Source organism: Salvelinus fontinalis, chromosome 6 (assembly GCF_029448725.1).
Source record: "Salvelinus fontinalis isolate EN_2023a chromosome 6, ASM2944872v1, whole genome shotgun sequence".
Lineage (NCBI taxonomy): Eukaryota > Metazoa > Chordata > Actinopteri > Salmoniformes > Salmonidae > Salvelinus > Salvelinus fontinalis.
In genome coordinates, this window is record NC_074670.1 from 52,615,496 (window position 1) to 52,759,674 (window position 144,179).

A 144,179-nucleotide genomic window follows, 5' to 3' on the forward strand; every position below is an offset into this window, starting at 1 on the left:
ATTCTGTCCTGTGAACACAGACACGCACACATTCTGCAGTCTCAGATTTGTCTGTGAGCAATAACAATTCAGGTCATTTGCACCAGTAGGTAATTTCATGCGGAACAGAGAACATGACAGAAGCCTACCTGTTTTCTGTCTAAGATAGCATCCCCATAGGGTACACAACATAGATGAGGCCACATGTACCAGGTTAGCTGTTTTAGTTGGGGGTTAACACTGTTGGGAGAGGAAGAGAAGAGGACTCCACCCAGGAGTGATTTTTAAAATGTCCCAGAGGGATAATCTTACTGCACATTCACAGTTACCTTAATTCCCAGAGATGGTCTGTGTACTGGCTGCTGTTCTTCGAGAGATGGGAACTGTAAAGCCCATGTCATTTTATGAGAGTGCTGCTCCTGCTGTTGAAGCCAACTGTCTGCCACAGTGAACGACACAGTAAGTATGGCCATATAACATTATGGAGACCACAGATTACTACTATGGCCGGGTGTCATTTTCATCTGAACACAAGGGATTTGGGTTTGCCTACCAAACACAACTCCATATACGTAGATATACACTACGGTGACAGTGGTATGTTACGTGACCCTATGGACGCAAAGTGCACACAAACATAAATGCACCCATATAATGTGTCATGCCTGTGCACATGGGATTTCCCTATGCTGTTTAGTTGATCTCAGCATTCATAATGTGTTGTATGTAATGTAATCTCTATTACAGTCTCCGCCGGTCCACTGGGAGGTGTCAGGGATTTTGGCCTGCGTGGGTATCCAGAGATGAGACACTGTGGGTGGGCATGATGGATGGCAGGAGTCCCTACCCACCCATGGTTCTCTATCGTCACCCATATCAAGTCTTCATTTACCTTCCTCTTTATAAGTTTAAATACATCTGCCGTCTCCATGGTATGACGGTAGGTCAGTAATTATGTTCTGGAATGGGAGACTTCTGTGGCAGCCATTGCTGTTGACAATCAATGCCTCATATGGTCACAATGACATTTGAGTTTAAGTTTAAATGACAGGAAATTCCAATGTTATGTTGTTGTCTAGACACATTCAAATTCACCTGTTGACCTCAGACCACACATAAATCCATGTCTCAGACAAATAAAAAACGATTTATAGGTAAACATTGAAATATACGAATAAACATCCACAACAGTTGACAGCTTCTTCCTTTTCTTGCTCTCTCTCTGTCTCTCTCTGCTCACAGTATGTGTAGGACTGCTCTGTTGGAGGCTAGACAGCAGCTTTTCAGACTGTGATTCACACACACACACACACACATACAAACCTGATCTAGAAAAGAGAGACAGAGGGGGAGGGCTGTGAGGGGGTCCTTAGTGTGGAGGTCAGGGGATGAGAGAGGAGTGTGATGCTCTGTCACGGTGAGAGGACTGGGGCAATGGGAGGCTGGGGGGCTGCATGGTCCACTCATCTCACACAGGGCTGAGCCTGCAGCACCTTGGGTGGTTTTTAATGTGTGTGTCCTTGCAGGGTGGGTGGGAGGGAGGATGCTTGTTAGTGTCTGTCTATGGAGGAGAATCACCCCCGGAGAGAGAGAGAGAGAGAGGGGGGGGGGGGGGGATATGTTGGGATGAGAGCAGTGGTGGGAAAGAAGAGCAAGAGGGGAGAGAATTTGTTTACTCTGCCAATCACAAGTCATCAGTCACTGATGGAGCTAGCCATGACATATTCACCAGAACCCCACCATACAAACATCAGATATCGTACTTACTCAAATCATTCAAATTCTTAAAATATAACATTAAACAGTGCGAGCTAAGTTGGAAGGGATAATCAAACTCCTAAAAGAGGAAACAGAATCACTTTAAAATCATTGTGCGGCTCGGAGGACTTGACACTGGCAACCCAACTTCCTTCATGAGCATTATTTTCCATGAACTGTTTGGGCAGGAGAAGCTGTGTCCCATGCAGCTTATGAACATTGCGCACCGCATGGATCAACTCTGCAACTCTTCAGCTTTTTGAAATCAAGCGGCAAATTGTACGCCTTGCAGCAGAGGATCAGCATCTACCCAGACCTGAGTGCTGAACTGTTAAAACAGAGGGAGACCTAGAGCGAGGTGAGATCCCAGCTACGCAAGCTAAACCTGAGATGAGGCTTCATCCACCCGGCAAAACTTATCTTGACCTTCCAGAACACAACACGCACGTTTTCCACTGCCAAGGAAGCTCAGGACTTCTTTGAGAAGCACATCAAACCCAACACACAAGGGGACAAGCCGACAGATGGAACCCCTAGACTGGCTCATTATTCAGGTATGCTATCCATGCACAATCATGCAGCCTATACCGATGATGCTGCCCTCAACATTAGACAATGATGAGGACATCCCCTCATGTTTGGGTACAAGGAACACTATTACCATATTGAATTATATTGCCTATGGTCCAGGACATTTACACAGGGGTGACACCACAGCAATTAATGAACAATGGACAATATATGGAGGTGTCATACGTACTGGGACTGCTTTCTTGTGTGGCTACAGCGCATTGAATCCAGTTGGCCTAAATATGGCAATATACTGTACATTTGTAGCTATTCCCTATTACACTGAACAAACATATAAACGCAACATGTAACGTGTTGGTCCCATGTTTCATGAGCTGAAATAAAATTTCCCAGAAATGTTCCATATGCACAAAAAAAAATGTATTTCTGTCAAATTTTGTGCACAAATTTCTTTACATCCCAGTTAGTGGGCATTTCTCCTTTGCCAAGATAATCCATCCACCTGACAGGTGTGGCATATCAAGAAGCTGATTAAACAGCATGATAATTACACAGGTGCACTATGTGCTGGGGACAACAAAAGTCTACTCTACAATGTACAGTTATGTGCAATTGGCATGCTGACTGAAGGAATGCCAACTGACATTTACTCCTGAGGTGCTGACCTGTTGCACCCTCAACAACTACTGTGATGATTATTATTTGACCATGCTGGTCATTTATGAACATTTGAAAATCTTGGCCATGTTCTGTTGTAATCTCCACCCGGCACAGCCAGAAGAGGACTGGCCACCCCTCATAGCCTGGTTCCTCTCTAGGTTTTGCCATATGTTTTGGCCTTTCTAGGGAGTTTTCATAGCCACCGTGCTTCTACACCTGCATTGCTTGCTGTTTGGGGTTTTAGGCTGGGTTTCTGTACAGCACTTTGAGATATCAGCTGATGTAAGAAGGGCTATACAAATACATTTGATTGAATTTGATTGATGTCCACCAGAGCTGTTGCCAGAAAATTGAATGTTCATTTCTCTATCATAAGCCGCTGTCACACCCTGATCTGTTTCACCTGTCTTTGTGCTTGTCTCCACCCCCCTCCAGGTTTCGCCCATCTTCCCCATTATCCCCTGTGTATTTATAACTGTGTTCTCTGTTTGTCTGTTGCCAATTTGTTTTGTTTTGTGAAACCTACCAGCGTTTGTTCAACCTGCTCCTGTCTGTTCTTGCTCCTGTTTTCTAGTCCTTCCCAGTTTTGACCGTTCTGCCTGCCCCACCTCTCTGGATTACGGACCTCTGCCTGCCTTTGACCTGTCGTCTGCCTGCCCCTATACTAGAAATAAACGTTTGTTTCTTCGACACTGTCTGCATCTGGGTCATACCTGTAACCTGATAGCCGCCTCCAATGTCATTTTATAGAGAGGGTATTCTGAGTGGGGAGCGATCCAATGGGTGGGATTCCCTGTGGGTCCTGGTATTTATTTTACATCCATGGGCTTACCAACATTAAAGATAATAATTACATTTTAGAAAAAACTTTCTAAAACATTTTAGAAAAAATTGCAAATTATGCTCTCTGTCTTATCAATAGATTTAGTTCTGTCTTGACTTTGGAGAGAGTAGTTGCTATCTGGTCTGAACATTTGTTTTGTTGAGAACTAGGCTTGGGCAATATACCATATATAGTGTATAATTACATTTTACATTTTAGAAAAAAAATGTTTTAGAAAAATTACATTTTAGAAAGGCCTTAAAAGTCCTATCAAATGTTCCAGCTGTCTTAAAAGTCATGCAAGAAATCATATTGATATAGAAATGCTCCAAGAAACACACCTGCTCCACAATCACACACAAAGAATAGAGAACAATTTGTACAAACTGTCTGCTTGTTCATCAAGCAACCAGTTTGATGAAGCACATTGGGCCTCTAGTAGCGGAATGCTAACACATTTAGCACAAACTAACAGAGAAATCACCTAGATGCTGTTAGCTAAATACTAATGAGTGAAAACTAACGTGAAATAATTGCAAAGACAGGCAAATCCAGCTCTTAAAGTTATAAAAGCATAGTTAGTAGCTAATGTCATTTTCGGGGAGTGTGGAAATTTACAAGCAAATGTGGATTAAAAGACATTGTGCAAATGAACAAAGTTGTGATGCATGCTTTTCTGAAGGAAGAACGGCATGTATACATGGAGCAGATGGGAGAAGAACGGAGGATAACTCATCCAGAGATCTTTGTCTTCTGGCAGAAAGCCATTATAAGATGTCTGATGGCAAACATTTAGTAGTGAATTGCTTACAGTGTAACTTAATCACCTCTAGTGCGCCGCACAACAGATATAGAACACTATGGACTCTTCCATTGTGCTATTTACAAACAAACCCGTGACTGGCTCAATTGTTCTGGGGAACTACGGTAAGTTAAAATAACGTGGCGAAGAACGCAATCTGCTTTATCTCCTAAGGGATTGCACAAGTTGACTGCAGGTAATACCTTAAAAAGTAGCAAAAAATATTCAAATTGAATGAAAAACTTTATAAATTGTATTGACCGTATTGAAAAACCATTCCGTGGCTTTTCCAAATACCTCAGTATACGCTATATATGGTATATTGCCCAAGCCTAGTTCTCAACCAAGCCTAGTTCTCAACAAAACAAATGTTCAGACCAGATAGCAACTACTCTCTCCAAAGTCAAGACAGAACTAAATCTATTGATAAGACAGAGAGCATAATTTGCAATCCAATCGAGTTAATCCAATCGACCCAGTCGTCTACTGGCTAACAAGCTTGAACCTGAATCCTGTACATGTGACAATTAAACACTCTGAATCTGAATCAGGTGAATTACTATCAGAATCCAGACTAATCAACCAAAGATTTTCCAGTTTTTATAAAGAATTGTACACCAAGATAGATTTAATTATTTCTTTAAAGATATAAGAACTCCTCTTAACTGAGGAATCTGCTGGGAGCCCAAATCTCTCTCCATGAACTCAAAAGGGCATCACCTGGTTGGGACGGTATTGGGACGGAGGTCTGTTTAACATTTTTGAACCAATTATGTTGACTATTACTCTAAATGACTAACATTGCCGTTCACATAGCTTCATTTGGAAGGAATGTAAATACTGCATCCTTTCAAGCACGAAGGATGCCACACAGTGCTCCCACTTTCGCCACCTATTTTTGATAAACACAGATATAAAACTATTTTCAAAAATTCTGTCATCCCATCTCGAAACTTACCCAAATTAGTATTTTCAGACCAAAGCGGGTTTGTTAAAAAACGATTATCCTCAGATAACCCCCGTCGTCTATTACATACTGTATCTTACATCAGAAACTAAAAGCTCCTTGGGCAGTTCTATCTCTCAATGCAGAAAAAGCTTTTGCTGGACTAGAATGGTCATATCTTTAGTCGGTTTTGGGACAGATGGGACTTGGCTCCAATTTCATTAATATAATTAAAATACCATATGCTAATCCCTCAGCCATAGTAATAACAGACGATACCTGCTCTGCTCCGTTCAGAATAACTAGAAGTAGCAGGCAAGTCAATCCCAGGTTACATCTCAAGTTATAAAATAAATCTAACCGAATCTGCCCTACTCCCCCTCAAGAACCCGAAAGGGGACCCCATTCCTATTTATGGAATCCCAATAATTTCCCATTTTACATATTTAGAAATATATATTTCCTTCTTTAGATAAAACAATTTCCAAAAACTTAAACAGAACGCTCAAATCAATTCAATTCAATCTCAGTAGATGTACTAATTACCCAGTTGCTCTAACTGGCAGAATATCTATTGTGAAAATGAATATATTGCCTCGGTTGAATTTTGTGAGCTCAATGGCTTCTCTTCCGAATATTGGGATAAAATCCACAGTGCGTTTTCAAAATTTAAATGTAAAGGTTAGAGATCCCGGATTAAATTAACACATTTACAGAGAGGGAAAGACATTGGCGGTCTATCTGTTCCAAACTCTAAATTGTATTTCCAAGCATGAAATGCTAGATGAAGATGCGGGAGGAGGGGGGCTAGGGGGGGGGGGGGGGGCATGGTTTCCTGTTGGGGAGGGAGGGAAATGGGTTTAGGAGCAGGATCCTTTTTTAAATTTATTTTCCTTGCATAGAGAATTTGACCAAACTGTTGATGGTGCTCTTTGTCTTATGACTAAACAAATGAACATACAGTATCTGAAATAATATGATTTTAAATGTTATACCTCTACCCTTCTCAAAAAATGACAAACTAAAAAAGTTTGTAACAAAAAAAAACATGAACTACTCTTAAAAATGAAATGTCCATAATTGGAATTTCAATCGAACTTGCTCTTTTATCTGATACGAAGGAGACTTTTTCCAACGCAGGAATTAGAATTCCATCGTCAGTTCTAGAATTAGCCAAAATCATTTGCATGTCATTCGGTTGCGTTTTCAGCATATTGCAGACAACCTTAGTTTTGGTGCCGCCCGAGTGGCGCAGTGGACTAAGGCACTGCATCGCAGTTGCTAGCTGTGCCACTAGAGATCCTGGTTCGAGTCCAGGCTCTGTCGCAGCCGGCTGCGACCGGGAGACACATGACGGCGCACAATTGGCCCAGCGTCGTCCGGGTTAGGGGAGGGTTTGGCCGGCAGGGATGTCCTTGTCCCATTGCGCTCTAGCGACTCCTGTGCCAGGCCGGGCGCATGCATGCCGACACGGTTGCCAGTGTTTCCTCCGACACATTGGTGTGGATGACTTCCGGGTTAAGCCGGCATTGTGTCAAAAAGCAGTGCGGCTTGGTTGGGTCGTGTTTCGGAGGACACGTGGCTCTTGAGTCTGTACGGGAGTTACAGCGATGAGACAAGTCTGTAACTACCAATTGGATACCATGAAATTGGGGAGAGAAAAAAGGTTAAAAGTACAAATATTAAAATTAAAATAATAATAATAAAAAATAATAATGTTTGTATAGTGGTCAGGGCAATTTGTACGCTGAGTTGTGATGGAGGGAGTTTGCGGCAGTTGTCTCTTTCTCCCCCCCCTGTCGTTCCCTCTCTCATTCACATCAATCTTCATTTTTCTACCTGCCAACCCAGCACTTTTGTTCTTACAAAACAAAATACAACAGCCGTCCAAATCTCCCTCCTGTCTCTGTACACAGGAACACGGAGCTGGATTCATCTATTTGGGGATCTCTCTGCAGGATCCAGGATTTAGCCTGAATGGTAAGAGATTGACATGGGGTTTAACTGTAAGATGTCCTTTTGGAATCCAAAGTAATCTCATTTTGGGTATATTTACAGGAAAACGTGTTTGGAAATGTAGGTTTGCTAGATTAGGTATGGAGAGAGGTAACACAGTTCCCCTCAGGAAAATACAAAAATACACGCAAACACACACACACTCCCCAGCTGTAGGCATATCTGTGTGTCTGCATCAGAACTTCATAGAGTAGCTCAACCTGAGTGAACCTCAGTTTGACTGAAAGTTACCTCATCTACAGAGCTGTGTGTGTGTGTGTGTGTGTGTGTGTGTGTGTGTGTGTGTGTGTGCGTGCGTGCGTGCGTGCGTGCGTGCGTGCGTGCGTGTGTGTCTGTGTGTCTGTGTGTGTTGTCCTTAGTGCATCATACTTCCTTTTAGGCGGTTGTAGAATTTAACGTTACTTTTTTGGATAATAATAATTAGCGGTTATCGGCCTTATTCTGCTCAGCATGCATTATATGGTGTTTTACGTTGTACAATGAGGATATTTTTGCAGAATTCTGCATGCAGTCTCAATTTGGTGTTCGTCCCATTTTGTGAATTATTGCTCTCTCTCTCTCTCTCTCTCTCTCTCTCTCTCTCTCTCTCTCTCTCTCTCTCTCTGTCTTAGAAATTAGGTGATGAGTGAGTTATTTGTATGTGTGTGTGTGTGTGTGTGTGTGTGGGGGGGGGGGGGGGGGGGGGGGGGGATTAATGTTCAGTAGCTCATGACTATTACTGTGGGAAGCAGTCCTCTGCTGAGAGCTGAGGTAATCAAAGATAGGCTGAGGTATACACACACACACACACAAATGTTCCTGGACTGCTCCACCCTCTCATCTGCTCTCACACTCTCTTTATCCCTCCCTCCCTCCCTCCCTCCCTCCCTCCCTCCCTCCCTCCCTGAGGCTGGGGTAGGTCTGTCTGTCACACACAGGGATTACCCCAAATAAGGAGGCTGTCTGTCTCTGAGCAAAAAGCATTGGCCATTATTACAATGAAATAAACACACACAAACGCACTCACACAAACACACAAGCGTCTGCACACTCATACCTTATGACACACACACACACACACACACACACACACACACACACACACACACACACACACACACACACACACACACACACACACACACACACACACACACACACACACACACACACACACACACACGCCAAGTCTTATATTCATCAGATGATCTGTAATTTTACGATTATCCGTATCAGTAAAACTGCCCTTTATTACTCTATTACTCTTTATTACTTTATTACTCTTTATTACTTTATTACTCTTTATTACTTTATTACTCTTTATTACTTTATTACTCTTTATTACTCAAAATTCCCTCCTTCTCAATCGCTCTCTCTTTCTCTGCCCCTCTCCCCATCTCCCCCCTCTCTCTCTTTTGCTATCTCCCCAGAGTATTATATTATAGTATACACAGAGTATTTCCTATAAACTTAGAGGCTTGGCATATAATACACTCTAATGACTGGGCCTAGAATTGCTGGACAGTCACATCAACTTCTCTAAACATACTGTATACGCCCATGGCTGAAATTGTCTTTCAGTTCTCGGCTATCGATAAGCCCTCTCAGCTCGCTAAGCTACTTTATACGGCATTTATACGGTATTACCATTAGAGGGCTGCTAAGCTTTGAACCATTTAAGTGGTTTCAATAGACAAAAACCTGAAAGGTCCATGAATATCTCCAATAGTGCAGAACCTAACTTTAACAGAACTGGGCCAAATAGAACAGATTGGAGTTGCACAGAGGTAGAACAGAACCAAGGTGATGTCAGAGGTCATAGAAATAGAGCGGACAGAAAAAGCACAGTGGATCCGGATGTTGTTGCATATATAATACTGAGAAATGTTGTGCTGATCCATCATAGGGTTACTGCGTGAGCTTTGATGAACCGCACAGTCATGGCATAGGCGACCACAGGGTTCACACATCTCAAGCGGACGTTTTCATCTCCATAGACTTCACTCAGTGTGCATTTCGAGATCTGAGCAGTGAGGCCTTGCATTTCAAGTGGAACAATTACGCCCTCCCTCCCTCCCTCTCATGTTCATGCTCTCGCCTTCCACTCTGATGCTGTAGTAATTAATCAGAGGGACAGTGTAGATGGTAGAAGCCAGCAACTCTAGAGAGGAGAGCCCCACGTGCGTAGATGTCCCAGTGCTCGTTGGGCTATTGTGCCCTCAGAAGCACCCTGAAGGCTGACATTCACACCAACAACACAAAGACGGGCCGCAACCCCAGGGGGTAAACTTACAATGCATGTTCAACTTGTCATCGCTTCTCACTCGTTCTATCTTCCCCCTCTCTTGTGAAGAAGCTGTGTCACGTTATGGACTCTGAACTCATATACTGCCTTCCACATAGTCCCTCTTTCCCACCATCCTCTCTCTCTTTACCCCTTTCACTGTCTCAGCCAAAGAACATCTCACCCTTACCATTTTGCTTAAATATTATATTTATCTTGAAGATGGATCAGCAGAACTAAGTGCAACAGAAGTATTGGTATTGGTGAACGTGTTGCAAGACTCACGGATGGTCAGCTAGCAGCCAGAGTACAATGTAGAGAGCCCTTGGACATATATTATTTCAGTGGTCTAAGAAGTAACCTTTGGGTCCCTTCTGCTTACGGGGTTGGGGTGCAGCCAGGTCAGATGTCAGCTAAACCCCTCCCGTTACCAAGCTCCATGTCCCCTCTTAATAATGGCAGTAAGCACATTCCAATCGTCTGCAGCGACCTCATGATGAGAAATTCAGAGTGCTAAAAACTAATTCTAAAAACAGACAGGCACTCTGCCCTGAGCGTTTCTTCTAAAATAAACACAAACACCTTGTGGCTAATATTTCCCCTCACTAAGAGTTTTAACAGACCAGCATTTCTTATCTCTTTATCTCTTTCCTGGCTATAAGCCTTGAATGGGGGTTGAATGATAAAATATCAATGAACAAACCTGTGAGATACCAAGATCACTGACAAAATACTTATTTCATCCCAATTCTCTGGGACCTAAAACAGTAATCTAACTCACCCCCATATACACCCACTCAGCCCATAGACACTCAGTCAGACCATATACACCCACTCAGCCCATAAACACCCACTCAGCCCATATACACTCAGTCAGCCCATATACACACAGTCAGCCCATATTAAAACACCCAGTCATCCCATATAAAAACACCCACTCAGCCCATATACACTCAGTCAGCCCATAAACACCCAGTCAGCCCATAAACACCCAGTCAGCCCATAAACACCCAGTCAGCCCATAAACACCCAGTCAGCCCATAAACACCCAGTCAGCCCATAAACACCCAGTCAGCCCATAAACACCCAGTCAGCCCATAAACACCCAGTCAGCCCATAAACACCCAGTCAGCCCATATACACCCAGTCAGCCCATATTCACCCTGTCAGCCCATATACACCCAGTCAGCCCATAAACACCCAGTCAGCCCATAAACACCCAGTCAGCCCATAAACACCCAGTCAGCCCATATACACCCAGTCAGCCCATATACACCAAGTCAGCCCATATACACCCACTCAGCCCATATACACTCAGTCAGCCCATAAACACCCAGTCAGCCCATAAACACCCAGTCAGCCCATATACACCCAGTCAGCCCATATACAGCCAGTCAGCCCATAAACACCCAGTCAGCCCATAAACACCCAGTCAGCCCATAAACACCCAGTCAGCCCATAAACACCCAGTCAGTCCATATACACCCAGTCAGCCCATAAACACCCAGTCAGCCCATATACACCCAGTCAGCCCATATACACCCAGTCAGCCCATAAACACCCAGTCAGCCCATATACACCCAGTCAGTCTATATACACCCAGTCAGCCCATATACACCCAGTCAGCCCATATACACCCAGTCAGCCCATATACACCCAGTCAGCCCATATACACCCAGTCAGCCCATATACACCCAGGCAGCCCATATACACCTAGTCAGCCCATATACACCGAGTCAGCCCATATACACCCAGTCAGCCCATAAACACCCAGTCAGCCCATAAACACCCAGTCAGTCCATATACACCCAGTCAGCCCATAAACACCCAGTCAGCCAATATACACCCAGTCAGTCCATATACACCCAGTCAGCCCATATACACCCAGTCAGCCCATATACACCCAGTCAGCCCATATATACCCAGTCAGCCCATATACATCCAGTCAGCACCCAGTCAGCCCATATACACCCAGTCAGTCCATATACACCCAGTCAGCCCATATACACCCAGTCAGCCCATATATACCCAGTCAGCCCATATACATCCAGTCAGCACCCAGTCAGCCCATATACACCCAGGCAGCCCATATACACCTAGTCAGCCCATATACACCGAGTCAGCCCATATACACCCAGTCAGCCCATAAACACCCAGTCAGCCCATAAACACCCAGTCAGTCCATATACACCCAGTCAGCCCATAAACACCCAGTCAGCCAATATACACCCAGTCAGTCCATATACACCCAGTCAGCCCATATACACCCAGTCAGCCCATATACACCCAGTCAGCCCATATATACCCAGTCAGCCCATATACATCCAGTCAGCACCCAGTCAGCACCCAGTCAGCCCATATACACCCAGTCAGCCCATAAACACCCAGTCAGCCCATATACACCCAGTCAGCCCATAAACACCCAGTCAGCCCATAAACACCTAGTCAGTCCATATACACCCAGTCAGCCCATAAACACCCAGTCAGCCCATAAACACCTAGTCAGTCCATATACACCCAGTCAGCCCATATACACCCAGTCAGCCCATATACACCCAGTCAGCCCATAAACACCCAGTCAGCCCATATCCACCTAGTCAGTCCATATACACCCAGTCAGCCCATATCCACCCAGTCAGCCCATATCCACCTAGTCAGCCCATATTCACCCAGTCAATCAATCAATCAATCAATTTTATTTTATATAGCCCTTCGTACATCAGATAATATCTCGAAGTGCTGTACAGAAACCCAGCCTAAAACCCCAAACAGCTAGAATGCAGGTGTAGAAGCACGGTGGCTAGGAAAAACTCCCTAGAAAGGCCAAAACCTAGGAAGAAACCTAGAGAGGAACCAGGCTATGAGGGGTGGCCAGTCCTCTTCTGGCTGTGCCGGGTGGAGATTATAACAGAACTATGCCAAGATGTTCAAAAATGTTCATAAATGACAAGCATGGTCAAATAATAATCAGGAATAAATCTCAGTTGGCTTTTCATAGCCGATCATTAAGAGTTGAAAACAGCAGGTCTGGGACAGGTAGGGGTTCCATAACCGCAGGCAGAAGAGTTGAAACTGGAATAGCAGCAAGGCCAGGCGGACTGGGGGCAGCAAGGAGTCACCACAGCCGGTAGTCCCGACGTATGGTCCTAGGGCTCAGGTCCTCCGAGAGAAAGAGAGAAGGAGAAAATTAGAGAGAGCCAAGATTTTCAAAATGTTCATAAATGACAAGCATGGTGAAATAATAATCAGGAATAAATCTCAGTTGGCTTTTCATAGCCGATCATTAAGAGTTGAAAACAGCAGGTCTGGGACAGGTAGGGGTTTCGTAACCGCAGGCAGAAACAGTTGAAACTGGAATAGCAGCAAGGCCGGGCGGACTGGGGACAGCAAGGTGTCAGCATGCCCGGTAGTCCTGACGTATGGTCCTAGGGCTCAGGTTCTCAGAGAGAAAGAGAGAACGAGAGAATTAGAGAGAGCATACTTAAATTCACACAGGACACTGGATAAGACAGGAGAAGTACTCCAGGTATAACCAACTGACCCTAGCCCCCCGACACATAAACTACTGCAGCATAAATACTGGAGGCTGAGACAGGAGCGGTCAGGAGACACTGTGGCCCCATCCGAAGAAACCCCCGGACAGGGCCAAATAGGAAGGATATAACCCCACCCACTCTGCCAAAGCACAGCCCCCACACCACTAGAGGGATATCCTCAACCACCAACTTACAATCCTGAGACAAGGCCGAGTATAGCCCACAAAGGTCTCCACCACAGCACAACCAAGGGGGGGCGCCAACCCAGACAGGAAGTTCACGTCAGTAACTCAACCCACTCAAGTGACGCACCCCTCCTAGGGACGGCATGAAAGAGCACCAGCAAGCCAGTGACTCAGCCCCAGTAACAGGGTTAGAGGCAGAGAATCCCAGTGGAGAGAGGGGAACCGGCCCTGGAGAGACAGCAAGGGCGGTTCGTTGCTCCAGAGCCTTTCCGTTCACCTTCACACTCCTGGGCCAGACTACACTCAATCATATGACCTACTGAAGAGATAAGTCTTCAGTAAAGACTTAAAGGTTGAGACCGAGTCTGCGTCTCTCACATGGGTAGGCAGACTGTTCCATAAAAATGGAGATCTATAGGAGAAAGCCCTGCCTCCAGCTGTTTGCTTAGAAATTTTAGGGACAATTAGGAGGCCTGCGTCTTGTGACCGTAGCGTACGTGTAGGTATGTACGGCAGGACCAACTCGGAAAGATAGGTAGGAGCAAGCCCATGTAACGCTTTATAGGTTAACAGTAAAACCTTGAAATCAGCCCTTGCCTTAACAGGAAGCCAGTGTAGGGAAGCTAGCACTGGAGTAATATAAACCAAATTTCTTGGTTCTAGTCAGGATTCTAGCAGCCGTATTTAGCACTAACTGAAGTTTATTTAGTGCTTTATCCGGGTAGCCGGAAAGTAGAGCATTGCAGTAGTCTAACCTAGAAGTAACAAATGCATGGATTAATTTTTCTGCATCATTTTTGGACAGAAAATTTCTGATTTTTGCAATGTTACGTAGATGGAAAAAAGCTGTCCTTGAAACAGTCTTGATATGTTCATCAAAAGAGAGATCAGGGTCAAGAGTAACGCCGAGGTCCTTCACAGTTTTATTTGAGACGACTTTACAACCATCAAGATGAATTGTCAGATTTAACAGAAGATCTCTTTGTTTCTTGGGACCTAGAACAAGCATCTCTGTTTTGTCCGAGTTTAAAAGTAGAAAGTTTTCAGCCATCCACTTCCTTATGTCTGAAACACAGGCTTCTAGCGAGGGCAATTTTGGGGCTTCACCATGTTTCATTGAAATGTACAGCTGTGTGTCATCCGCATAGCAGTGAAAGTTAACATTATGTTTTCGAATAACATCCCCAAGAGGTAAAATATATAGTGAAAACAATAGTGGTCCTAAAACGGAACCTTGAGGAACACCGAAATGTACAGTTGATTTGTCAGAGGACAGACCATTCACAGAGACAAACTGATATCTTTCCGACAGGTAAGATCTAAACCAGGCCAGAACTTGTCCGTGTAGACCAATTTGGGTTTCCAGTCTCTCCAAAAGAATGTGGTGATCGATGGTGTCAAAGGCAGCACTAAGGTCTAGTAGCACGAGGACAGATGCAGAGCCTCGGCGGTCTGACGCCATTAAAAGGTCATTTACCACCTTCACAAGTGCAGTCTCAGTGCTATGATGGGGTCTAAAACCAGACTGAAGCATTTCGTATACATTGTTTGTCTTCAGAAAGGCAGTGAGTTGCTGCGCAACAGCTTTTTCTAAAATTTTTGAGAGGAATGGAAGATTCGATATAGGCCGATAGTTTTTTATATTTTCCGGGTCAAGGTTTGGCTTTTTCAAGAGAGGCTTTATCACTGCCACTTTTAGTGAGTTTGGTACACATCCGGTGGATAGAGAGCTGTTTATTATGTTCAACATAGGAGGGCCAAGCACAGGAAGCAGCTCCTTCAGCAGTTTAGTAGGAATAGGATCCAGTATGCAGCTTGAAGGTTTAGAGGCCATGATTATTTTCATCATTGTGTCAAGAGATATAGTACTAAAACACTTAAGTGTCTCTCCCGATCCCAGGCCCTCGCAGAGCTGTGCAGATCCAGGACAGCTAAGCCCTGGAGGAATACGCAGATTCAAAGAGGAGTCCGTAATTTGCTTTCTAATGGTCATGATCTTTTCCTCAAAGAAGTTCATGAATTTATTACTGCTGAAGTGAAAGCCATCCTCTCTTGGGGAATGATGCTTTTTAGTTAGCTTTGCAACAGTATCAAAAAGAAATTTTGGATTGTTCTTATTTTCCTCGATTAAGTTGGAAAAGTAGGATGATCGAGCAGCAGTGAGGGCTCTTCGGTACTGCACGGTACTGTCTTTCCAAGCTAGTCGGAAGACTTCCAGTTTTGTGTGGCGCCATTTCCGTTCCAATTTCCTGGAAGCTTGCTTCAAAGCTCGGGTATTTTCTGTATACCAGGGAGCTAGTTTCTTATGACAAATGTTTTTCGTTTTTAGGGGTGCAACTGCATCTAGGGTATTGCGCAAGGTTAAATTGAGTTCCTCAGTAAAGTGGTTAACTGATTTTTGTCCTCTGACGTCCTTGGGTAGGCAGAATGAGTCTGGAAGGGCATCAAGGAATTTTTGTGTTGTCTGAGAATTTATAGCACGACTTTTGATGCTCCTTGGTTGGGGTCTGAGCAGATTATTTGTTGCGATTGCAAACGTAATAAAATGGTGGTCCGATAGTCCAGGATTATGTGGAAAAACATTAAGATCTACAACATTTATTCCATGGGACAAAACTAGGTCCAGAGTATGACTGTGGCAGTGAGTAGGTCCAGAGACATGTTGGACAAAACCCACTGAGTCGATGATGGCTCCGAAATACTTTTGGAGTGGGTCTGTGGACTTCTCCATGTGAATATTAAAATCACCAAAAATTAGAATATGATCTGCTATGACTACAAGGTCTGATAGGAATTCAGGAAACTCAGAGAGGAACGCTGTATATGGCCCAGGAGGCCTGTAAACAGTAGCTATAAAAAGTGATTGAGTAGGCTGCATAGATTTCATGACTAGAAGCTCAAAAGACGAAAACGCCATTTTTTTTTTGTAAATTGAAATTTGCTCAGTCCATATCCACCCAGTCAGCCCATATCCACCCAGTCAGCCCATATACACCCAGTCAGCCCATATTCACCCAGTCAGCCCATAAACACCCTGTCAGCCCATATCCACCTAGTCAGCCCATATACACCCTGTCAGCCCATAAACACCTAGTCAGCCCATATCCACCCAGTCAGCCAATATACACCCAGTCAGCCCATATACACCCTGTCAGCCCATATCCACCCTGTCAGCCCATATCCACCCTGTCAGCCCATAAACACCTAGTCAGCCCATATCCACCTAGTCAGCCCATATACACCCTGTCAGCCCATATCCACCCTGTCAGCCCATATCCACCCTGTCAGCCCATAAACACCTAGTCAGCCCATATACACCCAGTCAGCCCATATCCACCCAGTCAGCCCATATCCACCCAGTCAGCCCATATCCACCTAGTCAGCCCATAAACACCCAGTCAGCCCATATCCACCTAGTCAGCCCATAAACACCCAGTCAGCCCATATACACCTAGTCAGCCCATATACACCCAGTCAGCTCATATTCACCCAGTCAGCCCATAAACACCCAGTCAGCCCATATTCACCCAGTCAGCCCATATACACCCTGTCAGCCCATATACACCCTGTCAGCCCATATCCACCTAGTCAGCCCATATTCACCCAGTCAGCCCATAAACACCCTGTCAGCCCATATCCACCTAGTCAGCCCATATACACCCTGTCAGCCCATATACACCCTGTCAGCCCATATCCACCCTGTCAGCCCATAAACACCCAGTCAGCCCATGTCCACCTAGTCAGCCCATATTCACCCAGTCAGCCCATAAACACCCTGTCAGCCCATATCCACCTAGTCAGCCCATATTCACCCTGTCAGCCCATATACACCCTGTCAGCCCATATCCACCTAGTCAGCCCATATTCACCCAGTCAGCCCATAAACACCCTGTCAGCCCATATCCACCTAGTCAGCCCATATACACCCTGTCAGCCCATATACACCCTGTCAGCCCATATCCACCTAGTCAGCCCATATTCACCCAGTCAGCCCATATCCACCTAGTCAGCCCATATACACCCTGTCAGCCCATATACACCCTGTCAGCCCATAAACACCCTGTCAGCCCATATCCACCTAGTCAGCCCATATACACCCTGTCAGCCCATATACACCCTGTCAGCCCATATCCACCCTGTCAGCCCATAAACACCCAGTCAGCCCATGTCCACCTAGTCAGCCCATATACACCCAGTCAGCCCATATTCACCCTTTCAGCCCATATACACCCTGTCAGCCCATATACACCTAGTCAGCCCATATTCACCCTGTCAGCCCATATACACCCAGTCAGCCCATGTCCACCTAGTCAGCCCATATACACCCAGTCAGCCCATCCTTCCTGTTTGGCCCTGTCCGGGGGTTTCTTCGGATGGGGCCACAGTGTCTCCTGACCGCTCCTGTCTCAGCCTCCAGTATTTATGCTGCAGTAGTTTATGTGTCGGGGGGCTAGGGTCAGTTGGTTATACCTGGAATACTTCTCCTGTCTTATCCAGTGTCCTGTGTGAATTTAAGTATGCTCTCTCTAATTCTCTCGTTCTCTCTTTCTCTCTGAGAACCTGAGCCCTAGGACCATACGTCAGGACTACCGGGCATGCTGACACCTTGCTGTCCCCAGTCCGCCCGGCCTTGCTGCTATTCCAGTTTCAACTGTTTCTGCCTGCGGTTACGAAACCCCTACCTGTCCCAGACCTGCTTTTTTCAACTCTTAATGATCGGCTATGAAAAGCCAACTGAGATTTATTCCTGATTATTATTTCACCATGCTTGTCATTTATGAACATTTTGAAAATCTTGGCTCTCTCTAATTTTCTCCTTCTCTCTTTCTCTCGGAGGACCTGAGCCCTAGGACCATACGTCGGGACTACCGGCCGTGGTGACTCCTTGCTGCCCCCAGTCCGCCTGGCCTTGCTGCTATTCCAGTTTCAACTCTTCTGCCTGTGGTTATGGAACCCCTACCTGTCCCAGACCTGCTGTTTTCAACTCTTAATGATCGGCTATGAAAAGCCAACTGAGATTTATTCCTGATTATTATTTGACCATGCTTGTCATTTATGAACATTTTGAAAATCTTGGCTTTCTCTAATTTTCTCCTTCTCTCTTTCTCTCGGAGGACCTGAGCCCTAGGACCATACGTCGGGACTACCGGCCGTGGTGACTCCTTGCTGCCCCCAGTCCGCCTGGCCTTGCTGCTATTCCAGTTTCAACTCTTCTGCCTGTGGTTATGGAACCCCTACCTGTCCCAGACCTGCTGTTTTCAACTCTTAATGATCGGCTATGAAAAGCCAACTGAGATTTATTCCTGATTATTATTTGACCATGCTTGTCATTTATGAACATTTTGAAAATCTTGGCTCTCTCTAATTTTCTCCTTCTCTCTTTCTTTCTCTCGGAGGACCTGGGCCCTAGGACCATGCGTCGGGACTGCCGCCCGTGGTGACTCCTTGCTGTCCCCAGTCCGCCTGGCCTTGCTGCTATTCCAGTTTCAGCTGTTCTGCCTGCGGTTATGGAACCGCCACCTGTCCCAGACCTGTTGTTTTTCAACTCTTAATGATCAGCTATGAAAAGCCAACTGAAAATTATTCATGATTATTATTTGACCATGCTTGTCACTTATGAACATTTTTGAACATCTTGGCATAGTTCTGTTATAATCTCCACCCGGCACAGCCAGAAGAGGACTGGCCACCCCTCATAGCCTGGTTCCTCTCTAGGTTTCTTCCTAGGTTTTGGCCTTTCTAGGGAGTTTTTCCTAGCCACCGTGCTTCTACACCTGCATTCTAGCTGTTTGGGGTTTTAGGCTGGGTTTCTGTACAGCACTTCGAGATATTATCTGATGTACGAAGGGCTATATAAAATAAAATTGATTGATTGAATTGATATACACCCAGTCAGCCCATATACATCCAGTCAGCCCATATACACCCAGTCAGCCCATATACACCCAGTCAGCCCATATCCACCTAGTCAGCCCATATACATCCAGTCAGCCCATATACATCCAGTCAGCCCATATACACCCAGTCAGCCCATAATCATCCAGTCAGCCCATAATCATCCAGTCAGCCCATATACATCCAGTCAGCCCATATACACCCAGTCAGCCCATATACACCCAGTCAGCCCATATACACCCAGTCAGCCCATATACACCCAGTCAGCCCATATACACCCAGTCAGCCCATGTCCACCTAGTCAGCCCATATACACCCAGTCAGCCCATATACACCCAGTCAGCCCATATACACCCAGTCAGCCCATATCCACCTAGTCAGCCCATAATCATCCAGTCAGCACATATACACCTAGTCAGCCCATATACACCCAGTCAGCCCATATTCACCCAGTCAGCCCATATACACCCAGTCAGCCGATATACATCCAGTCAGCCCATATACACCCAGTCAGCCCATATACACCCAGTCAGCCCATATCCACCTAGTCAGCCCATAATCATCCAGTCAGCCCATATACACCCAGTCAGCCCATATACACCCAGTCAGCCCATATACACCCAGTCAGCCCATGTCCACCTAGTCAGCCCATATACACCCAGTCAGCCCATATACACCCAGTCAGCCCATATACACCCAGTCAGCCCATATCCACCTAGTCAGCCCATATTCACCCAGTCAGCCCATATACACCCAGTCAGCCCATATACACCCAGTCAGCCCATGTCCACCTAGTCAGCCCATATACACCCAGTCAGCCCATGTCCTATCAAATTAATTTCCATATGAATAGTCCAGGTTGATCTTATCTTAGGCTATATGGGATATTTATTAGGTAAGAGCAAAAAAATCACAGGAAGAAGAGGACAGCAGTGTGACGACAACAGCTACAACAGAGGAGGACTCTGACTGTGGGTTGGGGGGGTATGTTCAGTATACAGTAACAATGATAATTCATAGAAAAACGTAGATGCACGGACTAACTCACGGACTAACTCTCTAACATGACAGGCAGTTTAGTTCAGTTACTTACAGTATCGACTGTCTGGCCTGAGGGCTTCCATATACCATGGTCTTTATGCCTAATTAGTAAAACCACATTATGTTTCAATCAATATCAACAGGAAGAATATCTTGATCTTTAGTCATAATAACCTCCCTGAGGTTGTTGTGTTCTCCATTTAACCTTTACATTTAGGTTAGAGATCATCACAACAGGCAGACACAGAGATCCTCCATGTTAATGTAACACCACCATATCCATTCCCCTATATGCAGCACAGATACATTTATGTCATATAAACTGATTACACCTACTAATAATAACAGATGGATAATGGATCAATAATGGATCTACAGTAATTCTCCAATATATGGTGGGATTACGTGTCCATATTAGCACAGGCCCAGTCTCAGCAGGAGTTGTTTCAGGCTAGCAGCCAGTGCAGATCTTCAGTATCCACTTGTCCAGTTGCTTGTTTCAATAGCTCTTGTTGTTTCAGGTTGTTGCAGGCTGATTCCTCTTCTAATGTGCAGGTGAGTCTTACATGACGATGTCACTATTCTGTCTATGAATCATTCCAGGTTTTCACAGTGGCACCGTCAACGTCAAGCAGTTACTACCGTGACAACAATGTCAACTGGGACCAAGAGAACACATCACTTCTACAACCGTGACAGAGTTAGATGCTATTTAGCTTCGACCATCAAAAAGTAAACGGTGTGTACATACAAACTTACAATATAGTGAAAGTAAAACAGTCGAAAAACAATAAGAAGCTCATAAAGTCACAGTGAAACATCTCTGTATATAGACAGTTACCTTAACCACACTACATAATGCTGACAACAGTCCAGAACGTCCAAGAGTGTTCAAAGTTCTAAAGGTCGTGGATTGGAGGTCCAGGAATCCAAAAGTTCAAACGGCGAGTTGATATTATAATGAGATATCTGGATGGCAAGGCAACACACAGGAACAACCTCAGTTAAGCTGGATCTAAGGAGAGGAAAGGGACTATGGACAACCCTTGCATTGATACATCTATAGTATACATCTATTTACATGAAATCAATTTTTCTCAAATATACTCCAGAGTAATCTGGATAGAACATAAGGTTGGTTTCCCATACACAGAGAAAGCCTAGTCGTGTACTAAAAAGCATGCTAAGTGGTTCTTAGTCCGGGCCTAGGCTTAATCTGTGTCCGGGAAACTGGCATATATGGTTGAACATATTGACACTATTTCTTTAAATAGTCCTTGGTGACGGCCTCTAAGAAGTTGGGAGCAGACATGAGAATGGTGAAGGTGCCGACGATGGAGAAGAGAGTGAAGGCCACCAGACACAGTCTGTCCACCACGGCAGCAGCAAACTTCCACTCGCTGCAGATCGCCACTTCCTCATCCTGGTCCCTGAAGCGCTGGGCAATATACGACACCTCCTCCAGGATCTGAAGGACCTCCGGAGGAGGAGTAAAGATCAACCCCCTTCCTCCTCCTCCAGCACCTCCCCCTGGGGGCTCAGCCTCCCCGCAGGGGGTCCCTTGGGCCCGCCCCCCCAACGCAACGCCTGAATCGCTGGAGGGGGGGCACCGGGGGCTTTCCATGGCATGGTAGCTGAAGTAGAGGCTCATGCTGCCGTTGGAGGTGCCGGTGGGGCATGTGGCGCAGGGGGCCTGGGAGAGGGGCGTGGTGAGGCCCGTCATGGTGCCCATGGGTCCCATCTCGATGGAGCTGGCGCTGGAGTGGTGCTGTGGAGTGTGGCGGTACTTGTAGCCTGCTGGTTTACGCTCCTCGCCCGGCTGTTTCATACGCAGGAACCAAGCACACCAGTTCAACAGCACTACCCTGACCTAGAGAGAGAGAGAGAGGGAGGGAGAGGGGGTTGAGACTGTAACACACATATACACACAATGTGTGATGGTTGATGAGTAATGAGAATGACAATGATGACGACGACAGCGGCGACGACGACAACGATGATGACAACAATGATGACGACAACGATGTGGACGAAGACAACGATGATGACAACAATGATGAGGATGAAGATGACGATGATGATGACAACAATTTGATTACGAAGACGACAATAATGAGGACGAAGACAACGATGATGACAGCAACGATGAGGATGAAGACAACGATGATGATGACAACAATGATGAAGATGAAGACGACGATGATGACAACGATGATGACAACAATAATGAGGATGAAGACGACGATGATGACAGCAACGATGAGGATGAAGACGACGATGATGACGACAACAATGATGGAGACGAAGACGACGATGATGACGACGATGATGACGACAACAATGATGAAGATGAAGACGACGATGATGACAACGATGAGGACAACAATAATGAGGATGAAGACGACGATGATGACAGCAACGATGAGGATGAAGACGACGATGATGACAGCAACGATGAGGGTGAAGACGACGCTGATGACAACGATGAAGACAACAATAATGAGGATGAAGACGACGATGATGACAGCAACGATGAGGGTGAAGACGACGATGATGACGACGATGATGAGAACGAATACGACGATGATAACAACAATGATGATGACGATGATGACAACAATGATGAGGACGAAGACGACGATGATGACGACGATGTGGACGAAGACGACGATGATAACAACAACAAGAATGATGAGGGATATGATGAAGATTGGGAGCGGGACTCACCCATCTGGGCATTTTTCCGCCCTGAGGGTCATGGTGATGAAACTGCAGGACCAGAACAGTCACCACTACAGACAGACCCACTATCATCATGGTGCTGGCAAAGTACTGAGCTACAAAACACACACCACAACCAGATCAAACATTAACACCTTGACATCATACATCACACAGACACTGACCAACAGAAGGGAGAGACGGTGCATCCAAAATGGCACTGGGCAGGGTCTGTTCATAAGCAGCAAACTAAAGAGGGAATAGGTTGCCATGAGGACACAGCCAGAGTCTTGTCTTCGTAGTTGTAGTGTGGTTTCAGTTGAATGTGTCTTTGTATATCAGTGGAAAATCAAGCAGCGCGATAATATAACATTTTGGTAAAACACCGCCGAGGGTGGGGGCAAACACCGCCGAGGGTGGAGGCAAACACCGCCGAGCTTAAGAGCACATCATGAATGTATTCTCTCAGGGGAGGGACTGAAGGAAGGAAGGGAAGAAGGGAGAGAGGGAAGGGAGCTCCACTCCACTCGAGCGTTAACTCAACACTGCTCTTTCCCAAATATCTCAGCTATGTAACTGTCTCACAGGCCAGACACACCCCTTCCCTCTCTCTGTTAGCAAACAACCTATAACTTCTTCAGACATGAACAAACGCTAGCAGGAGGCTAGCAGGGCAAAGGGCACATGACCCACTGTGCGATCAGGGGTACGGATGATCCCTGGTCGGCTTATGAGGAGGAGGCTGGGAAGGAGTAGGGATTCATATTTTCCAGAAAATCTACCAAGTTTCAATACTGGGAATAATTCATATTCATCACGTGTATCCCAGGAAATACCTGAGAATCAGAAGTGGCCATTCTAAGCATTTTTTTAAAATGATATGGTCACTGTGCCAGGGTTCTCCCCAAATAGAGGGGCGCTGCACCACATTGCCGGCTTGGCTGCGCCACTATGTAAAGATTTCAGAGCAAATGAAACTGATATTTAGTAATGATAAAGTAACTATCGCCAATGACATTGTTATGAATTGCGAAACAGGCCGTTCATAAATGCAGAGCATTAATCATGTTCCTCAATTAATTCAGCGCATTTCAGCAGTAGGCTGAACACAGAGCGCGCTCAGGGCACTTTAAATATCAAGGTATCTTAAAGGGGGACTAGGTGCTCTATGTAAAGCTGAAGCATTACAGATTCCGCGATATAAATCTTAGTGGTGTGAAGTACTTAAGTAAAAATACTTGAAAGTACTACTTAAGTCGTTTTTGGGGGTACCTCTACTTTACTTTACTATTTATATTTTTGAAAACTTTTACTTTTACTTCACTACATTCCTAAAGAAAATGCTGTACTTTTTCCTACATACACCCAAAAGTACTTGTTACATTTTGATTGCTTAGCAGGACAGGAAAATGGTCTAATTCACACACTTATCAAGAGAACATCCCTGGTCATCCCTACTGCCTCTGATCTAGCGGACTCACTAAACCCACATGCTTAGTTTGTAAATGATGTCTGAGTGTTGGAACGTGCCCCTGGCTCTCCATAAATAAATAAAAAAACAAGAAAATGGTGTTGTATGGTTTGCTTAATATAAGGAATTTAATACTTTTACTTTTACTTTTGATACTTAAGTATATTTAAAACCAAATACTTTTTGACTTTTACTCAAGTAGGAATTTTACTGGGTGACTTTCACTTTTACTTGAGTCATTTTCTATTAAGGTATCTTTACTTTTACTCAAGTATGACAATTGGGCACTTTTTCCACGACTGAGAAATGTAAAGGTCATTTGCGATTGAGCCGACATATGCAGCGTCTACCGTGCATGCAGTCTCCGTGAATGCAGTCTCCGTGAATGCAGTCTCCTTGAATGCAGTCTCCGTGAATGCAGTCTCCGTGAATGCAGTCTCCGTGAATGCAGTCTCTGTGAATGCAGTCTCCTTGAATGCAGTCTCCGTGAATGCAGTCTCCGTGAATGCAGTCTCCGTGAATGCAGTCTCTGTGAATGCAGTCTCTGTGAATGCAGTCTCTGTGAATGCAGTCTCCTTGAATGCAGTCTCCGTGAATGCAGTCTCTGTGAATGCAGTCTCTGTGAATGCAGTCTCCTCATACTGTTTGCTGATCACACATTCTCTACCGAAGCTCTCATATGGGCACCAAGTACGAGACAGCGCAGACAAGCCCGGGAAATGTTACAGCGGTATTTTGACATGCATAGGCAAGAGATGTGCTTTGATAATTCAACCTATGGATTACAGAATAGAGTTAGGAAATTTCATGTGAGACAGGAGTCAGGATTTAGGGTTTCAGTGGGATTGGGAATGGATAGGAAAATAGCCTAGGATTTAGGACAGGAGAAACCTATGTAGTGAACTGTTCATAGGCCTATCAAATTTGAAGGGTCACAGTGACAGCTCAGAGGCACAGGTTATTTTAGATAAAGGCTTCCATGCGACAACCTGTTTGGATAATGTGCTATTTTATTTTTCGTTAATCTGCTGCTGCGCATGTTGTGTATTTTGTGGAATTGCATTACTGCCACATTGGAGAACATTAGCACCACATCCCGGGATCCCGGTTGCCCGTGTTAATCCCTAGGAAGGAGTACTGAAGAAGAGGAGGAAATTGAGAAGACAGAGGAAGAGCATGGTGAAGAGGAGGAGCAGGAGGAAGAGGAGGAAAACACTGAAGTAGAACAAAAATTAAGATGATAAGTATGAGAAAGAGGAGGTCGAGACAGGAGAAGAGTGGGATTCTAATTAGGAGGAAGAGTTGGTTGAAGAAACCAGATAGGAGCACTGCCAGAGGGTGTAATCCAGCAGAGTGGAGGTGGGAAGTGCAGAGATGCCCCTACATAGTGCTGACTAACACTGCCCTTCACTTATAATTCTACACAGCCCATGCCCATCTGAGCCTGTCAGCATGTTCACACACACACACACATACACAGAAAGATAGATAGAGCGGTATTGATACATAATGAACACAACTAATGGAGCATTTCTCAGTGAAAGCCGCGCTAACTCAACTGAGACACACACATACACACAGTTTATGTTGCTAGTTCAACAGCGCTAACACACAAGCACACACCCACATATTTACATAATTAAAAAATGTATTACTATTTTTGCAGGATAATACGTAGAAACTGCACATGTGTACAGGTACACACACACACACACATGAAAATTAGATGAAGCAGAGACAGAGAGAGAGACGAGAGACGTGAGAGAGACGAAAGAGACATACGAGAGAGACGATAGAGACGAGAGAGAGAGAGACGAGAGACAGAGACGAGAGAGAGACGAGAGAGAGATGAGATGAGAGAGAGAGAAAAGAGAGAGAGACGAGAGAGAGTGAGATGAGAGATGAGAGAAAGAGACGAGAGACTGAGATGAGAGACAGACACACACACACACTCCTCCCAGGCCTCCACTCCATGAAAGTGATGTGATGGGCTGAACTTGTGAGCACTATCATGAGTGTCTCATCACAGCAGCGGAAGCCTTTAAACTTCTCTCTCTCAGAACATTACCCACTAAAGGTTACTCATCTCACGCCATCCATCCATCTATCAATCCTGCCTTCTGCTCTGCTCTTCTTCCTCTCCTCACAGGGAGCCTGGCTTGTCACGACCCACTAATAATGTTGCCAGTATCATCCTCAATGTCAGCCTGTTCCAACACCATCCTGCTCAAACATGACATCAGGGTATTGAGACTGACATTAAAGACATGTACAGTGAATTCGGAAAGGTATTCATAGCCCTTGACTTTTTCCACAGCCTCATTTTGAAATGGATTGAATCGTTTTTTCCCCCATCAATCTGCACACTATACCCCATAATGACAAAGCAAAAATAGTTTTTTGAGATATATTAGCTAATTTATAAAAAATAAAAATAAAAATATTTACATAAGTATTGAGACCCTTTACTGAGTACTTTGTTGAAGCACCTTCGGCAGCGATTACAGCCTCGAGTCTTCTTGGATATGACGCTACACGCTTGGCACACCTGTATTTGGGGAGTTTCTCCCATTATTCTCTGCAGATCCTCTCAAGCTCTGTCAGGTTGGATGGAAAGCGTCTCTGCACAGCTATTTTCAGTTCTAGGAGCAGGTTTTCATCAAGGATCTCTCTGTACTTTGCTCCATTCATCTTTCCCTCGATCCTGACTAGTCTCCCAGTCCCTGCCGCTGAAAAACATCCCCACAGCATGATGCTGTCACCACCATGCTTCACTGTAAGGTTGGTGCCAGGTTTTCTCCAGACGTGACGCTTGGCATTCAGACCAACAAGTTCATTCTTGGTTTCATCAGACTAGAGAATCTTGTTCCTCATGGTCTGAGAGTCCTTTAGGTACCTTTTGGCAAACTCCAAGCGGCTGTCATGTGCCATTTACTGAGGAGTGTCTTCCGTCTGGCCACTCTACCATAAAGGCCTGATTGGTGGAGTGCTGCAGAGATGGTTGTCCTTCTGAAAGGTTCTCCCATCTCCACAGAGGAACTCTGGAGCTCTGTCAGAGTGACCATCAGGTTCTTGGTCACCCTGACCTAGGCCCTTCTCCCCCGATTGCTCAGTTTGGCTGGGCAGCCAGCTTTAGGAAGAGTCTTGATGGTTCCAAAATTCTTCCATTTAAGAATGATGGAAACCACTGGGTTCTTGGGGACCTTTTTTTGGTACCTTTCTCCAAGTCTGTGCATCGACACACTTCTGTCTTGGAGCTCTACGTACAATTCCTTCGACATCATGGCTTGGTTTTTGCTCTGACATATACTGTCAACTGTGGGACCTTACATAGACAGGTGTGTGCCTTTCCAAATCATGTCCAATCAATTGAATTGACCACAGGTCCAATCAAGTTGTAGAAACATCTCAAGGATGATCAATGTAAACAGGATGCACCTGAGCTCAATTTCGAGTCTCATAGCAAAGGGTCTGAATACTTATGTAAATTAGGTATTTCTGTTTTTATTATTTTTATAAATTTGCAAAAATGTCTAAAAACCTGACTTCGCTTTGTCATTATGGGGTATTGTGTGTAGATTGATGAGGGTAAAACATAATTATCAATTTTAGAATAAGGCTGTACTATAATGAAATGTGGAAAAAGTCAAGGGGTCCGAATACTTTCCGAATACACACACACACACACACACACACACACACACACACACACACACACACACACACACACACACACACACACACACACACACACACACACACACACACACACACACACACACAGAACCCACCGATGAGAGGCACAGAGTCTGAGGTGGCAGGCATGATCTCAGCAACCAGTAGCATGAAGACTGTTAGAGAGAGCAAGACTGTGATACCTGGAGAGAGAGAGAGAGAGAGAGAGAGAGAGAGAGAGAGTCATCTGAAATTATTCTTGGAATACGTTACGCTAGTGATCAGTTATAACCTCTTGGCTAAACCAATTTGTTACACTGGTGGTTTCTCTGACATGTCCGAGGCAAGTTACCAATTGGAAGCGATTACAGTTAACTGCTCCCCCTTTGATATCTATTAATCAAGCCTAATATCCCTGACAGAATTTCAGGAAGGAGAGGATTCCAGAATGTGTGTTCAGACGTTCCCATCTGAACACAGCAGGAAGATAACCCATCATCCCAAGACATCCATCAATCAACCCAAATAATACACCTGGCAGACGGTTGGTATGGATACAATTCCATAATGGACGGACTTTCCAAGACGGCTCCCAGCGTTCCTTCCTTACCCAGGGAGATCTTCTCTCCAGAGTCGGCGGGCAGCAGGAAGACCAGCAGGGCCAGGCCAGAGATGAGGACACAGGGGATGAGAAGGTTGAGACCGTAGTAGAGGGTTCGTCTTCGCATGGTGACCGTGAAGGTGACGTCAGGGTAGGGCTCCTTACAGCAGTCATAGTACAGCTCATTACGCTTGGCTGGGACTCCTAGGAGACACACACACACGCACACACACGATGAAACACTGTTAGGGGTAATTCCAAATCAATGCATTTACATTGATTCATCGATGACCTGTTCACATGTTCTTTGACATACACACACACACACACACACACACATGAGTAGGAACCACACACTTCAAAAGACGGTCTTACACACGCCAAAGATCTACACACTCTCAAACACTTGTTCCTCTCACTGTGCAGAGTTTATCAAGTAACATGCCCCCTCTGGCAGTGTGGAGTGAACATGAAATGTAGTCTGACACCCCCCATACCCAGACACCCCCCTCAGGGACCCTCCAATGGCCCAGGTGGGTCACTGGGTCATAACTGGCTGGGGTGACACCCCCACCCCCTCTCCCACAAAACCATTCCCACCCACCTCTGTAGCGATAGAGACATGGACACACTTGCTGATACAGAGACAGAGGGACAAGCAGATAGATTAAAAGAGACAGAGTAGAGAAAGAGATGGAGACACAGAGAGACAGAGAGACAGAGAGATAGAGAAACACAAGCACATAGCAAAATGCAGTGCTATCTGGCCCTAAATCGACAGTACACCGTGGCTAACTATTTGACCATGGTTACTGATCAAAACCTTAGAAAAACCTTGACAAAGTACAGGCTCAATGAGCACAGCCTTGCCATTGAGAAGGGTAGACACAGGAAAACCTGGCTCCCTGTAGAGGAAAGGCTGTGCAACCACTGCACAACAGCAGAACCTGAGACAGAGCTGCATTTCCTGACAAAATGTCAAAAATATAAAACAATTAGAGAGTGTCATTTCCCCAAATTTGAAACCCTTATTCAAGGTTTCAAAGACCTCTCTGATGAGAATAGGCTACCCATCCTGTTGGGAGAGGACGCAGAGAGCTGTGGGTTGGCAGCGCACTATATTGCTGCCTGTCATAAGATGAGGGACAGTGTCTGACAGACCAATCAACCTGCACATGTCCTCTACTGTATGCTTATTGTTATTGTTCAATGTATGGTTATTTTGACCCTTGGTTATTGTTGATACTGTTGTCTCGTTGACAATTTTGATTATTATTATTTTAATATTGTAAATATCCAAAGTAAGCTTTGGCAATATGTACATTGTTACGTCATGCCAATAAAGCAAATTGAATTGAATTGAGACAGTCGAGAGAGAGAGAGAGAGAGAGAGAGAGAGAGAGAGAGAGAGAGAGAGAGAGAGAGAGAGAGAGAGAGAGAGAGAGAGAGAGAGAGAGAGGGAGAGGGAGAGGGAGAGGGAGAGGGAGAGAGAGAAAGAGAGAGGGAGGGAGAAATCGTACCCACGAGGTCCCACTCCCCGTTGGGTATATAGGTAGACGTGTCCACGTCCAGCATCTGGAGGTCCAGCAGCCAGCCGTTGTGGGTCCAAGAGCCAAACTTCAGGTCACACTTCTGGACGTCGAAGGGGAACCAGCGCACGTCAATATAGCAGGTACTCTTCAGGATGCCCGGGGGGATGTACTGGCAGTAACCTGACGCATTCACCAGCACGTTAGTGTGGAAGGTAGCATCAAACCTTTCATCAGCACTAAAGGGAGAGTGAGGGAGAGAAAGGTAGAGAGAGAGAGAGAGAGAGAGAGAGAGAGAGAGAGAGAGAGAGAGAGAGAGAGAGAGAGAGAGAGAGAGAGAGAGAGAGAGAGAGAAAGAAAGAAAGAAAGAAAGAAAGATAAACATCTTTAACAACCTATAAGACTTCTCAATACATTCATGTCAATATGTAGACAGACAAATGTATTTATCTGATTCTAGTTAGTTCAATGTCAATAATAGGATGGAATTTGGTTATATGTCAATCTTAGTGTACGTATTGCTAAACTTTACTGACTGTAAAGAGCCAGACAAGCGCAGATACATTGCATAAGTGATGCATTAATTATACATATCAGCGAATACAAGGATATATATTGTGTTTAAAGGAGAACAAAAACACAAGAGAGAGAGAGAGAGAGAGAAAGAGAGAGAGAGAATCTGAAGTCAAGTCAAATGTCTACTGATGATCTGGTGCTTCTGTCACGAACCAAGGAGGGCATACAGCAGCACCTAGATCTTCTGCACAGACCTGGGCCCTGACAGTAAATCTCAGAGGAAGACCAAAATAATGGTGTTACCAAAAAGGTCCAGTCGCCAGGACCACAAATACAAATTCCATCCAGACACCGTTGCCCTAGAGCACACAAAAACTATACATACCTTGGCCTAAACATCAGCGCCACAGGTAACTTCCACAAAGCTGTGAACGATCGGAGAGACAAGGCAAGAAGGGCCTTCTATGCCATCAAAAGGAACATAAAATTCAACATATCAATTAGGATCTGGCTAAAAAGACTCGAATCAGTTATAGAACCCATTGCCCTTTACGGTTGGGTGAGGTCTGGGCCAGCTCACCAACCAAGAATTCACTAAATGGGACAAACACCAAATTGAAACTCGGCAAAAATATCCTCCGTATACAACAAAAAACACCAAATAATGCATGCAGAGCAGAATTAGGCTGATGCACGCTAATTATCAAAATCCAGAAAAGAGGAGTTAAATATTACAACCACCTAAAAGGAAGCGATTCCCAAACCTTCCATAACAAAGCCATCACCTACAGAGAGATCCCTAAGCAAGCTGGTCCTGGGGCTCTGTTCACAAACACAAACAGGCCCCACAGAGCCCCAGGACAGCAACACAATTAGACCCAACCAAATCATGAGAAAACAAAAAGCTAATTATTTGACACATAGGAAAGAATTCACAAAAAAACAGAGCAAACTAGAATGCTATTAGGCCCTAAACAGAGAGTACACAGGGGCAAAATACCTGACCACTGTGACAGACCCAAACTTAAGAAAAGCTTTGACTATATACAGTCTCAGTGAGCATAGCCTTGCTATTAAGAAAGGCCACCATAGGCAGAACTGGCTCTCAAGAGAAGACAAGCTATGTGCACACTGCCCACAAAATGATGTAGAAGCTGAGCTGCACTTCTTAACCTCCTGCCAAATGTATGACCATTTTAGAGACACATTTTTCCCTCAGATTACACAGACCCGCAAAGAATTAGAAAACAAACCCAATTTTGATAAACTCCCATATCTACTGGGTGAAATACCACAGTGTGCCATCACAGCAGCAAGATTTGTGACCTGTTGCCACAAGAAAAGGGCAACCGGTGAAGAACAAACATCATCGTAAATACAATTGTTTTCGCTTTTGTACTTTAACCATTTGCACATCGTTACAACACTATATATACATAATATGACATTTGAAATGTCTTTATTCTTTTGGAACTTCTGTAAGTGTAATGTTTACTGTTAATTTTGATTGTTTATTATCTACTTCACTTGCTTTGGCAATGTTAACATATGTTTCCCATGCCAATAAAGCCCCTTGAACTGAATTGAATTGAGAGCGAGTGAGTGTGAGAGAGAGAGAGAGAGAGAGCAAATGAGTCATTTTACCTGTTTATAGCATGATAAAAGGCAAGCCGCTCTAGAGCAACGGGTGGTGTGGGGCCGTGTGAGTGTGTGTTTGTGTGTTTTGCATGTCAGATACTGTTTTCTACTGTGTGCGTGCATCTCTCTGCTGCCTCAGCTCAACCTGTCACAGTAATGCTCAGTGAAGCGCTATGCATGGCTAGCTGTGGACCGACCAACCAGCACAGGGCCAGACAGGTGATGCCCAGGTGAGCTGATAATGTCATGAGATGTTAAACATGCAGCGACAGACAGGGAATAAACAAACCACTGTCCTCCTTCATAACTCAGCTGCTTACCTGCTGTGCCTGCAAACGTCTGTTACACTGGGGTGCAAACACACATTTCTATGGTAAAACAAATATATACTCTTTGAGGTCAACTAAAGCCTGAGTTAAAGAGTTAAAGACAGCCAGACAACCTGTCCTGTGCTAACACACACAACCACACACACACAACCACACGAACACACACACACTCCGTCAGATCATGAGATGAAACCTGACCAGCGTATGCGGGAGGTCCACAGAAACCCTCTCAGTATAATTCTCATTGGTGACGTTCCTCTGCCAATGTTCACCCAAACACGCACGCACACACGCACGCACACACACAAACACACACAGGAGATGTCTGAAGATGTCATCAGACAGAGAGAGTTTCATTGGAGTGATTGCCGATGGGTTTGTGCACTGTGAGTCGTGAACGGTGAGCCCTAACAATCTCCCTCCCTCCACCCCTCCCTACCTCCACCCCTGCCTACCTCCCTCTCTTCAGGCCCAAGAGAACACACTGGATGATGATAGATAAAGAGATTAAACCAGAGAGGAGAGGGATATGTTCCGTAATGATGAGGCATTGTGACACAATGGAGATAATAAGGAAATAATATGATCTACTTGGTCTAGTGGGTCTACTTGGTCTAGAGGGTCTAGTGGGTCTCTAGAGGGTCTAGTGGGTCTACTGGGTCTAGAGGGTCTAGTGGGTCTAGTGGGTCTACTTGGTCTAGTGGGTCTAGAGGATCTACTTGGTCTAGTGGGTCTAGAGGGTCTACTGGGTCTAGTGGGTCTACTTGGTCTAGTGGGTCTACTTGGTCTACTGGGTCTAGTAGGTCTACTGGGTCTACTTGGTCTAGTGGGTCTAGAGGGTCTACTGGGTCTAGTGAGTCTAGTGGGTCTAGAAGGTCTACTTGGTCTAGTGGGTCTAGAGGGTCTAGTGGGTCTACTTGGTCTAGTCGGTCTAGGGGGTCTCGTGGGTCTAGAGGGTCTACTGGGTCTAGTAGGTCTACTTGGTCTACTTGGTCTAGAGGGTCTAGTGGGTCTACTGGGTCTAGTGGGTCTAGAGGGTCTATTGGGTCTAGATGGTCTACTGGGTCTAGATGGTCTACTGGGTCTAGTGGGTCTAGATGGTCTAGGGGGTCTACTTGGTCTACTGCGTCTAGTGGGTCTACTGGGTCTAGAGGGTCTACTGGGTCTAGAGGGTCTACTGGGTCTAGAGGATCTGTGGGTTGCAGGCTATCTCATGACTCAACTCACATTGCATATGCTTGTACTGGAAAGGACGATGAGGCTAGTGGTGATGTGGGGGGGGCTAGGGCTATGGGGATGGTTCTAGGGCTTAGTTCCGACTGGGATTGGGGTTGAAGTTATAGTTGGAGCGATTGGGTGAAGAATCGTAACTCTGTGAATGATCCAGGATCAGATATAATATTCACGCATGCAAACACATAACCACAATGTAACTAGCACAGGTAGCACCAAGCAGCACAGTTCCAGAAACGAAACACACACACACACACACACACACTGCGGGTCCTATCGGGCAGACCATGCCTTCCCCTTTTATCCGTGGTCCATCCCCAACAGTGGAAACCCATTAAGGCACCTGACAGTTCTTTTCAGACCCCTATCAACGACCACTTATCCCCCCCGACAACCGCGAGACACCCCAAGCGATAACGTAGCCGCGCCTGGGAACACAATCCCCCGGGTTACACACATTCAGCGCGGTGACAAAAGAGTGGCCCGAGCCTTAGAGAGGATTTGCTGATTTATCTATTTTCTCCATCTCTTCTTCCTGTTCGACTCAGTGGATCGAATGATCTACCTTTTTAGAGTTTAGTCATTTATTTCTACTTGGTGTGGGTGTGCGATCTGTGCTGGTCGGGCAGGATGAGATGCGAGCACACGCCTGTGTCTGTGTGTGTGCGTGCCTGTAAGTGTGTGTGTGTGCAATGTGCACATGTGCGTGCAGGATGAGTGTATCTGTGCTGGCTGGGCAAGGGGAGATGTATGCATGGGCAGGGCTTTATTCAGAGCTCTGCGTTAATGTATCAGCTAGTGCGTATCCAGCGAGAGCATATACACACTCACACATGTACATGCAATCTGAACACAGAGACACATGCAGAGCACACACCGAGCTCAGAACAGGGCGCATCACAAAGCAGAGGAAACAAAACACAAACGACAGAGAACACACACACAATTCACATGAGTCCATTTTCACTCAAACAATAAAAGCACAGACGCATGATAGGACAGGTGATAGGTGATATCCCTGGGAGAGGGGACAGAGAGAGGGGGCAGAGTTCAAATCACACGCACATGGTGGAAAGAGTAAAGTCTTAAACATGTGGGGACAGTGAAAGGGGGCAACGGGCTCTGGCGACACACAGAAACCAGACAAACAATAGAGGTGGTGACAGGTTCCTGCACCAGGGGACGTGACACCTTACTGTCTTCTCTACTCACTCAATGCCTCCTGCTACACCTCCACTCACGCATGCACGCATGCACATACACACACAAAAATAATATGAAGCAGATCAACTGGGTACCCAAACAGGGAGTGAGAAAGAGAGACGAGAGAGAGACTAGAGAGAGAGAGAGACGAGAGAGAGACGAGAGAGAGACGATAGAGACAAGAGAGACGAGAGAGAGAGAGAAACGAGAGACAGTTAGAGAGAGAGAGAGACGAGAGAGAGAGACGAGAGATGATAGAAAGATACCGGAGAGTGAGACGAGAGGCAGATCGATAGAACCCAATGAAAGACACAGAGAGAAAGCGAGAGAGAAGTCAAATATATGAAGGAAACATCCAACCAGGGCAGAAGAGACAGTCCGTCCAGTCTACCCTGAGAGGAAGAGAGAAGAAGAGAATGTTCCCTGTGGGGGGGGGTCCAGGGTTCTATCATATCATTCCCCATGTGCCTTCACCCTCAGATCACTAGGATCAGGCATAGACTGTACAGTGAGACCGCCCCAGGGGCCTGATGAGTGGGAGTGGGGACAGAACATATGTCCCTTTCTCTGTCTCTGCATGCCTCTCACACTGAGCATCAGTGTAGACAACAGACAACGTCTACGTGAGCCTCGGCACCATTTGTTCCCAGTACAAATACACATATAAACCATATTCAGTGCAGAGAAGGAGGGAGGAAGAGAGAGAGTGAAGATCTTACTTGTTCTTTAAACTGAACGTGTCCATTCACAACACTGTCACAGTGACGTCGGTCCTAATTGAGAGTACGATATGCCAAGGCTAGAGAAACGCACACACAGAGGCTTGTGCAGTTGATACACTCTGTATTGACAGACAGACGAGAGCGAACACTTCCCAGTCCGTCAGGGAAACCCTGTGGATGGCTGCCTGTCTGTTTAATATGAGATCTGGACAGACAGGCACATTCCCTCAGACAGCATGGGAGACGTGCACACACAGCCACACCAAATTAGAATGGCAATTTGTCAACTCACACCCCTGATATATGATTGAAATAGGCAGCACTGCTCAATGCCCTGTCGTGTAACTGTGTTATAGTATGTCTGGGCTATACGTACACTATAGTTGATTGCTAGTGTATTATTCTGATCTGTACTGTGCTATCCTATGTTCTGTCACCCGGATGTCCATGGTCTGTTCGGTCAGCACAGCAATAAAAACATTGACTTCCTCAATCTAGACACTCTAATGTACTTGTCCTCTTGCTCAGTTGTGCACCGGGGCCTCCCACTCCTCTTTCTATTCTGGTTTGAGGCAGTTTGCGCTGTTCTGTGAAGGGAGTAGTACACAGCGTTGTGCGAGATCTTCCGTTTCTTGGCAATTTCTTGCATGGAATAGCCTTCATTTCTCAGAACAAGAATAGACTGACGAGTTTCAGAAGAAAGTTTTTGTTTCTGGCCATTTTGAGCCTGTAATCGAACCCACAAATGCTGATGCTCCAGATACTCAACTAGTCTAAAGAAGGACAGTTTTATTGCTTCTTTAATCAGAACAACAGTTTTCAGTTGTGCGACCATAATTTCGAAAGGGTTTTCTAATGATCAATTAGCCTTTTAAAATTATAAACTTGGATTAGCTAACACAACGTGCCATTGGAACACAGGAGTGATGGTTGCTGATAATGGGCCTCTGTACGCCTATGTAGATATTCCATTAAAAATCTGCCATTTCCAGCTACGATAGTCATTTACAACATTAACTATGTCTACACTGTATTTCTGATCAATTTGATGTTATTTTAATGGACAACAAATTTGCTTTTCTTTCAAAAACAAGGACATTTCTAAGTGACCGAAACTTTTGAAAGGTGGTGTGTATGTGTCATGTTTGAGTTGTTTTTGTATCATACAGTAATGTATAGCATTTAACACCCCCATGCTATATATTCAGCACATGTTCTTTAGGAAACACATGTTGCTATTCAGGATTCATTCACAACTAACTCAATGCTGCCGACAGTTTACCAATGCAATCAACAATGTTTTGTAGTCTAATCCTGCTATGTGTTGAGTCACAAACAAACAGAAATCAGACGTGTTCAACATCCCTTTCATCCCCTGGCCCTCGGCGGCTGAATACCAGGCAGACTGAGATGTGACAGGATCTTTCAGAGGGGGAATGAAATGGAATGCAGAAAAACAATGCATAATCTGTCACATGTTGTTGATCCTTCTTATGTGTGTACTTATAAAGCATTCAATAATGAAATGGTCTTTTTAGATCAAAACACTAATGATGTATTAAACTGAGTCAATCACCTCCCATTAAATTACAATAGAAGTGAATAAATGAATATTTACTATCTCTCATCTATGAAGCATACTGATGAGCCTAGGTGCCTCAGCTATATACACTGCTGCCAGACCAGCATGTTATTGGTTTCACATTCATGACGAACGGTTTAATGGTGTGTGTGTCATTAATGGGTGTTGCTTTGGTGTGTGTGTGTGTGTGTGTGTGTGTGTGTGTGTGTGTGTGCGTGTGTGTGTGTGTGTGTGTGTGTGTGTGCGTGTGTGTGTGTGTGTGTGTGTGTGTGTGTGTGTGTGTGTGTGTGTGTGTGTGTGTGTGTGTGTGTGTGTGTGTGTGTGTGTGTGTGTGTGTGTGTGTGTGTGTGTGTGCATGCCGTGTGAGCGTGTGGTGTGTGTGAGTCTCAAAGTACTGTGTTTAGCCGTGCATGGGTGTGTGTCAATGGTGCATATCATTGCAGGAGACTGTAAATGTAAGGTTCCCATTGGGGCAGCTAAACCTCAGCAGCACTGCTATAAAACTGATTATATTTTGCAGCACCATGATATTAGAAGGTCTACAAGGTTAACCCTGCTCTTACGGTGAAATTCATCAACATCTGTGATGTTTACTTCAAAATGACCCAAACCAATGACCCTAACCATCATTTCACTTTTATAGTGTCATAAATGTATGCACACCAAAAATACTAGAAGCATGTTCATTTTATATGAAGAATATAATATGATAGAATAGCATAGAACAGTATAGAATAGAACATACTATAATAGAATAGAATAGTACAGGATATAATATAATAGAACATAATAGAATATAACATAACAGAATAGAATAGAACAGGATAGAATAGAACGTAATATAATAGAACATAATAGAATAGAATAGAACAGGATAGAATAGAACGTAATATAATAGAACATAATAGAATAGAACAGAACAGGATAGAATATAACGTAATATAATAGAACATAATAGAATAGAATAGAACAGGATAGAATAGAATAGAACGTAATATAATAGAACATAATAGAATAGAACAGAACAGGATAGAATAGAACATAATAGAATAGAACATAATAGAATAGAACAGAACAGGATAGAATATAACATAATAGAATAGAATAGAATAGAACAGTATAGAATAGAACATAATAGAATAGAATAGAACAGAAAAGGATAGAATATAACATAATAGAATAGAATATAATAGAACAGGATATAATAGAATATGCACCTTTTACATGAATGAGAAGGAAATCTCCTGCACTAGTTACCCTTTTGGACAAAGCGAGGCAGGGAGAGGGGGAAAGCAGGTTAGGTAAAGAGAGGCGTGAGAGGTTAGGAGAGGAGTAATCCCCATTCTAAATCCAGCAGGGCTTTTAAAATCAGGATGAAATACTTTTTGTTTTTTCTCCTTAATCCTGTGATCCTGTGATGCTGTGGTGTGTGTGTGGTGATTACATACATGGAGATTGTAATTATGTGTCTCTACCTCACTCTACCTCTACCTCATGTATTTCTCTTTCTCACTTGTCTAACCAGTGCATTTGCTTGTGTTTTGCCCTACATAGCTAAGTGAAGAGGGGTAGATACAATCTCTGTAAATTTGCCACTAACAGGAGGGGGGGGGTGATGAAGGGAGAGATGAGACAAGACGACACAAACCCCACGTGAATCCCAAACACTGTGTACGTCTAAAAACATGCTCACCCAACTGCCTTTCAATGCTAACACGTGCGTGCGTGCGCGCGCGCACACACACACACACACACACACACACACACACACACACACACACACACACACACACACACACACACACACACACACACACACACACACACACACACACACACACACACACACACTCTGAGGGAGTTCTGCACTAAACACATTTCCTATTCAAACCCTGTCCCTCCAGGCAGGGTGATGCCAGATCACAGACGCTCCGATGCTGTTGGTTTATAGACAATGTCAGCTCGAAATTCATCCCAAGAAAGGATCAATCATAAATGACTGCATCACAAAGTTGTCATTTAACAGGGGATGGAGGTTCCACCTCTTGTAAAGCAAGATCTCATCTGTAGAAGGGGAGGATCATGGCAAGAGATCAGCATGATGGGAGGAGAGGGGGGTTGTGGGAGGAGAGAGGAGAGAGGAGGATGATGGGAGCAGAGGAGGAATGTGGGAGCTCACCTGTTGTAGAGGAGGATGTCAGGGGTCCAGATCTGGCTGGAGGGGAAACGTAGGTTCTGAACCCCAGGGTATTTCTCTGGGTTCCAGCTCAGGTACACATCAGTCCAGTACTGAGGACAGAACACAGAGACACATCAGTCCAGTACTGAGGACAGAACACAGAGACACATCAGTCCAGTACTGAGGACAGAACACAGAGACACATCAGTCCAGTACTGAGGACAGAACACAGAGACACATCAGTCCAGTACTGAGGACAGAACACAGAGACACATCAGTCCAGTACTGAGGACAGAACACAGAGACACATCAGTCCAGTACTGAGGACAGAACACAGAGACACATCAGTCCAGTACTGAGGACAGAACACAGAGACACATCAGTCCAGTACTGAGGACAGAACACAGAGACACATCAGTCCAGTACTGAGGAAAAAACACAGAGACACATCAGTCCAGTACTGAGGACAGAACACAGAGACACATCAGTTCACTACTGAGGACAGAACACAGAGACACATCAGTCCAGTACTGAGGATAGAACACAGAGACACATCAGTCCACACTGAGGACAGAACACAGAGAGACACATATTCAGGTCCACCTGTACCTGAATACCTGAGACCCTGAGAATTCGTAATGATCTCACGAGTCTAGGTTGGATCTGATTTGATTCTAACCGGTCTCGTTGTGTATGTGTAATTATAACTGATTTGCCAGTAAGGGCCCGTACAGACGGGCCTGCTGCAGTAGAAAGAAAGAAGTATAGAATTTTGCTGCTGCTCAGGCTTTTCACAAGATTGGCACGTATAGCTTGTTGTTGTTGTTGTTATCAGCCAATCACAAACCATCAAAGAGGCACTGCAGTCATCGAGCCGCCATGTGTGACAAGCATGTTAGGAGATCAAATGGAAGATAAAAATGATTAAAATGATTAAAATGACGGAATTCAAAGTTAAAGTGAGAAGGATAGGCTACAACGACCAAGAGCCAACAGGTAGGCTGCCACTGTATTATCCGAATAGAGTCGAGTCGTTGTTGTAGAAAGACAGGGAAAAGCGCAGTAGCCTATATGCCTAGCTAATGAGCTAGCAAGCTTAACATGCTTATTTTCTCGGTTTGATGCAGTTAAGACAGGAACTATATAATCAGCTAGAAGTTAGCCTTTCTAGGACACACGTTCCGCTAGCGGAACCCTCGACAACATTCCGCTGAAAAGGCAGCGCAGGAAATTCAAAAATATATTTTTGAAATATGTAACTTTCACACATTAACAAGTCCAATACAGCAAATGAAAGATAAATATCTTGTCAATCTACCAATCGTGTCCGATTTAAAAAATGCTTTATAGCGAAAACACAACATATGATTATGTTAGATCACCACCAAGTCCAAAAAACACACAGCCATTTTCCCAGCCAAAGATAGGAGTCACAAAAAACAGAAATAGAGATAAAATTAATCACTAACCTTTGATGATCTTCATCAGATGACACTCATAGGACATCATGTTACACAATACATGTATGTTTTGTTCGATAATGTGCATATTTATATCCAAAAGTCTCAGTTTACATTGGCGCCATGTTCAGAAATGCCTCCAAAATATCCGGAGAAATTGCAGAGAGCCACATCAAATAACAGAAATACTCATCATGAACTTTGATGAAAGATACATGTTTTACAAAGAATTAAAAATATACTTGTTCTTAATGCAACCGCTGTGTCAGATTTTTAAAAAACTTTACGGAAAAAGCAAACCATGCAATAATCTGAGACGGCGCTCAGATAGAAACAATATTTCTCCGCCATGTTGGGGTCAACAGAAATACGAAATTACATTATAAATATTCCCTTACCTTTGATGATCTTCATCAGAATGCACTCCCAGCAATCCTAGTTCCACAATAAATTGTTGTTTTGTTCGATAATGTCCATTATTTATGTTCAAGTAGCTACTTTTGTTAGCACGTTTAGTACACATATCCAAACGCTCGTGCAGGTCCAGGCGAACTTCGGACGAAAACTTCAAAAAGTTATATTACAGGTCGAATAAACTTGTCAAACTAAGTATAGAATCAATCTTTCGGATGTTGTTATCATAAATATTCAATAACGTTCCAACCGGAGAATTCCTTTGTGTCTATAGAAGTAATGGAACGCAAGTCGCTATCATGTGGAATGGCTCTCTGCCAGACCACTGACTCAAACAGCCCCCATCCGGCTCAACATCACAGTAGAAGCTTCATTCAACGTTCTACAGACTGTTGACATCTAGTGGAAGCCATATGAAGTGCAAACAGATCCATATCCCACTGGGATTTCAATAGGCGATGAGTTGAAAATCGACCAGCCTCAGAATTCCCACTTCCTGTTTGGATTCTTTCTCAGGTTTTTGCCTGCGATATGAGTTATGTTATACTCACAGACATCATTCAAACAGTTTTAGAAACGTCAGTGTTTTCTATCCAATAGTAATAATAATATGCATATATTAGCATCTGGGACAGAGTAGTAGGCAGTTCACTCTGGGCACGCTATTCATCCAAAGTGAAAATGCTGCCCCCTATCCCTAAAAAGTTAGTCTATCAGTGCGAGTGATTCGGCTTGACTAGTGACATTCTCTTTCTCCCTTCTTGCTGCCTGCACCCCACTCCACTCACACACATGGCACAGGTCCTCCCCTGCCTGCTGGTATAGTGGCTCACTGGCTCTGTTTACATGTATGTCTCCCTCGCTCCAGATAATAACATAGCAAACAAAATAGGCTTTTCTGCGGCTTTCTTCACTCGGATCTGATCGGACTGGGTGTGGACCTTTCCCGGGTCTGTATGGACCGGGTCCGGTTGTCCTCAAGTCCGTTCGGAATGGGTCTCTATATTTAAAAAAGGAATTTATGTATATAGAGTCCAGGTGGGAGAGCCCTGGGTCCATTTCGGAACGGGTCTAACTTGTTGGAACCGTGAAGACCTCTAGTACTGAGGGCAGGACACAGAGAAACACATTAGAGATAGTCACACAGAAGAGAGGCACATTAAACAAATACTGACGACAGAACCCAGAAAGATGGTCAAAAATGTCTTCCGCCAAGTTTCACAGGGAGGGGTGGGGGCTTTTCATTGATTCTCTGATGAAAGATCCAGTCTGAGCTTGTGTCTTGGCAGTCTGTCAACTGAAGGGTTGTGGCAGCACTCTGAGCCTGAGGACGTTCTCTGATGATATGAGCCAAAGCCAGTGTCGCATAATCCACACAACATTGACTAGCTGGGTGATTGGCTAGAACATTGAGGCTGGCGTCCTAATTGGACAATAGGAAAATAATGAATAATTGCAAGACTTATATATAGGGGTAAATGAATAAATAAATAAATACACTATTAATAAAGTAATGGGGAAATGTAAATTGGTCTTAAGTCTGTTTGTAATGATTGTGGAGAGTGGAGGCGTTGCTCTTTCGGTTGTGTGTCATGTCAATAACAGAGACAAGACTAAATAAGGTGGACTGCATGCCCCTTCCAGAAATCCAACCTCATCAACTCTCTGTAAGCATGTATCCTTCAGATTACCAACAGAACATCAGGATAAGCAATCTAAGCTGTCCAATCCAATATGTTGGATCAAGATCAGAATATGCAAAAAATAACTGTCAGGTTTAACTCAACAGAAGCAATATTTTTAAGAGACAATATGGACAGGCTATTGATATCTCAATATACAACTATTAGGATGTGATCCTACCAGACAACCCCTCTGGCATATCAATCTGAGATGGTGTTACTGTCTCTTCGGTGGGATGGGGGATATGCTATTTACCAAGAGAGTTTTCATCAATTCTTTTTATAGCTGTCTATTTACCACCACAAACCAGTGCTGGCACTAAGACCGCACTCAACGAGCTGTATAGGGCCATTAGCAAACAAAACTGCTCATCCAGAGGCGGCGTTCCTTGCCAGTGATTTTAATGCAGGATAAACTGAGATCAGTTTGAACTAATTTCTACCAGCATGTCACCTGTGCAACGAGAGGTGAAAAAAAGCTCTAGAACCCCTTTACTCCCCACATAGAGACGCATACAAAGCTCTACCTCGCCCATCATTTGGCAAATCTGACCATAACTATATCCTCCCGATTCCTGGTTACAATAAAAAAAACTCAAACAAGAAGTACCAATGACTAGGCTTGGGCGGCATACCGTGTATTGTAGTTTTTGGAAATAGCCACGGGATAGTTTTTCAAAACCATCAATACTGTTGAAACTATTTATTTGACATTTTTCAATCAATGTTAATATTTGTAGCTTCTTTTTAAGTAAATACCTGCAGTCAGGAGGAGACTGACTCAGAACAGTTGAGCCAGTCACATGTTTGTTTGTAAATAGCACAACGGGAGAAAGAGGGAGCAAGTGAATCCAGCTGTGTATTGACAGGGGTGGCGTTTTATATTGAAAGTCAGTGTTGTTTTTTTTGCTTCAATAAAATGATCAGGGACGTGCAACTATAGTTTTCCTTCACAGAAAATAGTTTAATTTTCATGAACAGAAGTGTAATGCTATTTGGTTGGTAGCCACACAAGTAAATTCATTTTTTGCAAAAACTATGCATTGCCATCATATTTCTAATGTTTATCATAGAAGCCAGCTACATTATCGAATGTTTTGCTTAAATATAATCTCGGAATTTACCGAGAAAAGTAGGCTGGCTACACCGAGAAAAGTAGCAGAGAAAAAAGCTGCCCATCAGTCAGAGTGCTGTCTGCTGACAGAATGCCTGTTAGTGAATACTCATCTGAGTGGAGAAGTACAACTGAAGCACAAAATGAGTCTGATGCCCAGCAAAAATTACATTAAACCTTTTAAATCTGCGTTTACAAAACGCAGCATGAGATTTCTTACACGGTTTATCTTATTTTCTTGTGTGAAAAATGAAGAATTCTGCGTTAACGTGACCCCTAAGTTTAATTTGCTCGTTATCCAAGTAAGTTACTGAAATAATAAGGTGACAGGGCATCATATTGTGTCAGCTTTCTGCCATGTTTGAGAAGTCAAAGCACTTTGGATGTGTTGTCTGTACAGCTGCCAATGCTATCTTTTGATTTCCTTAGATTTTTTTCTTCTCTCTGTTCTTGGCCTGTCTGCTCCTCCCCCATCATCTCCGAGCAAAGCAAGCAGGGCCGTTGCGCTAGCACCTCAAGAAAGACATGGTGTGTACACATGCTGCTTCAGAGCAGACAAGCATGCGTCAAAACGTTGTTCATTTCCACAGTCTCTTGTTCATATTCACTTCTAAATGTCCAAACTCACCAAAAATGACATTTGGTAGCTCCTACCTATTCATGTATAACTTTATGAGCTGGATTGCCCATCTTTGCAATTAGTTTATTTTCATTTGCACTCGTTAGCATATTTAGCTAGCAGCCTCCATGGAAATTCACTATTACCTTTGCTAATTTTGTTAGCATTCTGGTAACAGATGCCCAATAATCTTCATAGATTTCTTTGCCGCCCCCTTTTGTACTAAGCCGGTAATACCGTAAATCCTGGAATGAGAGAAGGACGATATGACAATATGAACATCTGGAAACCGCCCAACCCTAGGAGCTCAATACAGAAGTGAACCGATGAAGCAGATATTTGCTAGCACTGGAATATGTTCCGGGACTCATACGATGGCATTGAGGAGTTTACCACATCAGTCTCCGGCTTCATTAATAAGTGCATCGACAACGTCATCCCCACAGTGACCGTACATATCCCAACCAGAAGCCATGGATTAAAAGGCAACATCCGCACCGAGCTAAAGAGCTGCCACTTTCAAGTAGCGGGACACTAATCCGGACACTTATAACAAATCCTTCTATGCTTGCTTTGAGGCAAGCAACACTGAACAATGCATGAGAGCACCAGCTGTTCCCGAATGACTGTGTGATCACGCTCTCCTTAGCCGATGTGAGTACGAACTTTAAACAGGTTAACATTCACAAGGCAGCAGGGCAAGACGGATTACCAGGACGCGTACTCAGAGCATGCACTGACCAGCTGTCAGGTGTCTTCACTGACATTTTAAACCTCTCCCTGGCCCAGTCTGTAATATCTACGTGTTTCAAGTAGACCACCATAGTCCATGTGCCCAAGAAACCTGTGCAAAGTAACCTGTCTAAATGATTATTTCCCAAGATCACTCTGTAGCCATGAATCTGTAGCCATGAATCTGTAGCCATGAAATACATTGAAAGGCTGGTCGTGGCTCACATCAACACCATCATCCCAGACACCCTGGACCCACTCCAATTTGCATACCGCCCCAACAGCTCCACAGATGATGCAATCTCAATTGCACTCTACACAGCCCTTTCCCACTTGGACAAAAGGAACATCAGAGGGAGCACCCCCCCTATCCACATCAACGGGACCGCAGTGGAGGTGAAAAACTTCCAAGTACCTCGGCGTACATATCACTGACAAACTGAAATGGTCCACTCACACAGACAGTGTGGTGAAGAAGGCACAACCGCGGGCTGTATCACCTCCTGGTACGGCAACTACACTGCCCGCATCCGCAAGGCTCTCCAGAGGGCGGTGCGGTCTGCCCAATGCATCACTGGGGGCAAACTACCTGCCCTCCAGGACACCTACAGCACCCAATGTCACAGGAAGGCCAAAAAAATCATGAAGGACAACAACCACCAGAGCCACTGCCTATTCACCCCACTATCATCCAGAAGGCGAGGTCGGTACAGGTGCATCAACGCTGGGACCGAGAGACTGAAAAACAGCTTCTGTCTCAAGGCCATCAGACTGTTAAATGGCCATCACAAGCATATTAGAGGCCGCTGCCCTATATACATAGACTAGAAATTACTGGACACTTTAATAATGGAACACTAGTCATTTTAATAATGTGTACATATTTTGCATTACTCATCTCATATGTACAGTGGGGCAAAAAAGTATTTAGTCAGCCACCAATTGTGCAAGTTCTCGCACTTAAACAGATGAGAGAGGCCTGTAATTTTCATCATAGGTACACTTCAACTATGACAGACAAAATGAGAAAAAAACAATCCAGAAAATCACATTGTAGGATTTTTTATTAATTTATTTGCAAATCATGGTGGAAAATAAGTATTTGGTCACCTACAAACAAGCAAGATTTCTGGCTCTCACAGACCTGTAACTTCTTCTTTAAGAGGCTCCTCTGTCCTCCTCTCGTTACCTGTATAATGGCACCTGTTTGAACTTGTTATCAGTATAAAAGACACCTGTCCACAACCTCAAACAGTCCCACTCCAAACTCCACTATGGCCAAGACCAAAGAGCTGTCAAAGGACACCAGAAACCAAATTGTAGACTTGCACCAGGCTGGGAAGACTGAATCTGCAATAGGTAAGCAGCTTGGTTTGAAGAAATCAACTGTGGGAGCAATTATTAGGAAATGGAAGACATACAAGACCACTGATAACCTCCCTCGATCTGGGGCTCCACGCAAGATCTCACCCCGTGGGGTCAAAATGATCACAAGAACGGTGAGCAAAAATCCCAGAACCACACGGGGGGACCTAGTGAATGACCTGCAGAGCTGGGATCAAAGTAACAAAGCCTACCATCAGTAACACACTACGCCGCCAGGGACTCAAATCCTGCAGTGCCAGATGTGTCCCCCTGCTTAAGCTAGTACATGTCCAGGCCCGTCTGAAGTTTGCTAGAGAGCATTTGTATGATCCAGAAGAAGATTGGGAGAATGTCATATGGTCAGATGAAACCAAAAATATAACTTTTTGGTAAAAACTCAACTCGTCGTGTTTGGAGGACAAAGAATGCTGAGTTGCATCCAAAAAACACCATACCTACTGTGAAGCATGGGGGTGGAAACATCATGCTTTGGGGCTGTTTTTCTGCAAAGGGACCAGGACGACTGATCCGTGTAAAGGAAAGAATGAATGGGGCCATGTATCGTGAGATTTTGAGTGAAAACCTCCTTCCATCAGCAAGGGCATTGAAGATGAAACGTGGCTGGGTCTTTCAGCATGACAATGATCCCAAACACACCACCCGGGCAACGAAGGAGTGGCTTCGTAAGAAGCATTTCAAGGTCCTGAAGTGGCCTAGCCAGTCTCCAGATCTCAACCCCATAGAAAATCTTTGGAGGGAGTTGAAAGTCCGTGTTGCCCAGCAACAGCCCCAAAACATCGCTGCTCTAGAGGAGATCTGCATGGAGGAATGGGCCAAAATACCAGCAACAGTGTGTGAAAACCTTGTGAAGACTTACAGAAAACGTTTGACCTCTGTCATAGCCAACAAAGGGTATATAATAAAGTATTGAGATAAACTTTTGTTATTGACCAAATACTTATTTTCCACCATAATTTGCACATTAATTGCAAATTAATATTAATCTGTCACTATTAAAAATCCTACAATGTGATTTTCTGGAGAGAAAAAAATTCTCGTTTTGTCTGTCATAGTTGAAGTGTACCTCTGATGAAAATTACAGGCCTCTCATCTTTTTAAGTGGGAGAACTTGCACAATTGGTGGCTGACTAAATACTTTTTTGCCCCACTGTATAGACTGTATTTTATCCTATTCTACTGTGTCTTAGTCTATGCCGCTCTGACACTCCATTCCTTTACTTTAGATTTGTGTGTATTGCTTGTATTGTTGTGAAATTGTTAGATATTACTTGTTAGATATTACTGCACTGTCGGAGCTAGAAACACAAGCATTTCGCTACACCCGCAATAACATATGGTAAACACGTGTATGTGGCAAATAAAATGAGATTTTATTTTATTTGATTACCTATTTAAGAATGCTGTTCAGTGACTGTTCAGTGACTACAGCTCAGCATTCAACACTGACCGCAAGGCACTACAAAGGGTAGTGCGCACAGCCCAATACATCACTGGGGCCAAGCTCCCTTCCATCCAAGACCTCTATACCAGGCGGTGTCAGCGTTATGTTTAGAGGGAGGCCCTGAAAATTGTCAAAGACTCCTGCCACCAAAGGCATAGACTGTTCTCTGCTACCACACCACAAGCGGTACTGATGCACCAAGTCTAGAACCTGGACCCTGAACAGCTTCTACCCCCAAGTCATAAGACTGCTAAATAGTTAGTTAAACAGTTACCCGGACTATCGGCATTGACCCGTTTTGCACTAACTTTTTTGACTCATCACATACACTGCTGCTAGTGTTTAATATCTGTCACTATATTCCTAGTTATATGTATCTACCACAATTACCTCGTACACCTGCACATCGACTGGTATCAGTGTATACAGCCATGTTAACATTAGTTATTGTGTATCTATTATTATATATATTTTCCGTATTTTACTTTTCTATTCTTTCTCTCTGCATTGTTGGGAAGGGCCCGTAAGCATTTCACTGTTAGTCCACACCTGTTGTTGACAAAGCATGTGACGAATACAATTGTACAATTTTATGCATGAGAAAATAATAGGTAATTGTGTGTCATTCAGTCCTCAACCATTTACTCACCAGCTGTAGCCATGCATTGGTCATCAAGACCTGGTTCTTCTCATCCTGATGAAAGACAGAAGGTAAGAACAATTCAATTCAATGGCTACAACAGGACGTCATTACAGTAAACAGAAAAGGGTAAGGTTTTGATGATTGTCTGCTTTTGGTTTGGCATGGGTACAAAACAACTGGACTGTGAAACCTCGCATGTATGTAACCACAGTGTTTTATACGCACTGGGTTCATTGGAGGCACGTAGCATATAGTCGGCGCCTCGTTTCAATCTTAAACAACAAGCCCCATGAACCTAAACAACACAGCAGAGAGACAGACCTCAGACTGCTTGATCTGAGTAAATAAGTGATTAGCCAGATATAAGTTTCCTCCTCTGTTGTTCTCTCTCTCTCTCTCTCTCTCTACAGGACGTCTGTCTCTTAGTCTATCTCAGTTTTGTCGGTTTCTGCCTCTCTTCCACTCTATCAATCACTAACACTCACTTCTAAAACGAAGGGCTGAGAGTGGAGGCTATGTGACAATATATTCCATCAAATGACCCCGATGATGAAGACAGTGCCATTCCTTCTAAAGGGAATGTGTACTTGTGTGTGTAGCGACAGCTTGCAGATCCCCCTCTCCTCAATGTGTGTGTTCTGATCCTGCAGTAATTGTGTCTGACTAGCAGATGGGAGCGGGCTTGGTGGGTGTTGAAGGCTGTTAGGGTCAAATTTATGAAGACAAAATATCAACCCTCCACCAACTCAAGGTCACCGACTATACAGCCCTGCATCGCTCAGCTGTGAGGGTCACTGGACATCCCAGGTGGCTGGTTGCAACATCACTCCCTTTCTATTATGAGCCGTCCTCCCCCTTAGCAGCCTCCTGTGCTGGATATGGCATCCCTTACCATGGGAACCCCCCCACCCCCACCTCCAACCACACAAACACACACGCAAACACACGCAAATTCACTGTCTTCCTCATTAGTCCAATAGAAAGTTTCACAAAAAAATGGAAGTCACATCTTTGAAATTTCATAAGACCTTGAACAATGTTTCCCATCTGAATGTTTTAAGATTGTTATCATATCATTATCCCTTCAAGATGAACTCCAGGATCTTAAGCACAACACATTCTTAAAGATAAATTCCACCACTTTTCAACCTCATCTTCATCATCTCCAGCACCAAACCAGTGTCTATGTGAAAACAACGTGTTTCTATGATCTACGGTTAAAAAGATAAGAAAGGTCCTAAAAACATGCTTCTCTGTGACATCACACCGTAGTACTAAAAGTTAAAAAAGCATGATGAGATGTCATCGGGTAGAATTTTTTTACTTTTTACAAAACGTAGAAATGCGCTGTTTCACATACGTTGACAATGGTATAATGATGAAGATAATGAAAATGTGGAGTTGCCCTTTAATATATTGCACAAATTGGATTTGTAACATATCACACAAATTGCAAGATTCGTATCTTATCACACGAAATGGATGACGTAATACACCAAAAATGGGAATCAGTTTTAGCTCGTGAGCACCACTTTCAAACTACTGGCTGAAATTATACAAAAGTTCCAGAGTGTATCTTTAAGTCTAACAATGTGTCTGGGCTGGTGTCTGATGCTTGTCTAATTGGAGTCTATGGGGAGCCAGAAGCCAATCAAAACTAACTGGCTCCCCGACACAAGCAGGAAATAGACACCCACAGATTGGAATTTAATTTGCAATATAATTAGCTAGCACAATGTAGAAAACTATTAACAAGACTTTGTGGAATGTGAAAAGTAATTCTCACTCTCTCCCGCTCTCTCTCATTTCTCTCTCTCCCACAAACAAACACAAACACCACAGCCCATCAAATGCACCATTATCTTAAGTGCCAAAGTATAAATAGCATAAAAGACTGTTGCCCCCCCCCCCCTCTTACTGCCCTTTACACTCCCTGTAATCATACTCACAAAGAAATTACCTGCAGCAACAACATTAATGTGTGATGTATTCAGCGTGTGTGAGTGTGTGTGAGTGAGTGTGTCAGCGGGGAATGGGGACCTGACCTAAAATGTTGTCTTCGCAAAGGTAGTAAATAAACGATTAACTCCACAGTTAGCAAATCACCAACTTACAGTATCCTGGCTAATATCCACTGTGCTATGCTAACAGAACCAGGCTCTGAGAACATTTGGACTATGTTAAGCTTATACTCTATCTGCTAGGTTAATACAAGCTGTGTCGCTAACAATTGAAGCATAGCTTGTTGGTTTGCAGTGAAATGGCCTAATCAATGACCATCGTGTCAGAAAGGCTAAATTGACTTTGCTAATCAGCTACTGTAATACCAGTTTATGACTGTTGATCTAGAGACATTACTGCCAGTGATTAAACCATTACACCTAATCAAGCAGTCCTGTTATTGTCTCAAAGCTGTATACAGTGAACCATGTGTAGAGCTGTGCTGTAGCTATGGCGACAGATAGGCTAGTTTGAAAGGTAAAATATGACGTGTTGACACCAGGGAGATTTCATGCTTAAAGTAGCTATTCATTTAAAAAATCCCCAAAATCATGTGGCGCATTCTCATCTACTCGTTGTTTTTATGCATCAAATCAAATCATCATCCAGAAGGTCAAAGTTGGGCCACATTCAATGTTCAACATGACTGAAAAACTAACTAAAGACGTCTCTGCATGATGCACCACCCACAAACACACACACACACACACACACACACACACACACACACACACACACACACACACACACACACACACACACACACACACACACACACACACATTAACCACACACACACACACACACACACCCATGCCCAATGGAGCGTTGGCAGCTGTGCTCGTCCCGTTAACCAATCGCGTTAAATCATGCATTGAGCCTTTCCCAGACAGGACCCATGGGCCCCCCTCACCATCTGAGTCTCACTGCCCTGCCCTGAATCACAACACTGGACCAGACCTCAACTAGACTAAACCCCAGGACTGGACCAGACCTCAACGAGACCTGACCAACTGACTGGACCAGACCCCAACTAGACCTGACCAACAGACTGGACCAGACCTCAACTAGACCTGACCAACAGACTGGACCAGACCTCAACTAGACTAGACTAGACCCCAGGACTGGACCAGACCTCAACGAGACCTGACCAACTGACTGGACCAGACCTCAACTAGACCTGACCAACAGACTGGACCAGACCCCAACGAGACCTGACCAACAGACTTGACCAGACCCCAACTAGACCTGACCAACAGACTGGACCAGACCTCAACTAGACCTGACCAACAGACTGGACCAGACCTCAACTAGACTAGACCCCAGGACTGGACCAGACCTCAACTAGACCTGACCAACAGACTGGACCAGACCTCAACTAGACCTGACCAGCTGACTGGACCAGACCTCAACTAGACTAAACCCCAGGACTGGACCAGATCTCAACGAGACCTGACCAACTGACTGGACCAGACCCCAACTAGACCTGACCAACAGACTGGACCAGACCTCAACTAGACCTGACCAACAGACTGGACCAGACCTCAACTAGACCTGACCAACAGACTGGACCAGACCCCAACTAGACCTGACCAACAGACTGGACCAGACCTCAACTAGACCTGACCAACAGACTGGACCAGACCTCAACTAGACCTGACCAACAAACTGTACCAGACCTCAACTAGACTAGACCCCAGGACTGGACCAGACCTCAACTAGACCTGACCAACAGACTGGACCAGACCTCAACTAGACCTGACCAACAGACTGGACCAGACCTCAACTAGACCTGACCAACAAACTGTACCAGACCTCAACGAGACCTGACCAGCTGACTGGACCAGACCTCAACGAGACCTGACCAGCAGACTGGACCAGACCTCAACTAGACTAGACCCCAGGACTGGACCAGACCTCAACTAGACTAGACCCCAGGACTAGACCTGACCAACAGACTGGACCAGACCTCAACTAGACTAGACCCCAGGACTGGACCTGACCTCAACGAGACCTGACCAACAGACTGGACCAGACCTCAACTAGACTAGACCCCAGGACTAGACCTGACCAACAGACTGGACCAGACCTCAAATAGACTAGACCCCAGGACTGGACCTGACCTCAACGAGACCTGACCAACAGACTGGACCAGACCTCAACTAGACCTGACCAACAGACTGGACCAGACCTCAACTAGACCTGACCAACTGACTGGACCAGACCTCAACTAGACCTGACCAACAGACTGGACCAGACCTCATCTAGACTAGACCCCAGGACTGGACCAGACATCAACTAGACCTGACCAACTGACTGGACCAGACCCAAACTAGACTAGACCCCAGGACTGGAACTGACCTCAACAAGACCTGACCAACAGACTGGACCAGACCTCAACTAGACTAGACCCCAGGACTAGACCTGACCAACAGACTGGACCAGACCTCAACTAGACTAAACCCCAGGACTGGACCAGACCTCAACGAGACCTGACCAACAGACTGGACCAGACCTCAACTAGACCTGACCAACAGACTGGACCAGACCTCAACTAGACCTGACCAACAGACTGGACCAGACCTCAACTAGACCTGACCAACAGAATGGACCAGACCTCAACTAGACCTGACCAACAGACTGGACCAGACCTCAACTAGACCTGACCAACAGAATGGACCAGACCTCAACTAGACCTGACCAACAGAATGGACCAGACCTCAACTAGACCTGACCAACAGACTGGACCAGACCTCAACTAGACTAGACCCCAGGACTGGACCAGACCTCAACGAGACCTGACCAACAGAATGGACCTGACCTCAACTAGACCTGACCAACAGACTGGACCAGACCTCAACTAGACTAGACCCCAGGACTGGACCAGACCTCAACGAGACCTGACCAACTGACTGGACCAGACCCCAACTAGACCTGACCAACAGACTGGACCAGACCTCAACTAGACTAGACCCCAGGACTGGACCTGACCTCAACGAGACCTGACCAGCTGACTGGACCAGACCTCAACTAGACCTGACCAACAGACTGGACCAGACCTCAACTAGACTAGACCCCAGGACTGGACCAGACCCCAACTAGACCTGACCAACAGACTGGACCAGACCTCAACTAGACCTGACCAACAGACTGGACCAGACCTCAACTAGACTAGACCCCAGGACTGGACCAGACCCCAACTAGACCTGACCAACAGACTGGACCAGACCCCAACTAGACCTGACCAACTGACTGGACCAGACCCCAACTAGACCTGACCAACAGACTGGACCAGACCTCAACTAGACTAGACCCCAGGACTGGACCAGACCCCAACTAGACCTGACCAACAGACTGGACCAGACCTCAACTAGACCTGACCAACAGACTGGACCAGACCTCAACTAGACTAGACCCCAGGACTGGACCTGACCTCAACGAGACCTGACCAACAGACTGGACCAGACCTCAACTAGACCTGACCAACAGACTGGACCAGACCTCAACTAGACCTGACCAACAGACTGGACCTGACCTCAACTAGACCTGACCAACAGACTGGACCAGACCTCAACTAGACTAGACCCCAGGACTGGACCTGACCTCAACGAGACCTGACCAACAGACTGGACCAGACCTCAACTAGACTAGACCCCAGGACTAGACCTGACCAACAGACTGGACCAGACCCCAACTAGACCTGACCAACTGACTGGACCAGACCCCAACTAGACCTGACCAACTGACTGGACCAGACCCCAACTAGACCTGACCAACAGACTGGACCAGACCTCAACTAGACTAGACCCCAGGACTGGACCAGACCCCAACTAGACCTGACCAACAGACTGGACCAGACCTCAACTAGACCTGACCAACAGACTGGACCAGACCTCAACTAGACTAGACCCCAGGACTGGACCAGACCTCAACTAGACCTGACCAACAGACTGGACCAGACCCCAACTAGACCTGACCAACAGACTGGACCAGACCTCAACTAGACCTGACCAACAGACTGGACCAGACCTCAACTAGACTAGACCCCAGGACTGGACCAGACCTCAACTAGACCTGACCAACAGACTGGACCAGACCTCAACTAGACCTGACCAACAGACTGGACCAGACCTCAACTAGACTAGACCCCAGGACTGGACCAGACCTCAACTAGACTTGACCAACAGACTGGACCAGATCTCAACTAGACCTGACCAACAGACTGGACCAAAACAAAGGACCACACCAGCATACACACCACAGTTCCGGCCTGAGCCTGAACTAGATCACACCAAAGGAACCATAGCACATAGCACATAGCATCTCAGTGCAAGAGGCATCACTACAGTCCCTGTTTCAAATCCAGGCTCTATCACATCTGGCTGTGATTGGGAGTCCCATAGAGCGGCGCAAATTGGCCCAGTGCCGGTTTGGCCGGGTTAGGCTGTCATTGTAGATAAGAATTTGTTCTTAACTGACTTGCCTAGTTAATTAAATAAAGGTTACATTATTTTACATTTTTAAAGCTACAACCAGACCACAGAGCCAAAGCCAATACACACAACAAACATTTCAGAGCAAATGTAAAATCTCCCCTAGCCGTGAGGGGAACTGTGCATGCCCTCCTGGGCTACGCACGGCTCTATGCCCTCTCTGTTTCCTCTTCCTCTTTCCTCAGAGTCTGTTTGACGAATGGGATCAGAGATCTGGCTTTTGTAACAGCTATATTTAAAACACAAACAGTTTTGTTCTCTCTGTGTGTTTTACAGACTCTGGTTTCTACAGCTCTGAACAACTGACTGGCAGCCAAGGTGAAAAACACCACTGCCCCAGGGCCCGGGACAGAGAACAGAATATGGAGAAGGGAGAACACAAGCACACTCCTAATCTGCTAACACACCCTAAACACTTTTAAGACTATTTTGTACAGTAACATGTTGAACACTTTTAATACTCCTTACACACTCCTAACACTCTTAACCAACAGATTCATTTAGATTTCAAAGATTATTAAATGAGCTGATGTGGCTGGAGCTGGTTGACTGAGAGTGGTGATGTGGCTGGAGAAGGTTGACTGAGAGTGGTGATGGGGCTGGAGCTGGTTGACTGAGAGTGGTGATGTGGCTGGAGCTGGTTGACTGAGAGTGGTGATGGGGCTGGTTGACTGAGAGTGGTGATGGGGCTGGAGCTGGTTGACTGAGAGTGGTGATGGGGCTGGAGCTGGTTGACTGAGAGTGGTGATGTGGCTGGAGAAGGTTGACTGAGAGTGGTGATGGGGCTGGAGCTGGTTGACTGAGAGTGGTGATGTGGCTGGAGCTGGTTGACTGAGAGTGGTGATGGGGCTGGTTGACTGAGAGTGGTGATGGGGCTGGAGCTGGTTGACTGAGAGTGGTGATGGGGCTGGAGCTGGTTGACTGAGAGTGGTGATGGGGCTGGAGCTGGTTGACTGAGAGTGGTGATGTGTCTGGAGAAGGTTGACTGAGAGTGGTGATGGGGCTGGAGCTGGTTGACTGAGAGTGGTGATGGGGCTGGAGCTGGTTGACTGAGAGTGGTGATGTGTCTGGAGAAGGTTGACTGAGAGTGGTGATGGGGCTGGAGCTGGTTGACTGAGAGTGGTGATGGGGCTGGAGCTGGTTGACTGAGAGTGGTGATGGGGCTGGAGCTGGTTGACTGAGAGTGGTGATGGGGCTGGAGCTGGTTGACTGAGAGTGGTGATGGGGCTGGAGCTTGTTGACTGAGAGTGGTGATGTGGCTGGAGAAGGTTGACTGAGAGTGGTGATGGGGCTGGAGCTTGTTGACTGAGAGTGGTGATGGGGATGGAGCCGGTTGACTGAGAGAGTTGATGGGGATGGAGCTGGTTGACTGAGAGTGGTGATGGGGCTGGAGCTGGTTGACTGAGAGAGGTGATGGGGATGGAGCTGGTTGACTGAGAGTGGTGATGGGGCTGGAGAAGGTTGACTGAGAGTGGTGATGGGGCTGGAGCTGGTTGACTGAGAGTGGTGATGGTGATGGAGCTGGTTGACTGAGAGTGGTGATGGGGCTGGAGAAGGTTGACTGAGAGTGGTGATGGGGCTGGAGCTGGTTGACTGAGAGTGGTGATGGGGATGGAGCAGGTTGACTGAGAGTGGTGATGGGGCTGGAGCTGGTTGACTGAGAGAGCTGATGGGGATGGAGCAGGTTGACTGAGAGAGCTGATGGGGATGGAGCAGGTTGACTGAGAGAGGTGATGGGGATGGAGCAGGTTGACTGAGAGAGCTGATGGGGAGAAGCAGGTTGACTGAGATAGCTGATGGGATGGAGTAGGTTGACTGAGAGTGGTGATGGCGATGGAGCTGGTTTGGAGCTGGTTGACTGAGACAGAAGGTGATAAAGAGAGAGCGAGAGGAGTGGCTCTGTCCTGTTTAAATGAGAGAAACCCTCTCTGCATCATTAAACAGCATGGTAGAACAGAGGATTTGGCTACTGACCTTCTCCTAGAGATGTACTGTAACAAATATGCCTGGTGATTAAATGGACATTATAAAAATATGATTATATACCCTTCACAGGTCAATGTAGTCTCTCTCTCTCTGTGTGTGTGTGTGTGTGTGTGTGTGTGTGTGTGTGTGTGTGTGTGTGTGTGTGTGTGTGTGTGTGTGTGTGTGTGTGTGTGTGTGTGTGTGTGTGTGTGTGTGTGTGTGTGTGTGTGTGTGTGTGTGTGTAAACGTCTGTCTGTCTATCCGCCTGTCTGGATATGAATGATAGGGATATTGAGGACCTAATGACCAGAACATATGGATTAGACAGCCTACTATAGGGTGGTGATGTGTCCATGTGTCAGAGTCTCAGCATGGGTCTGTTCTGACTGTGAGAGGATGTAATGGTGGTGCAATATTCCATCAGTGTTTCTCTGCACAGTACACACACACGCACACACACACACACACACACACACACACACACACACACACACACACACACACACACACACACACACACACAGCAAAGGGGAAAGTGTGACAGAGTTTCGAGATCTTTGCTAAAGGAAAAAAATATGCTGCATTAGCATCCCTCTGGTGAGACTCTCTTTCTCGCACACACCAGGGTTTTTGTTAGCCAGTAATAGCTGGCTTTTGGCCAATACCAAATATTAAAAGCCGATAAATAAAATTGTCACCGGCCAATTGTCTAAATTAAAAAATGTAAAAATCCTATTCACTGATGGAAATACCAGTTGATGGAAATACATTTCACCAATCATGCTTATCGGTCTATAGTTTAAATTGCATAATTTAGTGGAATTAAATTGGTGCGTGTATATTCGTTATTGATTGTACTTGCGCATGCGCACAGCATACAGATGCAGAGCCTTTGAGCGGAAAATCCGCACATTTATAAGCCTAATCATTGCCCTACAATTCTAAATGCAATTGTGAGTTAAATAAAGTTTTTGGGCCACAATTAAAAATAGATACTATTTTTATTTCTCAACTGGTAATTGAAGCGCACTTCCCATTTGCCATTTAAATGCATAGGCAATGAAGGCAGGCGTCATCAACGCATCACAACCCAATTTGAAATGAGCTGGAGGCAGTATGCATTTTGAAAATATATACTTAAGTGTTTGAAACCCTGAACACTTTACTACATATTGAGGCATGTTTTACCTTGCTTCAAAGTAGCCTAGGCAAAATCCCACCATATCCGTGGAGGCAATAACTTTATAAAGACTTCCATATGCCATTGAAACCAGTAACCTATTTCTCTATTGGTTTTCAACTTTCTTTCATTGTCCGGTAGCCAAAAGCACTTTTGCCTGTCCCCTACTGCCTTGAGCGCATTTTTGTGCTAATAATGTTAACCTGTTGAGGCTGGGGGCGCTGTTGTCACTATTTATGCTAATCGTGTAATTTTTGAAACGGCTTCCCACAAAATTCTTGATCGTACAATATGCATATTATTATTATTATTGGATAGAAAACAGTCTATAGTTTCTATAGGAGTTGAAATTTTGTCTCTAAGTGGAACAGAACCCATTCTACAGCAATTTCCCTGACATGGAGTCAGATTTCAGAAATGTTGGCCCCTGATCTGGAGTCAGTTAAAAGGCCACAGTTATTGCTATGAGTATACGGACACTGCTTACGTCTTCCCCTGGATGCCTTTACGTGATGACGATTTGAATGGGGTCGATTGCGCGTTCACAGGCACTACAAATTAAAAAACCCTGTAGCTAGGAACTCTTTTCTTGCTGCGTCATGCGCCTGGAGGACATCGACCCGCACTTGTTCCAAGCATTAGTGGAGGGAGTAATATTACTCTGGTCATGTTTCTACTCGTTATAGGAGTTAAAAACATCATAAGGTAGTTAATTTAAAGCGTTTTATAGCAATTTATATCCGTTTAGTGCGATTTTGGGACATTTATTTCTGAAACGCTGTGAATTGCTGGGCACGCTTCCAGTTCATCCCGAACGCAGTTGGCATTTCCACATGGCAAGAGGACAGCTTTCCACCAAAAGACGATTAGACCCAAGAAAGGATCCTTTGCCCAAGATACTGATGGAAGAACAGCTCAAAGTAGGACATTTTTATTATGATAAATCGTGTTTCTGTCGAAAAATGTTAGTGGCTTAGGACGCCATGTTTTTTGACGTAGCTTCGCTTGGCGCAAACTGTATTGAAAAGTAAGGATAATTTAAAAAATGTAATTCCGCGATTGTATTAAGAATTAAATTGTCTATCAATCCCTGTCCACCCTATATTTTTTAGTCACGTTTATGAGTATTTATGTATAAGAGTAGATCACTGTCTAATATGGCGCACGGACATTTTCTCACCAGCTGGGCTACATTTCACATTGTCTAACCATGATTTTGGTGGCTAAATATAAACATTTTCGATCAAACTCTATATGGATTGTGTAATATGATGTTACAGGAGTGTCATCTGAAGAATTCTGAGAAGGTTAGTGAAAAAATTAATATATTTTGGCGATGTTGACGTTATCGCTCACTTTGGCTAGAATCAATGCTGGGCTGCTATGTGCTATGTGCTAAGCTAATATAACGATTTATTGTGTTTTCGCTGTAAGACACTTAGAAAATCTGAAATATTGTCTGTATTCACAGGATCTGTGTCTTTCGATTAGTGTATGCTGTGTATTTTTACGAAATGTTTGATGATTAGTAAGTAGGTAAACACGTTGCTCTATGTAGTTATTCTAGTCCATTTGTGACGGTTGGTGCAATTGTAACCTATGCCATCTACCTGAAATATGCACATTTTTCTAACAAAACCTATCCCATACCATAAATATGTTATCAGACTGTCATCTGATGAGTTTTTTTCTTGGTTAGGGGCTATAAATATCTTAGTTTAGCCGAATTGGTGATAGCTACTGGTGTTGGTGGACAAATAAAAGATGGTGGATTATGCTAATGTGTTTTTAGGTAATAGATTTACATCTTTACATATTGTGTCTTCCCTGTAAAACATTTTAAAAATCGGACATGTTGGCTGGATTCACAAGATCTGTGTCTTTCATTAGCTGTATTGGACTTTAATGTGTGAAAGTTAAATATTTTTAAAAAATATTTTTTTTGAATTTCGCGGCTCTGCCTTTTCAGTGGGGGTGGGGGGGGAGTGCCGCTAGCGGCACCCTCAGTCTAGACAGGTTAATAAATAATTGTTTTTTATTTATTACAATGTTATTTATTTTAAGCTAAACATTGTGATTTGTTGCATCAAACTCATTACTTTTTTAAATGTTTCTTTATGTACCCTAGGACAGAGGAGAGACGCATTACCGAGGAAGAGCTACACACTTCAGCACTCGGCGGTCCCGTTCTGTGAGCTTGTGTGGCCTACCACTTCACGGCTGAGCTGTTGTTGCTCCAAGATGCTCCACAATAACAGCAGTTACAGTTGACTGGGGCAGCTCTAGCAAGACAGGAATTTGACGAACTGACTTGTTGGAAAAGTGGTACCCTATGACAGTGCCACGTTGAAAGTTACTGAGCTCTTCAGTAAGGCCGTTTTACTGCCAATGTTTGTCTACGGAGATTGCATGGCTCTGTGCAAAATTTGATACACCTGTCAGCAACGGGTGTGGCTGAAATAGCTGACGCCACTAATTTGAAGGGGTGTCCACATACCTTTCTATATACAGTACAGTGTACTTCCATTCATTGTTCAACTGGTACTGGGGGACCTTCAGATGAGTCTTGTGAGTCCTGTTGGCAAAACCACCAACATGTACGTGTTCGTGAGAGCCTCACCTTTCCACAGAGGGGTCATATTAGTATGAGTCCCAAGACGCTTGTGAGAAGATACAATCTCGGGATGTCTCATGGTATGACAAACACCGCTCTATCTCTGTCACCTTTCACCGCAGATGCGGAAGTGCAACATCCCCGGATGTGGTGGATTGAGACGCATCCGACGCAAAAAAACAGATGTATCGATTTTTATACGATTTTTGTATTAAGCTAATTGAATTTCCTTAATTCTCAACTCAATTGAGCGAACAACAGTAGGCCTATAGTTTATTGGCAGCAGCGGAGTGCATCGGCCATATTCCCGATGAGTGTGCACTGAGCATATTCACTCTTTATCATTGTTGGCTCAGTGCCACTTCAAAGTTTGTTTTGGGACAATAATTTCCTCCTCCAGTGGACGTCGTTTTCTGTTTGTGTCTCCCCTTCTCGCAGGCCTATTATAAGGACAGCTTCGTTTTCATATGTCTGTTTGTCAGTGTCAGCAGAGTAGGCTACCCTGTAATTTCTCAAAATAAAAAAAGATTCTGCTAATATCTCCAGTCATATAAAGTGTAGTAGCATTGCATGAAATGTGTTTATAAAAGGCCACATTTTTCCCCTTGCAAAGAAGGAAGAAACGTATCTGATATAGCCTATATATAGCCTAGGCCTCTACGGCTATACAGTACTCGTTCAGCCATGCACTGTACAGTCTTTTTAGCAAACAGTGATTCAGTTACAGTATATTAACAGCCTAAATTATGACTATCCAATCTACTCATCACATTACGAATAGTAGGCTATCTTACAGTAGTCTGCAAATGGCCGGAAATGCGATGAGGCATGGAATGCTTTATTATAAAGGTACGTTTTTATGGTGAAAATTAGCTTCCCCAAACTTCAATTAGAGTTGTTAGCATAATAATAGTCATTTTATATAATGCAACACTTTATTTGACCATATTGTTATTGTCTTCATCATTTATAGTAATAGCAGTTTGTAATGTTGGTGGTAGATAAGCAGTAGCAGTAAAAATGTAATTTCTGTTTGTACCTACTTCATTATTCATGACGTAGTTAATGGAGGGCTTCCTATGACTTTCAACTGCAGCCTGTTGTAATGTCGCTTAGATGTCAACAGTTTCCCTTCCTATCAGACGCTAGTGAGCGGTGCTGTTGCTATCTTTAGCACCATTCTATTTTCAGAGCAGGCAGAGAGGCGGCAATACAACTCTGCACACTCATAGCACACCTTGAAATATCATCAAGCCTGGGGAAAACCTTGTCAGTCCTAGCCTGTGTCACTTTGCAATAGTGTATTGTCACCAGGAACAAGTTTGAGGTAGAGGAACCTCAGAATGAGATGGAGGCCTCCAGAAGCCAGGGACTCGAAAGAGCTGCCGAAGCCCAAAGTAAGAGCCCCAAGCTGGGGGAGGGAGTGCAGCAGGCAGGCTCTCTGAGGGTAAGGGTGGAGGGGAGCGTTTTAACTGTGGACCGGGCTTTGCTGGAGCAGTGCAGTGAGTACTTCCGTGCGCTCTTCCGGTCTGGCATGAGGGAGAGCCAGGAGGATGAGCTGCATCTAAAAGGAGGAGTGCATGCACGGGGTTTCCTGATCGCTTTGGCAGTGTGCAGGGGCGAGAAACTTTCTCTACAGGACCCGGATGAACTAATAGAGGCCGTGGAATGTGCTGCCTTTCTCCAGGTGGCGTCACTGTCCCAGCACCTCTGCGATATCATTGACTCTGACAACTGCATCCTGCTCTACCATGCGGCGACCATCTTTGGTCTACCCAACCTGTTCCACTGTGCTGCCCTGTTCCTCTGCGACGCCTATAGTGACCTGAAGGGGGAGGCAACAAGCACGCTACCAGAGGAGTTGGTACGGTATGCAGAGTCTTTGTCGCCAGCATCTTTCGTCGCTTTGGGAACCCACTCACCCTCTATGGAGCTGCTGAAGGACTCCTTTAGGAACGTGTGTTACCTGGACGAGGTGGAGGGAGAGTGGAGGCACCTAACAGACCTCCCCACTCACGCCAGCACCTCCATGGCGGGCGTCGCCGTCCTGGACAACCGGCTGTATGTGGTGGGGGGTATTTACGGCTATGGCAAAGGCACGGTGGACGGCGGCTTCTGCTACGACCCAGGGACGAGTACGTGGAGCGTGCTTCCTGGACCCCAACAGCCCCGTGCCGACTTCACCCTTCTGGGGCACGAGGGGAAGTTGTACGCCATCGGTGGTGAGCACCAGAAAATAACCATGTCCTCCGCCGAGGCTTATGATGTAGCCACAGGAGAATGGGCGTTCGTGCAGTCCGCACCACGGCCTGTGGCAGCTGTGGCATGCGCCATCGCCCGAAGGCGGATGTTTGTGTGTTTCTGGAGGCCGCCAGACACCACGGATATCTACGAGTACATCCCGGCGAAGGACGAGTGGATGTTAGCCACCACGATGATTAGGCCGCAGAGCTACGGACACTGTATGGTGGCCCACAGGGACAATTTGTATGTGATGCGCAATGGGCCCTCGGACGACTTCCTACGCTGCCTCATGGACCGTTACAACATCACCACGGGACAGTGGACCGCCATACCAGGAAGTTACATCAACACTAAGGGAGCGCTGTTTACCGCCATGGTCAGGGGTGACTCTGTGTTCACGGTCAAACACATGCTAACTCTGGAGTATACCATTGCTGGGGACACATGGAAACCCCGTAGGGAGACGAAGAAAGGCTTTCCCAAGAGTGGCTCACTATGGACATGCTTACTGAGGCTTCCCAAGGCTGGCCTGTAATGGTGTACACTGATAGAGCTGTACTACGGTGCTTGGGGGGGGGTGGGTGTTACTGTATTAAAGTACAGGTTAACTTCAGCCACCTCTCCCCTGTCTCTGTTCAGTCACAACACACAACATTGTTGCATGGTGTCAGAAGTGAACAGTAGCACGGCCCAGTTAAACCCCAGGAGGCAGATGGAGGAAAAACGATGGAGAAAAGAGAATAAAGTAATTTGTGGAAAACCTCTTAGAACCCTGAAATACCCTTAAAAAATGTATGAGAGAAAACAAGCATAGAATATTGTACTAGCAAACAAGCATAGAATATTGTGCTCAAAAGTATGCATAATAAAGAGAAAATGAATAGATTTCATTCAGTCTAGTCAAATTACAAATCAGAACCACACGTGCTGCAGGACAAGTCTTTTCACATGGCTAGCAACTACAGCAATAAGGTGAAGACATGCACATACACACTCACACACATAGACTAATACTCACCCACACCCACACACACACACACACACACACACACACACACACACACACACACACACACACACACACACACACACACACACACACACACACACACACACACACCCACACACTCTCCATAGAGGCCATCCAGCCACCAAAACAGCTCCAAAACCACAGCAGCAGCAGCTGTTGCTACTCAGAAACCGTGCTCTGTGTGTGTGTGTGTGTGTGTGTGTGTGTGTGTGTGTGTGTGTGTGTGTGTGTGTGTGTGTGTGTGTGTGTGTGTGTGTGTGTGTGTGTGTGTGTGTGTGTGTGTGTGTGTGTGTGTGTGTGTGTGTGTGTGTGTGTGTGTGTGTGTCTGTCTGTCTGTCTGTCTGTCTGGGACAGACACACACACACACACAGATTTTGTGCACAAATATGTTTACATCCCTGTTAGTGAGCATTTTATCCTTTGTCAAGTTAATTCATCCACCTGACAGGTGTGACATATCAAGAAGCTGATTAAAAAGCATGATCCTTATTACACAGGTGCACCCTGTGCTGGGGACCGTAAAATGCCACTCTAAAATCTCCACCGATGTCTCAAGTTTTAAGGGAGCGTGCAATTGGAATGCTGACTGCAGGAATATCCACCAGAGCTGTTGCCAGATAATTGAATGTTCATTTCTCTACCATAAGCCAACATCATTGTAAAGAATTTGCCAGTATGTCCAACTGGCATCACAACCGCAGACCATGTGTAACCACACTAGCCCACGATCTCCACATCCGGCTTCTTCACCTGTGGGATCGCTGGCTCCCAAGTGGGTGGGCCTATGCCCTCCCAGGCCCACTCATGGCTGCCCCCTGCCCATTCATGGGAAACCCATAGATTAGGGCCTAATGAATTTATTTAAATTGACTGATTTCCTTATATTAACTGTAACTCAAATCTTTGAAATTGTTGCATGTTGCATCTTATATTTTTGTTCAGTTTAGTTTAGCCTACTCAAACACGCGGGTCAAACAAAGAGGGATGCTATGTTAGATAACTGGCTATGACTAACCAACACTGGACCTCTTCCAAGTAAATGTAAGCTTTTGGTTTTATAAATGTATTGCCACCGGGGCCCACTGGTGTAACTGCTAAACTGATTGCTGCTGACTACAGTCTACTGCATGATTGTAGCGGGTTTATTAACACGTTAGTTCTAGTAGCTATGTTGACTATGACATGACAAGTCTGTGGGCTGTGTGTAACGGTTAGCAGTCATGATAAGGTTTGGCTTGGAAAGGTTTTCTCGCCTGATGTGTTTGTGCACCGAAGTCCATAAGCGAAGGGAAAAGGTGAGAGGAGAGAACGTAGATAGATGTGAGAAGGAAATATATATACAACGAAGCTGTTTGTACAGTATGTGTCTGGTATGAAAGTGAACTGTGTTTGCGTGTGATCAGGGATGTATTTATTGCGCTGATTCTGTTGAAAAACATTTCTTAAACGGAACGAAACAGTGATAAACATACCTGAATTTGTCCAATAGAAACTCTCTGTTGGACTAATGATTACACCCTTGATCGGCTAGATGCAGGAAAGAATGTGCAAGGCGGTATTGAATGTGTCACTGTCTGTCACCTTGATTACTCAAAATTCTCCCGACCTGTGCACCTACGTTATACATTTTAATTCGTAAGTCTAGGTTGGAGCAACCTCATGATGGGTACAGGGCAAATTCTAGTATCATGTAGTAGCCTAAACGTATCGATGTTACATTAAGCTGGGTGAATGGAATATGTATGGAAGTCATTCAATATGCTGTAATAGAAATAAGGCCATGCTCATTAAAAAAATGATCATCCTACATCCTAAACGGCAACGACCGCCATTGCTCCACACACATAAACAAGTAGCTAACACAGTGATGCCCCCCTGCCCCCCTCACGCACACACACACACACACACTCCCTCTCTCACCACGTCTATGATCTGCAGCAGAGTCATTCCCAGCTCCACCAGAAGAGGAGAGGAGTCGTTGATCACTGGTCTCTCCAGACGATTGTAGTTGGCCATCAGCTCCTTGTACAGTCTGCGCTGGTGCTCCCCCTGTAGGGACCCTGGGGTACAGCAAGTCAGCGTTCATGTTAGTAAAGGGAGAGAAAATGTCTCTTCTGTAGCTATTATTCTCTCAGTCAGTTAGCTGGGTGGGAGGGGGTCAGTGGTGATTAAGATAATGTGTTTGCTGGCCCAGCTCTCATCCCCTTATCTCTTCTCCTCTCTTCTCTCATCCTTTCCTCCCTCTCTCCCACTGATCCTATTAAGATCCAGCACTAAAGCTGAGGCCAGAGGAGAGAAGATACACCACTGATCAGTTAAGGACGAGGGACAATAAACACACAGACATCACAGTTGTGTTAGTCTAGAGCCAACTGGCACCAGAACAGACTGTTCCTTAATTGATCCTAAAGGTGGGTTTGTTCAGAGCTACGGCTGAACAGATGCATGACCTAAATGTGTTCTCTTCATACGTGAGGAAGAAAGCAATACATAAATGTTCACACATTGGTTATAAGAAAATACTCAGTCCAGTCCTAAAAAAGGGTTCCAAAAGGGTTATTCGGCTGTCCCCATAGGAGAACCCGTTTTGGCTCCAGGTATAACCATTTTTGGTTCCAGGTAGAACCCTTTTGGGTTAAATGTGGAAGCATTTTGGGTTAAATGTAGAACCCTTTTGGGTTAAATGTAGAACCCTTTTGGGTTAAATGTAGAACCCTCTTTGGAAAGGGTTTTACATGAAATTCAAAAGGGTTCTACCTGCAACAAAAAAGGGTTCTTCAAAGGGTTCTCTTTTGGGGACAACCAAAGAACCCTTTTAGGTTCTAGATAGCACTTCTTTCTAAGTCTATAGCCACTGTTATGGGTTGGTTCATAGAGGACTGTATAGAATACAGATAGAGACAAGCAGATGTAGTCTACAGTACATGTTGGTTTGGTATTCAAACATCTCGCCCCATTGCACAGCCAACCCCAGACGGGGCAAACTGTGGAAGACAAGCACTGCTGTTCACATCATTCACAGACAGACAGACAGACAGACAGACAGACAGACAGACAGACAGACAGACAGACAGACAGACAGACAGACAGACAGACAGACAGACAGACAGACAGACAGACAGACAGACAGACAGACAGACAGACAGACAGACAGACAGACACCACTGACAGTCTCATATGCATATAAAAGAGAAACAGACAAAGCAGGGAGGGTTAGCAAGGGAATGCAGGGAGACAGGTACAGTGCATGGAAAAGTGCAAGAATAGAGAGAGAAAGAAGATAGAGACGTATCTCTGTAACAGTGTGTTGCTGATGAGGTCCATTAGGGCCATAATGAGGTGAGTTATAGCAGGACAGGACTCTACTGGAGGTCAGAAAGAGAGAGAGAGAGAGAGAGAGAGAGAGAGAGAGAGAGAGAGAGAGAGAGAGAGAGAGAGAGAGAGAGAGAGAGAGAGAGAGAGTGGGAGAGAGAGAGAGAGGGAGAGAGAGAGAGGGAGAGAGAGAGAGAGAGGGGAGGGGGGGAGAGAGGGAGAGAGAGAGAGGGAGAGAGAGAGAGGGAGAGAGAGAGAGAGAGAGAGAGAGAGAGGGAGAGAGAGAGAGAAAGGGAGAGATGTATCTCTGTCCCAGCGTGTTGCTGACGAGGTCCATTAGGGCCATAATGAGGTGAGTTATAGCTGGTCATGACTCTACTGGAGGTCAGTGCAAGAGAGAGAGGAGAAGGAGAGAGAGAAAGAGAGAGGAGAAGGAGAGAGAGAAAGAGAGAGAGGAGAAGGAGAGGGAGAGAGAGAGGAGAAGGAGAGAGAGCGAGAGGATAAACCTGAATGCTGCAGAACTTAGCCACTTATTCATCGAGACATTAATCTATACAAAACACGTGTACTATATTAAAACATATATAGTACTGTCACGGATCCCTCCGGAACTTTCAATACGCACACCTGTCCCCTATTCCCACTGATTGTATTTGTATATATGTGCTCTTTGGTTTCCATTGGGCGGCCGATTATTGTTCCAATGTCCGTTGGTGCGTGTGAGTACCTGTGCTGTGTGTTTTGGGCTTTCATGCCCTTGTGGATTGAGCAGATGATTACGGGTTTCGTCCCGTGTGTTAATCATTGTGTGCATGTGTTATTTATTCGAGGTACTCCTCGCTCTTTTGTTTGGGTTTCAATCCTGTGTTTTTGTATAGTGTTTGTTTGGTCTTTGTCCCCGTGTCCTTACACGGCACGCCGTAATTTGAGTGAAATAAAACCCATATTATGCATTCCTGCGTCTGTCTCCCGAATCTCTTCATACCAATGTGACAAGTACATACATACAGTGCATTCGAAAAGTATTCAGACCCCTTCCCTTTTTACACATTTTGTAACATTGCAGCCTTATTCTAAAATGGATTTATAAAAAACATTAACCTTCAAAGCTAAAACAGTTTAAGACATTTCTGCAAATGTATGAAAAATAATAACAAACAGAACTACCTTATTTACATAAGTATTTAGACTCTTTGCTATGAGACTGGACATTGAGCTCAGGTGCATCCTGTTTCCACTGATCATCCTTGCGATGTTTCTACAACTTGATTGGAGTCCACCTGTGGTAAATTAAATTGATTGGACATGATTTGGAAAGGCACACACCTATCTATATAAGGTCCCACAGTTGACAGTGCATGTCAGAGCAAAGACCAAGCCATGAGGTCGAAGGCATTGTCCATAGAGCTCAGAGACAGGATTGTGTCGAGGCACAGATCTGGGGAAGAGTAGCAAAATATTTCTGCAGCATTGAAGGTCCCCATGAACACAGTGGCCTCCATCATTTTTAAATGGAGGAAGTTTGGAACCACCAAGACTCTTCCTAGATCTGGTTGCCCGGCCAAACTGAGCAATCGGGGGCCACGAACCCAATGGTCACTCTGACAGAGCTCTGGAGTTCCTCAGTGGAGATGGGAGAACCTTCCAGAAGGACAACCATCTCTGCAGCACTCTGCCAATCAGGCCTTTATGGTAGAGTGGCCATACGGAAGCCACTCCTCAGTAAAAGGCACATGATAGCCTGCTTGGAGTTTGCCAAAAGGCACCTAAGGACTCATACCATAAGAAACAAGATTCTCTGGTCTGATGAAACCAAGATTGAACACTTTGGCCTGAATGCCAAGCGTCACAACTGGGGGAAACTGGCACCATCCATACAGTGAAGCATGGTGGTGACAGCATCATGCTGTGGGGATGTTTTTCAGCAGCAGGGACTGGGAGACTAGTCAGGATCGAGGGAAAGATGAATGGAGCAATGTACAGAGAAATCCTTGATGAAAACCTGCTCCAGAGCACTCAAGACTTCAGACTGGGGCGAAGCTTCACCTTCCAACTGGACAACGACCCTAAGCACACAACCAAGACAACACAGGAGTGGCTTCTGGACAAGTCTCTGAATGTCCTTGAATAGCCCAGCCAGAGCCCGGACTTGAACCCGATTTAACATCTCTGGAGAGACCTGGAAATAGCTCTGCTATAGCTGGGCTATCCATATTCACATCAAGGCATACAGCGTGTGTACTTATATACAGTAACTATTAGCAATACAGCACCTAATGTATAACACATAGGCCTATGGGTTCTGAAAAGGTGTTGAGATGTCATCTACATACTGTACATCCACATTTGTCCACAATGCACATCAATGTATCTGCATGTCTCCTGCACACTCTGCAGCCATGCAGAAACTAGAGCCTTCACTTTCCCTCTTTCATGTTTTATTCCTCTCTGATATGCAAAGCAGGGAATATATACACTAGAGGTGTATCGGCATGGCCGATTTATTAGGGCCGATTTCAAGTTTTCATAACAATTGGTAATCAGCATTTTTGGATGCCGACTATGGACAATTATATTGCATTCCACGAGGAGACTGCGTAGCAGGCTGACTACCTGTTACGTAAGTGCAGCAAGGAACCAAGGTAAGGTGCTAGCTGGCATTAAACTTATCTTATAAAAACAATCAATCTTAACATAATCACTAGTTAACTACACATGGTTGATGTTATTACTAGTTTAACTAGCTTGTCCTGCGTTGCAAATAATCAATGTGGTGCCTGTTAATTTATCATCGAATCACATACCTATGCAATCTGGTTTCAGAGCTGGTCATGGGTGCCCCCCCGCCACGCTCAAGGTCCTAAACGATATCATAACCGCCATCGATAAGAGACATTACTGTGCAGCCGTATTCATCGACCTGGCTAAGGCTTTCTACTCTGTCAATCACAACATCCTTATTGGCAGACTCAACAGCCTTGGTTTCTCAAATGATTGCCTCGCTTGGTTCACCAACTACTTCTCTGATAGAGTTCAGTGTGTCAAATCGGAGGGCCTGTTGTCCGGACCTCTGGCAGTCTCTATGGGGGTACCACAGGGTTAAATTCTCGGGCAGACTCCTTTCTAAGTATACATCAATGATGTCGCTTTTGATGATGGTGATTCTTTGATCCACCTCTACGCAGATGACACCATTCTGTATACTTCTGGCCCTTCTTTGGACACTGTGTTAACTAACCTCCAGACGAGCTTCAATGCCATACAACTCTCCTTCCGTGGCCTCTAACTGCTCTTAAATGCAAGTAAAACTAAATGCATGCTCTTCAACCGATCGCTGCCCACACCTGCCCACCCGTCCAGCATCACTGCTGTGGACGGTTCTGACTTAGAATATGTAGACAACTACCTAGGTATCTGGTTAGACAGTAAACTCTCCTTCCAGACTCACATCTCTAATCCAAAATTAAATCTAGAATCGGCATCCTATTTCGCAACAAAGCATCCTTCACTCATGCTGCCAAACATACCGTGGTAAAACTGACCATCCTACCGATCCTCGACTTTGGCGATGTCATTTACAAAATAGCCTCCAACACTCTACTCAACAAATTGGATGCAGTCTATCACAGTGCCATCCGTTTTGTCACCAAAGCCCCATATACAACCCACCACTGCGACCTGTACGCTCTCGTTGGCTGGACCTCGCTTCATACTCGTCGCCAAACCCACTGGCTCCAGGTCATCTACAAATCTCTGCTAGGGTAAAGCCCCGCCTTATCTCAGCTCACTGGTCACCATAGCAGCACCCATCCGTAGCACGCGCTCCAGCAGGTATATCTCACTGGTCACCCCCAAAGCCAATTCTTCCTTTGGCCGCCTCTCCTTCCAGTTCTCTGCTGCCAATGACTGGAACAAACTGCAAAAATCACTACAGTTGGAGACTCATATCTCCCTCACTAGCTTTAAGCACCAGCTGTCAGAACAGTTCACAGATCACTGCACCTGTACATAGCCCTTCTGTAAATAGCCCATCCAATCTACCTCATCCCCATACTGTAGTTATTTATTTATCTTGCTCCTTTGCACCCCAGTATCTCTACTTGCACATTAATCTTCTGCACATTCTACCATTCCAGTCTTTAATTGCTACATTGTAATTACTTCGCCACCATGGCCTATTTATTGCCTTACCTCCCTTATCCTACCTCATTTGCACATGCTGTATATAGACTTTTCTACTGTATTATTGATTGTATGTTTGTTTATTCCATGTGTAACTCTGTGTCATTGTATGTGTCGAACTGCTTCGCTTTATCTTGGCCAGGTCACAGTTGCAAATGAGAACTTGTTCTCAACTAGTCTACCTGGTTACATAAAGGTGAAATAAAAAAATAAAAAAACTTTGCCAAACGGGTGATGTTTTAACAAAAGCGCATTTGCAAAAAAAGCACAATCATTGTACGAATGTACCTAACCATAAACATCAATGCCTTTCTTAAAATCAATGCCTTTCAATACACAGAAGTATAGTTTTTGAAACCTGCATATTTAGTGAAAATAAATTAATGTTAGCAGGCAATATTAACTAGGGAAATTGTGTCACTTCTCTTGCGTTCATTGCATGCAGTGTCAGGGTATATGGAACAGTTTGGACCGCCTGGCTCATTGCGAACTAATTTGACAGAATTTTACATAATTATGACATAGCATTGAAGGTTGTGCAATGTAACAGCAATATTTAGACTTAGGGTTGCCACCCGTTCGATAAAATACGGAACGGTTCCGTATTTCACTGAAAGAATAAACGTTTTGTTTTTGAAATTATAGTTTCCAGATCCATATTTCTGTGTTTATTATATTATAATTAAGTCTATGATTTGATATTTGATTGAGTGGTGGTAGGCAGCAGCAGGCTCATAAGCATTCATTCAAACTTTACTGCGTTTGCAGTAATATATATTTATATTTATATATATATATATATATATATATATATATATATATATATATATATATATATATATATATATATAAATCGGCCGATTAATCGTTATCAGCTTTTTTTGGCCCTCCAATAATCGGTATTGGTGTTGAAAAATCATAATCGGTCAACCTCTAATATACACACACCTAAACTAATAAGGTGAAAAACTCTGTGTGCGTCCAAAATGGCACCCTAGTTATTCCTTATATAGTGCGCTACTTTTGATCAGAGCCCTTTGTGTGTTTATGGAGTCACCATTGGCCCTGGTAAAATAGGGAATAGGGCGACATTTGAGACGCACCCTCTCACACTCCAAGATCTCACAGAGGAAAGCCTTGTGAAGATGTGGTTATATGACTTACAGGCGGGGATGTGGTAATCTAATGAAACATATTACACAAACTTTAATTCCCAAACAAAATATCAGTATGGTGTAATACAGCTTACACCAGGACTCTGTAAGGCTACTCTATGAGCTTGTTTTCTTTAAAGAGCCATGAGAAGCAGAGAGGCTGAGGCTTCATCTAGCAGACACCGCATGGTACCCAATCAAACACAAAGAGATGAAAGGAAGGAACACAGAAAGTCATGTCTCCGATAACATCTGTGAGGATCTCTCTCTGCATCTTCTCCATCTCTTCATTTTTTACCTCACCCCCCAGCTCTCTCACCATCTCCCTCTTTCTCTTCATCTCTCCCTCTCCCTCTCCCAGTAAAACAGTGTGATAACATCAGCTACTCATTAATGCTCTTCTGTTACATGACTGCCGGGAGGATTGTAGCTGCTCCTTGACTGACAAAGAGATAGTCATCTCTGATTGGTTCTGGTTGGTTTTGAAGTGAGTTTGTGTGTTTATGGAGTCACAAACGACATACAACACACATTCACAGAACACACACACACTCTCCTGATATGCATCATCTCTTCATTCCATTAGAAAACCCGGCATCTCTGTGGTCTCAGTGTCTGTCACACACGCTCACACACACACTCACACACGGGAGGAGATTTAAATGGCAAGACCTTTCCTGTTATTAACCAGGGATTCGAGAGACCTCCCTTAAACCTATCTTGCGCCTACCGAAGGAGAAGTGGGGAGGAGTGTTTTAACAGATAGAGTATCTCTCTGCCTCTTTCTATCAGTCTCTGTTTGTGAGACCACCTGCAACTAACCGTGAGACAAACTTCTGTGTTTAACAATTAAAACAGTCAATTTAAGCTACAGAGCGTAAAAATACCTACTTTGTTTTCCCTCTTAATTGTAGAGTATTTATTCATGTTGTGACTGGTAAACAGTGAGTGCAGTGTTTAAACTGTGTTGTGGTTCATGCGAACCTATTTGATTGTCCCGGGGAGGATAATTGGTAACATTGGAATGTATAACTTAAGGGATGGTTTAGCACCTTGATTGAGATGTTTTCATACAGTAATATGTATGTTTATGGCCTGAAAACGCGTGTCGTGTTATTCATGCCTTTATGAGGTTAATTAATAAATAGGTATAATGTAACATTCTATTGGTGAAGTGCATTATTGGTAAAACCAGGCACGTGCACAGATAGAGCACTAGAGGAAGCAGACGCGGATGTTCTGCTTGAAACTGATGGTGTCACGATCGGCTTTCGGTGAAAGAGTGGACTAAGGCGCAGCGTGAAGTGAATACATCTTCTTTTATTTTTAACGAAGAACACTGACAAACTATGCAAAACAACAAACGACCGTGAAGCTACAAAACGAAAGTGCGGACACAAGCTACTAACGTTTAGACATAGACAATTACCCACGAAAACTCAATGAATATGGCTGCCTAAATATAGCTCTCAATAAGAGACAAATGAACAACAGCTGCCTCTAATTGAGAACCAATCTAGGCAGCCATAGACATACAAACCCCTATACAAGACACTGCCCCATTAAACATACAAAACCCCTAGACAATACAAAAAACACATACATTCCCCATGTCACACCCTGACCTAACTAAAATAATAAAGAAAACAAAGATAACTAAGGCCAGGGCATGACAGGACATGGCTGCTCCTGTCTGGCGGGCGGCTCTGGCTGCTCCTGTCTGGCGGACGGCTCTGGCTGCTCCTGTCTGGCGGACGGCTCTGGCTGCTCCTGTCTGGCTGACGGCTCTGGCTGCTCCTGTCTGGCGGACGGCTCTGGCTGCCCCTGTCTGGCGGACGGCTCTCGCTGCTCCTGTCTGGCAGACGGCTTTAGCGGCTCCTGTCTGACGGACGGCTCTAGCGGCTCCTGACTGACGGACGGCTCTAGCGGCTCGGGGCAGACGGGCGACTTTGAAGGCTCGGGACAGACGGGCAGCTCTGACGGCTCGGGACAGACGGGCAGCTCTGACGGCTCGGGACAGACGGGCAGCTCTGGCGGCTCGGGACAGACGGGCAGCTCTGACGGTTCGGGACAGATGGGCAGCTCTGACGGCTCGGGACAGACGGGCAGTTCAGACGGCGCTGGGCAGACGGATAGCACAGGCGGCTCTGGGCAGACGGGCAGTGCAGGCGGCACTGGGCAGACGGCAGACTCTGGCCGGCTGAGGCGCACAGTAGGCCTGGTGCGTGGTGCCGGAACTGGTGGTACCGGGCTAAGGTTACGCACCTTAAGGCTAGTGCGGGGTGCAGCAACAGGGCGCACAGGACTCTGGAGACGCACAGGAGGCTTGGTGCGTGGTGCCGGAACTGGTGGTACCGGGCTGGAGACACGCACCACAGGGATAGTGCGTGGAGGAGGAACAGGGCTCTGGAGATGCACAGGAGGCTTGGTGCATGGTGCCAGAACTGGTGGTACCGGGCTGGAGACACGCACCACAGGGCTAGTGCATGGAGGAGGAACAGGGCTCTGGAGACGCACAGGAAGCCTGGTGCGTGGTGTTGACACTGGTGGTACTGGGCTGGGGCGGGAAGGTGGCGCCGGATATACCGGACCGTGCAGGCGTACTGGCTCCCTTGAGCACTGAGCCTGCCCAACCTTACCTGGTTGAATGCTCCCCGTAGCCCGACCAGTGCGGGGAGGTGGAATAACCCGCACTGGGCTGTGTTGGCGAACCGAGGACACCATGCGTAAGGCTGGTGCCATGTATGCCGGCCCAAGGAGACGCACTGGAGACCAGACGCGTTGAGCCGGCTTCATGGCACAATGCCCAATCTAGCCCTGCTATGCACACGTACAGGAGACACCATGCGCTCTACCGCATAACACGGTGTCTGCCTGTACTCTCGCTTCCCACTGTAAGCACGGAGAGTTGGCGCAGGTCTCCTACCTGACTTTGCCACACTCCGTTGTAGCCTCCCCCCAATAAATTTTTGGGCTTGACTTACAGGCTTCCTATCGCGTCGTCGTGCTGCCTCCATTCGCCGGTATCCCTCCTCACACTGCGCCAGAGAATCCCAGGCGGGCTCCGGCATTCTCCCTGGGTCGATCGCCCACCTGTCGATGTCTTCCCATGTAGTGTAGTCCAGATTTTGCTCCCATTGCCATTCCTCCTTGCGCTGCTCCTGCTGCCGCTTATCATGCTGCTTGGTCCTGTTATGGTGGGTAATTCTGTCACGATCGGCTTTCGGTGAAAGAGTGGACCAAGGCGCAGCATGAAGTGAATACATCTTATTTTATTTTTAACGAAGACGAAACGAAGAACACTGACAAACTATACAAAACAACAAACGACCGTGAAGCTACAAAACGAAAGTGCGGACACAAGCTACTAACGTTTAGACATAGACAATTACCCACGAAAACTCAATGAATATGGCTGCCTAAATATAGCTCTCAATCAGAGACAAATGAACAACAGCTGCCTCTAATTGAGAACCAATCTAGGCAGCCATAGACATACAAAACCCCTAGACAATACAAAAACACATACATTCCCCATGTCACACCCTGACCTAACTAAAATAATAAAGAAAACAAAGATAACTAAGGCCAGGGCGTGACAGATGGCATGTCGGGTGGAGATAAGAACACAGAGTGAGATTAAAAGTGGGATACAGCGGTGAAAAAGAAAGGAAACATGAAGTAAAGTTGTGGTGGAAACTAGGAAACCCAAGCCTAGTCTAGACTCGTTTTTAGTCGGAGTGAGGGACCAATGTTATCTGGGACATCCATTCGACGTCTTGAGTAAAATATGGGATGGGTTGGAGGATAATGTCGGTGTCACAAATCCCGCCGTAGATGGTGCCTCTTCCTGTTCGGGCGGCGCTCGGCGGTCGTCATCGCCGGCCTACTAGCTGCCACCGATCCCCTTTTCTGTTTCAGTTAGTTTTGTCTGATTAGTTTCACCTGTTTCTTGTTTGGGTTTTGTTTTGGGCTATTTAAACCCGGTAGGCCCGCCGGCTTTTTTGCGGGCTTGTTTTTCTGTTTATGGTGTGTGGATTATTGTGGATTCCGTTTTCCTGGACGGTTTCGTCCTATTTGTTGGACTGGGTATTTTATGCGCCCTTGTGTTTGGCGTGACAGTTACTCTGTTCTTGGAATAAAGATCCACGTTTTGAACTACCCTGCTCTCTGCGCCTGACTCCCCTACCCACTACTCCTAGAAGCCATTACAGTCGGTCAGAGTCACAAATGGTTTTATTTAGATTTTTTGTGTGTCCGTGGCGCAGAAGACAAGATGCGCCTCAAAGAGATAAAGTGGATTTTTTTGTGTACAGCTCTTCGAAGCAGAGCGCCTATCAACGGGGTTATCTCTGGGGTAGTGCATGCGTGGTTGGTGCACGTCGACTGACCCGTATGGTGGATGGAGTGATTTCTTCACTCCATACATTTGTCCTTTAATGAAGTGTCTATTCCGTCTCATGTCTGCATCATTGTGAGTGCAGATGTACTTTTTGGGACTCAGATGAGTCCTTGCAAGGAATTCTGTCGAAGAATGTTCCACCCTCACAGGCCCCTGGGGCTTCATGTATAGACCGTGCTTACGTACAAAATACATCCAAAAAACATGCGTGCGCCAGCTTTCACACTAAAGTTGGCATTTATAAAAACTGACTAAGGTGGTGAGAATGTGCTCACCTTCCCGTACACACAGTTTCTAGTGGTTGAAGTATTGCATTGTAAGGAGACAAGTAGCCTAGTATTTTGTCTACATGGGGGATAAGATGGACATGTTTGTTCGTAACAAAAAACTGGTTAACTTCTACTTGGTCACAATCCCGGATCCGGGAGCACCCTAATGAGTAAAAAAGCTGACTAGCATAGCCTAGCATAGCGCCACAAGTAAATACTAGCATCTAAATATCATTAAATCACAAGTCCAAGACACCAGATGAAAGATGCACATCTTGTGAATCCAGCCATCATTTCTGATTTTTAAAATGTTTTACAGGGAAGACACAATATGTATTTTTATTAGCTAACCACGATAGCAAAAGACACAACTTTTTTTTCCCACCATTTTTTTCCTGCATAGGTAGCTATCCCAAATTCGACCAAATAAAGATATAAATAGTCACTAACCAAGAAACAACTTCATCAGATGACAGTCTGTTAAAAAAAATATATATATATATTGTATAACATATGTTTTGTTAGAAACATTTGCATATTTCAGGTATAAATCATAGTTTTACATTGCAACCACCATCAGAACTCTCACCAAAGCAACTAGAATAACTACAGAGACCAACGTGAATTACCTAAATACTCATCATAAAACATTTATGAAAAATACACAGCGTACAGCAAATGAAAGACAAAGATCTTGTGAATCCAGCCAATATTTCAGATTTTACAGCGAAAACACAATATAGCATTATTTTAGCTTACTACAATAGCCAACCACACAACAGCATTGTTTCAAGCCAACAATAGCGATAACGAATAAACCAGCAAAAGATATACATTTTTTCACTAACCTTCTCAAACTTCTTCAGATGACAGTCCTATAACATCATATTACACATATAGAGTTTGTTCGAGAATGTGCATATTTAGCGGCACAAATCGTGGTTATACAATGAGAATAGTAGCCAAGCTGCCAACAAAATGTCGGGAGAAATCTTGGGAGAGGCACCTAATCTAATCAGTAACTAATCATAAACTTGACTAAAAAATACAGGTTGGACAGCAAATGAAAGATACATTAGTTCTTAATGCAACCGCTGTGTTAGATTTTTAAAATTAACGTTACTACGACATACAGCATGCGTTAAAGCGAGACCGCACCGAAATTAATGGCGGAATAGTAGTTTCACATTTTTCAACAGAACAACGAATTAACATCATAAATAGTTCTTACTTTTTGATGAGCTTCCATCAGAATCTTGGGCAAGTTGTCCTTTGTCCAGAAGAATCGTTGCTCGGTTGTAGATTGTCGCCTTCAACTTTGGAATTAGCAGTAAACATTAGCCATGTGGCGAAGACGTGCCCAACTCACTATAACGCAGCACAAAGAAATATCCGAAAATCGCAATATACTGATATAAACTGATATAACTCGGTTTAAAATAACTACATTATGATGTCTTTAACACCTATATCGAATAAAATCAGAACCGGATATATCTAAGGCCTATAACGGGAGCTTTCCAGAACGCCATCCTGAGGTCTGTCTTGCGTCATGGCGAATGTTGAAAAGAGTGTACCCCACATACCCAGACCCTTTATATGGCCTCAGATCTGCCTAGCAACTCCATTCCAATTCTCACTATTTGCTGACATCTAGGGGAAGGCGTATGCAGTGCATGTCGACCAATAGAAGACATGCAAATTAATAAACTGACCCTAGAACAGACTGCCTGATTTCAGATTTCTCACAGGAAGTTTGCTCCAACTTGAGTTCTGTTTTACCGAGATATAATTCAAACGGTTTTAGAAACTAGAGTGTTTTCTATCCAATAGTAAGAATAATATGCATATTGTACGAGCAAGAATTGAGTACGAGGCAGTTTGATTTGGGAACTAAATTTTTACAAAGTGAAAACAGCACCCCCTATTGAGAAAAGGTTTTAATAACAAGATGCAATTGTTTGCCGTTAGTGAGAAGAGAGAACATACATTTTGTTTGTAATGAGACAACATATCCACAGGAAAGTATAAAAAGTTGATGTAATTATGTGGATATGTTGTCTCACATTCCTACCTGCAAAATGACCAACAGCACTGATAACCGGTAAAGTACAGGGGGGCACCAATGGTCTGCGTATGGCCCTGGGAAATACTCTTAATTTCCTGTTGTGGCCAGGAAATTTGTAAATATCGTAAGTAAGTTTTGCGCTTACCCTATTTTATCAACGGCCTACCTCACAATGGGTAAGTAGGCCTATTCGCTTTCCTCAGAGTAACAACTGCTCCTTCTTCGATATTCATTTAACTGGCCTTCAGATACATCCCTTAGTTACAAAATGACTATTCAAACAGTGAATTACCACCACTATGTCTAAAGTGAACTTTTCAATCTATCGTAAATCATGAAACATTCCTCTTTGGGGACGTTAAGGTCCATTGCTCTCGGATCGAATCAAATCAAACTATATTTTTCACATGCTCCAAATACAACAAGTGTAGACTTTACCGTGAAATGCTTACTTACAAGCCCTTAACCAACAGTGCAGTTCAAGAAGAGTTAGAAATATTTACCAAGTAGACTAACATAAAAAGTGATAATAAAGAGTAACATAATAAGAATAACAATAACTAGGATATATAAAGAGTGCACGGGTACCGAGTCAGTGTGCGGGGGTACAGGTTAGTTGAGGTAATTTGTACATGTAGGTGGGGGTGTGCATAGACTATGCATAGATAATAAACAGCGAGTAGCAGCAGTGTACAAAAGGAAGGGCGGGAGGGGTCAATGTAAATTGTCCGGTGGCGATTTTATTAATTGTTTAGCAGTCTTATGGCTTGGGGGTAGAGGATGTTGAGGAGCCTTTTGGTCCTAGACTTGGCGCTCCAGTACCCCTCGCCGTGCAGTAGCAGAGAAAACAGTCTATAACTTGGGTGACTGGAGTCTCTGACAATTTTATGGGCTTTCCTCTGACACCGCCTATTGTATAGGTCCTGAGGGGGAAAATGTTTTGTCGTGCCCTCTTCACAAATAACTTGGTATGTTTGGACCATGATAGTTCGTTGGTGATGTGGACACCAAGGAACTTGAAACTCTCGACCCGCTCCACTACAGCCCCGTCGATGTTAATGAGGGCCTATTCGGCCCACCTTTTCCTGTAATCTACGAACATTTCCTTTGTCTTGCTCACATTGAGGGAGAGGTTGTTGTCCTGGCACAATACTGCCAGTTCTCTGACCTCCTCCCTATAGGCCATCTCATCGTTTTTTGGTGATCAGGCCTACCACTGTTGTGTCGTCAGCAAACTTAATGATGGTGTTGGAGTCGTATTTGGCCACGCAATCGTAGGTGAACAGGGAATACAGAAGGGGACTAAGTACACACCCCTTGAGAGGCCCCAGTGTTAAGGATCAGCGTGGCAGACGTGTTGTTGCCTACTCTTACTCTTACAGCCCATCATCAACAGCCATCATTGATACGGCCAGGTCCTAATGTCCAGGTATTGGTGCCATTAGAGAGGTAAAAGGTCAGTCATGGCCAGTCAGGTCCTGATCGATCAGTAGGGATCACTTCTGATGTGACCTCATTCATTAGGCATTGTTAGGGTGATGATGACAATAGCCCATTGAATAACATTATACTAGAGATAGCGTCCCAAAAACATTTTAGAAATGTCTATTAATATATAATGAGCAAAAGTCACACCTACAGTATTTTCTAGAATATCAAAGTATCACAAATGTCAATATGAAATACTACAAGAAATGTGTTATACAAACACTTCTCAGACCTGATGCATACTGTATCAATTAATTGCAGTGGACTGACATGTGGATAGGTTTTTGAATTACAGATATATGGGTATCTAGTATAGAAATGAGATGGATATATTCCATCCTTGGCTCTGATTGGAGAGAGACAGATTGTGAAAAGAGCCCTGTGAAAGACAGATTTAGAGATGAGGGAGTGTGAAAGAAAGAGAAACACTTCCCTGAAGTGGTGATGCTCAATCATTACATTTGAACCTATCAAGGGGATGAACAGAGGAAGGCAGAGAAATTGAGAGGAGAAGCTATACGGAGAGGAAGTGAGTGCCAACTCACCCTGACACTTTTTATGACCCTCTCTCTCTCTCTCTCTCAATTCAATTAAATTAAATTCAATTCAATTCAATTCAAGGGCCTTTATTGGCATGGGAAACATATGTTTACATTGCCAAAGCAAGTGAAATGGATAAACAAAAGTGAATTAAACAATAAAAAAAACGATGAACAGTAAATATTACACCCACACAAGTTCCAAAATAATAGAGACATATCAAATGTCATATTATGTCTATATACAGTGTTGTAACAATGTGCAAAATAGTTCAAGTACAAAAGGGGAAATTAATAAACATATAGGTTGTATTTACAATGGTGTTTGTTCTTCACTGGTTGCCCTTTTCTTGTGGCAACAGGTCACAAATCTTGCTGCTGTGATGGCACACTGTGGTATTTCACCCAGTACATATGGGAGTTTATCAAAATTGGATTTGCTTTCGTATTTTTTGTGGGTGTGTGTAATCTGAGGGAAATATGTGTCTCTAAAATGGGCATACATTTGGCAGGAGGTTAAAAAGTGCAGCTCAGTTTCCACCTAATTTTTCCACCTAATAGCCTGTCTTCTCTTGAGAGCCAGTTCTGTCTACGGCGACATTTCTCAATAGCAAGGCCATGCTCACTGAGACTGTACAGTCAAATATATCCTTAATTTTGGGTCAGTCACAGTGATCAGGTCTCGGTCTCTCTCTCTCGGTCTCTCTCTCTCGGTCTCTCTCGGTCTCTCTCTCTCTCTCTCGCTCTCTCTCGCTCTCTCTCTCTATCACACACACACACACACACACACACACACACACACACACACACACACACACACACACACACACACACACACACACACACACACACACACACACACACACACACGTTATCACGCTAATACGTGTCTTTTTATCCCAGATTATTGTCCAGACATGGGACAAAATCCCCAAAGCAACTTCCAGACACATACGCGCATACATGTTCCAGCTAAAACACACCTTTTATATTAATATGGACATTAACCTTATAACTTACTTTAGCTTAGTAAAATACATAAAATCCTAATGGTGTGAATAATCTATTTCTTAGTAGGGCCAGGAATCATGAATCTCAGCCATGTCTACAATGTCCTAAAGAGGAATTCCTTGTTACTTTGTTACAAATACAGTCATTCGTAGTCTGGAGTTCTCACAGTCACAGGACAGAGTGAAAGAACTGAAGAGAACAGAGGAAGGGAACGAGAGAGAGAATGGCAGGCAAGTGTGTGGGTGTTAGAGTGGCGAGAGTGGGAGGGGATATGAGGGGAGGGGAGGGGAGGGTTAGGTAAAGTGGTATACTTAAGAGTCAGTCATAACTCCACAGTTAGACTTGGAGCTGCACAGCCCACACACTAACACGTAATTCATTTACACACTCAGCAAGAATGACAGACAGTAAACAACCATCTCTCTCCATCTGTCATTCTCCATATCCCCTTCCCCTCTCCCCCCTCTCTCTCTCTGTCTACCTGTCACTTCCTTTATCTCTCTTTCCTCTCCCTCTCTCAATCTAGGCATGAATATTAGAGCTCTTTTTGGTTCAGCTGTCCTATCACCCAAACCTTACTGATTCACTGAGTCTCTGTTTAACCGTCCTAATAGTGAGTAACATTTGTTCACCATAGCATGCAGAAAATACTTCATGCAGTTCTGTGTTGTTATTTTAAAACAGCTCCAAATAGGACATGCTTACTGGCATGGAGTGTGTGCTGTGCAAGTGAATTGTTCAGGAATCTTTTAAAAATATTTTTTTGCTGTATTTTACCCTCTTTTTCTCCCAATTTCAATGATGACCTTGTCTCATTGTTGCAACTTCCCAACGGGCTCAGGAGATGCAAAGGTCGAGTCATGTGTCCTCCGAAACATGTCCTGTGCTCCTTAACACCCGCCCACTTAACCCGGAAGCCAGCCGCACCAATGTATCAGAGGAAACACTGTTCAACTGACGACCAAAGTCAGCCTGCAGGCACCCGGACCACCACAAGGAGTCGCTAGAGTGCGAGGAGCCAAGTAAAGCCCCCCCGGCCAAACCCTCCCCTAACAAGGACGACGCTGGGCCAATTGTGTGCCGCCCTATGGGATTCCCAGTCACGGCCGGTTGTGACACAGCCTGGGATCGAAAGGATTAGCTTTAAAAGAGATCTGAGCTGGTATAGTCTTGAAAATCGGACCCTAGGCAACAATGACTAGGGTCTGGTTTCAATGACGGACTCTTTAAGCATAGAGGAACTACTTCACTGTCTATGTTACTACCTTATCTGCTTCAATAAAATACAGAATAGTAGCTAGAAAGATGGATATCATGGGAGTTATATTAAATTAGTGCATTTCGCAAGGGGCTAGTTTGCATTAACTTCACTAAAACGTTCTAGTATGTGTCTGCCTCGTGATTTGTTGGGGAGTTGTCTGTCTGAAGAAGAGCCTCCCCAGATTTTTTTTCTTTATCGAAGTTGCCAATAGAGTCCGTCATTGAAAATCCGACCCTAGTCACTACTGCCTAGGGTCAGGTTTTTGAGTCTATAACTGGTAGGCTGAGAAAGCCTGAAGAAGAAGTGTCCTAATAGATTATCTAGTGATGATGGTTCCCCGCCTTGTAGACGTATAAAGAGCGTTGTCTGTGTGCTAATGTGTTCTTCCTTGTGGGCTGATTTACCCTGAACAAATGAATCAGGAAGTAAGCCTCTGTTCTGGTGAGCATCTGCAAACAGAAGCTGAGACAAGACAACCTCCCTCCCCCATCAAACACTCTCACACACACACACACACACACTCACACTCACACACACACACACACGCACACGCACACGCACACGCACACGCACACACACACACACACACACACACACACACACGCACACACACAGACAGACACAGATAAGACTGGCAGACCCTCTCATACCCTCCCTTCTTCCATTCCTCCTTCCCTCCCTACTCAGTGATCATGCCCCATCTGAGACTCTTTACTGGGTCAGTACACTCAGATGTGCATCCCACATTCAGCTCCAAACACAAGGCACAGGCTGAAGCCTAGAATTAAGAGTTCCTCCTACTGCACCAAGACAGACAGACAGAGAGTGTAATGCTTGGGCAGACTGGTCCATATAGGCAGAACTGAACTACTGTTGATGACTAGGCTAATTATACCAATTCATAATCACTTAACTACTGTGTCACTGTAGCTAAAATAAGGGTACATAACAAGGGTCCGTCCCTAAGGAGACTTGCCAGGCACACAGAACAAGTGTCCCTACGGAGAGTCCCTAGAGTCAGATTAGTCCCAATGGACATGGAGTCGGGAGACTAGTATATGTAGGTTAGTAGTTAGAGCTCGACCAATATTTAGATTTTTTTGGCCCGATACCGATTTCGATTTTCGGGGGGACAAAACTTACTGCCAATTTACTGTTTAACAGCAGGGAAATTAAAAACTGTAATTTTCCACACTGAATTCTCATAAATTGCCATTGAAAAGTGCAATTTGATTGAATTTTTATTTAACCTTTATTTAATCGGGGAGTCATACTAAAACCAAGGTCTCTTTTACAGATGAACCCTAAATTACAGAAGTTACAGAAAATACACAAATCAGAATATAAATACAAAGTGCAAGCAGGAAGAAAAACCCGGTGATAAAAAAACAAACTCATTCATCAGTAATAAGGTCCTGAATCAGCTGTCTGAATGGCCCTAGAGGCACCAGAACGTCACATTTAACAACATTTTGAAGGCTGTTCCACAAATAACGTGCAAGAACTAAAAGCTGATTAACCTAACTCAAAATTTCCAGAGTTAGCCATCCCTGAGACCGGGTGTGGTAACTCGTATGTCCAAAATTTAGTAAAGATGTTAGGTACAGTGTAGAGGTTGACCGATTAATCGGAAAGGCCGATTAATTAGGGACGATTTCAAGTTTTCACAACAATCGGTAATCAGCATTTTTGGACACCGATCATGGCCGATTACATTGCACTCCACAAGGAGACTGCGTGGCAGGCTGACTACCTGCTATGCGAGTGCAGCAAGGAGCCAGGTAAGGTGCTAGCTAGCATTAAACGTATCTTATAAAAAACAACCAATCTTAACATAATCACTAGTTAACTACACATGGTTGATGATATTACTAGTTTATCTAGCTTGTCCTGCGTTGCATATAATCGATGCGGTGCCTGTTAATTTATCATTGAATCATAGCCTACTTCGCCAAACGGGTGATTTAACAAGTGCATTCGCAAAAAAAGCACTGTCGTTGCACCAATGTGCACCTAACCATAAACATCAACGCCTTTCTTAAAATCAATACACAAGTATATATTTTTAAACCTGCATATTTAGTTAATATTGCCTGCTAACATGAATTTCTTTTAACTAGGGAAATTGTGTCACTTACCTTGCGTTCTGTGCAACAGAGTCAGGGTATATGCAGCAGTTTGGGCCGCCTGGCTCGTTGCCAACTATGTGAAGACTATTTCTTCCTAACAAAGACAGCCAACTTCGGCAAATGGGGGATGATTTAACAAAAGCGCATTTGCAAAAAAAGCACAATCGTTGCACGAATGTACCTAACCATAAACATCAATGCCTTTCTTAAAATCAATACAAAGAAGTATATTTTTTTAAACCTGCAAATTTAGTTAAACTAAATTAATGTTAGCAGGCAATATTAAACTAGGGAAATTGTGTCACTTCTCTTGCGTTCATTGCATGCAGAGTCAGGGTATATGCAACAGTTTGGGACGCCTGGCTCGTTGCGAACTAATTTGCCAGAATTTTACGTAATTATGACATAACATTGAAGGTTGTGCAATGTAACAGGAATATTTAGACTTATGGATGCCACCCGTTAGATAAAATACGGAACGATTCCGTATTTCACTGAAAAAATAAACGCCTTGTTTTCGAAATGATAGTTTCCGGATTTGACCATATTAATGACCTAAGGCTCGTATTTTTGTGTGTTATTATATTATAATTAAGTCTATGATTTGATAGAGCAGTCTGACTGAGCGGTGGTAGGCAGCAGCAGGCTCGTAAGCATTCATTCAAACAGCATTTTACTGCATTTGCCAGCAGCTCTTCACAATGCGTAAAAGCATTGCGCAGTTTATGACTTCAAGCCTATCAACTCCCGAGATTAGGCTGGCAATACCAAAGTACCTATTAGAACATCCAATAGTCAAAGGTATATGAAATACAAATGGTATAGAGAGAAATAGTCCTATAATAACTACAACCTAAAACTTCTTACCTGGGAATATTGAAGACTCATGTTAAAAGGAACCACCAGCTTTCATATGTTCTCATGTTCTGAGCAAGGAACTTAAACGTTAGCTTTTTTACATGGCACATATTGCACTTTTACTTTCTTCTCCAACACTTTGTTTTTGCATTATTTAAACCAAATTGAATATGTTTCATTATTTATTCGAGACCTAATAGATTTTATTGATGTATTATATTAAGTTAAAATAAGAGTGTTCATTGTTCCTTCAGTATTGTTGTAATTGTCATTATTACAAATATATGTATAATAATTGACCGATTAATCGGTATCGGCTTTTCTTGGTCCTCCAATAATCGGTATCGGTATCGGCGTTGAAAAATCATAATTGGTCGACCTCTAGTACAGTGATTTCTTTAGTAATTGTCCAATAACTATGCTTCAAATGTGGATTTCATACATTGTGACAATAATGGCACAGCATGAGAATGGCCACAAATGTTCAGATAAGCATTAGATTCACTTTTTTTTTTACCGATGGAGCGGTAAAAGGCCAATATCGGCCAATAATGTCAGTGAACTAATGTATCGGTCGGGCTCTATTAGGGAACCTATAGGGTCGTGGTCATCAGGCCAGAACCCAACAAGCACATAGGGACAGACCACAGGGATATAAAAAAAAAATCACAATATATAACTTCACAATATGGAACATTAGATTGAATGGAACACAAGATCTAAGAACACAAGAACAGAGTATCGGAATTGAGAACACATGAGCTCAGAGCATCATGTACGGAACAAAACATATTGCCTGCAAAGCTAATGTACATTCTACTCATTCTTAGTCTATACATCAGAGGGACAGTTAGGAACACAAGGTCTCAAAAAGACCAGCAGAATATAGAACAGTAGGGGCCATAAGCCTATGTTGTAAACTTTCATTCATCGGTTGCAGCAACATCATGATGGGGGAAAATTTGTAGTAGCCTAAACCTATAGCTGTTACATTGAACTGGGTGTATGGAATATGCATGACAGTCATCCAATTTGATGTAATAGAAATAAGGCCATGCTCGTGAACAGTACTGTCTTGAATGGGAACTGCTATCTATGGATTATATTTCTATGGTTGGTTGTGGCTCTCAGTTTGCCTTTCGCAAATTTCCAAAATACAAAAATCGCAAGAAAAACGTAGAGTTTGGAAAGCAAATGCCTACTCCTGAAAAGAGAAGACTAATCTCTCATTTGAATGTATTAAAAAAGATTCTGCTAATGTCAGCTAGCATGTAAAGAACAGGGAATTGCATGAAATGTGTTTCTAAAAGGCCACCCAGAAATCCAGACCCTGCTAAAAAAAATCCCCATGTGTGGTAAACCTAACAACGCATATGCTCAACTGTATGCCACTACGAAAATGTGATTATAGATGCATGCAATGATTTATTCGAAAAATGGGATTGCTCCCCAACTCAAAACATCTACCCGCGGCTATGCAAACATTCACACACACACACACACACACGCAAACAAACACACACACAGTAACCCCTGTGGGAGGTGAAGAGAAGCAGACAGACAGATATAACTCATTGTTAGAGCTGGGATGATAATCCCAAAATGATTGACACCGACCATACCGATCATCTATCGTAGGGTTTTTAGCTGATATCATTCAGTACGATAAGTAGCTGTATACTAGAGAAATGTGAAGTTGATGGCTACAAGCATCAAACTAACAGTAGTACTATAAATCATTAATGTTATAATGTTAGTGTTCTATGTATCATTATCGCATCAATTCGGGCAATTTATCTCAATATGTATTTTGGTCCATACAGTGCCTTCGGAAAGTATTCAGACCCCTTGACTTTTTCCACATTTTGTTATGTTACGGCCAGAATCGAAAATGGATGAAATAAAAAAAAATTGGCAGCAATCTACACACAATATACCATAATGACAAAGGAAAAACAGGTTTCTACACATTTCTGCACATTTATTAAAAGTAAAGAACAGAAATACCTTATTTTACATAAGTATTCTGAACCTTTCCTATGAGATTCGAAATTGAGCTCAGGTGCATCCTGTTTCCATTGATCATCCTTGAGATGTTTATACAACTTGATTGGAGTCCACCTGTGGTAAATTCAATTGATTAGACATGATTTGGAAAGGCACACACCTGTCTATATAAGGTCCCACAGTTGACAGTGCATGTCAGAGCAAAAACCAAGTCATGAGGTCGAAGGAATTGTCTGTAGAGCACCGAGACAGGATTGTGTCGAGGCACAGATCTGGGAAGGGTACCAAAACATTTCTGCAGCATTGAAGGTCCCCAAGAACACGGTGGCCTCCGTCATTCTTAAATGGAAGAAGTTTGGAACCACCAAGACTCCGAGATCTGGTTGCCCGGCCAAACTGAGCAATCGGGAGAGAAGGGCCTTGGTCAGGGAGGGAACCAAGAACCCGATGGTCACTCTGACAAAGCTCTAGAGTTCCTCTGTGGAGATGGGAGAACCTTCCAGAAGGACAACCATCTCTGCCGCACTACACCAATCAGGCCTTTATGGTAGAGTGGCCAGAAGGAAGCCACTCCTCAGTAAAAGGCAAATGACTCTCCGCTTGGAGTTTGCCAAAAGGCACCTAAACACTCTTAGACCATGAGAAAAAGGATTTTCTGGTCTGATGAAACCAAGATTGAACTCGTTGGCCTGAATGTCAAGCGTCATGTCTGGAGGATACCTAGTACCATCCCTACAGTGGTGGTGCATGGTGCTGGCAGCATCATGCAGTGGGGATGTTCTTCAGCGGCAGGGACTGGGAGACTAGTCAGGATCGAGCAAAGATGATTGGAGCAAAGTACAGAGAGATCCTTGATGAAAACCTGCTCAGGACCTCAGACTGGGGTGAAGGTTCACCTTCTAACTATACAATGACCCTAAGCACACAGCCAAGACAACTCAGGAGTGGCTTCGGGACAAGTCTCTGAATGCCATTGAGTGGCCCAGCCAGAGCCCGGACTTGAACCCGATCAAACATCTCTGGAGAGACCTGAAAATAGCTGTGCAGCAACGCTCCCCTTCCAACCTGACAGAGCTTGAGAGGATCTGCAGAGAAGAATGGGAGAAACTCCCCAAATACAGTTGTGTCAATCTTGTAGCGTCATACCCAAAAAGACTCGAGGCTGTAATCGATGACAAAGGTGCATCAACAAAGTACTGAGTAAAGGGTCTGAATACTTATGCTGATACGATATTTCCGTTAAAAAAATTATACATTTGCAAAAATGCCAGAAATTCTGTTTTTGCTTTGTCATTATGGGGTATTGTGTGTAGATTGATTAGGGAAAAAATTATTTAATCAACTTTAGGAAAGGCTGTAGCCTAATAAAATGTGGAAAAAATAAAGGGCTCTGAATACTTTCCAAAGGCACTGTATCTAGTAATTGTGCCCATCTATCTCTTCTAAAGTTTAGGACTCAGACTTTCACGGGTGTTCTTTTAACTGCCTGTCAGAAAGCCATTCCAAGGTGAAGAAATAAAGGATAGATTCGTTTTAAACAGCTATAAGTAATACATGTGTGCTGTTCTGTAACTCTAAAGAAGTAATGTGTTCTTTAGAAGTGTTTTAGAATCCAGAGGGAATACCCCAAAACCCATTGTGAAGACAGAGAATGCATCCCAGAGGCACCCAATCCTCTATATAGTGCACTACTTTTGAACAGTAAGGTGCCATTTGTGACGCCGATAGAACTAATTTTACCACAAGAAGGTGGTTTCACCATTTCAAGCACATTTTTCTATATTGTGTTCAAAGCCAGTTTAATCTAGAGTTATCCTATAGTGTTTTTACTATAAAAAAATAATATCCAGTTGAGTAGTGGAGGGTCCAGACAGCTGTTTTGTCTTCACACATCAAAGTAAAGGTGTGCATATTCACTGACCTATTTCAGCCCTCAGCCCAAGAGAGGAGGGAGGGAGCGAGGGAAAGCAGAGCTAGTGAGTGGGAGAGAGGGGGTAGTGGAGAAAGACAGTAGAGAGAGTTCAGACATAAAAACAATGCCGCAAGAAATTATACATTTTACATGAGGGAGTTCAAATGTGACCATGATTTTCTAAGGCTGACTAGATTAGAGTCAAGTCAGTGTGTGTGAACACAGTGTGAATGTTCCCCATCTATAGCGACTGTACTCCTTGCACATGCATTTGCCTGCACGCTGAAATTAAACCAGCTGACAATGCCAGGCTTTCGCCTTTTAACGCACCAGCTCTCCACCATCATGTGACTGGGGTTGTAACCCTTTCTCCCACCCTGCATCACTGGGCTCAGAGAGTGGGTGGGGGTGGAGTAGGGTGGGATAGGGTAACATAGCATGGTCATGGCAGTATAGGGTCTGGGGTGAGATGATGTGAGTGGTTGATAATCTACAGTCGTGGCCAAAAGTTTTGAGAATGACACAAATGTTAATTTTCCCAAAGTCTGCTGCCTCAGTTTGCATGATGGCAATTGGCATACACTGCAGAATGTTATGAGGAGTGATCAGATGTATTGCAATTAATTGCAAAGTCCCTATTTGCCATGCAAACTGAATCCCCAAAAAACATTTCCACCGCATTTCAGCCCTGCCAAAAGGACCAGCTGACATCATGTCAGTGATTCTCTTGTTAGCACAGGTGTGAGTGTTGATGAGAGCAATGCTGGAGATCACTCTGTCATGCTGATTGAGTTCGAATAACAGACTGGAAGCTTCAAAAGGAGGGTGGTGCTTGGAATCATTGTTCTTCCTCTGTCAACCATGGTTACCTGCAAGGAAACACGTGCCGTCATCATTGCTTTGCACAAAAAGGGCTTCACAGGCAAGGATATTGCTGCTAGTAAGATTGCACCTAAATCAACCATTTATCGGATCATCAAGAACTCCAAGGAGAGACGTTCAATTGTTGTGAAGGCTTCAGGGTGCCCAAGAAAGTCCAGCAAGCGACAGGACCGTCTCCTAAAGTTGATTCAGCTGCGGGATCGGGGCACCAACAGTACAGAGCTTGCTCAGGAATGGCAGCAGGCAGGTGTGAGTGCATCTGCACGCACAGTGAGACAAAGACTTTTGGAGGATGGCCTGGTGTCAAGAAGGGCAGCAAAGAAGCCACTTCTCTCCAGGAAAAACATCAGGGACAGACTGATATTCTGCAAAAGGTACAGTGATTGGACTGCTGAGGACTGGGGTAAAGTAATTTTCTCTGATGAATCCCCTTTCCGATTGTTTGGGGCATCCGGAAAAAAGCTTGTCCGGAGAAGACAAGGTGAGCGCTACCATCAGTCCTGTGTTGTGCCAACAGTAAAGCATCCTGAGACCATTCATGTGTGGGGTTGCTTCTCAGCCAAGGGAGTGGGCTCACTCACAATTTTGCCTAAGAACACAGCCATGAATAAAGAATGGTACCAACACATCCTCCGAGAGCAACTTTTCCAAACCATCCAGAAAGGTTTGGTGACAAACAATGCCCTTTCCAGCATGATGGAGCACCTTGCCATAAGGCAAAAGTGATAACTAAGTGGCTCGGGGAACAAAACATCGATATTTTGGGTCCATCGCCAGGAAACTCCCCAGACCTTAATCCCATTGAGAACTTGTGGTCAATCCTCAGGAGGTGGGTGGACAAACAAAAACCCACAAATTCTGACAAACTCCAAGCATTGATTATGCTAGAATGGGCTGCCATCAGTCAGGATGTGGCCCAGAAGTTAATTGACAGCATGCCAGGGCGGATTGCAGAGGTCTTGAAAAAGAAAGGTCAACACTGCAAATATTGACTCTTCATGCAATTGTCAATAAAAGCCTTTGACACTTATGAAATGCTTGTAATCATACTTCACTATTCCATAGTAACATCTGACAAGAATATCTATACACACTGAAGAAGCAAACTTTGTGAAAATGTATATTTGTGTCATTCTCAAAACTTTTGGCCACGACTGTATACTCCTGTGGTCAGAACACCAGGAAACTAACTTTCTTCCAAATGGTCTTCAGTACATCTCCCACAGCCACACTCCCCTTGAGAAAAATCATTTTCCTTTACGTCCTGACAAATGTTGTCGCTCCTGAACACCAAAAGCTGAGTACAACATTAACGATAATGATATAGGGTCTAATCTCAGGGCTCTAGTCATAGTCCTAATCTAATCCAATGGCTAAAACTCTATGTCATGCCACAATGGAATACTCTATACAAAAGTAATTTTACTGCTGCTACACATGAATGTGTATTCATATATATTATGATTGACTTCTTACACAGATTGATTATGTAAGTCCATATCTTCATCAGTGTCTTTTGGCTCAAAGGAAACAGAAATATACACTGAGTGAAATAAACCTGCTCTTTCCATGACAGACTGACCAGGTGAATCCAGGTGAAAGCTATGATCCCTTATTTATGTCACTTCAATCAGTGTAAATGAAGGGGAGGAGACAGGTTAAAGAAGGACTTTTAAGCCTTGAGACAATTGAGACATGGATTGTGTATGTGTGCCATTCAGAGGGTGAATGGGTAAGACAAAATATTTACGTGCCTTTGAACGGGGTATGGTAGTAGGTGCCAGGCACACCGGTTTGTGTCAAGAACAGCAACACTGCTGGGTTTTTCACACTCAACAGTTTCCCGTGTGTATCAAGAATGGTCCACCCCCAGTGGAGGCTGCTGAGGGGAGGATGGCTCATAATAATGGCTAGAATGGAGTCAATGGAATGTTAGCAAACACATAAAACACATGGTTTCCATGTGGCTGATACCATACCATTGACTCCATTCCAGCCATTATTATGAGCTGTCGTCCCCTCAGCAGCCTCCACTGTCACCAAAGGACATCCAGACAATTTGACACAACGGTGGGAAGCATTGGAGTCAACATGTGCCAGCATCCCTGTGGAACACTTTCTACAACTTCTACTAGAGGTCGACCAATTATGATTTTTCAACGCCGATACCGATTATTGGAGGACCAAAAAAGCCGATACCGATTAATCGGTCGATTTTTTTTATGTATTTGTAATAATGACAATTACAACAATACTGAATGAACACTTATTTTAACTTAATATAATACATTAATAAAATCTATTTAGCCTCAAATAAATGATGAAACATGTTCAATTTGGTTTAAATAATGCAAAAACAAAGTGTTGGAGAAGAAAGTAAAAGTGCAATATGTGCCATGTAAAAAAGCTAAAGGTTAAGTTCCTTGCTCAGAACATGAGAACATATGAAAGCTGGTGGTTTCTTTTAACATGAGTCTTCAATATTCCCAGGTAAGAAGTTTTAGGTTGTAGTTATTATAGGAATTATAGGACTATTTCTCTCTATACCATTTGTATTTCTTTAACCTTTGACTATTGGATGTTCTTGTAGGCACTTCAGTATTGCCAGTGTAACAGTATAGCTTCCATCCCTCTCCTCGCTCCTACCTGGGCTCGAACCAGGAACACAACGACAACAGCCACCCTCGAAGCAGCGTTACCCATGCAGAGCAAGGGGAATAACTACTCCCAAGTCTCAGAGCGAGTGACGTTTGAAACGCTATTAGCGCGCACCCAGCTAACTAGCCAGCCATTTCACATCGTTACACCAGCCTAATCTCGGGAGTTGATAGGCTTGAAGCACAGCGAAGAGCTTCTGGCAAAACGCAGGAAAGTGCTGTTTGAATGAATGCTTACGAGCCTGCTGCTGCCTACCACCGCTCAGTCAGACTGCTCTATCAAATCATAGACTTAGTTATAACATGATAACACACAGAAATACGAGCCTTAGGTCATTAATATGGTCGAATCCGGAAACTATCATCTCGAAAACAAGACGTTTATTCTTTCAGTGAAATACGGAACCGTTCCGTATTTTATCTAACGGGTGGCATCCATAAGTCTAAATATTCCTTTTACATTGCACAACCTTCAATGTTATGTCATAATTACGTTAAATTCTGGCAAATTAGGCGGCCCAAACTGTTGCATATACCCTGACTCTGCGTGCAATGAACGCAAGAGAAGTGACACAATTTCACCTGGTTAATATTGCCTGCTAACCTGGATTTCTTTTAGCTAAATATGCAGGTTTAAAAATATATACTTCTGTGTATTGATTTTAAGAAAAGCATTGATGTTTGTGGTTAGGTACACATTGGAGCAACGATACGCACAGCATTGATTATATGCAACGCAGGACACGCTAGATAAACTAGTAAAATCATCAACCATGTGTAGTTAACTAGTGATTATGATTGATTGATTGTTTTTTATAAGATAAGTTTAATGCTAGCTAGCAACTTACCTTGGCTTCTACTGCATTCACGTAACAGGCAGGCTCCTCGTGGAGTGCAATGTAATCGGGTGGTTAGAGCTTTGGACTAGTTTTTTTTATGTATTTTTATTTCACCTTTATTTACCCAGGTAGGCAAGTTGAGAACAAGTTCTCATTTACAATTGCGACCTGACCAAGATAAAGCAAAGCAGTTCGACACATACAACAACACAGAGTTACACATGGAGTAAAACAAACATACAGTCAATAATAGAGAAGAAAAATAAGTCTATATACAATGTGAGCAAATGAGGTGAGATAAGGGGGGTAAAAGCAAAAAAAGGCCATGGTGGCGAAGTAAATACAATATAGCAAGTAAAACACTGGAATGGTAGATTTGCAGTGGAAGAATGTGCAAAGTAGAGATAGAAATAATGGGGTGCAAAGGAGCAAAATAAATAAATAAATACAGTAGGGGGAGACGTTGTTATTTGGGCTAAATTATAGATGGGCTATGTACAGGTGCAGTAATCTGTGAGCTGCTCTGACATCTGGTGCTTAAAGCTAGTGAGGGAGATAAGTGTTTCCAGTTTCAGAGATTTTTGTAGTTCGTTCCAGTCATTGGCAGCAGAGAACTGGAAGGAGAGGCAGCCAAAGGAAGAACTAGTTTTGGGGGTGACCAGAGAGATATACCTGCTGGAGCGCGTGCTACAGGTGGGTGCTGCTATGGTGACCAGCGAGCTGAGATAAGGGGGGACTTTTCCTAGCAGGGTCTTGTAGATGACCTGGAGCCAGTGGGTTTGGCGACGAGTATGAAGCGAGGGCCAGCCAACGAGAGCGTACAGGTCGCAGTGGTGGGTAGTATATGGGGCTTTAGTGACAAAACGGATGACACTGTGATAGACTGCATCCAATTTATTGAGTAGGGTATTGGAGGCTATTTTGTAAATGACATTGCCGAAGTCGAGGATCGGTAGGATGGTCAGTTTTACAAGGGTATGTTTGGCAGCATGAGTGAAGGATGCTTTGTTGCGAAATAGGAAGCCAATTCTAGATTTTACTTTGGATTAGAGATGTTTGACGTGAGTCTGGAAGGAGAGTTTACAGTCTAACCAGACACCTAGGTATTTGTAGTTGTCCACATATTCTAAGTCAGAACCGTCCAGAGTAGTGATGTTGGACGGGTGGGCAGGTGCAGGCAGCGATCGGTTGAAGAGCATGCATTTAGTTTTACTTGTATTTAAGAGCAATTGAAGGCCACAGAAGGAGAGTTGTATGGCATTGAAGCTCATCTGGAGAGTTGTTAACACAGTGTCCCAAGAAGGGCCAGAAGTATACAGAATGGTGTCATCTGCGTAGAGGTGGATCAGAGACTCACCAGCAGCAAGAGCGACATCATTGATGTATACAGAGAAGAGAGTCGGTCCGAGAATTGAACCCTGTGGCAACCCCATAGAGACTGCCAGAGGCCTGGACAACAGGCCCTCCGATTTGACACACTGAACTCTATCAGAGAAGTAGTTGGTGAACCAGGCGAGGCAATCATTTGAGAAACCAAGGCTATCAAGTCTGCCGATGAAGATGTGGTGATTGACAGTCGAAAGCCTTGGCCAGGTCAATGAATACGGCTGCACAGTATTGTTTCTTATCGATGGCGGTTAGGATATCGTTTAGGACCTTGAGCGTGGCTGAGGTGCACCCATGACCAGCTCTGAAACCAGATTCCATAGCGGAGAAGGTATGGTGGGATTCGAAATGGTCGGTAATCTGTTTGTTGACTTGGCTTCCGAAGACCTTAGAAAGGCAGGGTAGGATAGATATAGGTCTGTAGCAGTTTGGGTCAAGAGTGTCCCCCCCTTTGAAGAGGGGGATGACCGCAGCTGCTTTCCAATCTTTGGGAATCTCTGACGACACGAAAGAGAGGTTGAACAGGGTAGTAATAGGGGTTGCAACAATTTCGGCAGATAATTTTAGAAAGAAAGGGTCCAGATTGTCTATCCCGGCTGATTTATAGGGGTCCAGATTTTGCAGCTCTTTCAGAACATCAGCTGACTGGATTTGGGAGAAGGAGAAATGGGGAAGGCTTGGGTGAGTTGCTGTGGGGGGTGCAGTGCTGTTGAACGGGGTAGGGGTAGCCAGGTGGAAAGCATGGCCAGTCGTAGAAAAATGCTTATTGAAATTCTCAATTATAGTGGATTTATCGGTGGTGACAGTGTTTCCTGTCCTCAGTGCAGTGGGCAGCTGGGAGGAGGTGTTCTTGTTCTCCATGGACTTTACAGTGTCCCAGAACTTTTTTGAGTCTGTGTTGCAGGAAGCACATTTCTGCTTGAAAAAGCTAGCCTTTGCTTTTCTAACTGCCTGTGTATATTGGTTTCTAGCTTCCCTGAAAAGTTGCATATCACGGGGCCTGTTCGATGCTAATGCAGAACGCCATAGGATGTTTTTGTGTTGGTTAAGGGCAGTCAGGTCTGGAGAGAAGCAAGGGCTAAATCTGTTCCTGGTTCTAAATTTCTTGAATGGGGCATGCTTATTTAAGATGGTGAAGAAGGCATTTTGTAAAAATAACCAGGCATCCTCTACTGACGGGATGAGATCAATATCCTTCCAGGATACCCCGGCCAGGTCGATTAGAAAGGCCTGCTCGCTGAAGTGTTTCAGGGAGCGTTTGACAGTGATGAGTGGAGGTCGTTTGACCGCTGACCCATTACGGATGCAGGCAATGAGGCAGTGATCACTGAGATCTTGGTTGAAAACAGCAGAGGTGTATTTAGAGGGCAAGTTGGTTAGGATGATATCTATGAGGGTGCCCGTGTTTACGGCTTTGGGGTGGTACCTGGTAGGTTCATTGATCATTTGTGTGAGATTGAGGTTATCAAGCTTAGATTGTAGGATTGCTGGGGTGTTAAGCATGTTCCAGTTTAGGTCGCCTAGCAGCACGAGCTCTGAAGATAAATGGGGGGCAATCAGTTCACATATGGTGTCCAGAGCACAGCTGGGGGCAGAGGGTGGTCTATAGCAGGCAGAAACGGTGAGAGACTTGTTTTTAGAGAGGTGGATTTATAAAAGTAAAAGTTCAAATTGCTTGGGTACAGACCTGGATAGTAGGACAGAACTCTGCAGGCTATCTTCGCAGTAGATTGCAACACCGCCCCCTTTGGCTGTTCTATCTTGCCTGAAAATGTTGTAGTTAGGAATGGAGATTTCAGAATTTTTGGTGGTCTTCCTAAGCCAGGATTCAGACACGGCTAGAACATCCGAGTTGGCAGAGTGTGCTAAAACAGTGAATAAAACAAACTTAGGGAGGAGGCTTCTAATGTTAACATGCATGAAACCAAGGCTATTACGGTTACAGAAGTCATCAAAAGAGAGCGCCTGGAGAATAGGAGTGGAGCTAGGCACTGCAGGGCCTGGATTCACCTCTACATCACCAGCGGAACAGAGGAGGAGTAGGATAAGGGTAGTTAACTGTAAGATTACAAGATTGAATCCGCCGAGCTGACAAGGTAAAAATCTGTCGTTCTGCCCCTGAACGAGGCAGTTAACCCACCACCGTTCCTAGGCCGTCATTGAAAATAAGAATGTGTTCTTAACTGACTTGCCTAGTTAAATAAAGATTAAATAAAGGTGTAAAAAAAAAAAAGAAAGGCCAAAAATACCGATTTCCCATTGTTAGGAAAACTTGAAATCGGCCCTAATTAATCGGCCATTCCGATTAATCGGTCGACCTCTACCTTCTACAGTCCATGCCCCGACGAATTGAAGCTGTTCTGAGGGGAAAAGTGAGGATATAACTCAATATTTGGAAGGTGTTCTTAGTGTTTTGTACACTCAATGTATGTTCTCCCTCATAGAGTTGTAGAGTAGTGCACATACAGTACCTTATGTACATGGATGTATACAATGCCATGGAAAGGTAACTGCTACCATGCTGCTACTGGACGGAACTGTATGTCTTCCTCCTATAGATGCCCATCACATGTATAAGCATAATTTAGTTGAAGACACAAAAATACCCAAATCAATAATGCACAGGATGAAGCAGGAGTTTGAATTGACATAAACTAGAGATTAAAGAAAGTGGGAGGCTAGAAAGTCTCTCATGAGTTACTGCTGACCATGGGGGAAAGAGAGAGGGAAGAGAAGGGGAAGAGTGAGGTGTTGCATTGGAATCAGAAAGATCTCATTTATGGACAGATGCCATGCAACTCTTCATACCATATAGAGAGAGGTTCTGGAACAAAGGTTAGAGGGAAACAATAAAACCAGAATTTCATTGGAAAAAGTTAAGATGTCTTTATTGCGCCACAGTTACTCTTACTCTTCAGATGCATCTCATATAAAAAATTTTTTTAATTAAGTATTGTAAACTAAGATTGATTGAAAGTAGATCTGTGGTGCTGAATGACATTATTGAAAGTTGATGTGTAAATTATTTGATCACCAACACTTGCCTGTATGCGTTACATGGCCTCATGCACAAGCGTGCTAGTCTGGCTGACACCTAACTTGAAGTCTTCCTGACTTCAGAGTCTGGAAAGGCTCCATGATGTTGTAGGCAAGATTCACAGATAATGAAGGAGGCTGTGCTTTATTACCGATTGGTTCACCTCTGTCTTTCTCACTCAAACACTCACATGGACAGCCACACACACAGCCCCCGAGTACCACCCCCTTCCAATACAAGTGTAGGATTTTCAAATGAGTGGTCTAAAAAAATAACATTTGAGAGAACCAAGCTCAAGCCAACTTATGTGTGAATACTGCACTTACAACAGGGCCCTGTCCAGACCGGTTTGTCACAGCTCTCCACCTGAGTCGCGACAGTCAGGCTACAACAGTGCCCCATCAGACTGGGAATAAGGAATTTAATGGCTAGAAAAAGATAGTCTGCTTCAACTATCAATCAAATGGTTATAAAGACCAGTCTGTCTATCAGACATTGGCAATCATAGGACAAGTCTGCCTGAGACCAAAGCCCTGTCTGACCAAAGCACTGTCTCTCCCTCCATCCATCCCTGGCCAGTGATGTGAGTGGAGTAGGTAGTTGAGGACAGGGAGAGTGTCTGTGTGCTGGACACACACAAAGAGACAGAGAAACAATGCACAGAGACAGTAACACGCAACACACTGGAGAGATGCCTCTATGCCAATAAACCTCTGTAAACCCTGTGCTGTGCTGCGTCACAGTATATAAAGTAGACCCAGATGTCAGGGATGATTGGGGGGGCTTTAAGAACAAATGCATTATCCCTATGAATAAGCACAACACACTGTGCACATACACGTTTAACTATTTTAAATGAACGACCTGCATATGCATTAGGTAATATGGTATATTATGCCTACTGTATAGAATAGATTACATAATCCTACTGTACATGCACATGAATGAAACTGCACTGTGACATGAAAGGGAAATACACTTAAACCTAGGCTATTTAGAATTATCTATCAAAATACAAATCGGCCTACTCTATTCCCAAAACCCATCACTATGTTGGATCACAACTGTATTTGTGTTTCAATCAAATATTACAGGTAACGTTAACTGTTATTTTGAGAAGAAAAAATCACTTTCCTCTCATATCAATTTCCCCTCTCTCTGTGCTTTTATTTCAAACGTCAAAATCGTGCCCAGAATTACCTGGAAACCGGAAACCTACTTTGTTGTGTATACCCAAAACTCAAATCAGAGTATGTAGCCTATCACTGAGGGTTAGCATTCACACCACATTCTCTCTAAACAGACATGAAACACCTTTCAACAGAGAGAAGTGGACTCGGAGCCAGCCATACCTTTTAAAAGGACCGCCATCCATAGATAGATCCCAACCAAACCTTGTCCAAAAAACTTGCGGCACCGCATCCTTTCGTTCACAGGAATCCGACGACCCTCGAGCCTTCACTGGCGGCTAGAGATTAGGCGCTTGTTCAGCCAGGGTATGAGCATTGGGCTGGGGAGAGATGGCGAGTGATGGGCTGAGGAGAGGTGGAGAGTGATGGACTGAGGAGAGATGGAGAGTGATGGGCTGGGGAGAGGTGGAGAGTGATGGGCTGGGGAGAGGTGGAGAGTGAATGAGTGAGATAGAGATAGTGAACAACATTTGCGCTTGCACGATGGTTAAAAAAACATTCTCATACACCCGGGCGCATTCTCGGAGCATAGGCTGCTGAAGGGAAAATAACTTTTACGCATAACAAAATACTACTCGGTGTCTGAATACTCGGACATGGTGTATCTTACACGGATAAACTTGTGGCTGTGGTTGCGCTGTCTCTCTTCGCGCGCTCACCCGTTTCCCGCCTCGTCTGTTCATTTGGTCTGCTCGAGCGCATTCCTCGTGACACTTTTTTTTAAATCGACGAGTGGCGGGGATGACGTCAGGCGCACCGCTAAGAGCTTCCAGAGAGGTCTGAGCCTCTGTGTCTCGGTCAGTCTGAGAAAAACATCAACATTTCAATTTATTTTTAAATCACGCAGACACAAAAGTTCACTATGAACTGTGTAAATAGTTAAAACTTTACATTGATCATAAATGTTGTTCTGAAATGTGTATTACAATGTGATGATATTTTACGCAAATGCCTAATAGGCATAAATATGTTACAAAACTAAATTAAAAAACTTGAGACTGACTCCAATAACTGTATACATTATGTGCAATTGCGCGAGTCGGCTATATTCAAAATTCAAAACATTTATTACATTTTAATGTTTTCCTGCAGGTGTATACAACCTACTCCATATAGAACATGTTCCCAATTTAGAAAATAAAAAACGAAGATGTCTTCATTGCACACTGTATATCTTCACACCCCAGAGTTAATATGATACAATATACTTTATTGTCCCGAGGGGAAATTTGACTTGGACAATAGAGAGTGCTGCTGCTTTCTACATACTGTAAATACATAAATACATAGAATCATCATACACTCCCCTCCCCACCCACACAAAAGTTTAATAAATTAATGTCAGTTGGCAGGTAACCTATAAGAGCATTGGGACAGTAACTGAAAGGTTGATGGTTCGAATCCTAGAGTTGACTAGGTGAGAAATCTGCCGATGTGCCCTTGAGCAAGGCACTTAACCCTAATTGATCTGGATAAGAGCACCTGATGAATAACTAAAATGTCAATGTAAAAAATGTCTAGGTGGCAGTTCCACATGATGAAGGCCAGGCTCCAGTCTGTCATTGTGTCTGCCTCCCCTGCTGTAAAGCAGTTTTATTGACAGGGGGATAAACAAAGGTTTATATCTGTTCAGCCACCTTATAACACCTCCTTGATGGCATCAGCAGGAACTCTAAGTTCAGTGCATGTATGGGGTCTGACATGACCTTTCTGGCCTGTCTGATGATGGTCTCCTGGAGAGAGGAAGGAAGTGTCATGCCTATTCCCTGCTGTCTTGGTCAGTCTCAAGATTTGGGCTTTGAGCTGCACGATCAGGTTACCAAACCATGTAACAATGCCTTAGCACACGTGTCAAACTCATTCCACAGAGGGCTGAGTGTCTGCTGGTTTTCGCTCCTCCCTTGTACTTGACTATGGTCACTAATTAGTAAATAACTCCCCTCACCTGGTTATCTAGGTCTTAATTGAAAGGGAAATCTGTGACAAGCATTGAACATTGTTCCTCAATAATTCCCAACCAAATTTATTGAGCATGAGTAATTTTGACATGGATAATTTGCCCTAAGAGTTGTGCAAGGATAATAGAATCTTATTCAAAATGATTCACAGCTATAATGGCTGCCAAAGGTGCTTCCATCAAGTATTACCTCTGGGATGTGAAGACATACATTTTCATTTCAAATGTTTTCATAAATTTGTCCAATTTTTCTAAATTATTTCTTTCACTTTGAAAAAGAGGAGTACGTTCCATTTTTAGATGTCATTATCATATAATTATTTATTTAAAAAATGCAATAATCAATATAAACAATTATAATTATTGATATCAATGATTTATATTTTTAATAGGCTATATAAAAACATCACATTTTTGATATCGATAATTAAAATGTTGATATAAAAAATTGAATTATTTATCGGAAACATTTAATTGTTGATATAAAACAATATATATTGATGTAAAAAAAAGAATATGAATGTATGTTAAAACAGCTGGTAAACTCATAGGCCTACGCTCGCTTTGGCTGACCTGGTATTGTGCAATAATGTTTATGTTAATTTAGAATGTTCTCTCAACTGATGCTAGATTGCCATGCACTGTAAACCCCAAGGCATTTTAACTTAAGTACTTCTACTTAGTTAAACTCAAAGTCAATGAAAAATCCTTATTCCTCAAATGTTTATGTGGTACTGACTCAAAACTAAATGAGAAGTCACATCAACTCTATTTGTTTAAGTTATGATAACAAATTAACTTTTTCCCAGCATGCTCTACTGCAGGTAGATTTTGTGGATAGTTTATATATGTGTGTGTTTTTGCAGGTACATTAGGCGAGTTCACACTGCACCATAGCCCAGGGCTAAGAGCCTCCTTAGCCTGGGGCTTAGCGAGTGTTCACACTTGCACATTCTACATTATAGTTCATACATTTTAGTTGTTCGCAAACTAAATTGCTTCTTGATTGCTTTGTGAAATACCCCCTTGCAAATAATAATCAACACATCTGCAACTTGGTTGCATCCAGTTGAAGCTTTTCAACTTTGTGCAACTAGTTGGAAACAACAGCCAATCAAAACAAACACTTTTGTCACATGATCCATTCGAAAGTTCAGAATTCAAACACAGTTGTCATGTCAACAAAGCTGTCTGTGCTGCTCAGCACAACCCACAATCAGCATTGAAAGAACAGAGACTAACACAACAGGAGTTGTATGCAAATGATTGTACATGGTTTAGCAGTCAATAAGCTAGCAAGCTAGGCAACTTTAGCCAGTTAGCTTTTGTGCTTGACTCCCGTTGAGGTGAGAACGCTCAGATCAACCCCACTCCTCAGCCAGAGCATCCAGTGTGCGCTCTGAACACAGAGTGAAACGCTCTGAATTTACGAACGGACAATCCGACAGCGTTCTGAATTTACAAACGACCCAGAGTGCACTCTGACACACTGGAGGCAATTTACGAACGCGCTACGAACGCACTTATTATGCTAACTGGTGTGGCTCATGGAATGGAATGTATTTTTTGTAATGCCAGTTGAGTTGACTCAACTAATCACAGCACAGTTTGAAGAGTACACTTCCTGCTTTTACTTCCTGGCATATGTAAACCCAACATGGCTGCCAGTTCACCCATTATGCCATCATTGACTTGAATGGGGACGGACATTCTATTCATTCTATTTCTGTGGTTGTGGTACATGGTTTCAACTCTTTACAGAGCATGGGACTGAAGGCCTTAAGGGTCAACTGCAGATCTCTGAAGACCTCCTCAATGACATATATGTAGAATTGGACAAATGTGGACAGGTGCTGCTCAAGCCCGTCCAGAGACTTCAAACCACCACCTTCCACCACGCCTGCCAAGCCCATCCAGACTGAACAACCACCCTCCAGCATGCCTACCACTATCACGGGAGTCTCCTTGCAAACCACTAGAGACACTGTGGATCCATGAACTTTACATAAACCTTTCAAGAAAGCCTGGAGTAGTGCCCAAAAGTGTATGGGAGTGGATAATCGAGGCATGCAGAGCTGATTTGATGCCAAATAAAGCTCATTCCCCCATTCACTTCTTCTCTCGGGCTGACTCTTTTCTCTGTATATATCAACGATGTCGCTCTTCCTGCGGGTGATTCTTTGATCCACCTCTACGCAGACGACACCATTCTGTATACATCTGGCCCTTCTTCGGACACTGTGTTAACAAACCTCCAAACGAGCTTCAACGCCATACAACACTCCTTCCGTGGCCTTCAACTGCTCTTAAATGCTAGAGCAGTTGAAGGCTGCTCCCGCGCCCCCGACTAGCATCACTACCCTGGACAGTTCTGACTTAGAAAATGTGTACAACTATAAATACCTAGGTGTCTAGACTGTAAACTCTCCTTCCAGACTCACATTAAGCATCTCCAATCCTCCAATCTAGAATTGGCTTCCTATTTCACAACAAATCATGCTGCCAAACATACCCTCGTAAAACTGACTATCCTACCAATCCTTGACTTCGGCGATGTCATTTACAAAATAGCCTCCAACACTCTGCTCAGCAAATTGGATGCAGTCTATCACAGTGCCATCCGTTTTGTCACCAAACCCCCATATACTACCCACCACTGCGACCTGTATGCTCTCGTTGGCTGGTCCTCACTGCATATTCGTCGCCAAACCTACTAGCTCCAGGTCATCTATAAGTCTTTGCTAGGTAAAGCTCTGCCTTATCTCAGCTCACTGGTCACCATAGCAACACCCACCCGTAGCACACATTCCAGCAGGTATATTTCACTGGTCATCCCCAAAACCAACACCTGCTTTGGCCGCCTTTCCTTCCAGTTCTCTGCTGCCAATGACTGGAACGAATTGCAAAAATCACTGAAGTTGGAGACTTATATCTCCCTCACTAACTTTAAGCACCAGCTGTCAGAGCAGCTTACCGATCACTGCACCTGTACGCAGCCCATCTGTAAATAGCCCATCTAACCAACTACCTAACTCATCCCCATATTTGTTCTTGTTTTTCTGCTCTTTTGCACACCAGTATTTTTACTTGAACATCCTTATCTGCACATATCACTCCAGTGTAAATTGCTAAATTGTAATTACCTTGCCACTTGGCCTTACCACCTTACTTCATTTGCTCACACTGTATACAGATTTTTCTATTGTTATTGACTGTACGTGTCACGTTCCTGACCTGTTGTCTGTTATTTTTGTATGTGTTTAGTTGGTCAGGGCGTGAGTTGGTGTGGGCATTATATGTTTCGTGTTTCTATGTTTAGGTCATTGGTAATTAGCCTTATATGGTTCTCAATCAGAGACAGGTGTTTGACGTTTCCTCTGATTGGGAACCATATAAAGGTAGGGTGTTCACACTGTTTGTTTGTGGGTGGTTGTCTTCCGTGTCTGTATGTATGTTCGTACCACACGGGACTGTAGCGTTTTTTATTTGTAGTCTATACCTGTTTGTGCGTTCTTCGTGTTATTTGTAAGTTCTCTAGTTCAGGTCTGTCTTCTTTCGTTTTGTTATTTTGTAATTATTCCAAGTGTTGTTTCGTGTTCGTCTTCATCGTTTAATAAATTCATTATGTTTTCTAAACCCGCTGCATGTTGGTCTGATCCCTACTCCTCCTCTTCGGACGAAGACAGCCATCTGTCCAACGGCGCTTGAACTGCCCGTCTGCCCAACGGCACCTGAACTGCCCGTCTGCCCAACGGCACCTGAACTGCCCGTCTGCCCAACGGCACCTGAACTGCCCGTCTGCCCAACGGTGCCTGAACTGCCCGTCTGCCCAACGCCGTCTGACCTGTCCGTCTGCAAAGCGCCGCATGAACTGCCCGTCTGTACTGAGCCTTCAAAGCCGCCCGTCTGTACTGAGCCTTCAAAGCCGCCCGTCTGTACTGAGCCTGCAAAGCCGCCCGTCTGTACTGAGCCTGCAAAGCCTTCCGCCAGACAGGATCAGCCAGAGCCTTCCGCCAGACAGGATCAGCCAGAGCCTTCCGCCAGACAGGATCAGCCAGAGCCTTCCGTCAGACAGGATCAGCCAGAGCCTTCCGCCAGACAGGATCAGCCAGAGCCTTCCGCCAGACAGGATCAGCCAGATCCGTCAGCCAGCCATGAGCAGCCAGATCCGTCAGCCAGCCATGAGCAGCCAGATCCGTCAGCCAGCCATGAGCAGCCAGATCCGTCAGCCAGCCATGAGCAGCCAGATCCGTCAGCCAGCCATGAGCAGCCAGATCCGTCAGCCAGCCATGAGCAGCCAGATCCGTCAGCCAGCCATGAGCAGCCAGACCCGTCAGCCAGCCATGAGCAGCCAGACCCGTCAGCCAGCCATGAGCAGCCAGATCCGTCAGCCAGCCATGAGCAGCCAGATCCGTCAGCCAGCCATGAGCAGCAAGAGCCCGCCGGCCAGGATCCGCCAGAGCCCGCCGGCCAGGATCCGCCAGAGCCCGCCGGTCAGGATCCGCCAGAGCCCGCCGGCCAGGATCCGCCAGAGCCCGCCGGCCAGGATCCGCCAGAGCCCGCCGGTCAGGATCCGCCAGAGCCCGCCGGCCAGGATCCGCCAGAGCCCGACGGCCAGGATCCGCCAGAGCCCGCCGGCCAGGATCCGCCAGAGCCCGCCGGCCAGGATCCGCCAGAGCCCGCCGGCCAGGATCCGCCAGAGTCGCCAGACAGTCATGAGCTGCCCTCTAGTCATGAGCTGCCCTCCAGTCATGAGCTGCCCTCCAGTCATGAGCTGCCCTACAGTCATGAGCTGCCCTACAGTCATGAGCTGCCCTACAGTCATGAGCTGCCCTACAGTCCTGAGCTGCCACTCAGTCATGAGCTGCCACTCAGTCCGGAGCTGCCACTCAGTCCGGAGCTGCCACCCAGTCCGGAGCTGCCACCCAGCCCGGAGCTGCCACCCAGCCCGGAGCTGCCACCCAGCCCGGAGCTGCCACCCAGCCCGGAGCTGCCCCTCTGTCCTGAGCTGCCCCTCTGTCCTGAGCTGCCCCTCTGTCCTGAGCTATCTCTCTGTCCTGAGCTGCCTCTCTGTCCTGAGCTATCTCTCTGTCCTGAGCTATCTCTCTGTCCTGAGCTGCCTCTCTGTCCTGAGCTGCCTCTCTGTCCTGAGCTGCCTCTCTGTCCTGAGCTGCCTCTCTGTCCTGAGCTGCCTCTCTGTCCTGAGCTGCCTCTCTGTCCTGAGCTACCTCTATATCCTGAGTTATCTAGGAGGGACCGGTGTGAAGGTTCCTAGACCAGGGTTGGGGGCGAGGATCGCCACTCGGAGGACGCTAAGGAGGGGGACAAAAACAATGGTAGAGTGGTGTCCTCGTCCTGCGCTGGAGCCGCCACCGCGGACAGATGCCCACCCAGATCCTCCCCTCGAGTTTTAGGGGTGCGCCCGGAGTTCGCACCTTGAGGGGGGGTTCTGTCACGTTCCTGACCTGTTGTCTGTTATTTTTGTATGTGTTTAGTTGGTCAGGGCGTGAGTTGGGGTGGGCATTATATGTTTTGTGTTTCTATGTTTAGGTCATTGGTAATTAGCCTTATATGGTTCTCAATCAGAGACAGGTGCTTGACGTTTCCTCTGATTGGGAACCATATAAAGGTAGGGTGTTCACACTGTTTGTTTGTGGGTGGTTGTCTTCCGTGTCTGTATGTCTGTTCGTACCACACGGAACTGTAGCGTTTTTTGTTTGTAGTCTATACCTATTTGTGTGTTCTTCGTGTTACACTGCTCAAAAAAATAAAGGGAACACTTAAACAACACAATGTAACTCCAAGTCAATCACACTTCTGTGAAATCAAACTGTCCACTTAGGAAGCAACACTGATTGACATTACATTTCACATGCTGTTGTGCAAATGGAATAAACTGTTCCGAGAATGTTAAGAAACGAAATCCTTCTGTGGAAATTTCAGTACTTCAGCATGGTGTTTTTACAGGTTTCATCATGGTTCTATAGTCATGTACTCCAAACGTTCAGAGAACGGTAAGAAACAACATTCATCTGTTTGAATTTCAGCACCTCAGCATAATGTTTTCTGCAGGTTTCCTCGTGGTTCTATTTAAAGTCATTTTCTTAGAACATTAAGAACTTTCCATAAAAACCCCAAGAAAAATTTGTAACATTCAAAGAAAGTTCTAAAAATGTTATTTAAAAACATATGCATTCCATTCTCAACGTCAACAAAACTCTCAGTATCCTCTATTTTTAAGAGTGCTTGTTTCCTTTTAAATGGGGTCTGTTTGAATAGATTAAAATGCTTTGCATTAGTTAAAAAAACATGGCATGCTAGCTCTATCCTGGTGGCGCAGTGGACTAATTCCATGGATCGAGAACAGAAGATCATAGATTAATGCCTAAGCAAATTAATTTCCATTTGTCCCATCTGCGCTTGACGTTCAGAAAGAATGAACCCAAACCAAGCGAGCAGTGTTATTAGAAGTCTTATCGAAACATTCAGTGAACGTTTTAAAGAAGTTATTCAAAAACCTCCAAATAACCTATAATTTCCATTCTTAGAACGTTAATAAAATCTCCCAGGAAAACGTTCAGGGAACCATAGCAAAACGTTCTCAGAACCTCCCTGCAACATAAAAATATGGTTCCCAGAAAAGGCAGAATTTACACCTCCATGCTCAAAACATTTAAAGAACGTTACATTTTACATGTTAGGAAACTTATGGCTTCATTCCCAAAATCAATGGGAAACCAAAAATGTATGTTCCAAGGAACCAAATGTGCTAGCTGGGTGTGGACCCTCCCCATCATGGTCAGATGTCTTTCCATGATCTCATTGTTTGAAGCTTCTTGTGTCACGTCTGCTCCCGCTCTTCCCCTCCCCTGGCGCTTGAGGGCGCCAGAATGCCTTGCATCACTCACTCCTGCCATCCATCACGTACACCTGCCTTTCCTCGTCACGCGCATCAGCATTATTGGACTCACCTGGACTCTCTTATCACCTGTTCATTTTCTCCCCTATATGTGTCAGTTCCCCAGCTCTGTTCCCCGCTTCTGCATTGATTGTTTTTCTGTTTGCTAAGCTGTTTATGTCTCGTTCCATGTCCGTTATTTATTAAATGTTACTCCCCGTACCTGCTTCGTCTCTCCAGCGTCATCATCGTGACATCTTGTTGATTAAACAGTTGATTGCATAGGAGTCATTTGGGCAATTTTTTTTTACAAGAAAGGTTTCTAGGTCTACTACTTCACTAACCATACATCATGTGGGTCTTTCTGTAAATTAGGGTGCCAGTGATGATTTGTTGTGGTGGACAACTGTTTCGAGCTGTTACAAAGTCATTAGGATATAAAGGGGGGAACCTGGGTAGGCCTAATATTTTCAAAGCTGAACAAATGTGTAGCCTAAAGAACTTTTGTAGCCTAAGCTAATGAAAAACTGAGGAATGGAGTAAATAGACTGGAGCACCTAGGCCTATAGGTTTTTTGTAATACTAACAACCTTTGGCCAATGTAGCATCTTATGGCAACGTGTATCAAAGGGATTTTTTTGCCATCCTGGTATTAATCAACTTGAATTAGGTCTGTTTATCTTATTTTTGCCTCAGCAGGGCTTGTATAGTAATCAACTGACCTATTTATGCTGTACCATAAATAATTTCATCAGGAATAGAATCCGATAAGCGGTGAGAGGGAAACACTGCGCAATATACCAAATGTGCTCTCTCTCTTTCTTCCTCTCAGGCTGAAGTTGCCCTGTGTACTATATTTTGTGTAATCATAGATTTTCTAGAGAAAAACGAAAATGACATGTTTCTTCTTGCTATTTTCCAGTTTGGTTGTCTTGATACCAGCAGGGTGGCTTGTTTTTGTGTGCACACTGACAGACAAGCACCATGATACCGGTGCACACAGACAGTAGTAGTCTAACAATTGGGGGGAGTAGGAACAAGATTGAGTAGGAGCCAGATTGAGTAGGAGCCAGATGTGATGAGAGCGCTGCGCAACTGACTGGTGCAACGAAGTCTGGAGTTGATAGATAGATGATGAGTTCTCTCTTTGTCTCTGTCTGCGTCCTGTTTGTCCTGTCTGAATCTAGACCTCTTTTGCAGGTCTAAATTGCTCTGTCTTTTCACCACTTGGGATGTGGCAATGTGTGTGTGTGTGTGTGTGTGCCTGTTTCCTCTTTAAGTGTCGCTAACGCACTAAACACCAGGAGAATTTGTCCCAATTTGCTCCCTCCTCCACCCACGCCTTATCCCTTACATTTACACTAGGGGGACTTTTCTTTCACTGAGAGCAGTAAACACATAAGGCACAATAACACACACACATTTGGATAAGCAATAACACACACACACAGTCACACATTCTGCTCAGAGCAGACAGATCTGTCACAGGGGAACTCTTCTGAACTCTGGTCTGATAGTGAGACAGAGTTTGAGTGCCAAGCGTCCAGAACATGAACCCAGGGCTCTATTCAATCAGATCCGCTTTAGCCGACAACCGCATAGCTGAAATGCGTTACAGCTATCAAATCCACAAGCAGTTCCTGGTATTATATCTAAAGGGGACATTGCGAGAGTCGCATTGAGAAATCCCATGCAGCCCTGTTTACAAGTTCAGATACTGGAATGTGAGATCTCTCTCTCTGTCACACTCTCTCTCTCTCTCACACTCTCTCTCTCGCTCTCTCTCTCTCTCAAACACACACACACACACACTCTCTGAGAATGAGTAGCCTGGTGTGTAGTCCACTCTCCAGTATCCTACTGTGTAGTCCACTCTCCAGTATCCTAGTGTGTACTGTAGTTTACTCTCCAGTATCCTAGTGTGTAGTTTACTCTCCAGTATTCTAGTGTGTAGTTCACTCTCCAGTAGCCTAGTGTGTTGTCTACTCTCCAGTAGATGAGTGTGTAGTCCACTCTTCAGTATCCTAGTGTGTAGTCTACTCTCCAGTATCCTAGTGTGTAGTCTACTCTCCAGTATCCTAGTGTGTCAGCCACTCTCCAGTATCCTACTGTGTAGTCCACTCTCCAGTATCCTAGTAGTATACTCTCCAGTAGCCTAGTGTGTTGTCCACTCTCCAGTAGATTAGTGTGTAGTCCACTCTCCAGTATCCTAGTGTGTAGTCTACTCTCCAGTATCCTAGTGTGTAGTCCACTCTCCATGATCCTAGTGTGTAGTCCACTCTCCATGATCCTAGTGTGTAGTTTACTCTCCAGTATCCTCGTGTGTAGTCCACTCTCCATGATCCTAGTGTGTAGTTTACTCTCCAGTATCCTCGTGTGTAGTCCACTCTCCATGATCCTAGTGTGTAGTTTACTCTCCAGTATCCTAGTGTGTCGGACGCTCTCCAGTATCCTAGTGTGTAGTTTACTCTCTAGTATCCTAGTGTGTCAGCCACTCTACAGTATCCTAGTGTGTAGTCCACTCTCCAGTATCCTAGTGTGTAGTCCACTCTCCAGTATCCTAGTGTGTAGTGTGTAGTGTGTAGTGTGTAGTGTGTAGTGTGTGTGTGTGTGTGTGTGTGTGTGTGTGTGTGTGTGTGTGTGTGTGTGTGTGTGTGTGTGTGTGTGTGTGTGTGTGTGTGTGTGTGTGAGAGAGATCAGGTGCTTTATAGAGGTTTAGAGAAAGAGGGGGAAAACATGAGAGATAAAAAGTCAGATAAGTGAGAGAATGAGCAAGGTGGAAGAAGGGAAGAGAGAATGAGCAAGGTGGAGGGAGGGAAGAGACTAGTGTGTGGTCCACTTTCCATTAGATTAGTGTGTTGTCCACTCTCCAGTAGCCTAGTGTGTAGTCCTCTCTCCAGTATCCTAGTGTGTCGTCTACTCTCCAGTATCCTAGTGTGTCGTCTACTCTCCAGTATCCTAGTGTGTAGTCTACTCTCCAGTATCCTAGTGTGTAGTTTACTCTCCAGTATCCTAGTGTGGTAGTCTACTCTCCAGTAGCCTAGTGTGTAGTCTACTCTCCAGTATCCTAGTGTGTTGTCTACTCTCCAGTAGCATAGTGTGTAGTCTACTCTCCAGTATCCTAGTGTGTAGTCTACTCTCCAGTATCCTAGTGTGTAGTTTACTCTCCAGTATCCTAGTGTGGTAGTCTACTCTCCAGTAGCCTAGTGTGTAGTCTACTCTCCAGTATCCTAGTGTGTTGTCTCCTCTCCAGTAGCATAGAGTGTAGTCCACTCTCCAGTAGCCTAGTGTGTAGTCTACTCTCCAGTATCCTAGTGTGTAGTCTACTCTCCAGTATCCTTGTGTGTAGTCCACTCTCCAGTAGACTAGTGTGTAGTCCACTCTCCAGTAGACTAGTGTGTAGTCTACTCTCCAGTAGACTAGTGTGTAGTCTACTCTCCAGTATCCTTGTGTGTAGTCCACTCTCCAGTAGACTAGTGTGTAGTCCACTCTCCAGTAGACTAGTGTATAGTCCACTCTCCAGTAGACTAGTGTATAGTCCACTCTCCAGTATCCTTGTGTGTAGTCCACTCTCCAGTAGACTAGTGTGTAGTCCACTCTCCAGTAGACTAGTGTATAGTCCACTCTCCAGTAGCCTAGTGTTTTGCCTTTCTCCACTATCTCCTGCCTGCATGAGAGGTTTACTTACTTTTAACAGACTGACCAGGACAGTCACACAGATAATCTTCACACACACACACACACACACACACACACACACACACACACACACACACACACACACACACACACACACACACACACACACACACACACACACACACACACACACAGAGAGAGAGCACGGGCGATACCCCTGGACAGGGACAACCAGGCAGGATATAATGCCACCCACTTTACCAAAGCACAGCCCCCACACCACCAGAGGGATATCAACAGACCACCAACCTACTACCCTGAGAAAAGGCCCTGGAAGATCTCCTCCACTGCATGAGCCCGAGGGGGCGACAAACACACACATACACGCGCACACACATTATGTACATACACACACAGCACACACACGCACACGCACACACACACACATGCAAATTAAGCTGCACCTGATCTATGTCCACACGCAAACATACAGACACCTAAGACAGCCCTGGCTTTAACATGGCCTGGGGGCATCCCTCGTAACCTAGGGATGTGATGGAATGAGGTCAGGTGAGTTTTGATGTGTGTGTCTGAGGCTCTGAGACTTTGATGCTTGGGACTGGGGGTTTCACTGGTTCCGTGGGTGAATGTATCAAACCTGTCAGAGTAGGAGTGCTTATCTAGGGGCAGGTCTCCCGTGTCCATGTCATTTTATTCATTGTGATCTAAAAGGCACAACTGATCCCAAATCAGCACTCAGTGAAAAAGCAGATGAAATACACCCACACATGGTTCTGAAACAAGCCCATGTTGATCTGCACTGACTGCCATGACATAACCAGGCCAAGGAGTATAGAACTCCGTTTGAGTCTTTGCGTGTCAAAAAAAACTATTTCACACGTCAAATAAGCTTGTTGACCAATCAGGACATGAATATAACTGCACATCAAATAATAATTGAACATGTTCATTAATTGTTTACGCAGTTATTACACATTGATTACACTATCACTAGTATTTCATACATCATAGCGATTCACTGATACTTAGACTATTATGCTGGGAATGTTGTCTCGCACACCTGCCGCACGAGGCAGACACACACTTCCCCAAGCTCTGGGACAGTACTGGTCAGACACACACTTCCCCAAGCTCTGGGACAGTACTGGTCAGACACACACTTCCCCAAGCTCTGGGACAGTACTGGTCAAACACACACTTCCCCAACCTCTGGGACAGTACTGGTCAAACACACACTTCCCCAAGCTCTGGGACAGTACTGGTCAAACACACACTTCCCCAAGCTCTGGGACAGTACTGGTCAAACACACACTTCACCAAGCTCTGGGACAGTACTGGCCAGACACACACTTCCCCAAGCTCTGGGACAGTACTGGTCAGACACACACTTCCCCAACCTCTGGGACAGTACTGGTCAGACACACACTTCCCCAACCTCTGGGACAGTACTGGTCAAACACACACTTCCCCAAGCTCTGGGACAGTACTGGTCAAACACACACTTCCCCAAGCTCTGGGACAGTACTGGTCAGACACACACTTCCCCAAGCTCTGGGACAGTACTGGTCAGACACACACTTCCCCAACCTCTGGGACAGTACTGGTCAGACACACACTTCCCCAAGCTCTGGGACAGTACTGGTCAGACACACACAGCCACCCTCCAGTTTCCAAACTGTCATCAATATTGCCAAAATGCTTGCTTATTTTTCTGTATTTTGACTAGCTAGGATGAATCAGGTGCAACTGCTTGTAATATGGCTGGCTAGCTGGCTGGCAGAAGCAGCAGGTTCACCATCCTTTCTCCCCTGTCTCTGGGATGGTTGCATGTCGGGGAGAATGTTGGACTACCTAGCTAACATTTTTGAACCTGCTCTTTTGATCCTGATCTCATTTCAAATGCTCACACCAACATTTTCCCATTTGGTCGAACAAATATTGGCTTATTACTAATGCATCATTGTAAACACATCGTGGCCGCCGTGTGTACAGCGCATCTTTACAGATTTTTTATATATATTTTTTTACAGTTTTGAAGTGCTACTGAGTGTAGTGGTGGCGCTTGGCTATCTTCATATTTGAAACAGAGTTATTATGAGGTGTCTGGGAAAGGTTAGACCTCTCACACACACTCAGAGTGAAAAGGTCAAGGTAACATGTGGAGGAGAGGGAAGAGAGAGAGAGGGGGAGGAAGCGAAAGAAAGAAAAATAGCTCAAAATGTGATTTACCTGTGTGTTGTATACAATGTCAGAATAGCGTTGGACTTGAGAGCTTTACACTTTGCTGAGAATATGTTCAATGCATGTTACAAGATCAAATAAATGGCGAAGGGCGTAGGGCGTAGACTGAATTGAAGGGCGTAGGTTTTCTAAGACACATATACAGAGAGCTAAAAAGAAGCATCCTACATAATTTATGATTTTTTTCCTTTTAATTGACTTTGTCTTGATTGCACCCTGGCATGGTGTCTACTTTTTAGAATATAGTGGCTGTGCATACTGTATGCGTGTGTTTCTGCATGAGTGTATGCATGAGTGTGTGCATGTGTGGGGACATGTCTGGGGACATCCCATAGGAAAGGAAAATCAAGGATGAGATCTCTTTTCTATGATCTTCATGTCTCCTAGACAAAACAGAGTATTATTCAACAGCGAAGAGAGATTCAGAGCATTTTCGCAAATACTGTATCTCAAATGTTGCTCCTGAGAAACAACCATGGAATAGTCTCACATTGATCAATGTATAAGTTCTCTTAAAACCTGTCTGGGAACGGGGTTCCGCTAGCGGCAATGAAATTGCAGGGCGCCAAATTCAATCAACAGAAATCTCATAATTCAAAATTCTCAAACATACAAGTATTAGACACCATTTTAAAGATAAAATTCTTGTTAATCCAACCACAGTGTCCGATTTTTAAAAGGCTTTTCGGCGAAAGCAGAACCTATCATTATGTTAGGTCAGCAACTAGTCACAGAAAGCATACAGCAATTTTCCAACCAAAGAGAGGAGTCACAAAAAGCAGAAATAGAGATAAAATTAGTCACTAACCTTTGATATTCTTCATCAGATGACACTCCCGGGACAACATGTTACACAATACATGTATGTTTTGTTCGATCAAGTTCATATTTATATCCAAAAACCTCAGTTTACATTTGGCTTTGCCTCCAAAACATCCCGGGAATTTGCACAGAGCCACCTTAATTTACAGAAATACTCATAATAAACATTGATAAAAGATACAAGTGATATTCACAGAATTAAATATATACTTCTCCTTAATGCTTAACGCTGTGTCAGATTACAAAAAACTTCATGGAAAAAGCAAACCATGCAATAATCTGAGTACGGAGGTCAGACAACCAATCAAGCCAAACAGATATCCGCCATGTTGGAGTCAACAGAAGTCAGAAATAGCATTATAAATATTCACTTACCTTTGATGATCTTCATCAGAATGCATTCCCAGGAATCCCAGTTCCACAATAAATGTTGGATTTGCTCGATAAAGTTAATCTTTATGTCCAAATACCTCCGTTTTGTTTGCGCGTTTAGCCCAGTATTCAAAATTCATGACGCGCGATCACTAGGAGCAGACGAAAAGTCAAAAAGTTCCATTACAGTTCGTAGAAACATGTCAAACGAAGTATAGAATCAATCTTTAGGATGTTTTTAACATAAATCTTCAATAATGTTCCAACCGGAGAATTCCTTTGTCTTCAGAAATGCAATGGAACTCAAGCTAACTCTCACGTGAACGCGCATGGTCAGCTCATGGCACTCTGGGAGAGACCTTGCTCAATCCCCTCTCATTCACCCCCACTTCACAGTAGAAGCATCAAACAAGGTTCTAAAGACTGTTGACATCTAGTGGAAGCCTTAGGAAGTGCAATATGACCCCATAGACACTGTGTATTCGATAGGCCAAGAGTTGAAAAACTACAAACCTCAGATTTCCCACTTCCTGGTTGGATTTTTCTCAGGTTTTCGCCTGCCATATGAGTTCTGTTATACTCACAGACATCATTCAAACAGTTTTAGAAACTTCAGAGTGTTTTCTATCCATATCTACTAATAATATGCATATGTTAGCAACTGGGACTGAGTAGCAGGCAGTTTACTCTGGGCACGCTTTTCATCCAAACATGAAAATGCTGCCCCCTAGCCCAAACAGGTTTTAAATGTGTCTCCTTTCAACTCCCTCAATTCATGAAAAAAGAAAAGAAGAACAAGATCTCACTGACAAACGTCAGCAAGTTGTCAAGCTTATTAGTCTTTAAATCTGACCAAATGATGTAGATGTTGGAGGATGTCAAAACATTTCACTGCTTTGCTCACTTTACACTGAGTCTGCTAAACAAACTCTAGGAGGCAGGGCACAGCCTGGTTGCAAAATAACTTTGAGCTACATACTGTATGGGACTGGGGGTAAACCATGGCTGCATGTTAACACGTTTCAACATTTGGATTTGGCTAACCAGGCCATGGTATGGGTTAAACTGTTGCTAGCATAGCTAGCTACTATCTTAAGAAGCCTGTTTTGTGATGTTTTGGTCCCTCTGATGAAATCAAATTAATCATCAACCAATGTGTTACAGTTTCTTTTAGTTTTAGTTATCCCAAGTGTTTTGGTTGCAGCTGAAAAGCAGCTATGTTAGCAACAAGATCACAAGCTTTAAAGAAAATGTTTTAACTATTCTAGCTAGCTAGCTAATGTTACCCCCTATCCTGTATTCCACTAATTAGGTTCGCAAGTGATCAAAGTATGTCAAACAGTTAAAACTTACCGTTGACAGTGGTGGTACAGTGGCATCGTGCCACATTGTGCTTGATCAGGTGTAATATCAAAGAAGACTCCTTTCTTAGAAGAGTTAGTTAATATGACTTCTCAGTGATCACTACTGTCTCTTGCTTCTTCTCTTGAGGTCATGTGGTAGCCTGTTTTACTTTGTGATTGGCTGGAAGGGAGGTAGATGTATATTTTTTTCTAATCATTGTTCCTCTAATTTTCCTGGCTGGCAAAGTACCAGATGTTGTTGAGAGCAGTTTTGAATCTCAATTTAGAAACTTAAACTGTGCATAGGTTGCATTCACAAGATAATAGTCTGTAAACCGAGGCCTATGAGGATACTTGAAGTGTGAATAAAACACCTTGCCATTAGGTTACACACAGATTTATAAATGAATCTTTAATTTCCACATATAGGCTGCTGGCCTAGCTGTTAGAATAAGATACTATGCAAGGTGTTGGCATGTGCAGGGGTTTGCGGATAACATTATATATAGCGAAGGGCAGCCTGACAAGGACTGATAAGCAACTCCATGTCTTTTCACAGTCAGTGATAGTAGGCTACCAAGACTGTCATCGGTGTCCTGACAAAGCACCATGGCTGTTAGAATGCTAGCCTGCAAAGCATTGCTTCGGGGATACCGTGTGTGTGTGTGTGTGTGTGTGTGTGTGTGTGTGTGTGTGTGTGTGTGTGTGTGTGTGTGTATGTGTGTGTGTGTGTGTGTGTGTGTGTGTGTGTGTGTGTGTGTATGTGTGTGTATGTATGTGTGTGTGTGTGTGTGTGTGTGTGTGTGTGTGTGTGTGTGTGTGTGTGTGTGTGTGTGTGTGTGTGTGTGTGTGTGTGTGTGTGTGTGTGTGTGTGTGTGCGTGTGTGCGTGTGTGCGTGTGCATGACTTCTCCTCCTAGAGGACCACATTAACTTAGCCTACCCCTTTACAGTGTATAATATTGGCAACGCTAATCTACCCTGCACCGAAGAGGTAGTGTCCACTTGAACCTCAGACTTTTAGAAATCCCCCGTTTTCCCAGCCACACTAATATTTTTACAGACATTTTTTAAATGAAAAAAGGTAGATCAGAAAATTGGAAACACAATATCAAAATAGAAATTTTACACGGTAGAAAAAATATATATTGAAAAATGTACACCTATTTTCTATTAGGCCTATTCAATTTGAACACGTGTATCAGAAAATGTTGAAATGTAAACATTTTTTAAAAACTAGATGGTAATTTACCATGAAGAAGAATTGTGGGACTTGCTTCAGCTCTTTGAAAGTATTTTGGAGCAGTAGATAGGATAGCCTAAAAGTTGGTGTCTCTAGCTTGAACAGTTCAAGGGTTACTGTTGGTGGGTTATTTTAGGCAATTTTATGCAAATTTATATAGTTGTAGTTTATAAAAGTTTTAAAGAATTTGAAGTTGGGAAATGGTCAAAGTAGCTGATTTGTGTCAAAAGTTACATTGTTTACAGTGAATAGAATAGAATGTTGGGAGTGATGATCCCATGAAAGTGGATGGTGGACAAAAAAAGGTACAAAAGTTAGCAAATTATTAGCACACTATTCCTGACCATTCTACATGTTTTAAAGTTTGAAGGGCTCTGCTTGCTTAAACAGTGTAAGAGGATTAGCATTCTAATTAATAATGATAATAACTATAGGTCAGCAATATCTATTGGACAAAACATAATCCGAAAACACAACCAAAACAAGCTGTAAATGGATCCAACAAGTTTGTAGCGTCACTAGCTTGATGAAGTCTGTGCGTAAGGAATGTGGGACCAAATACTAAACATTTCAGTACTTAAATACACTGTCATGATGTTGCCCTGTTGGGTGAGGTTTATGACACCCCCATAACTACCTTTCTCCTGTTTCTCTCCACTCTACAGAATGGACTCTTGGAAAGCCCGTTGTTAACATATGGTAAGACAAAAGGTTGGGGAATGGAACAATATATTCCCTTTCTCAACCAGTTGAAAGTGTCCGTTGTTATTTAAAGAATATGATGTCAGATCAGTTGGTGTCTGGGACAGATCTGATAATAGGATGACATAAATTGTATCTTGGAAAGTCTACACAATCTAGTTATCAGATTCACGTGGAATTGTTGTGCAATTTAAATGTTTAAATATGAAACTATATGTGAAAAGATTAAATGTAATTTTAGCTTCTAAATGAGAGAATTGTTTTCGTAAGTAAACTTATGCTCACTCAGTGGCCACATCCAAGTGAACAGACATTGGTTGAGAACTATGAAACACGCCCTTCTCTTTTTCAACGTGGAGGTGATGATCCCCACGCTGGAATGGTGAATTTCAAATTGACCAGCCAGAATGCAGCACAAGTTGATTATGGCAACTTGGTATGAACTTTGAATGATTATTCACTAAAGGAGTGATACATCCTAGAGGTCGAAATATCTGCTGCAGCTGTACGTGGCCTAGGAAAGGACAGACAATCTCCGAAAAACGACAGGGTACTTTAACGTATCCGTTCTACAACACTACGACCAGAAAGATTATTCAAAGGACAATGGCGATCTCTGCTGGGTAAACCAGTCTTCCATCTTCGACCCATCTATCGAAGCGCAGCTCAGAGTAAATATATATCTTGCCTTTTCCTTTTCTGAATGGGCGGTTATTAGAATGCATAGGATTCTGTATTTACAGTAGCATAGCTTCTCAAGGTCCAATAGAGACCAAAACTCTTTGTCCCTCAGTCTTCCCGCTCTTTCATTCAAACCCAACCCCCTTCCTTTATGTAACCAGTCGTCATATCGGCTTAGCCCACTAGGGGCTTTTCATGACATGATTAGTAATCGATGTGTGATCTATTCTGGGTATATATTTGTAATTCTGTGTGATTATTTAGGTACACTGCTCAAAAAAATAAAGGGAACACTTAAACAACACAATGTAACTCCAAGTCAATCACACTTCTGTGAAACCGCTACCGCCGCCTTTGTGCAAGGAGGTGCACTGCCAGAGCCCTGCAAAATGACCTCCAGCAGGCCATAAATGTGCATGTGTCAGCATATGGTCTCACAAGGGGTCTGAGGATCTCATCTCGGTACCTAATGGCAGTCAGGCTACCTCTGGCGAGCACATGGAGGGCTGTGCGGCCCCACAAAGAAATGGCACCACACACCATGACTGACCCACCGCCAAACCGGTCATGCAGGAGGATGTTGCAGACAGCAGAACGTTCTCCACGGCGTCTCCAGACTTTGTCACGTCTGTCACATGTGCTCATGTGCTCAGTGTGAACCTGCTTTCATCTGTGAAGAGCACAGGGCGCCAGTGGCGAATTTGCCAATCTTGGTGTTCTCTGGCAAATGCCAAACGTCCTGCACGGTGCTGGGCTGTAAGCACAACCTCCACCTGTGGACGTCGGGCCCTCATACCACCCTCATGGAGTCTGTTTCTGACCGTTTGAGCAGACGCATGCACATTTGTGGCCTGCTGGAGGTCATTTTGCAGGGCTATGACAGTGCACCTCCTGGCACAAAGGCGGAGGTAGCGGTCCTGCTGCTGGGTTGTTGCCCTCCTACTGCCTCCTCCACGTCTCCTGATGTACTGGCCTGTCTCCTGGTAGCGCCTCCATGCTCTGGACACTACGCTGACAGACACAGCAAACCTTTTTACCACAGCTCGCATTGATGTGCCATCCTGGATGAACTGCACTACCTGAGCCACTTGTGTGGGTTGTAGACTCCGTCTCATGCTACCACTAGAGTGAGAGCACCGCCAGCATTCAAAAGTGACCAAAACATCAGCCAGGAAGCATGGGAACTGAGAAGTGGTCTGTGGTCACCACCTGCAGAATCACTCCTTTTTTGGGGGTGTCTTGCTAATTGCCTATAATTTCCACCTTTTGTCTATTCCATTTGCACAACAGCATGTGCAATTTATTGTCAATCAGTGTTGCTTCCTAAGTGGACAGTTTGATTTCATAGAAGTGTGATTGACTTGGAGTTACATTGTGTTGTTTAAGTGTTCCCTTTATTTTTTTGAGTAGTGTATTTAGTAAATATATAATTAAGCCAATTTGTGTATTGCTGATTCAACTTATTATCTAGTGTTCGTGCCAAGTACTTATGACAATCAGAATGAGACCGATCGAGGTGACGATTAAACGGTTAAAGACCTGGAGAATAAACCATCCTCCTCACAGCTGTCAATGTCCCATAACGTGGTTGTTACTGACAAGAAGCACATGGCTGAGCTCTTTAATCACCCCTTCAGGATTCCTATTTGACTCAGCCATGTCTCCTTGCCCGGCTAACATTTCCTCACCCTGTAAAGGTTTTCTTCCAGGGGTGAAGGAGAGGACCAAAATGCAGCGTAGCCAGTGCTCAACATGTTTAATTAAACAATAACCATGAACACTTAACAAATAACAAAATAACAAACCGTGAAAACCGAGACAGTCCTATCTGGTGCAGAACAAACACTGAGACAGGAAACAAACACCCACAAAATCCCAACACAAAACAAGCCTCCTATATATGAGTCTCAATCAGAGACAACGACTACCATCTGTCTCTGATTGAGAACCCACACTAGGCTGACATAGAAACAGACAAACTAGACACACAACATAGAATTCCCACCCAGCTCACGTCCTGACCAACTAAACACATACAAAACAACAGAAAACAGGTCAGGAACGTGACACACCCCTTCCTCACCCTGTCTAATGCGACTATCCCCGATGCTTCTCCCTCTTTTTCCCCTGCCCCGCTACAAAGTTTCTCCCTGTAGGCAATCACTGAGTCTGAGGTGCTAAAGGAGCTCCTTAATCTTGACCCCAAAATATCATCTTGGTCATGGTTTAGACCTTTTCTTTTTTAAGGTCGCTGCCCCTATCATCACCAAGCCTATCTCCAACCTTTTTAACCTGGCTCTTTCTGGGGAGGTTCCCATTACATGGAAGGCAGCCACGGTTCGTCCTTTATTTAAAGGGGGAGATCAAGCTGATCCTAACTGTTATAGGCCTATTTCTATTTTGCCCTGTTAATCAAAAGTGGAAAAACTTGGAAAAACGTGTCAATAATCAACTGACTGGCTTTCTTGATGTCTATAGTATTCTCTCAGGTATGCAATCGGGTTTCCGCCCAGGTTATGGATGTGTCTCTGCAACCTTAAAGGTGCTCAATGATGTCACCATTGCCCTTGATTCTAAGCAATATTGTGCTGCTATTTTTATTGACTCGGCCGAAGCTTTTCATACGGTAGACCATTCCATTCTTGTGGGCCAGCTAAGGAGTATTGGTGTCTCTGAAGGGTCTTTGGCTTGGTTTGCTAACTACATCTTTTAAAGAGTGCAGTGTAGAAAGTCAGAAAATCTGCTGTCTCAGCCACTGCCTGTCACGAAGGGAGTACCTCAAGGCTCGATCCTAAGCACCACACTCTTCTCAATTTACATCAACAACATAGCTCAGGCAGTAGGAAGGTCTCTCATCCCTTTATATCCAGATGAAACAGTCTTATACTCAGCTGGCCCCTCCCCGGACTTTGTGTTAAATGCTCTACAACAAAGCTTTCTTAGAGTCCAACAAGCTTTCTATACCCTTAACCTTGTTCTGAACACCTCCAAAACAAAGGTCATGTGGTTTGGTAAGAAGAATGCCCCTCTTCCCACAGGTGTTATTACTACCTTTGGGGGTTTAGAGCTTGAGGTAGTCACCTCATACAAGTACTTGGGAGTATTGCTAGATTGTGCACTGTCCTTCTCTCAGCACATATTAAAGCTGCAGCCTAAAGTTAAATCTAGACTTGGTTTCCTCTATCGTAATTGCTCCTCTTTCATCCCAGCTGCCAAACTAACCCTGATTCAGATGACCATCCTACCCATGCTAGACTACGGAGACAGAATTTATATATCGGCAGGTAAGGGTGCTCTTGAGTGGCTATATTTGCTCTACCATTCGGCCATCAGATTTGCCACCAATGGATTAAATTAATGTTTTTCCTCATCAGTCTACACACAATACCCCATTATGACAAAGTTAAAACTGTTTTTTAGACATTTATGATAATGTATTAAAAATCTAAAACTGAAATACCTAATTTACATAAGTATTCAGACCCTTTTCTATGAGACTCGAAATTGAGCTCATGTTTCCATTGATCATCCTTGAGACGTTTCTACAACTTGATTGGAGTCCACCTGTGGTAAATTCAATTGATTGGACATGATTTGGAAAAGCACACACCTGTCTATGTAAGGTCCCACAGTTGACAGTGCATGTCAGAGCAAAAACCAAGCCATGAGGTCGAAGGAATTGTCTGCAGAGATCCGAGACAGGATTGTGTTAAGGCACATATTTGGGGAAGTTTCTCAAACATTTCTGCAGCATTGAAGGTCCCCAAGAACACAGCTCGTTGATCATTTTTAAATGGAAGATGTTTGGACCCACCAAGACTTTTCCTAGAGCTGGCCTCCCGGCTCCCTCAGGGAGGTGACCAAGAACCCAATGGTCACTCTGATAGAGCTCCAGAGTTCCTCTGTGGAGATGGGAGAACCTTCCAGAAGGACAACCATCTCTGCAGCACTCCACCAATCAGGCATTTATGGTAGAGTGGCAAGACGGAAGCCACTCCTCAGTAAAAGGGACAGCCCGCTTGGAGTTTGCCAAAAGGAATCTAAAGACTCTCAGACCATGAGAAACAAGATTCTCTGGTCTGATGAAACCAAGATTGAACTCTTTGGCCTGAATGTCAAGCGTCACGTCTGGAAGAAACCTGGCATCATCCCTACGATGAAGTATGGTGGTGGCAGCATCATGCTGTGTTTTTCAGCGTCAGGGACTGGGAGAATAGTAAGGATCGAGGCAAAGATGATCGGAGCAAAGTACAGCGAGAACTTTGATGAAAACCTGCTCAGGACCTCAGACTGGGGTGAAGTTTCACCTTCCAACAGGACAATGACCCTAAGCACACAGCCAAGACAACGCAGGAGTGGCTTCAGGACAAGTCTCTGAATGTCCTTGAGTGGACCAGCCAGAGCCCGGACTTGAACCCAATCGAACATCTCTGGAGAGACCTGAAAATAGCTGCGCAGCAACGCTCCCCATGCAACCTGACAGAGTTTGAGAGGGTCTGCAGAGAAGAATGGGAGAAACTCCCCAAATACAGGTGTGCCAAGCTTGTAGTGTCAGTTGAGTAAACTCTTACGGACAGTTGTGGCTGCTTTGCGTGATTTATTGTTCTCACCCTTCTTGCCCTGTTGTCTGTGCCCAAAAATGTTTGTAATCTGTGCTGCTGCCATGTTGTGTTGCTACCATGTTGTCATGTTGTGTTGCTACCATTCTATGTCGTCGTCTTAGGTATGTCTTTGTATTGTGTTGTCTCTCTTGTCGTGATGTATGCTTTGCCTTATATTTTTTATTTATTTACATTTTTAATCCCAGCCCCAGTAACTGACTTGTCTAGTTAAATAAAGGTTAAGTAAATAAAATAGTGTCATATCCAAGAAGATTCAAGGCTGTAATCGCTGTCAAAGGTGCTTCAACAAAGTACTGATGAAAGGGTCTGAATACTTTTGTAAATGTGATACTTCATTTTTTTTTTTTTTTTTTTTATAAATAAGCAAACATGTCTGAACCTGTTTTTGCTTTGTCATTATGGGGTATTGTGTAGATTGATGAGGAATTTTAGAATAAGGCTCCAACCTAACAAAATGTGGAAAAAGTCAAGATGTCTGAATACTTTACGAAGGGACTGTACACTCATAGAAGCCACAATTTGCAATATTAAAGATGATCTACCCCCTAAAAGTGTTTGAAATACAAAATAAACTGGGACGCCACAGATCTCACCAAAGGGACAGGGATTATACCCAAATAGTGGCCTGTACCTGTCCCCATTTCGTTGGTAGCGATGCACCAGACCTCCAAACACAGCTGCCTTCGCCAGTTTCAAATCCTTTCTCGACCACTTCTTCTGAGGAAGAATGCACCAATGTGGTGGTATTTGGGAAGAAAGGAGGGAATATCCCAGAGGGGAAAAAAGACTGTACTGGGTGAACACAGTCTGACATCAATTTAAGTTTTAAACATAATGGTATGATAAATAAATATAGCATTGGATCAAACAGTTTGGAACTAAAAGTTTAAATAATTAATTCAGGATTTTATAATGTATTATCAGATGGTTGTTTACCTTGAAATTAGTATAAAGGCACAGGAGAAACGGACTTTTATTGCTTATGATAAAACACGTTTTTATTGTCACCTGATAGATGCAGTGAAATGTGTTGTTTTACAGGGTCAGCCATAGTAGTACAGCGCCCCTGGAGATAAAGAGGGTTAAGCGCCGTGCACATCCACAGATTCTTCACATTGTCGGCTCGGGTATTTCGAACCAGCGACCTTTCAGTTACTGGCCCAACACTCTTATCGCTAGACTACTTGCAGCCTGATCGTAGTCGTGACTCTTTGTTGGCATTTTATTTCTTATAGAATGATTCCTTATTGAGAAACACATTTTTTCCTATTGGGTGTGTGTGTGTTTGAGTGCATGACATGCAAAAGTGTGTATGATTATCAGTGTGTGAGAGATAGCAACGTGTATTACATATTGTGAAGATTCAGGACCAAGGGATTGATAGACAAAATAAATATCTCCCATATTTAGGCCTACAGCAAAAATTTAGCTGTGTAGGAGACACCTGATAATCATTGTCATACCAAGGTTGCCCCCTAGTGGAATACAATAATGCTACACTTAAAACTATCACGTTCATCTTGTCTGTAACATCCGCATCACTCTGTGCGTTCTAAACAGTTCCAAACTAATCCAAATTAAGGGATTTAGACATTCAATACTGCATGATGAAATACAAACTTCTATTATTCAAAATATCTTTATTCTGATTTGACGTACATCCGGAACAATTGTTTGTAGAGTTGATTCACTGTGTTGCTCTCATACTCATCAACAGTAATCACATACGTGACCTCAGTGGGGGGGGGGGGGGGGGGGGGGGTTGTCTATACATTGTACTTGAATAATAACTTATTTTAATTAACTAGTTGCTGAAGTGCTCAAACTAGTATGAAATAAAAGTCACAAAGGACACAAAACCCAAATCAAACAAACAAACAAACAGAACCCAAACAATCCCTTGCTAATGAGGTCCCTCGACGAACACAAATAGAACAATGATCGTCCAATCAGAGTGGCCTGGATGCCGCCGCCATTCTACTCACAGACGAACCAAGTTACACTAACTAAGACCACAATAGTTGGGTTACAAGCTGATAATGGTTTTGAGGAGTCGATTGAGAAGAAGTCAGGCAGAACTATGTAAAATGTTGTTGGTACATACAGTAACTACAAAGAATATATTGTAAATATTACACTAATTCAAAGTATTTCAGTCAAAGTTTGTGCTTAAGAATTTGTGGCTTTGAGACAAGCTAATATTTGTAATTCATTGACTGTGCAGTGAGTGAACTCTGTCAGTGTAATATGTAAATGTGAGTAAAGGCTCTATAGCAAGGTGATGTGCTATTCTGACTCAAGGTGTGGCAGGGGAAGGCAGGGCATAGCTCAACAGTATGGGGTTGGAGTCTAACCATAGCAAGTTGGCTGAAAAGTTCAGGAGAAACTGGAGACGGAGGGGCTATAGATCCAGGCTGGAGGTTAGGGTTAAATTGTTGGTAGGGTGTCCTGGCCTCAGTTTCAGTTTGGGGAATTAGCATCAGAGGGTAAATCGGCAGGGGGTGCTGAGTTAGTGTGGGGGGGAGGTCCTGGGTCCGGACAGGGGAGGGAAATTAGTTAGAGGGGGTTGCTGGTTTCCCAACGAGGGAAGGGTGATGATTTAAAGTGGGGTGCTGGGTCCGGACTGGGGAGGGGTACTGAGGAATATATGCAGGGTAAAAATGAGGACGGTCCCCAGGATCGACACGGTGAGGAAGGCCCACAGAAATATCCTGTTCAGAACCTGAGCAAAAAACTTCCAGTCCCGCACAACCTGGAATGAGGAGAACAGGAAAAGCAGGACAACTCAGCTGATGATTATATAATTATTTACATGGCATTACACTACATATCTTGTTGATTCAAACATATAGCATTGTGACCCACCTCGCTGATAAAGTGTTTCTTGCGGAAATGGCGGCTGATGTAGCGCACTGAATAGGTAGCTCTCTCCAGCACGGTGACCCAGGCCTGACTCTCATCCTCTTTCCCCTCCAGAAGACTCTGTACATGGGTCTACCCGCTCCCCCTCTGATCCCCTCTCCAGCCCCCAGACCAGGGCTTCAGCTCTGGGCTCTCCGGTGCCAGCTCTGGATAGTGGTACCTATCAGTGTGGCCCACATGCACAGCATTCTGGGTAGCCTCTGAAGGAAGAGGGAGCGAACCCAGGGGGACATTGGGTGGTAGGAGGTTGAGGAGCGGTGGTGCACGTTGATGACCAACACGTGACGATGATGGAGTGATACGAAGATCATAATGAAGAGGAGATACTCCCTGATGAGAGGGATGACCTTGGAGGAAGATGGGATGATCTCTTCTATGACAAGGAGGAACACAGTGAGCGACACAAGGACGGAGGTGGAGAGAGAGAGCGAGAGAGAGCTTCCCCCCTTCATCCGACAGAAGATAGAACACCAGCACGGTCAGGAACGGCAGACCAAGACACAGAATAATAAGAGAGTGTATAGAACAGCGGGAGACGTTTCAGAATGAACGAGTACATTATAAAGGGGAAGGAATACCTCCCGTCCCGCCGGTTTCCTCTGGCCCCCGTGGCGTTCAGGATCTCCCTCTCTCCGTTGTCGAAGAAGTCCTTCCTGTCTACATAATCACCTAACAGGATCATGTCCACCATGTTACCATCGTATGTCCAGGATCTGAACTTCATGGAGCGGTTTTGTCTGTCGAAGGGGAAGAAGGTGACGTCCATAGTGCAGGCTGACTTGTAGCTGGCCGGAGGGGTCCACGTGATCCTACGGTTAGACTTAGCGATGGCTTTGGTCATCAGGGAGCCCTCAAACCGCCCGTCAGCACTGGGGGAGGAGAGTAATAAGAGTTAGGGTTATTGTGCATATAAAACATACATTTTAGGAAAACATCAAACAAAACGGTCTATTAATGTGAACCATTAGTGGGAAAATAGGTGGATATAACCCTGTCTTGTCTGAAGACATTATGCTTAATGGTGCTCATCATAATATGTGACATATCATAGAGCACGATGTCGGGCAGCCGGATTGTCTCAGACGGAACTCCGATCGATGTGATCCCACCATAGTCCTCAGGGTTCCATCGTAGTTTATCATCTAGCCACTCCTGTTGAGGGAAAGACACATATTACTATCTATCCTCATCTATGGAAAACAGGCTGCAACCTCTTTTCCTCCTCACCTGCCACAGCCACACATTAGTAGTCATCAGCTGGTTCTTCTCATCCTGAGACAGACAGAGACCAAGATATCATGTAGAGTAGACATCCAGGTCAGAATCATGTCTGTTTGAGGCCAAATTTCTTCAAGTCCTTGTTCATTATCCCATCTCATTTGAATGGAGCGCCCACACACGCACACCAATAGCGTGCACAAAATCATGCTATTGTAATATTCAATTAAACGTAAGAAAACGACCACACTGGTAAGCAAGACTTTGACAGAAGGAGAGAAAATGAGAGGGAGTGTGGAAGAAAAGTGTATAAGTACCGGGGATCAGCTGTCTGATTGAGTTTGAGGTTGTGGGGATCACATAGTCCAGAGGTGAACTGTAACCTAATAGAGGACAGACACCTAGCAACACTGGTACCACTCATCAGCCTGGAACAGAGCACTTCTCTCACTAGCTCACCCTACCTCTTTCTCCTGTGTTTCACCTCTCGCACTTTCCCCATCCTCCTTGTACTATTAATTTTCCAACCTCATCTCTCCTCCTTTCATTCTCTTTCTCTATGGTGTGAGAACATCAGTTCGTATTCACAACAACCCTTTTTGATAATTATATACCACAGGCCTCTCCCCCTATACCCTCAGAGAGACAGAGACGAATACATAGCCTGCTGTGTGTGTGTAGGGGAGGTTCATATTTAACACCATGACTGGGACTGTTCCATTAGCTGCTTGTGTTCTCTGACAGAACAGCTAAACCATCTCAGCCTATCACATCTGGCCCTGAAAAAGAGCGTGTTCTGTGAGTGAGGTCTATAAAAGGAGAGAAAAAGCTAATGGAAGTTCTATGGAGGCCAACAGCTTTACGTCAGGACCTTGGACAGCTCAGTAGAATGGGGCTGTTTCACTGGCAGTGCTCGTTTTGTTTCAGCAACATGGACAGAATTATAATTCTGGCTTAAAAAGTACATGGCTCAAGCCATTCAGACAAGATATTTAGAATCTTTTGTGTCTTTCATTGTTTGTTTGTACGGTCTTTCGTCACTGTGTCTGGGGGCGTTTAGCATGCGAGTGGCGTGTGTGTGCGTTTCGCTTCAATTCCTTGTTTGTGTGTGTGTACGTGGTGTAGTGTGCATCCTCACCACGTCCACCAGCTGTGAGATCTTGAGTCCGAAGCGTACTGTGAGCGTGTTGTTGGCATGCTGGATGGGCCGAACCCAGCGCTGGTACCCCTGGAACAGGGGAGAAGAGAGGAAGAGGTGGCGTAGAATAGAAACTTCACTTTAAGTTATGTATAAGATCTTAATAAGAAACAATCATTTTAATCACCAGCTGTCAATTAAACAATTATTTCCAATATAAATTCTTAAGCGCCATAGACTAATGGTCTCTAATTTTAATTTAGCATGTAGATAGTGTTTACTGTGGTTGCATAAGAAGGGGTTGTGGAATATGAATCTGATTACAAACAGTTGAACAATGGGGGTGGGCGGCACAGAGACAGGCTAGAGAGCTGGCTACTCAACTGAAACTCCTCATGAAGAGATGTGTATAGCTGAAAAAAGTATGTGTCTTTTGGTGGTCTCTGTCTGTCTCTCCTGCACTTTAAATATTGTGTGTGTGTGTGTGTGTGTGTGTGTGTGTGTGTGTGTGTGTGTGTGTCCCTTAACCTGCAGCTAGAGTTGATTCACCCTCTGGCTCCCCATCTGTCAGCCCTAACTTCCTCTCCATCCAGGAATCAAAACGATGTATACATATTTATGTATAGAACTGTATTATGTTTACTTAATGTTAGAAATTAAATGCAACCCTTTACTAAGATTTTGCCATCTTCAACATAACCTTCACACAACGTCCAATCGTTCACAAATAGCCTTGAGGTTTTACTGCCAAATGGCATTTGCACTTCAGCAATTCACCAGATATGATGAACATTATTTTTTAGAAAGATAACATTGGGTTCAGAGACATACACTGTCCCCCGACACCGCGTCTGTCTCCGTGTCCATCGACCTGTCCTGTTGGTGAGCAGAAACAGTAACAGACATGAAGGAGACCAGAGGGAGCGCGTGTTTGCGCCGGATATTTATCTCGTGCCAGGAGAAACAGGCGCGCCACCGTGACCGAGTGCAGTTAATGCTTCCAGTTAGTCAGGTGGCATGATTACGAATAATTGAAATCATGTGGAATGTCATACCGTAAATTTACGTAAGCCCAGATGTGTTGTTTTTTTCCCCTTGTGGATAGGTTCAAAAAAAGTGTCATGCACTTTTCAGTTCCACAGGCTATCTCTCGCAACCGCCACACTTTTAGAGCTAATTTAATAGGCTGCTTATTGTTCAACGTCTACGGATCCACAGCACTGGGCAGATTACCAGGCGTGGGTGCGCACCTGTGAGGAAACTGTAGACTAAAACTGTAGTCTACCTGTTGTTGTGATAATATTCTGAGATACCGGGAGTTAGCGTGGTAGTCTGATAAAGCTAGGCTATATTACTTGCCACTATGGGAAAGATAAGGAGGAATTGGAAATAGTTCAGAAAACAGTATGATTATAACTTTAGCATATATAGGTTACCCAACAGTCATGCGTATAGTGAACATGAACTTCTGACATTTCTCACCAAGAAAATCACATTTTGACGCTTAGCAGCTGCTGGGGTGAGATGTATTTTCTCTGCAGTTCGCTTGTCTGTTTCTCTCGCCGTGGTTCTCCACATGCAGGTCACAGACCGTCCACTAGGGCTCGCTAAAAGCAGTGAAGGCTGGCTGGATGTCATTCTCTGTAGCTTTCATTTGATAAAATATATGACACACGTCTACCAGTTCTTCCTCCTAAGGGATGCCGATAAAAGGTTAAGGATCAGCCTGTCCTCCAAGAGAAGAGGGAGTGGTGCTAGAGCCTTATCTCGTTCTTTATTGATTGACAGCTGCATGTAGCCTACTTAGAGAGGAAGTTCTTTACTATGGGACAAGGGGCTTCAGGGGTTAGAGGGAAGGATGGCTGACTGTGCTTTAGGAATCTCACAGCAGACTGAACTTAAACCTCTTCTGACCTTTTTCTGACACGGCAGAGAGAGGGAGTATTATTATTGTTGCATTACTTCTGTTGGTCCCACCATTCTTTGTTATATGCATACTTTGACAATGTAATTCATTTAACTTGCCATGTCAATAAAGTCTACTGAATTTAATTTAATTGAGAGGGAGAGAGTTTGTGCATGCCTGCGTGCCCGTGCCTGGGTGTGTTTTTTCTGTTTAATCTTTACCCCCTCGCTCCTCTCACCATCCATCCATCTCTCTCTCCTCTGTCTCTCTGTCTAAGACTGATCTTCTATGTTGATGTTCACCCTGGCACGTTCCATCAGTTAGTCAACCTCAGTGTTCTGACTCTATGATGTGTCACTACACACAGACTCTGAGAGCCCCTGACAGGGCCTGCCTGACATGTCCCACCCAAACCCACTGCTGACCCTGCAGCCCAGCAGTCCCCCATGGGCTTTACTCTAAGGCCACACCACACTCTGGGAAACACATACAGTCTCTCTCTCTCTCTTTCTCTCTCTCTCTCTGTTCCCATGGTCACTCACTTCTCTAATGTACCGTGGCCAGTGAGTGTGAGCGGCACCATGACTGACAGTGTTTCACAGTGTGAGAGAACAACCAACAGAGACACAGAGTGACCACCAGGTGGGAGAACTGGGAACTGTCTCAATTGTGTGTGTGTTTGCTTGGGCGTGTGTGTGTGTGTGTGTGCACCCGCTCATGCATACGTGTAGCAGGTGAGAGAACCGAGCACAGCATCAGGATTAGTGTGGCATAACTGGGTTTGCAGCAGAGCAGAGAGCCCAGACGCAGCGCCAACCTCAGCTCCTACTTGTGGCACCCCAAGGGGCACAGCGAGGTGCCAAGCTCCTCAAAGAGACATAGGGAGTATTATTATTTAGTATTTTATTGGGATCCCCTTCCTGGGGTCCAAACAGGAAACAATAAATGCACTACATAACACTACATAATACTACATAACACTACATAATCTCCTGCCTCTGCCTCACGCTTCAGAAACAGGAGATGGCTCTTTCCCTATTAGCCATTCCGTCTTGAACAAGCCAAGGCTCGGGCAAGGCCACCCACCTATATAATACAATACATAATATAGTGCAAATTACAATACCGAATATTTAAACATGACTGTGTCTCTTCATAGTCCCCGTTGTGCCATAATGTGTTCTTTTATCAGTTTTTTTAATTTAGGTTTATTGCTAGCTAGCAGAGAGTTCCATGTAGTCATGGCTCTATTTAATACTGCGCGTTTCCCAGCCTGTGTTCCGGACTTGGGGACTGTGAAGGGACTTCTGATTGCATGTCTTGTGTTGTTCCGATGACTGTCTGAACTGTGTGCCAACTGCTTGAAGAGACAGTTTGGTACTTTTAACACATCAACACCTCGCACAAAGACCAATAATGATGCAGTCAATCTCTCCTCAGCTTTGAGCCAAGAGAACATCTAAGTGCAATTCGTGCTGCTCTGTTCTGGACCAACTGGAATTGGCCTACAGTACCAGTCAAAAGTTTGGACACACCTACTCGTTCAAGGATTTTTTTTTTTTTTAACTATTTTCGACATTGTGGAATAATAGTGAAGACATCGAAACTATAAAATAGCACACGTGGAAACATGTAGTAACCAAAAAAGTGTTCAACAAATCAAAATATATTTTAGATTCTTCAAAGTAGCCACCCTTTGCCTTGATGACAGCTTTGCACACTCTTGGCATTCTCTCAACCAGCTTCATGAGGTAGTCACCTGGAATGCATTTCAATTAACAGGTGTGCCTTGTTAAAAGTTAATTTGTGGAATTTCTTTCTTTCTTAATGCATTTGAGCCAATCAGTTGTGTTGTGAAAAGGTAGGGGTGGTATACAGAAGATAGCCCTGTTTGGTAAAAGACCAAGTCCAAATCAAATCAAAGTTTATTTGACACGTGCGCCGAATACAACAGTTAAATGCTTACTTACAAGCTTTAATCATGGCAATAACAGCTCAAATAAGCAAAGAGAAACGACAGTCCATCATTACTTTATGTTTCTTCAAGTGCAGTCGCAAAAACAATCAAGCGCTACGATGAAACTGGCTCTCATGAAGACCGCCACAGGAAAGGAAGACCCAGAGTTACCTCTGCTGCAGAGTGCTATTTCATAGTTTTGATCTCTTCACTGTTATTCTACATTGTAGAAAACAGTAAAGATAAAGAAAAACCCTTGAATGAGTAGGTGTGTCCAAACTTTTGACTGGTACTGTATGTCCCTCTTTGCCACACATGACCATACACCAGGCCAGTAGTCCAGATGAGGCAAAACTACGACCTGTAGGTTGACTGAGATGTCAAGAAAGCAGAGCAATGCCTTATCATGGACAAACCTCTTCCCATTTACGCATCCATTGAGTCTACATGTTTTGACCATGACAGCTTGTTATCTAGGGTTTACACCCAGCAGTCTCGCCCCCTCAACTTGCTCAGTCACCACATTATTCAATAATAGATCTAAATGAAGTTTAGCGTTGAGTGAGTGATTTGTCCCAAAAACAATGCTTTTAGTTTGAGATATTTAGCACCAGCCTACTGCTAGTTACCCATTCTAAAACTAACTGGAGTTCTATGTTAATGGTGTCAGTTATTTATACTGTGTACTGTTCAGCGTACATAGACACATAGGCTTTATTCAAGGTCAGTGGACGGTCATTTGTAAAAACAGAAAACAATAATGCCCCTAGCCGGCTGACCTGCGGTACACCACACTCAACTGCATTAGCGTTAGAGAGGCTTCCATTAAAGAAAACCCTCTGTGTTCTATTAGATAGGTAACTCTCAATCCATTATAAGGCAGAGGATGCAAATCCATAACACCTACGTTTTTTTAGCAAAAGGTTATAATCAATGATATCAAAAGCTGCACTGAAGTCTAACAAAACAGCTCCCACAAACTTCTTGCTATCAATTTCTTTCAGCCAACCATCAGTCATTTGTGTCAGTGCGAGAATGTTGAGTACCCTTCCCTATAAGCATGCTGAAAGTCTGTTGTTTCATTTGTTTTCTGCAAAATAAATTTGTATTTGGTAAAATATATTTGTTTTTACAATGGTAACCGGCTGATTGGTTGGCTGTTTGAACCATTAAAGGGTGCTCTGCTATTCTTGGACAGTGGAATAACCTTGTCCTTCCTCCAGGCCTGATGGCACACACCATCTTCTAGGCTTCATTTGAAGTCAAAATGTATTCCGCTACCAACCTCAGCACTTTACCGTCCATGTTGTCGGTACCAGGTGGCTTGTCCTTATTTATAGATGTAACGACAAAGAATTCACCTCTTTCACACCCACTTTGCGAAACTCAAAACTACAGTGCTTGTCTTTCATTATTTGGTCCGTTGTGCAAGAATATGAAGGCTCAGCATTGGATGTTTGCATGTCATGCCTAAGTTTGCTAATCTTGTCAACAAAAAAAGTTATTAAAGTGGTTGGCAATATCAAAAGCTTTTGTTATGAACAAGCCATCTGCCTCAATGAAGAATGGAGCTGAGTTTGCTTTTTTGCCTATCATTTCTTTTAAGTACTCCAGAGTGCTCTTTATATCATCTTTGTTCCATAGCACAGTTTCTTCTTCTTTTTGTTGAGTTTAGTTTCCTGATTTCTCAATTTACTGTATGTTTGCAATTTACTGTATGTGTGTTGTCAGAATGATTTGCTATTCCCTTTGCCTCATCCTTCTCAGCCATACAGTTTTTCAATTCACCATCTATTCATGGGGATTTGGCAGTTATAACAGTCCGTTTCTTGTTGGGTTCATGCCTATCAGTAACCGGAAGATGCAGTTTCATAAATGCTTCAAGTGCGGCGTCAGGTTGTTCCTCATTACACACATCAGACCAACAAATATTTTTCACATCTTCAACATAGGAATCATTGCAAAACCTCTTGTATGATTGCTTATACACAATTTTAGGTCCAGTCTTGGGAGCTTTGTTTTTTCTAGATATGGCTATATTATTATCAATGTGGTGTGGATAGTGCTTTAGAGCTGATTTCTGCAGCATTAGTAAAGTTGTGATCAATACTAGGTTGACTGATAACCTGAACCAGGTTGCAGGCATCGGTTACAGTTTGACGCTTATTTTTGAGTGGACAGCTTGATGACAACTAGTCAATTTTTAGGTCACCTAGAAAATATACCTCTCTGTTGAAATCACATGCACTAACGAGCATTTCACACATATAGTCCAAATACTGACTTTTAGCACTAGGTGGTCAATAGCAACTTCTGTGCGAGAATAAGCTTTAGGTGAGGCAGATGAATCTGTAGCCATATTACTTCTACGTCATCTGACATGAGATCCTCTCTCAGCCTAACAGGAATATGACTCTGGACATACTTGGCAACACCGCCTCCATTTGCATTTCTATCTTCTCTTTACAGTTGAATATGGAAGTTTACATACACTTAGGTTGGAGTCATTAAAACTCCTTTTTCAACCACTCCACAAATTTCTTGTTAACAAACTATAGTTTTGTCAAGTCGGTTAGGACATCTACTATGTGCACGATGCAAGTAATTTTTCCAACAATTGTTTACAGACAGATTATTTAACTTATAATTCATTGTATCACAATTCCAGGGGGTCAGAAGTTTACTTACACAAAGTTGACTGTACCTTTAAACAGCTTGGAAAATTTCAGAAAATGATGTCTTGGCTTTAGAAGCTTCTGATAGGCTAATTGACATCATTTGAGTCGATTGGAGGTGTACCTGTGGATGTATTTCAAGGCCTACCTTCAAACTCAGTGCCTCTTTGCTTGACATTATGGGAAAAAAAATTGTACACCTCCACAAGTCTGGTTCATCCTTGGGAGCAATTTCCAAACACCTGAAGGTACCACGTTCATCTGTACAAACAATAGTACGCAAGTATAAACACCATGGGACCATGCAGCCGTCATACCGCTCAGGAAGTAGACGCGTTCTGTCTCTTAGAGATTAAAGTACTTTGGTGAGAAAAGTGCAAATCAATCCCAGAACAACAGCAAAGGACTGTGTGAAGATGTTGGAGGAAACAGGTACAAAAGTATCTATATCCACAGTAAAACGAGTCCTATATCGACATAACCTGAAAGGCCACTCAGCAAGGAAGAAGCCACTGCTCCAAACCTGCCATAAAAAGCCAGACTACGGTTTGACCTCAATCCCATAGAAAATGTGTGGGCAGAACTAAAAATTGTGTGCAAGCAAGGAGGCCTACAAACCTGACTCAGTTACACCAGCTCTGTCAGGAGGAATGGGCCAAAATTCACCCAACTTATTGTGGGAAGCTTGTGGAAGGCTACCTGAAATGTTTGACCCAAGTTAAACAAATTAAAGTCAATGCTACCAAATACTAATTGACTCTATGTAAACTTCTGACCCACTGTGAATGTGATGAAAGAAATAAAAGCTGAAATAAATCCCTCTCTACTTTTATTCTGACAATTCACATTCTTAAAATAAAGTGCTCATCCTAACTGACCTAAAATAGGGAATTTTTACTAGGATTAAATGTCGGGAATTCTGAAAAACTGAGTTTAAATGTAATTGGCTAAAGTGTATGTAAACTTCCAACTTCAACTATAACCATGTATAGCTCCTACTGAATCATCTAATGAATTATCTAAGTGTGTTTCAGAGATGGCCAGAATATGAATGTTTTCTGACGTTTGTAAGTTGTTCATTTAATTAACCTTGTTTCTCAGGCCTCTAAAAAAAGGCTACATATGTTAATATGGGCTATTTGTCGTCATTTTCTGGTTGCTTGTTGGTTTTTAGTGCTTTTCTGAGAGGCTGATCCGAGTACATGTCAGCAACATTTACATTTTAGCCAATGGTACTGAGTGGCCTGACCACAGTGGGCTTCTTCCCAAGGCAGATCGCTTCAGTGCATACAGTGAAATTCAATTCTATGGGCATATGATTATTGCAGACAATACCCTCAGAGCTAACAGTTAAAGGAACATAGATTAGGTTACTTACATTGACTGCACTTGTATTCCCCTGTTGCTTATTATGACAGGGAGGACTGGAGGGCTACCAAACCCAGACCGTCAGTCTCTTAAGTAGTTTATTGTGTTGATGGACATAATCCTGGAACCCCTGCGGTTAGGGTGAATCCCGTTTCTTTTAAAGAGGTTGGCTGCTCCCACAGCAAGTCAAAATTGTCACAAAAGGAGACATTTCTGACAGACATAGAGACGCAGACACAGAGAGTGAGAGACAGAGGAAGAATAAATGAAAACGGAAAGGAAAGAGAATCAGAAGAGTACGTACTTAATCCCTTTAGAGAGAGATAACATACTGATTTATCTCCCAGAGAACACAGAATCCCATGAAAACACACAAATCAACTCCTCCCAGATCACACTGATGGATGTGTGTGCATGTGTGTGTGTGCGTGTCTGTGTGTGTGTGTGTTGTGCTTTCTATGCACAAGGAGGTTAAACCATTGAAGGGAAAGAGTTAATCTGATAATGGATTATGGCATTTACTCTTAGCTAGAGCAACCATACATGCTTCATGGGTGACAGACACAGTTACTGTTAAGAATAACAGTGTGCCTTAAATTAGAGAGTCACGGAGAGAGAGCAAGCTACTGTGGGAAACCATGCCTAAAGTGCACATTCTTTCTTTTGTATTTTTATTCCTTTCTTCTCCGCTCTTCGTTCCGTGGAAGTGGTCGGGAAACGGGAGGCTGATTATCACAATGAAATTATATGGATTTTCCGCTCCACTTGGTGCCATGGGCCAGACAGCTGCTGCCTTTGAGAGGCTCCCGTTCACTCTAATGACTTGGAAAAAGGGAAGTCTCGCGGGATTAAAAACCTGCACGCCGGTTCCCTTCCCAAGCTATGGGGGGCAGCTGCTGTGTGTGTGTGTGTGTGTGTGTGTGTGTGTGTGTGTGTTTACCCTATTTGCTTCTCTTGTTCTCTGGTTGTTTGCTGCTGCTATTGTTGAGGTTGCTGTTGTTCTTGTTTGTCCCATAATTAGTAAATGCTGAATTTGACTGAGTAAAGGAGTATAAATAAGTAAACAGTCTTCTTCCCCTCTTTCCCCTGCGGGTTAATCTTAATCTGTTTGTTATTTTGAAGGATTAGACATGAGAGGCTAACGAGGGCCATCAAAGCTCAAATCACCCAGCTTCAAGGGAAATGCACAGAATATTGTCTCACTCAAAGTTGTACTCTAACAGTAGCTGTTATAGGCTATACGTCCACTAATTAATACAGCAAGGCTACGCTAATGGTACAGTGTTACTACAACACTGTGATATGTGGTTGTCTCACCTAGTTAACTTAAGATGAATGCATTAACCTTCAGTTGCACTGTATAAGAGTGTTTGCTAAATGACTAAAATGTAAAAAATAAATCATGAATAAATAAATAATTCCCCTGTTCTGGTGTTTGAAGATGTCTTTGTATGGTACCTTGGTGCTCTGATGAACTGAGATCTCTCAACTATGAAAGGCTACACTCATCAGAGACGATGTGCTTGAAAACCTTCAAACTGGGTTGGTGCTGGGCTTCAATGGTTAATGGTTAACTGGGTTTAAGTGGCTACAGTACTTAGCTAGAGGCCCACATCCTGATTAGAGAAAACTGTCTCAGTGACTCAAAGCTGATCAAAGCAGGTGTATCAGAGGGAGAAAAATGTATGAGAGAAGAGGATTATGGGAAAATGGCCACTCAGCGTCGACATGGTGCATTCTGGGATGGAGGACTTGAGGGGTCATAGGTTAACTGACTGAGTTGAGAAGAAAGTCGTGACAGAAAAATAATAGAAATTCCTCATCTGACCCCAATCTCAAACATGCTCTCTCTCTCTATCTCTCTCTCTCTCATACACACAAGACATGTCCACATTCATGGCATGTCTATTAAAATGATCTAGAAGAGGATGGCATATTCCCCTTAACATAGTCAGTGACCCGCATTTGCGTCACGCAGCCTATAGAATCCAGCCAACGATTGGCACGTGATGTCACAGCCCATAGGACAAGATTGACAAATGATGTCATCGCATCTGGGCGACGACAGCTGATATTAGGAGAAAAAGAGTTGACATCGGATGGACTAAAACGCTAGCATGCAAACCACCACTACAACATCTCATACCTTCGTCCTTATCAGAGGGATGGGCTGTTCAAAAAGTTTGTGACTATGGTGTTTCTCCCCCCAAATAGGTCTGATTAGTTATTAACGAACCACTTCACCACCACAGCAATAGATACTGTAGAGAAGTGCGGCAGGCTGCCATAATCGACATCCACGTCTTCGGCATCCAGAGAACAGTGGGTTAACTGCCTTGCTCAGGGACAGAACGACAGATTTTTACCTTGTCAGCTCGGGGATTCGATCCAGCAACCTTTGGGTTACTAGCCCAACGCTCTAACCACTAGGCTACCTGCTCCCCACTAGGCTACCAATACCCCCATAATGACAAAGCAAAAACAGGTTTCTATAATTTTTTGCAAATGTATAAAAAATGAAAAGATTTAATATTACATGTACATAATATTCAGACCCTTTATTCAGGACTTTGTTGAAGCACCTTTGGCAGCGATTACAGCCTTGCGTCTTATAGAGTTTGATGCTACAAGCTTGGTAAACCTGTATTTGGGAAGTTCCTCCCATTCTTCTCTGTAGATCCTCTCAAGCTCTGTCAGTTTAGAGGGGGAGTGTCACTGCACAGCTGTTTTCAGGTCTCTCCAGAGATGTTGGATATGGTTCAAGTCCAGGCTCTGGTTGGGTCACTCAGACATTCAGAGACTTGTCCCGAAGCCACTCCTGCGTTCTCTTGGCTGTGTGCTTTGGGTTGTTGTCCTGTTGGAAGGTGAACCTTTGCCCCAGTCTGAGGGCCTGAGTGCTCTGGAGCAGGTTTTCATCAAGGATCTCTCTGTACATTGTTCTTTCCATCCATCCTGACTAGTCTCCCAGTCCCTGCTGCTGAAAAACATCCTCACAGCATGATGCTGCCACCACCATGCTTCACCGTAGGGATGGTGCCAGGTTTCCTCCAGACGTGACGCTTAGCATTCAGGCCAAAGTGTTCAATCTTGGTTTCCTCAGACCAGATAATCTTGTTTCTCATGGTCTGAGAGTCCTTTAGGTGCCTTTTTGGCAAACTCCAAGTGAGCTGTCATGTGCCTTTAACTGCAGAGTGGCTTCCATCTGGTTGTCCTTCCAGATGGTTGTCCTTCTGGAAGGTTCTCCCTTCTTCACAGACAAACTCTGGAACTCTGTCAGAGTGACCATCGGGTTCTTAGTCATCTCCCTGACCAAGGCCGTTCTACCCCGATTGCTCAGTTTGGCCGGACGGACAGCTCTTGGAGGAGTCTTTGTGGTTCCAAACTTCAACCATTTCAGAATGACGGAGGCCACTGTGTTCTTGGGGACCTTCAAGGCTGCAGACATTCATTGGTACCCTTCCCCAGATCTGTGTCTCAACCCAATCCTGTCTCATAGACAGGTGTGTGCCTTTCCAAATCACATCCAATCAATTGAATTTACCACAGGTGGACTCCAATCAAGTTGTAGAAACATCTCAATGATGATCAATGGAAACAGGATGCACCTGAGCTCAATTTCTGGCCTCATAGCAAAGGGTCTGAATACTTGTGTAAATAAGGTATTTCTGTTTGCACTTTGTCATTATGGGGTATTGTGTGTAGATAGTTGGGGAAATTCATTAATTCAATACATTTTAGGATAAGGCTATAACGTAACCAAATGTAGAAAATGTCAAGGGGTCTGAAGACTTTCAAATGCACTGGAAGTAGGAGGATAGGAGATTTGGGTTGTGTCACAGACCATATGTGTTGAGTTGATCACGTTCTAGGTAAATGGTTGAACTAATTCCTGTCTCCCTCCTCATCAGTATTGAATTGGACGTGGTTACGAAACCCACGAGACAGAACACTCAGTGTGCTTAGTGTCACAAACCAAATCATTCCATCTTCAACATAGTGTAGTTATGAAACTGTTCCATCCTTAACTGATGCTATCATCAATAGCCTCGAAACACACACACACACACACACACACACACACACACACACACACACACACACACACACACACACACACACACACACACACACACACACACAGTAGGGCTTGTCCTGTCTTCTCCATCTCTCTTCTCTCACTCCTCTCTTCAGTGATTTCTCCCAACAGATTTAGCTGTGGTTCCCCCCCCTTCCTCTCCCCTCTCCTTCACAGGCACCCCTATAAGTACTACTGTGATTTTCACCCTGACATTGGAGAGTGGCTTCCCTGTCAAACACACACACATTCCTATCAGTCCCTGTGTTAGTGGTAGTCAATAATATTTCAGAGGTGAAATAAAGTCATTGGGCTGCCATACCTATTAGAGAATGGGGGTTTGGGGGTCACAAAGCGAAATTGATTCATACATGATAATAAAATTGTATTTCTACATGATAGTACTATTAACATGGACCATCAAGCTATTGGACTCTCTGATTCTCTATTTTTGGACACTTGGGTTATCAGAAACAAATGTGTGAAATAGTTTGATGAATCTTAAGAATCTGACCTCATTGCCATTATCTCAATAAGTTGTAGCACAAGGTATGTCAAATCAGATAATGGGAAATGTCAGTCTGTAGTGGGAAGTATGCTTTGGAGGGATTGAAATACATCAGAAAGGTATTGGACAGTTCAGGAGAACATCGGGGATGACCATCAAACAATCTTATGTATGATGGTTTGTGGAGAATCAATTCATTTCCCTCAGGTATTCTGTGCAGATTCATCATTCTCCCTTCTAGTGATTCCTGCATGGCTTGTGTCGTAGGTGGAAACCTAAGATACGTACGTGTTCCTGAGAGTGTTAGTTTTCAGGGATGGGGTAGTACCAGTCATAGTCAGTAATAGTTCCCACTGTTCAAAATCTAGAACCAAATTTGTGTACCAGCCACTATGTGCTTAGGGTCTTGTCAAAAGCACATTCTGATGTTTATCCAA

The 144,179-nt window shown here is 44.2% G+C and overlaps 2 protein-coding genes and 1 pseudogene across 3 annotated transcripts; 1 reads left to right on the top strand and 2 right to left on the bottom strand.

The window, feature by feature from the left end:
* Positions 1-20,265: 20,265 nt before the first annotated feature.
* LOC129858088 (neuronal acetylcholine receptor subunit alpha-7-like) lies at positions 20,266-102,135 on the bottom strand. 2 transcript variants are annotated; one of them, XM_055927037.1, is made up of 10 exons: positions 102,047-102,135; positions 101,599-101,856; positions 66,774-66,913; positions 49,332-49,376; positions 39,835-39,944; positions 30,424-30,671; positions 28,913-29,107; positions 28,419-28,505; positions 23,163-23,272; positions 20,266-22,305 (listed from the first exon to the last, which is right to left on the bottom strand). In XM_055927037.1, the coding sequence occupies exons 2-10, from the start codon at positions 101,666-101,668 to the stop codon at positions 21,694-21,696; spliced, it is 1,617 nt and encodes a 538-aa protein (XP_055783012.1). In that variant the 5' UTR covers positions 101,669-101,856; positions 102,047-102,135; the 3' UTR covers positions 20,266-21,693. The 2 variants fall into 2 exon arrangements, with proteins under 2 accessions (XP_055783012.1, XP_055783011.1); XM_055927036.1 differs by having other exon boundaries at positions 101,599-102,122.
* LOC129858089 (kelch repeat and BTB domain-containing protein 13) lies at positions 62,834-64,673 on the top strand. Its single transcript, XM_055927038.1, has one exon. It carries the CDS (start codon positions 62,927-62,929, stop codon positions 64,355-64,357), a length of 1,431 nt encoding a protein of 476 aa, XP_055783013.1. The 5' UTR covers positions 62,834-62,926; the 3' UTR covers positions 64,358-64,673.
* Positions 102,136-127,840: 25,705 nt separating the features above from the next.
* LOC129856724 (neuronal acetylcholine receptor subunit non-alpha-3-like) lies at positions 127,841-130,166 on the bottom strand (annotated as a pseudogene).
* Between the last annotated feature and the right edge of the window lie 14,013 nt (positions 130,167-144,179).

Excerpts from the sequence above, each read along its gene's own strand:
- LOC129858089 (XM_055927038.1), top strand. The coding sequence starts at position 62,927 with ATGGAGGCCTCCAGAAGCCAGGGACTCGAAAGAGCTGCCGAAGCCCAA.
- LOC129858088 (XM_055927037.1), bottom strand. The coding sequence starts at position 101,668 with ATGCGGTGCCGCAAGTTTTTTGGACAAGGTTTGGTTGGGATCTATCTA. Across the intron at positions 30,672-39,834 it reads GACATCCTCCTCTACAACAG|TGCTGATGAAAGGTTTGATG; the intron begins GTGAGCTCCCAC and ends CTCTCCCTTTAG. Across the intron at positions 29,108-30,423 it reads CGGGGAGTGGGACCTCGTGG|GAGTCCCAGCCAAGCGTAAT; the intron begins GTACGATTTCTC and ends TGTGTCTCCTAG.